Consider the following 127,476-nt stretch of genomic DNA (forward strand, 5'->3'; position numbering starts at 1 on the left):
TCCTTCAGACAGGTGGACAATATATCACAAGGTGGTGTCTCATATGCGTTACATCTACAACACATGCCAGTTGAACAACATGCCACACCTGGCACTGTTAGTCGCATCTTTCCTTAAGTACTGTTAACCCCAAGTCAGGATCCAGGAAGCATTGGCAAAAGACAAAGGGTTTCCTTTTTTCCCTAATGAGTCAATTTAGCCTGGATTCTCACACTTGTTTTAGACCTATCAAAGCTACCCAGAGTTGACCTTTACCTAAACTCCTGTACATTTGTTCCAAAAGCACCCCCTTGTGGTGACATTCTGGAGTTACCTTATTATTCAGAGCCTGAAATTTAAAAAAATAAAATAAATCCAGGATCTTGTTAATAGTACTTTTTCATACAGGCTTCCAGGGGCTCAGAACCATAATGAAAAAAGGCTTTAAGAACATTCCCAAGCCTGTGATGTATGACATGGATGTTCTTGCAGACTGCCACTAAAGATGTCCATAATAAAGTTGGACAATATATAACAGGGTTGGTGGCTCACATGCCTGACATCTAAAACACGTACCAATTGAACACATACTATATTTGGCACTGCTGGGAGAATCTTTACTTAAGTACCATCTTACTCCAAAGTCAGAATCCAGGAAGGATTTGCAAAAAGCAGTTAAAAAAAAATCATTAGGCAGAGCTTTTCCAGTTTAGCCTAGATTCTCATGCTTTTTTACCATTGAGAAACCCCTGAAACATTCTTTAGGCTTTGAGAAACACCAGAAGTGGCGTGATCGTGCAAAAATACAGTTGGGAAGCATAGCTGTGTACATGTTAGCCCTGGGCCCTTCCCTTTCCCACCACTCCAGGCCTATCAATGGCTATTTAGGGAGGGGGGTGGGTGGACATGACCATATATGGTCATATCACCCAATGAATGTTTAACACATTTTAAAAATATATAAAAATTAGCTCCCACCCATGGAGAAAACCCTTCCAGAACTGTCAAGAAACCACAGGGTTTCATGAAACCCTGTCTGAGAAAGCCTGTTTTAGGCAAAATGAAGTCACCCAGAGTTGATCGTAAATGTGTGAACATTTGTTCCAAAAGCACCTCCTTGTGGTGAGATTCATGATTTACCTCAGGGGTAGTCAACCTGAGGTCTTACAGATGTTCATGGACTAAAATTCCCATGGTTTCTAAAATTCTCATGGGAATTGTAGTCCATGGACATCTGGAGGACCACAGGTTGACTACCCCTGATTTATCTTATTATGATCTAATTTTTTCCCCAGCATCATGTTAATGCCACTTTCTCATACAGACTTTCACATGGTTTAGAACCACTCTGATAAGAGATTTTAAGAACATTCCCAAGCCTGTAATTTATGACATGGATGGAAGCCATAGTGACATGGTTTCAGAGCACTTTATAGGTGACCCTGAATTGTGGAACACTGAATGCAAGAAAGGGCTTTGTTTGCACCCAATATCTTGGTCAAGTCAGTGTGGCAATTAAATCTCAACACTCACCTTGTGGGAATTACATAAGGAAACATAATCACTCTACATAGATAGATTAGATTTTTTTAAGTTTCATTGCTTAACTTGGTTTTCTCATACTCTGGCGTGAAAACCCTAAAATCATGATAGTGTTTGAATTTGAACAAGCACACACTAGATTTCTCTGGTGCTGGGAAAGGGTTTTGTAAACTGCTGATCCAAGCCATATGTCTAATCCACTTCTACAGTGATGTGGTCCAGAGGCTTTCCCCTGACTGTTTGTCTTTATATCTCTTCAAATAAAATGCTAGAGACTTAAGTTCAGGGAAGGGATCTGGAATATCCCAAAAAAGCTTAGTTCCCACAGAGCCACTCCCCACCCCCCAACCTGTGACAAGCCCTTGTGGCATAAATTCCTTTTTATTATTTTCAGGTCCCTCATTTCCTTTGTTCACTGGGAACTTATCAGTCACTCTCCACTTTCTCAACAGGGCTGAAAAACTGAACTTTTAGAACAGACAACATGAATACATAGTCTCATGAAATCAATTTAACGATCTAACTTAAACTGACCATTGTGAAGGCCCTTTTCCACATTTCCTGGCTGTTCCTTTATTTGAATAACAATGTCACTTTTGTCCCATTTTTAAATAAAAGTTATATACTTGCTGTAGTGCTAGTTTTTGTTTCATCTGTATGGTAATGTAATCCATGCCATTTTAATTTATGTTTGATATATATTAAACAGTTAAAATTTGGGCACAGGGCAGTGGTAGTCAACCTGTGGTCCTCCAGGTGTCCATGGACTACAATTCCCATGAGCCCCTGCCTAGAGTTGTCTCAAGAGTTGTGAGTGGGCCTCAGAGACTCAAGAGGTTCACAGCTTGACTTTGGGGATACTGTTGACTTGTGATTCTGTAAAAAGGTGTTTTATCTTTAACAGGCTATTGTGTATCTTTGCATAGTCTAACGGCCTAATAGGTCCAGGTGGGTAGCTCTGTTGGTCTGAAGCAGCAGAACTTTGTTCAGTTGGCCTAATATTTATTATTAATGTATTTTTATCATGCCCTTCCTTCCAGGAAGCCTAAGCCAGCATACATGATTCTTCCCTCTTCCACTTTATATTCACAGCAACCTGTGAGTTAGTTTAGATGAGAGAGAACATGTGGTCCACAGTCACCTGGCAATTTCTAAATAGTACACTACACTAGCCTCAAAAAGACAAATCTCCTTGGAGGATATAAAGTAACTTCAAAAAGCTGTTACTATATTGAGCCACATAGCTGCAAGTACAAATATGCAGTTTGTGCTCCTGAAAATGAAAATTGTCATTCCCTAATCCAGAGGAAAATCCATGTAAGGGGCATATGCGAACTGTTAGTGCATCTGAAGCTTGCAAAGACCTTTGGCTTTGCAGCTTCCTGTCGCCGAAGCCTAGTTTAGTACACTTTATTGCTTTTATAGTGATAGTGATTCTTCATGATGCTATTTAGACCTTTTCCCAGTGACTGTTTTCTATATCCTGGAGGGTATTTGGCAGTTCCATAGTCACAAGAGGATTTCCTGTTTCATATAGCAAGCACCACATTTCTGGGGTGTTTTTGTTTGTTTTTGCTTTGCACTGAAGATTGGAATATTTTATGTATAATTTACTTTTAAGTTGGAGATTTTTAGACCAAAAACAGAAAGGCATTTCTGTGGTGAGCTCTAAACCCAGCGATAACACTGAGAAGCACTTTTCACACGAGATCCTTTCTACGTGGTTTCAATTACCATAGAATGCCATGATTTTGTTTCTTGATAAAATGGATGCTCTTATTTTTATGGATCCATGAAGGACACTGTAGTTGACTGTTAAAATTCTAAGTAGTTGGGCCATACATCCTTTAGGCACCACTGCCTTGTTTGTCTTGTGTCCAGTTGAATGCCTCTGCATTCAACAGAAAGGGCCTTCTTGGTACTAAATGCAGTAAGCTCGAAAGCTCATGCCCTGAATAAATCTTTGTTGGCCTTAAAGGTGCTACTGGACTCTGATTTTATTGTTGCATATGGTAATTCTGCATGGAAGATGGATCTGGGAGGAAAAGAGTTAAGAGAATTCTCTCACTTAAGTACACTTGGTAGTTGGTCCCATCTTATGATGGGTTAGATGTTGAGCCTCTTTGGGGGGTGTTTGCCTTCAGTTTCATCTTATATAAGATGTCTCTTCTTCTTACCTATCTGGACTTGGAACTAAACCTTTTGAAGTTAATCTATTTGCAATAAGTTTAATGCACCTACATGAATATATTATGTAAGATGTGCTTCTATTGTTGTCGGTAAACTTTCTTTCTCTTGTTACCATTGAAGGCAGATCATCTCTGTAATTTATCTGAATACCATTTTCCCATTGATCAGGAAATATGGAGAATCTGAGATACAACATAAAGCTTCTGTGCTCCCAAGGTAAATGATTTTTCCTCCCTTAGCCCAATTATAGCAGGCAGCATAGCTTCAGAATACTGGCATGCCATTGTCCAATAGATGGCAAAAAAACCCCACACACAGGGTGTGGAGGTTTAGTTAACCACTCCTGTCTGAAAAGATCAAAGGCCTACAAAAGCTAGAACAAGAACGGCTTGTTCATAATTACATAACACTGGTTCACGTTACCCAACACCTGTGGATCCCCCAGCTTTACAGCTCATCTCTGAGCAAGAGAGATTAGCTCCCCTGGAGAAAATGGCTACTTTGGAGGATAGACTCCATAGAGGGAGGATAGACATCCACTGAGGTCCACACACACACTGAGCTCCACCCCAAAGTCTCCAGGTATTTCCCAATCCAAAGCTGGCAACCCTACATCAGTCTCCAAATTCTTAAACCAGTTATGGTTTTTGCCTCACCAGTGTAAGACAACAATGTTGAACCAACCAGAATGTAATCTGGCTAAAACTCTCTAGAACAAGGGTAGGTAACCTGTGGTCCTCCAGATGTCCATGGACTACAATTCCCATGAGCCCCTGCCAGCATTTGCTCATGGGAATTGTAGTCCATGAGCATCTGGAGGACCACAGGTTGACTACCCCTGCTCTAGAAGATGACCTCACCACTTCTGACTCTTCCTCTCCCATTATGTGGCTCACAAGTTCTTACATAGAGCTCATTAGCCCATTCCACACTTTGGCCTTCAAGAGGAAAAGTGGCCTAAAGACTGAGGGGCCCAATTAGTAACAACTGCAAGATGGAACCAGTTAATTACTACAAACATTACCCCTTGGGGAGAGGAATCAAATGTGCTTTGCCTTTCAAGCCTGCTTTGAACTGCAGGAAAAAAGTACACACGGAGTACATATCTTGCCTGTGTTACAGTGGTCAAGTTCATTGTAGTACTTAGAAACAGGAGAAATGTTTATGTTTATTGTACTTGCATTCTTTATATTCTGCCCACTCAAGGTGGATTGCAGAGTGCAAATGAATGCAATCAATATGATTGGACATCTAATAAATAGTGTTATAGTATTAAGGTTGCCAAAACCAAAAAGAAACCAGGTACCTAAAACAAGGCTTTCGTGTTAACATGACATTTAACAATGCAGAAATTATATTGTAGGATAATATATGCAACAACAGATGAGATCAGAAATAGAGATACACACTGAATACAATTCAGATTCAGCTCCAATTGATTTGGCCGAATCTGAACCACCTGAATCAATGATTCAATATAACAATTCCTATTCGGATGATTCGAGTACAGCCAAATAAATGTAAAGGGATCTAAACATGTCCACCCCATGCTGCCCAGGTGGCAGCTGGCATTTAAAGGGGAGAGCAGACACCGGGTAAACATGTTGAGCCTTTTTGAAGTTAATTTGTTCTCAATAATCTGTTCACAATGTAAGGTGTGCTTTTATTTTTGTCAGTAAACTTTCTTTCTCTTTTCAGATAAGGTGTCTTTCTCTTTTCAGCATTATAATTTGTTTAAATAGCATTTAACCCTTAACTAGGAAACATGGGGAATCCGGAATATTGAATAAAGATTCCGCTCTTCCAAGGCAAGTGATCCCTTCCCCCCCTTAACCCAATAACAACAGACAGCATACCTTGAGGGGATACTAACACGCCACTGTCCACTAGATGGCGAACAATAACACACAATGCTGAGATTTGCTTATCCACCTTATCTGGCAGTCCAAAAAGATCAAAGGTCTACAAAAACTAGAACAGGAATGAAGTGTTCTTAATTACATAGCACTGATTTATGTTATCCAAGGCTGAAGCAGATGCTTATTGATTTTCCACACTCAGCCAAAACCATTGTGCAATTAAATTAAACAAAATCTGTGTCCTTTCCTCCCTTCTCAGAAATGGAATCTATGGTCAGCAAATCACTTTATACTTCTACCTGTGCTGGAGAGGCTTATTTTAAATTGCTATTTCTGGTTTTTAAAAATTCAGAACTTAAGAACTTTGCCCTGATAAAAACCATATTTTAACAGGAATATGGAAAAGTCACTGTCATGATTGACTGAAATTTAAAAAAAATACTCATCTTTGGAAAAATGCTAAATATGGCACGTGAAAATGAGAAGTAGTACTGCAGATTGAGGGCAAAAGAAGAAGGGGACGACAGAGAATGAGGTGGCTGGATGGAGTCACTGAAGCAGTAGGTACAAACTTAAATGGACTCCGGGGAATGGTAGAGGATAGGAAGGCCTGGAGGATCATCGTCCATGGGGTTGTGATGGGTCGGACATGACTTTGCACCTAACAACAACAACAACAACAACTGAAAGAAATCGTAAAGAGTTCACAAAATTCATATTTAATACCTATGGGCAGGAGTTGATGCTGACAATGCCTGCAATCAAAAAGTGACACCTCTTATTTGCAACAGGCTTGCAGAGATGAAGCTGTATGCTAATTGATGGTAAACCAAGTCTGAAATTTCTCTTACTCCCCTTGGCTGACCTCAGATCATATCTGATTTAGGTTTTTGCATTTTGGTGCTTGGTAGAGACTCCTGCTGTGCAGGTGTCAAGGCCATCGTGGTTGGTCTGCAGAAAGTGGGTTGTTGCTGATAAACTAATCATATTGAATTTGTTCACCTCGTAAGAATTACAAAAAGGGTTTTGATTAAATGGGCTGGGAGGCTACCTTCGCAGTTCCTCTCTCAAGTAACAGTAATGTCAGCAGCAACTTCAGCAATCACACGCAGCACTTTTAAAAGAATTAGACTTTATTTTTTTCAAGCTTGGTCATCATTAAATCAACACGGAACAACACCTTTTCTAATGGGTGACACCTTTCAATTCACTTTATGCCTTTGTTCCCACTTAATCCACTCTGTAATGTACCCAGTCTCCATTTTAAATTTCCAGTGTACCCGTTATCCCATGTCCTCTCCGGACCATGAAAGCAGCTGTCCCCATTGAAGTCTCCTTGGGCACCATGGTGCATGCTGACCCCTTTTCTGGCACCCATCAAGTGCTTTTAAAGAAAGTGGCCGGGGCCAGGGAATGCTTTTGATTGGCCACTGGCAATTTGACTTGCTATGCCGATTTGTTAAAATGTTGCTTTGGGAGCAGCTACCACCACAGTACAAGCCTCTGAGCCTCTGAGGAGGGCAGTATATGAATGAATGAACGAACGAACGAACGAATGAATGAATGAATGAATGAATGAATGAATGAATCTTCACTGTGCGATTGTAGGTAGATTATGGCAACCATTTTGTGGCTGCCTTCAGTTCCACCAGCAGCCATTATTTTTGCTGTTATCATCATTATTATTATATTTTATTTTTATATCCCCTCCCCTCCCAGGTTGGCTCAGAGTAGGTAACATCAGACTGAAAACAGCCAGTACAAAATAAGTTACATATATAATAACATTCCAAAATCATAAATGTAGGTTTTAACATTATTAAAAACGACCTCTTCTTTCTGTGTCAGAATTCCAAAGGTGCTCGCAGGCTCAAAAATTATGGGGACCCATGACAAAAATGTTTAAGAAATACCATAAGTTTTGATTATAGTTTTCTTAGCAATACTTTCAGCATACATTCCTCAAACAATGCATCCCCCATTACCAATTGGATCCATCTTTATACAGCACCAAATTAGATGATTAGCCCACGAGCTCATGCACTGTCTACAAAGTTTGAAAGAAGCAACACCCCAGGCTGCTATGCTCCTTCCCAGAGTTCTTTCACATATCATTCTGAAATACTAAGTTTTGAACAAGCCAAAATCTTGAATTTCAGCTCCAATTACAAATAAATTTGGTCATTCTGAACTGCTACTTTTCCTTCTTTTGCCATTATGAAACTTCCATCTCAGATCATTGGAAATTGTACTTTGCTAAGTATTTTGGCCCTTATTAAAACAGCCCCCAAAGAGCCTCTTGTGGCGCAGAGTGGTAAGGCAGCAGACATGCAGTCTGAAGCTCTGCCCATGAGGCTGGGAGTTCAATCCCAGCAGCCGGCTCAAGGTTGACTCAGCCTTCTATCCTTCCAAGGTCAGTAAAATGAGTACCCAGCTTGCTGCTGAGGGGTAAACGGTCATGACTGGGAAAGGCACTGGCAAACCACCCCGTATTGAGTCTGCCATGAAAACGCTAGAGGGCGTCACCCCAAGGGTCAGACATGACCCGGTGCTTGCACAGGGGATATCTTTACCTTTACCTTTACCTTTAAAAACCCATAAGCACTAGTAAACTATAGTTCCTAATGAATGGTGGGGGCAGATTTCTGTTTTGAGTCTTTATGATGTAGCCTCCTTTTACATTTCTCCATCACAGCTACTGGAATATATGGGACCGTGGGGCTAGAACTCAGAAACCTCCTATGATAAGCCCCCTTCACATTGCCCCACACTGAGTCTTTGAAGTTTTCAGAGATTTAAAAAAACATTAATGCTCTCTACTGCTCTCAAACTGTAAACCATGTCTTCCTGGCAAGTGAGTTATGAGCCCAGGAGGAAGAAAGAACATGGTGAACTCAGAGAACATGTTCTGGGAGGCTCTCTGAGCTTACTTCAGCACAATACACAATACGGCCTTGAGATGCAGCCTGCTTCCCAGTCCTGCTGCCTCTTATTAGAAGGAACAATGAAGAACTAAAAGATCAGCTCATTCAATGCCATGCTGCTATTACATTCCTGAGCTTTATGTTGTGCAAAGGGGAAGTTGCAACTTGGTCCCTAAAACTAGAGTCGCTTCAGAAGTTTGAAACCTACTGCTCAAAAATGCTAGTGGCATTAACACCATCGGTTTCAAAGAAAAAAGGAAACGAACTACACATTGTTGAAGAGATTCTTTTTTAATCATCCAAACAAGGAGAAAAACATTCCATGATTTACCAACAATAGTTATATCAACATTATTCCTAGAAAAGGTATTTCATTGGAAAACAGTATAAAACCCAGTTCAAATAAATCAACGCATTCTGTAAATATGGTTTCATTCACAGGTTCTCATTTAGCCACTTTATGTAATTATTTGCCATTCTCTGTCCCACAGAGAAGCTGAATGGGCCTGTAAGAAATGTTAGAGCCCCATGAACAGCATCCTCCACATGTTCATGTACCACTGGGATTCCTGCCTCCCTAAGTCGTGAGACATACATAATTCCATCATCTCGCAAGACGTCATGTTGACAGGTGACCATATATGTGAGAGGTAGCCCCCGCAATTTGGTCTCATCAACCAGCAGTGGTGCTGCTCTGGGATCCAGGAGCCCTGGGTATTTCTGTCCAATACTGGAACGTCCAGGTGATGGGGAGGTGTAAATGTGGCCCTTTTTAAACCTTTCAGGCAGCCAGTTACTCCAGTTTACAAACTTAAAGAAACCGCTCGACTCTTCCGGAACATGTTGGTTGAGCTCCATTGCTTCCTTGAGAGAGGTGTCTTTTGTAAAATATTCACTCCAGAATCTCACCATTAAAGACTTAGGCAAAACTGGCATGTTTTCATTATCTCTATACGATGGCAGATCCAGATCAATGGGCTGAAGGGCAGGATAAAGTAGCACTTGGATCTTGAGCTTAACTTTGACTTCAGGGTCATGAAGAAGCTGTAAAATCATAGAAAATGTACTGAATGAAGGCATTACAGATGGGAAAGCCAGTCTAATTATATGTTTGAATATACTGGAATAAAAATTAAAATGAAATAAAAAATCCAGGTGTATACATTGCAGCCAGTTTGGTGTAGTGGTTAGGAGTGCGGACTTCTAATCTGGCATGCCAGGTTCGATTCTGCGCTCTCCCACATGCAACCAGCTGGGTGATGTTGGGCTCGCCACGGCATTGATAAAGCTGTTCTGACCAGGCAGTGATATCAGGGCTCTCTCAGCCTCACCCACCCCACAGGGTGTCTGTTGTGGGGAGAGGAATGGGAAGGCAACTGTAAGCCGCTTTGAGCCACCTTCGGGTAGGGAAAATATGCCGCTTCGGCTGTGAAGCGGCATATAAGAACCAACTCTTCTTCTTCTTCTTCTTCTTCTTCTTCTTCTACTGCTGTTATGTTTTTTTAATTATATTGAAACAAAATGCTAACTAGATCCAGTGATCTCTATGGAGTAGCTATAAGCCAGCTGCAATTTGATAGCTTGGGAGAGGGGAGCATGCATATGTTTTCAGATTTAAGTGTTCAGCTGTGAAATTTTGTATCTTCTAGGTAAAAGACGGTTTGTGTTATCATACTTCTCAGCCGCCATGTCTATCTCACTGCCCATATGACTTGGAAGTGATGTCATCATGTCTAGATCATTGAAGTGATCTTTTGGTACTTGGACAAAAATGATAAATTTGATATATACCATAGAGTTTTTTGTTCAAATTCCAGAACATTGCTCCAACATCCCAGCTGTGAGGATGTCACTTCCAAGTCACCTGGGCAGTGACACTGACACATTGCTGTTTGACACAATTCCTTCGTTTGGGGGTGTAATTGGAAAGCCTCACCTTCATTATGGGTCTGGCAGCCCTATCTCCAGGGGAACTGATCCTAGTCCTCCAAAAACCTACTGTGATTGCAGCATACAGAAAGCAGGTTGGAAGGAGCTAGCACAGACAAGGTAGAGGAGGGAATCAGGGGCCTGAACAAAACGTGGGGAAGCAGAAGCCATCACAGATGAGTAAACAGCCTTCAGAAAAACAAATTATATTTGGGCAAGTTTTCTCTTTGCCAAATGGAGGGATTCTACATCAAGTCCATAGCAACCCCCACATTTGTTGTGCCTGGTCCAAACACCACCATGAAATATTGTAATGATTCTCTTTGAGCATGTGCAGAATGCTTCCCTCTCATCCATAAGTAACTGCAATCAGTTTCTAATTCAACTGGAAGTTGGGGGGGGGGAGTTCTAGGCCAAACTATACTACTAGCATTCCCACAATTCCTTTCCTATGCAAACACAAAATCCTCTCCATTTCCCCCCAGCATTTCTTGATCACCAGGAGTTGCTTCTACTTCAAGCACTTCTTTAGCTCGGAGGGCAAGAGAAACAATTTTGCAAGCAGATTAGTATGCTCTGGTAATAAAGGTAATAATTAATTTCACTTTTACTGCTGTAGGCAACCTGGCAATCCCTTCTCTAGTAAAAGGCTGCTCCAATAAAGATTTCTGAACTCAAAGTCCCAGTCTTCAGAAATCATGGAGGGAAGAAGTCAAAGCTGAAGGAGGCATCTGATCAGCCAGTAGGATCATGCCTGCCTGATTCTTTAGCCTCCCAGACCAACCCCATGCCTACTTCTGTTCTAAAAATTCCTTTAGGTGCTGGACAGATCCAGGTTTTAATATGGTTCATGTTAGATGTAGTCTTACTTCATAACCTGATTATAGGGTTGCCAACATCCAGTTGATTCCAAAAAGAATTCCTAGCGGCCCAACGAAGTAGAAAAACGAAGAAACAGGGACCAACAATGGCCGTACAATAAAGTCTTTGAAAAACAAACAAGAGGACTTATCCCAAGACTCACATGACTAACTGTAGGGTGCTGCCATTTCATTGTATTACTGCTTCCCAATGTCTGCCACTTACCTGCTGAGCCACAGCTGCAGCCAGATTTCCTCCTGCACTGTCTCCGGCAACACAGACTCTGCTTGAGTCTACGTTGTATTGGTCAAGAACACTGCTTTGCAGGAAGTACTTTGCCACTGCATATGAGTCTTCAAACTGGGCTGGGAAATGGTACTTAGGTGCCAGCCTGTAACTGTGGAATAATTTTTTAAAAATACATTTCTATTAAGCACTGTGAAGAAATACATTTTGGTAAAGTAAAACCTTTATTAGGGGCTTTTAAAAGTTTTTTTTTTCCTCTAAGCAAAGAGCAGGCAGGAAGGGAGAAGTCAGTTCAGTTGCTTTTCAGACTTCCCCCAGCCCACCAGCATACAAATGGTAATTGATACAGTAGGAGAGATCATAGGGTCAAGCTGTCCTCCCTTCTCCCAGTAGAAAATAGAGATCTGGAGGACTTTAGAATACAAAAGCTTCAGGAAGAATCTCCAGGAAAAAGTTCTCCAACCTGACCTGATTTGGTCAGTGGGTGGGGAAAATAAAGGTGATAAAACTCCTGAAAGCAAGGTCTCTTTTATGCTAAGTCCATCAGAATAGACAGAACTCTTAACTGAAATCTGAAGGAGTCAGCCATTGCCATGAACTGGCCTGGACAGGTGGAGGAAGCTACAAGGTAATGGGAAACCCTGTAGAGATCCATACATTCTAAGCTAAGGAGTCTGTCCTATATTTTAACATCTGATAACGCATGTATATAGAGAGGGACAGAGGAATTGTACTTTTGAATCCCTTGCTCAATCTGGCTCTGTGCTAAACATATGCTTGTGGAAATTTTCTCTTTCACAAATACTTCATAATTGTTGATGCTTGTAGTGGTTCTCTGTACCACACAGACTTCCACTGTCACTGCTGTGAGCCCACCCAGGAATGGCAGCACATAAAACCATAAACAAACAAACAAAATCGGTTCCTGTGGTGCCCAGAAGTTGGCAGTGGTAGACACAGAAGCAAGGCCTCAGAAGTTGGAAGGGAAGTGGTTATCCGAGAGATAAAGAATAGTCTCTTAGAGCAGCAGTCCGCAACCTTTTACCGGTTGTGGACCGCTGCCAAGGGGTAGGGGGAGACGGCGACCCGAGGCTCACACAAACATGCACGTGCGGACTGCCGCATGTGCGCGTTTGCACCCCCGTTGGGCGCAAACACGGATGAGTGGACCTACCGTGCGTGTGCATTTGCACTGCCGGTGTGTTGGCGGCTACGCTTCCCTCTCCCCCCTCCTGCAGCAAGAGGTTTGCTGGGCCGCAAGCTAATTGGCCGCTTCAGCGGCTGATTTGCTCATGGCCTGGTGAGCTTCTCGCTACGGGGGGTGGGGAGAGGGAGCCGCAGCCCGCTGACAAGGCTCTTGCAGTTTGGCATCGGGCCGCAGACCGGGGTTTGGGAACCACCGTCTTAGAGGGCAGGGTGGAACAGGGCCTGCAGGCTTGAGCAAGCCTGTTTCATCACAAGCACTTTTGCTGACTATGCAAAGCCAGCCAGAACATGTTAGGAAATTTTAAACCTGTTTGTGTTTTTCCACCAGCTAAACTGACTCGTTTAATTATTACAGTCATAGAATCATAGAATCATTAAAGTTGGAAGGTACCTCCAGGGTCATCTAGTCCCTGCAAAATGCAGGAACTCACAACTACCTGCCCACCCACAGTGACCCCAATTTCATGCCCAAGTGACGACCCCCCCACACACACACACAAACAACAAAATTCTCCAGAATCCAGCCTGACCTGGAGGGAATTCACCTACCATCCCACAATGGCGATCAGCAATTCCCTAGGTATGCAAGGAAGGGCTACAAGAGACAAACACTGACACTTCTCTTCCGTCTCACTTCCCTCTTCCTCTCACAAAACTCCTGAGAATACCATGGAGCCTGCTTGAGGTGGGGGCGGAGAGGGTGCTGAGGAGCGATCTAGTCAACAGCAGCCACTAGGCCGGACTGCCAGTCCTCCACCAAGGCTGCCAATGAGTCGCTGGAGGGCATAGGGTCCCATAGAGCATTCAGGAATCCCTCAGATTCCAGAAGTCTCTGTGGGCAGACTAAAATACAAAAATGCACAACAAAAAGAAAGAATTTCAGTTTCAGCCATCCTTCCTTACTCTGTGGATACGACGACAGCGTTTAGCTTCTCTGAAGTCCATCTTGACAGAAAGTCGTAAGATCTCATGCCTACAACAAAATAAGTTACAGAGGACATTTTATTGCTCTTCTAAAAGAAAGGAGCAGTTCACTGTTACTCTTGGCTATAGACCTTTGAGAATTGGCCACTATTCTATGCAACTCTATGCTTCCTAAATGTAGTCCAATTTCTGTACAGGCTACTTAATCTACAGACTACAGAAATATTCTTACATTGTTTGACTGTAATGACTGCTATATCGCTGATACACAGAGAACATTGCCCAATGGAAAATTCAGTCTCACCCATCTCTCATTCTTATATTTCACTGGTTTCAATCATTTGAACAGACTGGAAGTTCACATTAGAACAGGGGTAGTCAAACTGCGGCTCTCCAGATGTCCATGGACTACAATTCCCACAATGTTCACTGGCAGGGGCTCATGGCAATTGCAGTCCATGGATATCTGGAGGGCCGCAGTTTTACTACCCCTGCATTAGGAGACCTGAGTCTTTCTTCTTGTTGTATCTGCAGTATTAAGTCATGTTGTATTACAAATTATATTCCGATACAATAACACATATTTCCCTGACAACCCACACAAACAAAACCAAGTACACTTTGCTTACCTTTTCCTCCTAGACACCATCCACCCCCGTGAAAGTAAATAATTCCTCTTTTCAAAGAGTCGGTCTGCCCTTTAGGGATATATAAGCGAACTGGAACATGATTAAATTCGGTGTCTGTCACAATGACCTTTTCATCTGATAATGGTGGTGTATCTTCTAGGATTGTAATCTTCATCATCACATCCATGTAGTGGGCAAAACCCAGCTTCTCAGCCACTGTAGCCTAGGAAAGGATGGATATCTATGTGTTCTGCAAGGTTCAAACTCACCGATACTCTTAAAAATTTTTTTTTATCATTTCCCTCATTATGTGCTCCGCTAGCAGCAATACAGGGTTTGATTTCCTTTTATATGAAGGAGAATTAGAGCCTTATGGAGTTTTGCAATATTTATCACAAGTATACATATTTATACAAATACACATATTTTCTTATGAGGATATAGCATCAGTCTTTGTAGTCTCCTATATAACCTATTCTGGGGAAATTATTTAGCATCCCTATTCACTGAGTCGTTTTTCACCAAAAAAGACAAAAAACATTGGAGAGCTGACCTCGTTCCAACCAAGGAATCAAATAGCATAAGAAACCATCTCCAAATCTCTAGCTTGAATCCAGTGGCTCCTTTAAAACCAACCCCAGCTGACTGGTATAGCTGAATAACCCCCTACCTTCCCCCTCCCCACAAAAAGCTTTTATGTCAGTTATATTGAGAGCCAGTTTGGTGTAGTGGTTAGGAGCGAGGACTTCTAATCTGGCATGCCAGGTTCGATTCTGCGCTCCCCCACATGCAACCAGCTGGGTGACCTTGGGCTCGCCACGGCACTGATAAAATTGTTCTGACCGGGCAGTGATATCACGGCTCTCTCAGCCTCACCCATCCCACAGGTTGTCTGTTGTGGGGAGAGGAAAAGGAAGGCGACTGTAAGCCGCTTTCAGCCTCCTTCGGGTAGGGAAAAGCAGCATATAAGAACCAGCTCTTCTTCTCCTTCTCCTTCTCCTTCTCCTTCTCCTTCTCCTTCTCCTTCTCCTTCTCCTTCTCCTTCTCCTTCTCCTTCTCCTTCTCCTCCTTCTCCTTCTCCTTCTCCTTCTCCTTCCTTCTCCTTCTCCTTCTCCTTCTCCTTCTTCGTCTTCTTCTATATTGGTAGCCAAAATCAAGTTTTTTAATGTTCAGTTTAGCCAAATGCACACTCCTATAGGAAAGGTGAGATACTCTGATAAGCTTTCTAAGCAGGAGAGATAAAGAGGGCTATTAACAGCTTTGAATCTGGGACCACCTGCATGCCAAGCAGATGTTGTACCACTGAGCCACAGCCCTGCCTCTGAATGTTGGTTCCACCACTCCTCCCAAGGCCCACTCCTGCTAGCCTCAGATGCTGGAGGGCCATGTAATGGCACTTACTGACCTTGAAGATCAGGGAGAGAAAGCATGAAGATGAGGCAGCCGGAAGCGAGGAAATCCCTAAGATTAGGAATCTAGCTAACAAAGGGATAGCAACAGACTGTCAGAGTTCTGGACTTGTAGGCAAGAAAACCTCTCTTTTGGAAAGTTTCTTTATTCTCAAGCAAAGACATCCAACAGGAATATAGGCAGAACTGAGGTTACAGGCAAGCATTCACATATTTTCTTTTCCAGTGCCATATAGTACTGAGTTATGAGTACAGAGAATTGTGGGTATTTTTTCTTACAAGGGAACCAACAGAATGGGATTTCTCCAAGCAGTTATCATTCAATGCAAGAAAAGCAGATGCTGTATCACATCATGTGAACATACTGATGGGGGATGAATCTCTCTTCTACGGGTGTTCCAGAATGAATCTGCTAGTACACTTTTTTTTCCGCCACTATTTTCCTTAAGTCTTTTCACTGTCTGTCAGTCCATGTAGAAGAAGAAGAAGAGTTGGTTCTTATATGCCGCTTTTTCTCTACCTGAAGGAGTCTCAAAGCGGCTTACAGTCGCCTTCCCTTTCCTCTCCCCACAACAGGCACCTTGTGAGGTAGGTGAGACTGAGAGAGCCCTGATATCTTTGCTCAGTCAGAACAGTTTTATCAGTGCCATGGTGAGCCCAAGGTCACCCAGCTGGCTGCATGTGGGGGAGTGCACAATCGAACCCGGCTTGCCAGATTAGATGTACGCACTCCTAAACACTACACCAAACTGGCTCCATCTTCCATCATCTTATAAGGCTTCCACAAGTTCTTGTGTTTGGTTTCAGATTTGGAGTGCAAAGTTCATGAGAAACAGTTATGTACAATAAACTTGTCATGCAGACAGATGACTGCATCAGTGATAAGAAGCTTATCATATCCTACCAATGCTCTTATGTTCCCCTTCGCTTTGCCCCATTGCTCCTAGGGTTCCAAAATGTCTGTTGGAGGTAGGGGTCCCCTGCTGACAGGCCCCTCTGCTCATCTTCCAATAAGCTGGGCAGTGGAGAACCTACCTCCAAACAGAGGGAGGCTCTGCTGAGGTGCAGTGATGTTACTACCCTGGAAGTAACATCATGGCTTCCAGGATGCCGGGACGATGCTTTGGTATTTGGGCAAAAACTCTATAGTAAATTTGGTTTCAGCCATAGAGCTTTTGCCCAAATTCCAGAGCATTGCCCCAACATCCTGAAAGTGATGGCATCACATCCAGGTCATGCAGGCAGTGACATGGGCACATCACCGCTTATCAGCAGACCCTCCATCCTGCTCCTGGTAAGTCTTCTTTGCAATTCCACACACACACACACACACACACACACAAACCCATCATTGCCACGAGGGACCAACATGATGAAAAAGATATCCCACTGTTCTGCCTATGGAATGCTGAGAAACAAGCCAGGCCTACCCTCTGACATAAATACTGAAAGGAGGCCTTTGGCAAACACTAGACTTGCTATTTACTTAGGTTGTTTGCTTCTTTTCTAGCCTTATCCCTTTAAAAGCAGCCTGACAGAAACAATTAGAGGTAGAGGAGGAAAGCTTGACTTGCATAATTTCGGTATGTCCACTCCCGTATTCAAAACATGGGAGAATGGCCAGAAGAAATGTTGGCAACCTTACATGTGTTAGCGTGATTTCCTGTTAACACACACACACACACACACACACAATGCCATTTGGACTTTATGCCCAATTCTGGAGCGTCACGGTTTTGAACTGAAAATCCCCATTTCATTTTGGCTTCTCCTTGTACAAATTGAACTATGTTGCTCTGTTTTTATAGACATTTTTTATTCCTAATACTGATATTTTTTTACTTATTAAAATTTTTAAGTACTTTTGTTTCAGTTGCATATTAATAGCATAGTATGTTTTTCATTTCTAGCCACCTTTCTCACTAGGACCTGAAGGAGATTATAAGTATCACAAAAATACGGTTTACTTAATCAGTAAACAGGTTGCATTATATGGTTGTTGTTGTTGTTATGTGCAAAGTTGTGTCTGACCCATCGCGACCCCATGGACAATGATCCTCCAGGTCTTCCTATCCTCTACCAATCCCCGGAGTCCATTTAAGTTGGCATAATATGGTAACACCAGGCAATTTTAGGATAATTTATAGGCATAAATGGTTACTGGTCAATCAGGTCACCTATACGAGCCTGTACGCACCTAACTGGCCATCAGCCCAATGGCTGCCCAATCCCGTTACATCTCCTGCCCCTCAGCATCTTTTCACAGTTTTGCCGCTTTGTTGAAGTCCCTGGCCATTCAGATGGCAGTCCCACATTGAGTGAGCTGCCAGGAGTTCATAGGGTTGGGCCTCCCTGAGGCAATAGATCCTGCCTAAAGAAGTCTGGGGAGTCAGCCACTCTTCCCCGGGGGGGGGGGGGGTAAAGGGCCCAGTCCAATCTTTTTCTGAGACACCTAGACATGTACTCTTTATGTAGTGTTAGGCAAAAGCTGAGAGTGGTGTTCTCAGATATTACATATTTTAGAACAGGGGTAGTCAAACTGCGGCCCTCCAGATGTCCATGGACTACAATTCCCATGAGCCCCCTGCCAGCATTCGCTGGCAGGGGGCTCTTGGGAATTGTAGTCCATGGACATCTGGAGGGCCACAGTTTGACTACCCCTGTTTTAGAAGGTCGGCTCCAAATCAGATCCTTTAGAAACTCTAGTTGGAGCTACACCTAACAGATTTTTCTGTGCTACCCAGCAAGCCTTTAGATTTTGATCTTATACAAAAGAGCACTTCACACAATAATTTGACCACTGAGGAAGACCCCTGTGGGTCAAAACGCATTTGATCTACTCTGTCATGTGCCGTTAGATATGTGTTGTTTTTACTTTGTTCAATAAAAATTTGTAATGATTTTTTAATATTGTTTTGCAGCTCAACTTTTGGGTCGCTGACTTCTTTTTCAGCTTGGGTTTGGGGTTCCTTTTTTCATAGAATCCTAGAGTTGGAAGGGACTTCATGGGTCATCTAGTCCAACGCCCTGCACTATGCAAGGCACTCACATCCCAATCGCTCATCCACTGTAACCTGCCACCCCCTTGAGCCTTCAAAGAATCAGCCACTCCATCAGATGGCTATCCAGCCTCTGTTTAAAAATTTCCAAAGATGGAGAACCCACCACCTCCCGAGGAAGCCTTTTCTTCTGAGAAACCGCCCTAACTGTCAGGAACTTCTTCTGGATGTTTAGATGGAATTTCTTTTGAATTAATTTCATCCAATTAGTTCTGGTCTGTCCCTCTGGGGCAAGAGAGAACAACTCTGCTCCATCCTCTATATGGCACCCTTTCAAATACTTGAAGATGGTTATAAAATCCCCTCTCAGTCCTCTCCTCTCCAGGCTAAACAGACCAAGCTCCCCCAACCTTTTTTCGTATGTCTTGATCTCCCTTGGTTTTGGAGTCTTGAAGCTGCCATGAGACTTTTAATTTGAAAAATGCAACAAATACATATATTTATCTGTTAACTTATTTGAACCTAGTCTTTCTCCCCAATAGGGACTCAAAGTGGCTTGCATCACTCTTCTGCCTTCCACTGTAGCCTCACAACAACCCTGTGAAGTAGTTTAGGCCACACAGACAAGACAGCTTTGAACCTGGGTCTCCCACACCCTAACCTACCACTCCTTCCACTATTGATATATATTATTCGTTTTTAGAATTTCCCCCGAGAGCTCAGGGTGGCTGACGCAGATTGTAATAGAAGCATAGTCAAATCAGCAGCAGCCATCTAATCCTCATGCAGATTCGGTGCATGAATCTACATGTATAGTACTCTTACTACACGTAGTTCCTTCTCTTTTGAACACAACTGCATTAAAAATGGTTATTAGTGCTAAGGGAAAGTGATTAGAAAATTCAAAGTGCTTTATTCACATGGGATTGATCACCTGTCAAAATGGTGGTGCTTATTTATAACAAAACTCCATGCAGACCAGGGGTAGTCAAACTGCGGCCCTCCAGATGTCCATGGACTACAATTCCCATGAGCCCCTGCCAGCATTCGCTGGCAGGGGCTCATGGGAATTGTAGTCCATGGACATCTGGAGGGCCGCAGTTTGACTACCCCTGAGATATAGCATATAGTATGTATAAAATGTGAATCATGGCAGTCACTATAACACAGGCACAGCTGTGGAATTATATCAAAGGATGCATTTCATTTCCGTGCCTCAGAGACATTATGCTAAAATGCAGAGATGAAAAATGGCTGCACGGCTTTCTACGGCCACACATTTTAGGTAACAGGTAGCTCCCCTTCCATTGATTTTACCTGTTAGAATAGCATATTTATGTTTAAAGAATTCCACAGAGAGATACATACATAAATTCAGTCCCTCAGTCCCCCTTCAGCCACCGTTTGCTCACTGTAAAGAAAAGCTCTGGCTTTGAAGTACTATTGGAACCCCAACCATTCTGTGTTCTGTCTTCCCTTTGCCACCTAATTTCCCCAGGAATACAGCTGCTGAACTTTTAAAATAAGAGCAGAGAAAAACTGAGAATCAGCCAACGTTTAAACTTACCACATGTCCCAGACTTCGGAACAGAGCACTAAATAACATCAGCGTCCACTTCTCCTCCACATTCTCCGGAATGGGACTATAAATATAATAAGCAACCAAAACAGAAGCAATCAGAAATCCCAGGAACTTAATCCCCATGTTTCTCAACCGAACAGCTTCTTTAAAGACCGAATCCCGTTGAATGTTCCCTGACAGCAGGAAAGTCAGTCTGTAGTTTACACACAGATCACACCCAGGAGAGGAGTTCCCCTGCGATTCTTATGGTTTTGCAGCAGTGTGCTCAGGATACAGCAGTTGACATTCCTGTTTTGAGCTTATATTTCGTTATCCAAGCGGGGGGGGGGGGGGTGCTGCTACCAGGGAGTTTTTGCAGCTGGTCTATCTTCTCAAAGGCTCCAGCAACAAACGTACTGCTTGCAAAATTAAAGAGGCAGAATACCAGGTTAAGGATCACAGCCTACATAATACACACCAGGAGGTCTACCACCTGAACTGATTGATAAGCGACGAGTTTCATTTCAGAGAAAGAAGAGGCCAAATAACAAGAGCAGAAGCAATTGCCATAAGGAAGAAAACAAATCAGGTTTCTTAGAAAGGTTTAAGTGCCTGAGGACCTAGGCTTCACTCAGTGTATGTTTTTTTTGGCACTCAGATCAGTTGACTGGGTTTGAGACTACATTTATTTATTTATTTATTTATTTAAACCATTCCTGTGCTGGCTTTGTACCCAAACAGAGCCCCCCAAAGTGGCAAACCTCAAAACATTTCAACCATGCAACATTTAATATAAAGTATGTATAAACTAATTCAATTAAAAAATAAATAAATGAATAATACCAAACCCAGGGAGGACAGCCAATAACAGTTCCTGTGGCCATGCCAAACAAAAGCAAAAAGTTTTCATCCACTGGCTAAAGGCAACAAAAGACAGAAACAGGTGACTCTCCCTGGGGAGCAAGTTTTGGCAACATGACCAAGAAGGTCCTTGGTCATCTACCCTCAGTTGCTATGGGCACCTGAAGCAGAGCTTCTGAAAGGTGACCTGAGTGGATGGGCATGTTCATGTTGGAGAGTCCTTAAATTATGCTGGCCCCAAACTATGTAAAGATTTAAAGGTCGATCTCAGCTCCTTGAACTGAGACTGGGAGCAAATGGGCAACTAGTGTTGCTAGAACAAAACTAGAGTAAAAGAGTCCCTAGTCAACTTTGTGGATACAACACTCTGTATCAAATGGAGCTTTAGGGTAGTCTACAGGGGCAGTCCTAGGTTGAGCACACTGCAGTAGCCTAATCTAGATGTTGCCAAGTAATGCGCTACAATGGTAAGAATTTTTGCCTTGGAAGTGCAACTATGAGCTATCACATTTGCAAACCCCATTTGCATCTGGAGGGTTCCACATCCCCCCTTTTCTCTCTCTCTCCCCAGGATTGTGAAGGAGCCACATAATATCCGTATGCTGTTTTTTCTTCTGGTTTTCTGCCCTGTAGCTGCATTTTGTTGTGAGGGAGATTTGGACAAGGGATGCTCAACTAGACTAGACTATGACATGCTGGTGGGATCCAAACCCACTTTCTCCAAACAGTTTGTATTGGTTCAGAAGCTCAGAATCTACGTTGCCAAAACGTCTTAATAGTAAGACATTTGAACATGGCTGGCTGATCGCCCCAGGCACGGTGGTTGCAGAAGCCAAGTTGGGGAGCAAAACCATCACAGATGGGAGGTCTCAGTTCCTGACAGTTGCAAGGTGAAGCCACAATATTGTCATGTTTACAAGGAGTATATGAATACATAGATAAGTTAAACAAGTGATAAAATAATGTTTCTCAGTAGGGATCTGGATATGGGGCTCTTTACCACTCGGATGGTGCAGAGTGGTAAGGCAGCAAACATGTCTGAAAGCTCTGCCCATGAGGCTGGGAGTTTGATCCCCGCAGCCGGCTCATGGTTGACTCAGCCTTCCATCCTTCCGGGGCAGCTTGCTGGGGGTAAACGGTAATGACTGGGGAAGGCACTGACAAACCACCCCATATTGAGTCTGCCATGAAAACACTAGAGGGCATCACCCCAAGGGTCAGACATGACCCAGTGCTTGCACAGGGGATACCTTTACCTTTACCTTTACCACTTGAATATCATTGTGCATCTTAACTATTTTATAACTTACAAGTTAAGATATGCAAAGTCTTGTACACTTTGGACCTAATTTGTCTCAAGAACCATTCATTAACAAGACTGGTAATGTTACAAGTGAAAGAGAGATTAAAAAAATAGTGCTACAGAATTAATGAACAAAGTGAGGGTAGGGTAGGAATGTTTCATCACACCTGAAACACTCTTGTCATGTCAGAAATAGAACAGCTACAGGCATAATTCTCCTGTTTAAACTGGTGTTATATAGTCAAGATTCTATTCTCCCTCAGCAGCAAAGTCAGAAAGCACAATAATTGCATGTGACAACATTGTTTCTTAGTAACACTAACAGATTCTCCTACAAAGTCCTTCAGCAGTTGCCAAAGTCCATACATCCACAATGTTGTCTTGCAAACAATGCTTCCACATTGGAGATACAGGGGGAAATGTGGTGACTAACCATGATAACATGGAATTCCACTATTTCCTCCACAATAAATCCACAATGCCTCTGTAGTTTAGTGTAGTGGTTAGAGAGTGGTACACTCTAATCTGGAGAACCGGCTTTGATTCCCCACTCTTCCTCCACATACAGAAGAAGAGTTGGTTCTTATATGCCACTTTTCTCTACCCAAAGGAGTTTCAAAGCAGCTTATAATCACCTTCCCTTTAGTCTCCCCACAACAGACACCCTGTGGGTGAGGCTGAGAGAGCCCTGATATCACTGCCCGGTCAGAACAGTTTTATCAGTGCTATGGCGAGCCCAAGTTCACCCAGCTGGTTGCATATGGGGGCGCACAGAATCAAACCTGGCTTGCCAGATTAGAAGTCTACACTCCTAACCACTACACCAAACTGGCTCTCAGCCCAAGGCAACCTTGGGCTAGTCACAGTTCTCTCAGACTTCTCTCTGTCCCACCCAACTCATGTGGTTTCTGTTGTGGGATGAAGAAGGGAAGATGCTTGTAAGCAGCTTTGAGACTCCTTCAGATAGTAAAAAGCAGGGTATAAAAACAACAATTCTTCTTCTCAATGATCCTATTATAGTATACAATAAGTCTAGTGATGAAAACAAGAAACTTTGCTCACTTTTGCCACTTGAAAGCAGCTTCCCTATTCTGGAGTTTGCCTTTGGGAGGAAGGTATAAAGTGGTTCCCTTTGCTGAGCGCTCCTGTTCCTGTCAGACTCATCAGTCCACAACAGCAGCACATTTAGTGCTCTACTGTCCCATCCATGCAGTTGCTCAGGTACACTATTGCACACCGTGGTTGAGCAGAAGACTGCATATGGCCTTGAAATTGAACACCATACCACATTTGGCACTGCTATGGATATCTTCGCTTAAGTACTATCTTAATCCAAAGTCAGAACCCAGGGGGTATTCACAAAAAATATATTTTTTTAAATGAGTCAAGCAGAACTTTCCCAGTTTAGCCTGGATTTTCATGCTTTAGACCAGCCTTTCTCAACTTTTTTACCATTGAGAAACCCCTGAAACAGTCTTTGAGAAACCACAGAGGTGGCGTGATCGTGCAGAATATGGTTGGGAAACACAGCTATATACACACCCACCCAGGGCTCCTCCCCTTCCCACCACCTCCAGGTCCATTATTGGCCATTTGGGGAAGGGTGGGTAGATCGACATGACCATATATGGGCATATCACCCAATATATGTTTAGTAAATTTTCAAAAATATAGTAAAATGAATTAACTCCCAACCACTCAGGAAACCCTTCCAGGACCATCAAGAAACGCTAGGATTTCACAATACCCTGGTTGAAAAAGCCTGTTTTAGACATAGTGAAGTCACCCAGAATTGACCTTAAATGTATGTTCATTAGTTCCAAAAGCACCTCCTTGTGGTAGAATTCAGGATTTACCTTATTATGATCTAAATTTCCTACCCCCCCCCCCCAGCATCATGTCAAAAGCACTTTCTTATACAAGCTTCCACATGGTTCAGAACCACACAGATAAACATTTTAAGAACATTCACAAGCCAGTAATTTAAGACATGGATGGAAGACACATGATAGGTGACCCTGAGTTGTGAAACAATAAATGCAAGAAAAATCTTTCTTTGCCCTCATGTATCTTGATTAAGTCAGTGTTAAATCTCAACACTCACCTTGTGGGAACAGAATAAGGGAAAATAATCACTCTACAGAGGTATACATATACACAAAGAATTAAAATTAATCTGAAAACTGTGGAAAAAAAACATTTTTTTAAATCACCTCTATAGTTCAGGGAATTTTACCCCTACAGATATTGATCCAACAACATGATAAATACAGTGAAGCCTTTAAACATGACCCCAACCATGACCATATGTAAGAAAAGGTGGCAGACAAAGAATTATGTAATGCCACCCTACGTCCCATAGGGCTGGCAGTCAGCCTTTCCCAGGCATCCTGCCCCCATCACCAGGATCTTGGGTGGGTGGCCATAGAGGCCATCTGTACTCCCTGGGGCTGGCCTGCAGCCCAGCCTCTCCCTCCCTCTCAGCCATCTTTATCTCTGGCTGGCTTACCTTTCATGCGTGAGCCAACAGAGCAGGCTCATCTCTTCTTCCATCTGGAAAGAGGAGAGGGGGCGGAGGTCAGGGTCAGGGCAGACTGACAGAATTATTGGCCATCTGTGAGAGGGTGGATGTTCCTATTGGGGGCCTATGCACACAGACAGCCAATCAGGTAGGGAGTGAGTCATTCCCACACATTTAGGTTTTTATTATATTGAGGAAATATTTTGTTGTTAGACGCAAAGTCATGTCCGACCCATCGCAACCCCATGGACAATGATCCTCCAGGCCTTCCTGTCCTCTACCATACCCCGGAGAATATATTAACTGTTGACAAAAGTTTATACCTAGAATAAATCTTTTTTGGTCTTAAAGGTGCCAATAGACTCAAACTTTGTTCAGTTGGCCTAATATTTAGTATTATTTAATGCATTTGTATCATGCCCTTCCTTCCAGAAAGCTTAAGTCAACATACATTAATCTTCCCTCTTCCAGTTTTCCAGTGAGGTAGCTTAGGCTGAGAGAGAATGAGTAGCCACCTAGTAATTTTGCTTTGCAGGAATTAATATCGCCAATGAGGACACTGACACAAAGATTGGCATTAAATCTGGCTACAGCCTTTAATAACAATGTGAGCATGGAAAGCATAGGGAACAAGGTCCAGCCCTCTTGTGGTCCACAAGGCAGCCCAGCACAGCCTGCTCCTCTACAGGTCACTTTGGCTGTACAGCCCACCTCATCCCAGACGCAATGGCTGGCAAATAGAAGGGAGGAGCCAAAGTGGAGTTACCCTACTGGGCGTCCGCCTCTATTGGGTTATCCTGCCTCCCGGAAATGCAAGCCTTCAATCAGGCTCTGCATCCACCCGGTCCCTTAAGGGGACCCCCAACCTACGGGAGGCCAACGCGCAAGCTTAGCCACCCCAAAATTAACCTTTCCCCATGCTCCCATTCCGCCGGCTATGACAATGAAGTGCAATATAAACCACAATGGAACAAACATGTTTTTTTTTTAATACAACTTCCCAATGAAAAAAGGAGGGCATGAGGGTGGATTTCGCGATCTCCAGGCTGCAGGAGTGGGAAGAGGCCGAGACATGTGGGGCTGCCCCTTAAAAGGACACCCGATAGGCCCCGCCTCCAACAGTGTCACGCTGAGTGCAACCACACGCAGGGGCTGCTGGGAATGGGAGTTTCTTCCCCACCGGCTTGTCCTCGGTGCGCTCTCTCTCCCGCTGCAGCAACGGCCCCTTAAGATGAGTCTCTGGGGCTATTTCACAGAAATTGGGAATTCAAACTGAAGATTTCTAATCCAGTTTTCCAAATAGTATACTATAGTAGCCCTAAGTCAGCAGATCCCCTTGGAGGATACACTGGAACTTCAGAAAGCTGTTGCTATATTGGGCCACACATCTACAAGTACAAATATGCAGGTTTGTGCTCCTGAAAAGAAAAATCATCCTTTCCTAATCCAGAGGAAAATCTGTGTAAGGGGCATTTGCAGACGTTAGTGCATTTTCAGTTTGCAAAAAACTTTGGCTTTGCAGCTTCCTGTCACAGATTCCTGATTTAGTGTTCCTTATATCTTTTATAGTGATTCTTCATCATGCTATTTAGACATTTGCCCAGTGACTGTTTTATATATCCTGAAGGGTATTTGGCAGTTCCGTAGTCACAAGACATAAGAGGATTTACTGTTTCATACAGCAAGCACCACATATCTTAGGTTTTTCTGCTTTGCATTGAAGACTGGAATATTTTATTCCTAATTTACTTTTTAATTTAGATATGCTCTGACTGAAAACAGAAAGGCATTTCTGTAGTGAGCTCGAAACCCAGCCATAATAGCTATGTCACATGAGATCCTTTCTACATGTTTTCAAGTACTGCAGAATCCTGTGATTTTTGCTTCTTGATAAAATGGGTGCTCTTCTTTTTATTGAAGCATAAAAGATATTAAAGTTGACCTTTAAAACTCTAAGGGGTTGGGCCATGTGTCTTTTAGGCCCCTGTTGCCTTACTTATCTTGTGCCCACTCACAGGCTTTGCTGTCAACATAAAGAGTCTTTTTTGGTACTAAATGCTGTAATTGTTGCCTATTGTAACTCCATATACAGGACAATCTGGGACGGAAAGGGTTAAGAGTATTCTCTCCCTTGGGTAAGAGCCTCTTGTGGTGCAGGGTGGTCTGAAGCTGCCTGCCCATGAGGCTGGGAGTTCAATCTCAGCAGCCAGCTCAAGGTTGACTCAGCCTTCCATCCTTCCGAGGTCGGTAAAATGAGTACCCAGCTTGCTGGGGGGTAAACAGTAATGACTGGGGAAGGCACTGGCAAACCACCCCGTATTGAGTCTGCCATGAAAACACTGGAGGGCGTCACCCCTAGGGTCAGGCATGACCCGGTGCTTGCACAGTGGATACCTTTACCTTTACCTTTAAAAACCCCAAAGCACTAGTAAACTATAGTTCCTAATGAATGGTGGGGGCAGATTTCTGTTTTGAGTCTTTATGATGTAGCCTCCTTTTACATTTCTCCATCACAGCTACCGGAATATATGGGACCGAAAGCCCACACAGTGGGGCTAGAACTCAGAAACCTCCTATGATAAGCCCCCTTCACATTGTCCCACACTGAGTCTTTGAAGATCATCTACCTTTACCTCCCTTGGGTACACTTGGCAATTTGTCCTATCTTCTGATAGGTTAGATGCTGATCCCTTTGGCCTTCTTCTCTCTCTTACTTGGGCTTGGAGCTGTAGAAAATTAGCCATTGTGAAGTAAATCTGTTCACAATAATAAAATCAGAGTCCTGTCACACCTTTAAGACCAACAGAGATTTATTCAAGCCGTGAGTTTTTGAGCGCAAGCACTCTTCCTTAGACTATGAATTGACCATCATGACAGTGGGAATATATAAGCAAAAGTTAATTCTGTTAGAATCATAGAATCATAGAGTTGGAAGGGGTCATACAGGCCATCTAGTCCAACCCCCTGCTCTACACAGGATCAGCCCTAAGCATCCTAAAGCATCCAAGAAAAGTATGTATCCAACCTTTACATTAGTTTAAACTTTACAGTATCTACATGAATACGTTGTGTATGAAGCACTTCTGGTTTTGTCAGTAAACTTCCTTTGTTATCACTGGAGTCAGAATATCTCTGTAATTTGTTTGAATAGCATTTTCCCCTTAACCGGGAAACATGGGGATTCCAGGATACTGCATAAAGCTTTAGCGCTTCCAAGGCAAATTATACGTTTTTCCTTTAACCGGACACTAGTATCCTGAAGATATGATGCCTGCTTAGTATACCTTTGTCCACTAGATGGCAAAAAAAACCCCCACAGCTCTGTAACATCAACAACCTAAATTTTGAGGTTTAGTTAATCTGGCTGTCTGAAAAGATCAAACATCTACAAAAGCTAGAACAGGAGTGACTTGTTCATAATTACATAAAACCGATTCATGTTATCCATGACTGAAGCAGGTACAGTACCTGCTGATTTTCCACTGCGCAACTAAACTCACAAAATGTGTGTCCTTTCCTTCCCTTCCAGCAATGAGATCTATGGTCAGCAAATCACCTTGTATTTCTACCTGTGATGGAAAGGTATCTTTTTAATTGCTATTTTTTGTTTTAAAAAATTCAGAACTAAAGAATATTCACCCAGCCCCGATAAAAGCCATGTTTCACAGGGATCTGGAAAAATTACGGTCATATTCAATTGGAATTTAAAAAATTACTCATCTTTGGAAAAGTGCTAAATATGGAACTTCAAAGTGAGAAGTCAGACTGTAAGAAAACTGAATAGTTAACGAAATCCAAAAGTGATGCATCTTGTTATTTGCAACAGGCTTGCAGAGATGAGGCTTCAAGCTGACTGATGATGGTGAATCGAATCTGAAATTTCTCTTGCTCTCCTTGGTCAGATCACATCTAATTGTACATATGTGCATTTTTGTGCCCAGTAGAGAACCCTTGGACTGCAAGGTCAGATCCTGAAGATGAAACTCAAAGACTTTGACCACCTCATGAGAAGGAAGGACTCCCTGGAGAAGAGCCTAATGCTGGAAGAGATTGAGGGCAAAAGAAGAAGAGGACGACAGAGAATGAGGTGGCTGGATGGGGTCACTGAAGCAGTCGGTGAGAGCTTAAATGGACTCCGGGGAATGGTAGAGGACAGGAAGGCCTGGAGGATCATTGCCCATGGGGTCGCGATGGGTCGGACACGACTTCGCAACTAACAACAATAAAGAAAACCCTGCTGTGCAGGTATCAAGGCTATCATGGCTGCCCTGCAGAAAGTAGGTTGTTGCTGATAAAATAATCATATTGAACTTGTTCAACTTACAAGAATGACAAAAAGGATTTTTTTTTAATGGGCTTGGGGAGCTACTTTCACAGGTCCTCTTTAAGTAACAGTTATGTCAGCAGTAACTTCAGCAATCACACGCATCACAATGAAACTTTATTCAAGCTTGATAATCATTCAATCGACAAAGAACAAATTTCTTTCTAACACAGGACACCTTTCGATCCACCTTATGCCTTTTCCCCCCACTTAATCCATTCTTTAGGCGGGAGGAAGGCTTCAAAGCACTAAGAAGAATGACTAAATCCACTGTGCTTCCAGAATTAACCTGTGAGACTTACTCATTTGTCTGTTTCAGTAATGTATCTGAGGATTCTCCCCCACACACAGCATGGTTGTGCTCATATTGCACATGGCGGTGTAACAGCTTGGATGCAGCAGCTGCACTCAGGGAGTTGATCAGTAAAGTACCTGCCCAAGTTCTAAAATAGTAAGTTTTTAACAATCAAAACAGGCCAAAACTTTTTTGAATTTCAGCTCAGCTCACAAATGTGTCTGGTGATTCTGGGCTGCTGCCTTTGTTCTTCTGCCATGATTAGGTAATTTCCAGGCTTGGATCAATGGAAATTGTCATTTGCTAAGTAATTCTGGGCTCTTATTAAAAACTAAAAAATTAAAAAAGCACTAACAAAGCTGCTAGGGAGTTGGGTTGTGGGTGGGAAGTTTTTGCTTTGAGGAGAATTAAGAATGTTCTGCTATGATCTAGTCTATTTTTACATTTCTCCATCACAGTTACTGGAACAAATGGGAATGAAGGACTACACAGTGTGGCTAGAACTCAGAAGTCTCCTCATCAGGGGCAATAAATAGTTTATTTCTTTCAGTGCCGTGTAATGTAGTGGTTAGGGTGTCAGCCTAGGCTCCAGGAGACCCAGATTTGAAATCACTCTGCCAAGAAAACTTGCTAAGTGATCTTGGGCCTGTCACACAATCTCAGCCTAACCCATCTCAGAGTTCTTATGAGGATGAAATTGAAAAGGGGAGAATGTTGTAAGCTGTTTCAAATTCCCATTGTTGAGAAAGACATGTTATAAATGAAATAAATAAACAATCAATACATTCTTACAGGGACACTGTCCTGGGAATAAGCCCCACTGAATACAGTTGTGTAAAATTCTGGCTGGTTTAGGAATGCTCCTTCTCCTAAACAATGTCTTACCGTTTTAAGTCAAATAATTTAAAGGTTTTCAGAAAGAATTGATTGTGTCTGTAATGGCACCATTAAAGGTAAAGGTAAAGGTATCCCCTGTGCAAGCACTGGGTCATGTCTGACCCTTGGGGTGACGCCCTATATCTGAGTCTTTGCAGTTTTCAGGAATTTGAGGTGAAGCCCAGGCTTTTCTTTTCTTTTTTTAATTATCTAAAGTGACTATTCTCAAACTGTGGATCATGCCTTCCTGACAAGTGGGTTATGAACCCAGGAGGGAGAAGGAGCATAGTAAACTCAGAGAACATGTTCTGGGACGCTCTGTGTCAAATCTGAGCTTGCTTCTGTGCAAAACAACCTTGCAATCCCACCCAATGTTCAGCCATGCTCCCTGTTGTTAACCGTAGACACGATAAAGTAAAAGATAAATTTATTCAGTATCAGGCTGATATTAGATTCCTGTGGTGCAGAAAGGAATTTGAAAGTTGGTCCCTAAAACTGCAGCAACTTTAGAAATTTAGAAACCACTGCTCTAAAATGCCAGTGATATCAATACCATCAGAATATTCTTTATGGGCTAAAGCTACATATGTGCTTAGGTATGCAATACTCTCTGCGCATAGCATATGAAAGGGCTTTAGCACAGTCTGCATTTAGTTGGCATGGTCAACACTGAAGATGATGGACCTGTCAGGAATTATTCACCAAAGAGGACTGCACATAAACTGCTTATCATAACCTAGTTCATATTCACAAATAAATCTTATTGTGCGGAAAGGGCAATGCATATATTTTCCAGTGTTGATCTACAATAGCAATCCCCAACCTGTGGGCTGCGGACCACATGTGGTCCGACTAATTGGAGGGGGGTCCTGAAGGACGCCTTCCCCCCCCCCCCCGGCCCTTTACAATACACTTCAGATGTCATTGTCTCCCATCACTCCCAGATGGGACTCGTTGCAGAGGAACAAGCTCAGGGTTCCCACTGATTTGTCATTGTCATGTTGAAATTTCCATGAAAACAAAATTTTCCTTATGTTCATTGCTGTGGTGTGTCTGTATCTTATTTTGAAGGGATGTTTAAACATTACCATAGCGATCAGAGAGCGTTAGGGCAGTGGTTGAGAGTAGAGGAGTAAACTATCCCCCCCACCAGGCCTCAGTAAAAGGTCTTGACTGGTCCCCGGCGTTGAGTGGTCCCCGGTGATAAAAAGGTTGGGGACCACTGATCTACAAGAACACGTACCTTCTACAAGAACATGTAAGTTCAAAAACTTGTGTTTCAGGTTGCATGAACTAAAGCAATGAAAGAAGACACATGTGAACTGAGAGGCTCATGTGTAGTTCTCTCTCCTGGTAGAATCATAGAATCATAGAGTTGGAAGGGGCCATGTTTAGTTTACAATCCACAAGTACCCCAAGGTCTCGTTCACACACAGTGTTACCTAGAAGCGTATCCCCCATCCAGTAGGCATGCTTTTCATTTTTCTGACCCAGATGCAGAACTTTACACTTATCTTTATTAAATTGCATCTTGTTCACATTTGCCCATTTTTCCATTGTGTTCAGATCTCGTTGAACTCTGTGGGCCATTTCGCACGGCTTAAAAATAGCACAATGGTTGCTAATTGAAAACGCTACTAATTTGGCATTACCCACGACGTCGTAGACAATCTGCAACACTCCTGAAACCGATCAGCAAAAAGCGCTTCGTTTTAGCGCTTTCAGGGGAATCCAGAAAAGTGGATTCACCCTCCGGATAGCGATACACTCCTGCAACCAATCTGCAACACTAGCGCTAAAGACCTGTGCGTTACCATTGTTGCGGGTTCTTCAAAGTCCCTCCTCCTGAGCCTGTCCTCCAAACTTCCGGCGAAGCGATCGCCATTTTTTTTTCTCGGAGCGAGCGGGGATAAACGCACCGGCGAGCCTCTTTCTGTTTAGAGGCTTCCCTGGCTTCAGTCCTTCACCTTTAGTCACTAAGCACAAACCACATAAAAGCCCGTTTGCTGAAATAAAGTCCCTTTATTTTTTACACATTAATTCAGCCCAAAATCGGGGCCGTGAGAGGGGGGGGGATTTTTTTTTATCACTCGAGGCAGCGTGCCAACGATCATACAATCAAACGACAGCTCACATTAGGCAGCTGGATGGGTCTCTCCGTTGCAACGAATCTACCTAGATTCGTTGCTATGGGTCTGTTTTTTTTAAAAAAACCTTTCTTAAAGGGAAAGGGGCTGTTTGGGAGCATGCTAACGGCTGCCCATTGGCTGCTTGACGGCCAGGGGCGGGACGAGTTTGGCAATAGCGCTTCCTTTCTAGCGATTTCTACCGAGACCGGAAGCCTGTGGGAAACGCTAAAAAACGCAACTGATTCCACTACAAAGCCAGGTGTGCAAAACGACGAATTCCACTATTTTAAATGGCGATTTTTCATTCAGTGACCAATTTGCAACAAAGATCCCCATGCGAAATGGCCCTGTCTCTATCTTCCGGAGTATTTGCCAGTCCTCCCAATTTGGTGTCATCTGCAAACTTGATGAGTAGTCCCTCCACCCCCTCATCTAGATCATTAATAAATATGTTAAAAAGTACCGGACCAAGCACCAAGCCCTGAGGTACCCCGCTACTCACCTTTCTCCAGTCTGATGAAACACCATTGACAACAACTCTTTGAGTGCGGTTCTCTAACCAATTCCCTATCCACTTAACTATCTGAAAATCCAGATTGAAGTCCTTCAACTTATCCATCAGAACATCATGGGGAACCTTGAAAAAAGCTTTAATTGTCAAAAGCTTTACTTGGTACACAAGTTAGGAACACCAAAATATAGTGCCTGAAATGTGCTACAGGATCATTTTCATTGCTGGTTATATGACAAAATAAAGGTGTTGTCTGTTACAGAGTACAGCATTTTTGTAAGCCACTATTCAAAATGGCACATAATAGAACCACATTATATCACAAGCCAAGGGAGAAATTTGATCTACAACACTATATACTTGGAATAATTGGAAAGTATAATTCCTCTGAAGAGCCTCTTGTGGCGCAGAGTGGTAAAGCAGCAGACATGCTGTTTGAAGCTCTGCCCATGAGGCAGGAAGTTCAATCCCAGCAGCCGGCTCAAGGTTGACTCAGCCTTCCATCCTTCCAAGGTCACTAAAATGAGTACCCAGCTTGCTGGGGGGTAAAATAGTAATGACTGGGGAAGGCACTGGCAAACCACCCCATATTCAGTCTGCCATGAAAACACTAGAGGTTGTCACCCCAAGGGTCAGACATGACCCGGTGCTTGCACAGGGGATACCTTTACCTATAATTCCTCTGATTTCAGTTTTTCATAAAAAACAAAATGAACTACACATTGTTGAAGAGGTTTTAATTTTAAAAATCATGCAATATCAATCTTATTCCCAGAAAAGGTCATTTCTTTAATTGGAATATAGTATAAATTCCAACTCAACTAAATCAGCACCAAAGACATCCTATAGATAAGATTTCCTTCAAAGATTCTCATTTAGCCACTCTATGTAATTAATTGCCATTCTCTGTCCCACAGAGAAGATGAATGGGCTCGTAATAAACATTACAGCCCCATGAACAGCATCCTCCACATGTTCATGTACCACTGGGACTCCTGCCTCCCTAAGTCGTGAGACATACATAATTCCATCATCTCGCAAGACGTCATGTTGACAGGTGACCATATATGTGAGAGGTAGCCCCCGCAATTTGGTCTCATCAACCAGCAGTGGTGCTGCTCTGGGATCCAGGAGCCCTGGGTATTTCTGTCCAATATTGGAGCGTCCAGGTGATGGGGAGGTGTAAATGTGGCCCTTTTTAAACTTTTCAGGCAGCCAGTTACTCCAGTTTACAAACTTAAAGAAACCGCTGGACTCTGCCGGAACATGTTGGTTGAGCTCCATTGCTTCCTTGAGAGAGGTGTCATTTGTAAAATAATCACTCCAGGATCTCACCATTAAAGACTTAGGCAAAACTGGCATGTTTTCATTATCTCTATATGATGGCAGATCCAGATCAATGGGCTGAAGGGGAGGGTAAAGTAGCACTTGGATCTTGAGCTTAACTTTGACTTCAGGGTCATGAAGAAGCTGTAAAATCATAGAAAATGTACTGATTGAAGGCATCGCAGATGGGAAAGCTAGCCTAATTATATATTTTAATATACTGCAATAAAAATTAAAATGAAATAAAAAATCCAGCTTTATACATTGCATACTGCTGAACACATCCAGAAGTTAGTGTTTCATATTATAACCTTAATAATTTGATATTAAAATATGTTAATATACCAGATCTCCTTTAGGATGTATGATCAAAGAAGGCTTATATGGTTGCTAACCTTCTCCCCAGAATAAGGTTTACAGCCAGATCTAAGAATCAGTGACCCTACAGAGGTCAATAACTTATTTCTAAATTAGCAGTCCTGCTTGAGATAGCCCAGACTAGCCAACCTGAGTCCACCAGAGACCAACTGCAATCACAAATGATCTCCAGATGCCACCTAAAAGTAGGAAATCCTGTATAAAGTAGATCATTCACAAAGGGCAATGTGGTAATTAGGAACCCTGCCTTTCAGTAACATCTAATTCCTATGGATCAGATAATCTGGGTCAGAAAATGGTGTTCTTTGTAAAGCTGGGAGCATCCCTGTATTTTCAAGGCAGCAGGGTCTACTAGGTGGCAACAAAGATCATACCGGTGGAATAAAACAGAAAACAGGTTGGAATGGCATTCCCCCACCTTCTTTCCAACTCACACAAAAATCCACTCGTTTCCCCCTCCCTCTCTTCTAGCATTCAAGTAGCTATCAGGGCAAGAGAAACACTTTGCAAGCCGATGAGCATAATAAAGGTAATACTGCTCCAGGTAATCTGGTAATCCCTTTTCTGGAAACAGGTTGCTCCAGTATTCTGAACTCTTAACCTACTGGGCAGATCCAGATTTTAATATGGTTCATTTAAGATGTATTACTTTATATCCTGATGCATAGGTGGCTAAGATTCAGTTGGCAGTAAGTAAAGCAAAAAATCATAAAAGGCAATTAATATATGAAAAAAACATCCGGTAACTGCCTCGTTTTGACAAAAGTCTTCATCTAAGCCTTCATTATTATGTCTCCATATCTAATGGCTACTATGTAGAATAAATCTTTCCTGTGAGCTATGAACACAGAGATAGCATTTTTTTTGACAGCTTTAACTTCTTGGAAAGGAATTCTTCCCTGTGAGCTTCTCCATCAGGAAACACAGATCTGGAGGATTTAAGATTAGAAAGGCTCTAGGAAGAATATCCAGGAAAAGCTTCTCTTATCCAATCTGTAGCAATGAAGCCTCTGTTGAAACCAGGCAATTACCGGAAGCCAATTGGCTAATGTTTATTTGCATATGTTATCTCATTCAGAAATAATCAAGAGTGAGCACTGGCAGTTTTTCATATCCTTCTAGTCTCTTTCTTATTTTTTTTTTCATTACTCATTTGACTCAATATATTTTTGTTTTTCCAAACTTCCAGTCGGTGGCAAGAGATATCCAGGGCAGAGTCTGCACTTACTTTGTTTATTCCATTGCCAATCCTGTTTAATTCAGATCGATTTGAACTCGGGTCTTCTTCTCCCCCCCCCAACTGAAACAGGAAAGTGTTCTGCACATGGTCAGAAGGGAGGGGAGCCAATCACAGCCTCTTTCTTTCTTTTCTTGAAATGTTACACCTTCATGCACAGAAGCCCATGACTGGACTCTGAGCAGGTGGCACACACAGAAACCAGCCTGGCAGAGACTGACTGTGGAGTCAGTAGGGCCTCTCAACAAACCTAGGAAGCCAAACCAGATCTCCATCTAGTTTGGGCTTCACTAGATTTCTTACATTTCCTCCTTGCCCAACTGACTGAGCTAAATGTGCACGTTATCTAACCCCCCCCCCCCATCTACAGGAAAGGAATATCCTTTCAAGGTACTAACTGCAACTTCTTTTGTCTCTCTTGTCCAGTGTAATTTCTGTCTAGCAGCATCTCTTATCCCCAAATGTCTTCCCCCCAGTCCTTCCTGATAAAACAAAGACAGGGCCATTAGCCACACATTACACCTAGCAAAGGTATTGTTCTACTTGATGAGATTACTCCACACCTCCCACTCTAGTGACCTCACAGTTCAAACCCACCTATCAGGTACTCATAATATCAGAGACCAATCAACAATCACAGACCTCCCAGTGGGCAGTCCCTGGGGTTGGCCCGGGAATTTCAAACAATATATCAAGCCTTGCACACACCCTGTGTGTGTGTGTGTGTTGTGTTGTCCACACCCGGCATCCTGTCCACCCCCTGATGTCGTCAACCCGGTGTCTGGGCTGCTTGGATCCAAGAAAGGTGCAGTATCTTGTCCCCCCTATAGAACTTAGTGAACTTGTCCCCCTGTAGAACTTTGTGTGTGTATGTTTGTGCTTCTGTGTGTGTTTTGAATGTAACCCTGATATTTTCCCCAAATAAATCCCCTGAGTGTAAGCTTTTGTCTTCTTCATTTAAGAAGGGTTTCTTCCAGGGAAAGGACCGTGTAAAAAATTGGTAGTAAAAGATCCTGTGTTACCCTGCCTCTTGCTATAATCATGATTCTCCAGCAATTTGGGTAACATATTGGGAGCTGGGGGAGGATTGAAGAAGGCAGAGGATGGAGAAAAAAATCCAAGACCAACAGAAACTGAAAGAAATTAGGAGCTTCTCTTTAAGGCAAGCTTGTCACATGAGCAGCTTTGGCCAATCAGGGGTTCTATAGAGAAGAACAGAGCCCAAATTCAAAACAGCCTGCTTTCTCAATCTGAATCTTAAAATATTGAGGGTTAAAAGCACTCTAAGATATCGCACAATAAAGGTAGGGTCACTCTGGATCAAACCTGCTTGTTGCAGAAGGAAAATTTAAATCGCCCAAAATCAAAATGCAAATTGCATTCTGTGTAGACGGCAGGGACTGAATCAACCTGGGACTGGAATAAAAGTTCTGTGCAGTTTACACCCAGGTTACAGAGATCACTTTTCCTGTGAGAAATGGCTGCTTTGAGAGACCCACCTCAATAAAGTCCTGCCCTCTTCAGGCTCCCCAGAGTTAGCGACCCAATTCACGCATACTGTCGAAAATACAAGCAAGAGGACTTATCCCAAGATTCACATGCTGAAATTTCATTTTGTACTGCTTTCGACTTTACCACTCACCTGCTGTGCTAGAGCCGCAGCTAGATTTCCTCCTACACTGTCTCCCGCGACACACACTCTGCTTGAGTCTATGTTGTATTGGTCAAGAACACTGCTTTGCAGGAAATACTTTGCCACTGCATATGAGTCTTCAAACTGGGCTGGGAAATGGTACTCTGGTACCAGCCTGTAACTGGAATAATTTTTAAGAGACATCCCTATTAAGTAGCATGAAGAAATGCATTTTTTTAAGTAGAATGCAAACCTTTCCCAGGTGTTTTAAAATGTTTTTCTCTCTCGGCAGAGAACAGGCAGAAAGGGGGAAGTCAGTTCAGTTGCTTTGCAGACTTACTACAGCAATGGTTCTCAACCTTCCTAATGTTGTGACCCTTTAATACAGTTCCTCATGTTGTGGTGACCCCCAACCATAAAATTATGCACGTGTTCTTTCACAGAAATTAAACTGAAATTGACCAATGGCATGAAGATCCATTTTTCATGATTGTATATAAATTGGTTTTTTTCCAGGGTTTCTCAGTTGAGTTCTACCTCTTGTCCCACCATGCTGATCTCACTCTTTTCTGCTGCTCCAGACAGACAAACGCTCTATCTCGATCTACCCCACAAGGCTGTTGTGTGGATGGTGTCCCCCCCCCTGGGCCAACTGCTTGTCCTGTGAAAGGGTTGTTCGACCCCCAAAGGGTTAAGAACCCCAGGTTAAGAACCACTGTACTACAGCTCATCTTCATACAAATGCTTATAGATCTTGTAGGAGAGATAATGGGTGGTTCAAGCTCTCCTCATCCCTTCTCCAAGCAGGTAACAGAGTTCTGGAGGACCTTAGACTAGAAAGGCTTCCGGAAGAATATCCCAGGTTAGTGGGTAGGGAAAAAAGAACTGATAAAATTCCTGGAAGCAAGGTCTCTTTTGTGCTGCATTCACAAGACCAGGCCGCCCTTTTAACTGAGGTCTGGAAGAGACAGCCAGGGCAGTGAGAGATGAGCTGTCGCATGGCTCAGTACTGGGTCTGGTACTTTTCAACATTTTTATCAATGTTTTGGATGAGGGGCTACTCATTAAATTTGCAGATGACACCAAACTGGGAAGAGTAGTGAACAACCCGGAAAATTCAACAAGATCTGAACATGCTGGAAAAGTGGGCAAATGAGAACAAGATGCAATTCAATAAGGAAAAGTGCAGCGTTCTACATCTGATGTGCAGCGTTCTACAAAGTGCAGCATTCTACAAATGTGCAGCGTTCTACAAAGTGCAGCGTTCTGCAGGAAAAGTGCAGCGTTCTACAAAAATGACAAGCATGCATACTGGATGAGAGATACACTTCTGGGTAGGAGTGCGTGTGAGCGAGATCTTGGGTTACTTGAAGACCGTAAGCTAAATATGAGCAGACAGTGTGATTGCTGTGCTTGCACCAGGTGAAGGTTGCCCTGACAAACTGAGGTTTACCACTGAATTGGGAATTACATCAATAAAATGATGTTACAGATCATTTAATAGCCCCAAGTGCCTGGTGAGAATGGAATAGTTTTACCTATGTGACTGAAGTCTGTTTGACTCCAGTTAGGAGTCATCCAGAAGAGGCTTAAGATGGGCCATCTCCTCAATTGTGTACCTGCTTTTCTCTAGTGATCCAAAGCATCTCTGCTTTCTACTCTGTTTGGGCAGGCTGCTAATGCCTATTGTTAAGTTGTAGTAGGGTCATTCTCAGGGTAAATCTGCAAAATGTTTAGGAAAGAAATAGGGGGAAATATGTGGATAAGTCATCTTTGGGTGCAGTCCAGAATTTGGTGCTCTTACATGTAATCCCTGGATTGTGCCTTTTTCATTAATTCTCCAGTTTGTGGGCAAGCACTATTAATAACAGTAATAAAGCCAAAAATGCACAACAGAAAGAAAAAAATTCAGTTTTAACCATCATCCCTTACTCTACTGACACGACGACAGCGTTCAGCTTCTCTGAAGTCCATCTTGATAGAAAGTCAAAAGCTGTCAAGCCTACAACAAAATAAATAACAGAGTGCATTGTATTGCTCATCTAAAAGAAAAGAAACACAGTTGATTGTTACTCTTGGCTGTAGCTTTTTAGCATTTTCCATGATTTTATGCAGCTCCATGCTTTCTAAGTGTAATACAATTTACCGATTTTAGACATTTATATATGGTTTGACTGTAATAGAAGATGCTACACCTCTGGTATTTGGGCAAAAACTCTATGGCGGGTGTCATTTTTACCAAATGCCAGAATGTCACAGCCACGTCAAAGCATGATATAGGTTCCTGTGCCATGATGGTGATGTGACCTAGGCCTTTTTCTTTCTCCACCACTGGGATTTATTCATTATTTTTCGGATTGTTAGTTAGAAACATAGAATCATAGAGTTGGAAGGGGCCATACAGGCCATCTAGTCCAACCCCCTGCTCAATGCAGGATCAGCCCTAAGTATCCTAAAGCATCCAAGAAAAGTGTGCATCCAACCTTTGCTAGAAGAAATTCTAAACGGGGCCTGGGTCAACAATCCCTGCTGTTTTAGCAGCAGTGGAATTTGCCCAATGGAAACTTCAATTTAAGCCATCTCTCATTCTTGTCTTTCACCAATTTCCATAATTTGAACAGATGAAGTTCTCCTCATAAGTCCTGAATCTTTTTTGTTTGTTTTGTTTTTGTTAAAACATGGGGGCAGTTTTATGCCATGTTATATTATAGAAGTTATATTATTGATCATATTCCAGTGTAAGACCTATGAGAAGTACAATAACTTGATGTATTCTTCCCTGACAACTCACAGCAGTAAAACTATAACATCAGAGCCCAGTAGCATCTTTAAGACCAACAAAGATTTATTCAGAGCATGAGCATTTTCTGCTTGCACTCGAAAGCTCACGCTCTGAATAAATCTTTGTTGGTCTTAAAAGTGCTACTGGGATATGATCTTATTGTGCTACTTCAGGCCAACACGGCTACCCATTTGAATCTAACAGTAAAACTAAGTACTCTTGCTTACCTACTCCTCCTAGAAACCATCCGCCACCATGAATGTAAATTATTCCTCTTTTCAAAGAGCCCGGCTGCCCTTTAGGGATATATGTGCGAACTGGAACATCATTAAATTTGGTGTCTGTCACAATTGTTTTTTCATCAGATAACGGTGGCATACTTATAGTATTTGCAATCTTCACAAAAAAGTACGTGTAGTGGGCAAAACCCAGCTTCTCAGCAAATGTAGCCTAGAAAATGATGGATATTCGTTTGTAGAATACAAGGTTCAAACGGCATAATACGCCCATTTTCTGTTACATCTTTTATATAAAAACAATAATCCAAACTCTTTAGTATGAATATCATAATTATTAATCATTCGCATTCTTAAGTGCTCACTTCCCCCACCCTGAAGAAATTAAGTCCAGTTGAAGCAATACAAGGTTTGATTTCCTTTTGTATGAAGGAGAATTGGAGTCTTATGGAGACTGAAATAGTTGTCATGAGTATACATATCTATACAAATACATATTTATCTATGAGGGGATAGAATATGGACCCACTCTAGGAAAATTACACAGCATCTCTAATTATTATTCTCAGTGTCCTTTCTCACCAAAAAAGATCAAAACCATTGGAGACCTGACCCTTTTCCAAGCAAGTTAAAAGGTATGGTGTCAGTAACCACATTCAAAGGTCTATGTTTATCTGAAACATAAATTACTGACTAGTACAGCCACTGCAATCTCCATCCCAAATAGCGATTCAAAAGGATCAAGTAAAAATAAATTGTTTAGGAACCCCTGTAGTTACGTCACCACATTGAACAGGCATTCACAATCGTTTCTAGAAATTCTGTGAGACGGTGCTAGCTAGAATTAACCACTCATGGTTTGCAATGATCTCATTTGTATGTAGTAGACTTCCTAACCATATACAAGTGGCCAGCTACAATCAGAATGAACAACATGAAATAATCCTAGCAATTGTGATAGGTGGTTACTTCAAAAACTGCTAGCACAGACTCTATAATCAATGGGGCATCCATGTCAGACTGAATATGAATAACATTGTCAGCTAAAGACCAATCAAAGCATCCAGCAGGCATGAGATTACTCACATTCCATTGTCAAAGATCTAAGATTTAAATACCTCAAACCACCCTAGCCACCAACAAGGGATGAGGGTAGGGTTGCCAGATCTAGCCTGGGAAGCTCCTGAAGATTTAGGGATGGGACATGAGGAAGATGTCAGTGATTGGGGAATCTGGCTCTTGTTAAACAATCAGTTCATTTTAAGTGCCTTTGGCCTCCACATCAAAGAGACTTGTGGGTATATCTGCCCTGTTGTTTAAGAGCCTCGATTCCAGCTTTGCAGACTCTGTCAGATGCAATCTGAATTTGTACACAATCTGGGCATGATTCTCCTAGAGATATTAGGATTTTTTTTTCCCTCCACACCTCCCAGCTGCAGGGGAGGTTTGAACCAGATAGGGCTTTTATTTCCTTTTAATACTCTGCCACGCTGATATAATTGGACTCTGTTACTTTTGTATGTATTGCAGCCTTAAAGGATATTTTATAAGCTACTTTCTGTAATTTGTGTGATTACTGTCTGCACTCAACAGCCTCAGGAACCCAGTCTGGGCTCTGGCCCTTCCTCTGGAGCAGAAATAAAACCTCACAGGGTGGCCTACAGCAAAGTAAAATACAATTCACAGGGGGTAGGGACAAATACAAAATGGCTGCCAGAAAAGCCATAGAAAGGATTCCAAAAAGGGTGGGATACACATCTGAGGAAAGGAGCAAGAAGGAGAATCTACAGAAACATAAGAAGGACACAATCACAAGTGTGACCCCACCTTCAAAGCCCATCCTAGCGCCCACTGCATTCCCAGGTGCAAGGGGCTTTCTTTCTAGTCATTCTATAAACATACATAGCATTAGAATACATATACATACATACATTAAAACATTTTAAGATAAGTCTAATTTAGTTAAAAGCCATATAAAGTTGCCACCTTCCCTGCTGTGAGAGGGGGGAATATAAAGTACATTTAAAAGTTAAATTAGTGGAGATTTAAATGATGCCCCCCCCAAGCTCCCACCTGTCTGAAAGACTCAGGGTAATATGGCAGATTTTAAATGACAGAACATAACCGTAATATCCTGTTTCAGAGCCATCTGATACTGTTTAACACAAGTGGTGACACTAGAACTAGTCTACAAATGCAAAATTTACCATTAAAGAAAATCCAAGCAAAATTCAAAATTAATCACTCTTAGACTTGCTTCTCCAACTGTCTGATAACCTCCTTAGGCAGCCTATTCCACTGCTGAACTACTCTGACTGTGAAATTTTTTTTCCTGATATCTAGCCTATATCGTTGTACTTGTAGTTTAAACCCATTACTGTGCGTCCTTTCCTCTGCTTCCTACCCTTTCTGCCACAGTTTGTCATTGTAAAAAAACTACTGGGTTTGAAGTACTATTAGTTCTACCTTCAGAACCCCAACCATTCTGTGGTTTCTCCTTGACACCTAGCTTTCCTAGGCATACAGATTTTTGATTTTTTTTAAATAAAAGAGCAGAAAGACACTGTGAATAAGCCAATGTTTAAACTTACCACATGCATTATACTTCTAAAAAAAGAATCATAACATATCAGCATCCACCTATCCTCTACATTCTCTGGAATGGAAGTGTTAATATAATAAGCAACCAGAACAGAAGCAATCAGAAGGCCCAGGAACTTGATTGCCATACTTTTCAGCTGAACTGCTTCTTTGGAGACGAATCTCACTGAATGTTCTCACAGCTGAGAGCATTTGCAAGTCAACTGACAGCAGCAAGTTTGTAGAAGTTGACACACCCAGGAAATCACGCCCACAAGAAAAGTTCTTCTGTGATTGCAGCCTTAGGGTTTAGTAAGACGAGGCTTTATAGAAATGTAAACCTACTAGACATCTAGTTTGGAATGAAAAAAGGTTACTGTTTTTCTTGATTCCAGACCAAGAAACAACGATGAAGCATGGGGTTGGATTACAGAAATCAGGGGACACCTGCCGCTTGAGGAACGTCCCACAGCCTTCCTGCTGGGAAAAACCCAGAAATGACAAATATGATGGGTATCTTAACCTGGGGGTGATCCTTGATGCCTCCCTTTCCATGGAGGCACAGGTCACAAGAGTAGTGCGGCAGGCCTTCTACCACCTACGCCAAGCCAAGCTACTAGCGCCCTACTTGGCACCAGAACACCTAGCCACGGTGATCCATGTGATGGTCACCTCTAGACTGGACTTCTGCAATTCACTCTGCGCAGGCCTGCCCTTATCCTTGATCCGGAAAATGCAATTGGTCCAGAATGCAACGGCCAGGATTGTCATCAATACACCGTGGAGACCTCACATCCGGCCTGTACTTCAACAACTCAACTGGCTTCCAATTGAATTCCGGATCAGGCTTAAGGTTTTGGTTCTTACCTTCAAGGCCATACGTGGTCTGGGCCCAGTGTACCTAAGAGATCGTCTCTCCGCCTATACCCCCAAAAAAGCATTACGCTCTGCCAATGCCAACTGGCTAGTGATCCCTGGCCCCAAAGAAGTACGTTGGTCTTCAACGAGGGCCAGAACTTTTTCTGTCCTGGCCCCCACCTGGTGGAACGAGCTCCCTGAAGAGATCAGGGCCCTGTGCAAACTCCCAAAATTCCACAGGGCCTGCAAAAGGGAGCTCCTCCACCAGGCATTTGCCTGAGACCGTCAACAGGTCCCCCCTCAGACATCTCTCCATGGCCTGAACCAATCTGTCCTCTCGGGGGCCTTGGCTGGGTTCCGTTGCTCATGTATTGTTTATCACTGAAACTGCATTATTGGGTTATTATTGTTGTTGTTGTATTTGTTTATGTTATGTACTAATTCGTTCTATGTATCCCCCATGTTGTATGTAAGCCGCCCTGAACCATATGGAAGGGTGGTAAAGAAAGAAAGAAAGAAAGAAAGAAAGAAAGAAAGAAAGAAAGAAAGAAAGAAAGAAAGAAAGAAAGAAAGAAAGAAAGAAAGAAAGAAAATAAGGGTGGTTGTCACTGAGTGGTACCATTTGACACCTGGGATGAGCTGGGCACAGCCCCCATCTGGGCACACCACGAGCTACCACAAAACCCCAGACCCCGTTAGGGAGTCCCCAGAAGGGGGTGGGAGATGGACATGCAAGCCTGTCTCCCCCCAAAAGGATCTGCCCAGATGCACAAAACTACCAGCTGTGACAACTAAGCATATATACCAATACTCTGAAAAAGGGGTAAGGATCTGTGGGGAGGAAACACACTCCTGGAACACCCAAGCAATATGGTTTAAATAGCCTGGTCCAGCTGTCTGACACCACTTGCATAGACCCTGCCGAAAAATCCCCACACTTGACTGTCCCAGGCCCCAGATGATGTGGTGCCAGTCATCAGGGTCCCTTGATGCTCATGCCTTTCCCAGCCATTCTGCAAAGATGGAGGGAGCCTCCTGTAGCCCTCTTCTCGCCTATGCTGCAAACCAGCCATTTTGAGTTAAATTTCAGCCATGTTTCTTATGGTTTTGCAGCAGTGTACTCAGTAACCAGGCATTCCTGTTTAGAGCTTACGTTTCATTTTCAAAGTAGAGGGTGCTGCTGCACTTGGTTCTGTCCAGCAGTTGAACAACACTCTTGATGTTTGCGAAATTAAAGAGGCAGAATGCCATGTTAAGACTTGCAGCCGGTGCAATAGACTTTAGAACATCAACAACTTGAACTGACTGGTAAACTACAAGATAAAGTATGTATAAACAAACCCATTTTTTAAAAAATATATAAATTACACACAAACCAGGAAGGACAGCCAGTAACAGTTACTGAGGGCATGCCAAGCAAGAGCAAGAAGGTTTTGCCCACTGCCTGAAGACACCAAAATATGGAAACAAATGACTCTATCTAGAGCAGGGGTAGTCAAACTGCGGCCCTCCAGATGTCCATGGACTACAATTCCCAGGAGAACGCTGGCAGGGGGCTCCTGGGAATTGTAGTCCATGGACATCTGGAGGGCCACAGTTTGACTACCCCTGATCTAGGGAGCAAGTTCCAAAGTTTTGGCACCATGGCCATGAAGGCCATTGACACTCACAGTTGGTATGGGCACCTGAAGCAGGGCCTCTGAAGGTGACCTGAATAGATAGGTTGGTTCATATGATGAGAGAAGGCAGTCTGTAAATTAAGCTGGCCCCCAAGCCTTATCAAGCATTAAAGGTCAATCCCAGCTCCTTGAACTGTGGCTGTAAGCAAATGGGGAATCACTGCAGCTGGAACAAAACTGGAGTATATGAGTTCCTATTACCCTCTGTTGACATTGTAATCAGCAAGTAATTTGGTGAAGCCATTCTTCAAAGGCTGTTTTAAACTGTTAAACTGCCAAACCGTGTGCTCACTAAAGGCATCAAGTGGTCATTGATGAAGTTGCAGTGGAAAAACTCAGAGCACATTCTCTGGGGCTTCCTTTGTTTAAAGTGGGCTCCCACACACTTCCTGGAAGAGAAGCTTCAGGAAGAGAAGCTCCACGTGCAAGCATCCTCCATTTTAGGCTCTCAGCTCTCTCCGTCTGCTAATATGTGGGCATGTAGTCCTGCTTATAAAGACAGTCATAGAGGCTTACAATGTGTTTCCTTTGTAACTATCTTTTAAGCTTTTGTGCACTGCTTTAGTTAGGATATATATTTCTGTATAATCTTTCCAATAAAAAAGGGCGGCCCAAGGTAGAGCACATTGCAGTAACCTAGATACTATTTTATGCACTACAGTGTTTACAGTACAATACAAAAACCTTTAATGGCATCCAGCACTACAGTGTTAAAATGTTCTGCCCCAGGGAGGGCCATAGAGCAGTGGTCCCCTTTATATCACCGGGGACCAGTCAACGCTTGACAATTTTACTGAGGCCCGGGGGGGGGGGGGGATGTAGTCTTTTGCCGAGGGACATCGCCACTGCCTGAGCTCCTGCTCCACTTGCTTTCCCGCCAGTGCCCCTGATTTCCCGCCGCCCGCTGGGGGGCGCTGCCAGCAGCAGCTGCACAGTGCCACGCTGAGGGGGAGCCCAGCCAAGGCGGCCACTGGAGAGCACCGAAGGTGAGCCAGCGGCAGAGTGGCAGGGCAGCAAAATATTGTTCCAGCTTTTATTCTTCCTACTGTGGAACAATGGAAGTGTGGTAGCCTTCATGATCTCACTGGGCAAGGTGTTCTGGCAGGTAAGGGCCACAACAGAGAACTGTTGTTATCCGTGCACAGAGTGGAGCCTCCAGAAGGCTTTTGAAAGTGACACAACAGCATCTTTCACTTTTATTTGAAGTAACCGGTAAGTCGTGGAATGCTCTCGTTTTAATCATATCTGACATTTTAAATTGTAAAAGGCATGATGTAGTAGGAATGAAAGGAGGCTAAATATAAGCCTGAACGTGTTTGTGTCACATTCTCCAATTATCATTTTTAAAATATCAAAGCCCATTTTGCGTGGCATGAAAGGTGTAAGCATGAAGGAATATCATGGGGTTATCCCTGCACCTTGATCAGGGAAGCCAGTAAACACCATATGCTATTTTATTTAGCTTACTGAATTCCTACTATGCAATATTGATTACCCCAATTAATTAATCAACTTAACTACACTGATTGTTGAATTAATTCATCTGATTTACAGAAAACACCCCAGTGGCCAAAATAAATAAAAATGATTACGCACAATCAATTCAAATGACAACCCCCACTCACCCACAACACACATTAGAAACTAACACATATTCAAAATCCACTCAACACTGGACTGGGTAACCCTGAAATGCCACAGCTGGAGATTGGGGTCACCCCTCCAGAAACAAACATAACATAACAGATAGCAGATCATACCCTACATGCAACCAACAACTGGAATGGCCATCCCTGAGATGCCATAATTAGCAATCCGGGCTACTCCCTCCAGAAACACACAAACCCTCCAAAAATCAAACCAGGAGAATTACAAGAATACCAGTACTTGGCTTGGACCTCGTGTCCATTGATGAGATAGTTCCCTGACGTCATCTTTCCCCCCGTCCTAAGTGAGCCCCTTGGTACACCAAAGAGTTGCACAAGAAAAAACAGGAACTGAGATGACTTGGAGGACAAAACCTCAAGAACACCCTATAGAATGCAGATGAAAGCCTATGAGATGGCAATGAAGTCAGCAAAGTCAGCAAAACACAACTTTTATTCAGCTACCATTGTGTCTTCTAACTCAGTGGTCCCCAACCTGCGGGCCATGGCCCAGCCATGGCGCCGGGCCGCGGTTCCCTCTCCCCGCCCACCCCGCAGTAAAAAACTTCCCAGGCCGCAAGCTTGCGGCCCGGGAAGCTTCTTACTGCAGGAGGGGAGGGAGAGGGAATCAGGGCCGTGCCCGCGCATTACGCATGCGCAGCCGTGCCGTGCATGCGCACACGCGTCATGTGTGGCCGAAATCGCGCATGCGCGAAAGTGCCACGCATGCGCGATTTCGGCGATGCACGGGCGGGGCAGTTGCCCTGCCGGTCCCCAGCCTAAAAAAGGTTGGGGACCACTGTTCTAACTCACACCCAGCACAATTGTTTGGGATAGAATCATAGAATCATAGAGTTGGAAGGGGCCATATAGGCCATCTAGTCCAACCCCCTGCTCAACGCAGGATCAGCCCAAAGCTTCCTAAAGCATCCAAGAAAAGTGTGTATCCAACCTTTGCTTGAAGACTGCCAGTGAGGGGGAGCTCACCACCTCCTTAGGCAGCCTATTCCACTGCTGAACTACTCTGACTGTGAAAATTTTTTTCCTGATATCTAGCCTATATCATTGTACTTGAAGTTTAAACCCATTACTGCGTGTCCTCTCCTCTGCAGCCAACAGAAACAGCATCCTGACCTCCTCCAAGCTGGTTTCAATATTTGTGACTGGTCATTTCAATGTGATGCTACAGCAGAGAGGCAGTCAAGTCCTCAGTCCAAATTTTCCCCATGATTCAAACAGATAAAAGAGACCAAACCTTCCTACCTGGTTAATATTCTCCTCCCTGCCCATGACCTCAGAATACCCTTTACTTCAATTTGGTTTCAAACCATATCAATGGATGTTACTTCCCAAAACTGCTGGCGTCACTTCTTTCCATTTACAGAGTTTCAATTCCAGAGGACTTGTCTCACCATATTTTATCCTTTCTCTAAATAGAGCCCAGAACTGCATTTCTCACAGCACTTTCCATGGGCATAAATTTTTGTTCTGACTTTGAGAAGCTGCTCTTTCTTCTCACAGATGTTGATCCATTTGTCTCCATTTGTCTCCTCTGCTTTAACAGCCAAGAAATTATCGGCTAGAGCTGCATCTAAACAGGACAATGGTTTTATTTGTTTAGTACTTTCTGGTACTAAACAAAGAGCCTCTTGTGGCGCAGAGTGGTAAGGCAGCCGTCTGAAAGCTTTGCCCATGAGGCTGGGAGTTCAATCCCAGCAGCCGGCTCAAGGTTGACTCAGCCTTCCATCCTTCCGAGGTCGGTAAAATGAGTACCCAGCTTGCTGCTGGGGGGTAACCGGTAATGACTGGGGAAGGCACTGGCAAACCACCCCGTATTGAGTCTGCCATGAAAATGCTAGAGGGCGTCACCCCAAGGGTCAGACATGACCCGGTGCTTGCACAGGGGATACCTTTACCTTTACTTTCTGGTAAAGTTGTTTTAATGTTTTAGATTGATTTAATGTTGATGCTTGTAATTACGTTATACTATACATGTCAGATTGTAGTAGCCTTTGGCCACACACAATAAACTTTATTGTATCTTTATTGCATCTTTATAGTGCTTTTATTCCTTTCTAATTTCTTTCTATATTGCCTTGCAGCCTTTAAGTCACACTCTTGCTCAATAAAGTGCTTGATGCATTTCAGTTAAATTTGTGAAATCCATGCTTTCGTCACAGTCCAGCAATTGTCTGCTGAGGCTATAAAAGGACTTCCATTTTCACCAAAGCATTTTTAGATTAATGAGCTGATGACATGCATTCCCCCCCCCCAGCCTGGAACCAGGAAAGGAAGTCCTTCATATCACAAATTTACTTCATGATTAATCACTCCTGCTGGTACGGAACTCATGGCCTCGATATGGTTAATCATTTAGTCTGAGGAAGAGTTGTAGCAAAAATCAGGTGAGTTGTGCAATTATTGTGGGAAATCAAACAATAAGTGAAATTGAGCGTCCTGTGAAACAAGCGGGTTGTGCAATTAACAGAACTGCGCAATTAATAGAACGATGCAATTAAATGTGTTGGTACAGTTCTGGGCCACCTAACTTTGTGTTTTGTAATCAATCTGATTCTCTTGAAGGGTTGTGCTTTGGACGTGTTCTGAACTGCTGTTTCCATATTTGCAGGATGTGAGAAGAATGTGAGAAAAACCTTGTGGTATACAGTCTATTGAGGTTCCTGCCAACACTGAAGGGTTCTTGTCCTGTTTGGTGTAGTGGTTAGGAGTGCGGACTTCTAATCTGGCGAGCCGGGTTCAATTCCCCACTCCTCCACATGCAGCCAGCTGGGTGACCTTGGGCTCACCATGGCATAGATAAAGCTGTTCTGACCGAGCGGTAATATCAGGGCTCTCTCAACCACCTCACAGGATGTCTGTTGTGTGTTCTTCTTCTTCTTCTTTAACCCAAATGTATCCTTATATATACATTGGAAGATATGAATAAAAATATTAGATGTAGAGATTGTTGAAACCCTGAGCAGCAAAGGAAAGGTGTCAGTTGTACGAGCACAACACAAACCTGTTTTCAGGTGCTGAATGACTATGGAAAATAGGGGTGCCTTTCAGCAACCTGGGGAGGGGGATTACACTACTAAGAAGTTTCTGTTCAACCTAAATTTATAAAAAAATAATCTCACTCAGCCACTATGAGGCAGCACAATACCAGAAATATTCACAACTATGTCCCTTCACTGAAATGAATTTAAATGTTTTTGGATAAGAGTGCCATATTAATAAATTATACTACATGTACAATTGGCCTTATATGAAATAGCCCATGTCAAAGAATAATCACTGAGTAGTCTTTTCCATAGACAATGAGAAAATTAGACCACTAATTTCCATTTTAAAATGAACTGAAGCAAGCTGAAAGTTAGATCACTAATGTTCATTCTAAAAAGAACTAAAAAGACATTTAAAGTTATTATGAACTCTGCTGTAACTCTGTAATGAAATGAGTTAAATTAATAAAAACTAGCTCCTGGATGACATAGGGTATGATGGGATTTGAAGAAAACGCATTGAGGAATTTGGGGACATTGCTTAGTAATATACAGATCTTTCCAAAAAAAGTATGAGCCATTTGGCCGATATAGATAAACAGACAGATGGACGGACGGACGGAGGGAGAGGGAGAGGGAGAGATATCTCTATATAATTTTATTTATATTTCAGTTTATACACCGCCGTTCCCTGGCGGGCTCATGGCAGTTTACAATAATAAAAGAGTAAAACACAATAAAAACCTCGTAAAACTTCCCTTATTACAACCAACAACTAAGGCGGCAGGTGATACATAAATCCTCTAATTATCCCACCCTTCTCGTCCACCCAGAGACCAAATATTAAGAGATGATTACCTACACAAGAAAAATCATTGTTGATATATTCAAAAGAGAGGGAATAGCCACTGAGGAAAAGGTCTTTACCCTGAAAATGGATAATAAATGTATTTTTCACCTGTACACCCCTTTCTTTTCATTCCATGCTTATTTCTGCAGTACAGCAAACCAAGTGTTCTTAACGACTGTAGTAATGCATAGATCCAAACTGCGCACCTAACTTACCTCGTGTTTTGTGGATCCTGGCTTGCAGCAATTGTTTGTTTCCTTCGGATCTTGACTAGCAGCTTCCAAGTAAGGAATTTACTAATTTTAATTTATTTTCCCACCCTGCCTCCATTTTGTGTCATTGGGCTAGAGACACGTTCTTGTCTTTCACTGTTGGGATACTCCAAAGGCCTCAGAACGGGATAAACTGGGCTAACTAGGCTTTTCCCCTTTGACTTGGAGGTGTTTGACTTCACAACTTGTTTAACTGTTTCCTCCCTAGCCTCTGATTTAGAGCCTCCTTTTATTCCCATACCTCTCCCAAGACCCTCCTCTGTTGTCTTCATAAGGTCCTGGTAGTCCCACCCCCACCCCCATTTTCTCCACCTTTGTGGCTCTTTTCTTGGGAGAGGCCTGATTGGCCTGTTTTCCTCTGCCTGCAACTCCACTCCACTCTGCTTCTGGGTTCTTCACCTCCTTTGTCAGCTCCATAGTCAGGCCCTTTGGACTTGGTCATCACTTTGCCCCCACAATGACCCCACCAGCTGAGGGTCCATCCCTGTTGCACTCCTGCTCTGTCATGCCTCCTCCCAGCCCCTTCACCTGGGCTTGCTTCGCCCCCTCGCTGGCCTACTCTCACTGTTTGTGTCCACTGTCAACCTGTTTGAGGCGGGTGAGGGCATTTGGTGTGGGTGGTGGTTCCCATGCAGCCCCTTGCTCTATCATTTGGCCTCCTCTCAAGGAGATCAGATGTGGGGGTCCAGACAGCCAGGGAGGGAACACTTTTCCTGAAATATCCAGGAGTTTCTTCTTGAAGTCTTTCTAGTCTTAATTGATTTTTACCCTGTGGTAGCCAAAGTTGTCTCCTTTCCTCCATTTTATCTTCACAAGAACCATTTGTGATGGGGCAGGAGAGAGAGAGACCTGCTTCCCTGGATGGACCACACTGCTTAAGAACCAAACTACATATGCAGTGAGAATCACAAGATAAAGCTTTTCCTGATTGTACCATGTCAGAGTTATGTTTTCCATTTAGATATGTCTCCTTCTACATGTACTGTTACATAAAGCAGTCCAGAAAACACTGCATTACATTATTGTGGTGCATATAAGTTGTAAATTGTTGTAGCTTGCAACCGAGCTGGAAGCTGTCACCCTGGGGCAGAGTCTTACTGAAGGGGATTAGTGTTGAAACTATACAACATGCTAATCACTTCAGCACAATCTACCAACAGGTTCTACGGCTGGTAGCCCCATTATCCTGCTTTGTTAGTTTTGCTCCACTGTACAATTATCCTTAATCTCATTAAACAAAATGAGTACGCTGTTTTGCCATGTTTGCTAGTGAATGTTCTTTGGATTGATGCTTAGAAAGCAGAAGTGGAGAGGCCTACTTGTTCCTATATTCTCAATCAAATGAGGAGATGCGGCTTTCATGATACTTTCGGTAACAAAGCCGTTTTGGATTTCATTTCTCCATCTGGTTGTGATTACTGAATTATGAGCTATGTAAATGGAAACAAATGTCCTGCTCAGCACTGCATTCATATTCTATCATCTGTGCAAACAGCAATTCACTGCTGTATGAAAGAAAAATAAGCATTCATTGAGCACGTGACATTTCCCAACGTAAAGCCTATCATGTTATGTAAGCCGCGCATGCTTGCCAACACATTGGTCTCAAAACAGTTTCTCTTCATATAAAACATTAGAGTTCCAGAAAAACTTCACAGGAATAGGTTAAACAAACAAGATTCTAGTGCTACCACTGAGGTACCTTACTTTATTTTACAGGGCAGCCTTTCCTGCCATATTATTTTAGGGATGCAACTAAAAATATGAAAATCGTGGGTGTTTGGTGAGAAAGGAGAACTCTGTCCTTTCCTCAAGGAAAACAAAAACAGGAGGTGTGTGCTTTTAAATGCCTCGTGTCAAAATGTTTTAAAGTATTATGGACAGTTTTGACTATAGACCTATATTTCAGTTTTTTAAAAACTCTGTAAAGCATTTGAATTCAGTGGGAAAAGACTCAGAGAAAAATGAATGCCCATGAAGGTTGGTTCACATGCTCTTATTTAGGGAAAAGGGGATACTCCAGGGCAGAGTCTGCACTTACTTTTTTTATTCCATTGTCAATCCTGTTGAATTCAGATCACTTTGAACTCGAGCCTTCCTCTCCCCCCCTCCCCATTGAAACAGGAAAGTCTTCTGTACATGGTTAGGGAGGCTCAGAAGAGGGGGGGGGGGCAAATGGAGACTCTTTCTTTGTTTTCTTGAAGGGGAGGGATAGGATCCAAGAATTCAGAGGAGGGAGGAAAAAAATATTTTCTTTTCTTGAAGGGGGGGGGGTAACGAAGAAGGCACACAAAAAAATCCAAGGCCGACAGAAGTTGAGATAACTTAGGGGCTTCTCCTTTAAGACAGGCTTGTCACATGACCACCTGTAGCCAATCACGGGTCCTCTACCACGGAGGGGAGCCCAGATTCAAAATAATGCGATTTTCTGAATATATTCAGGATTAAAAGCAGTCTCAGATAAAGCACAATAAAGGTAGGGTCACTCCGGATCAATCCTTCTTGCTGCAGAAGGAAAATTAAAATCGCCCCAAATCCAAACGGAAATCGCATTCTGTGTAGAGGGCAGGGACTGAATCGATCTGGGGTTGGAATAAAAGCCCCGTGCAGTTTACACCCTGGATGCACAAAATATGTCATTACTGTCAGGATAGTCTATAGGTTCAACAAACTTGTTCAGGGTTCTTATCTAGCCAAAGTAGATTCAGACACTGAGACCACTAAAATTAAATTCTAGGGATAAGTTTTCGTGTGCATGCACACCTCTTCAGATACTCAAACTTTGTTAGATTCAGACCAACACCTGAATCTATCTGGGGTCATGTAGTGGCTAAGAAAAAGACCTGTGACCCCACTTGGCTCTATTCTGAATTTATTAGATGGCTGAGGTCAAGAATCTTTCTGCCCGGCTCCCATCTGTAAAATGGGAATAGTAATATTTACAGGGACATTATAAACTTACAATGACAATGTTATCTAACGTTCTTTGAGCCAAGATAGCAGTATATTATTAAGTATTATTGTTCGCTGCTTTAGAAGTGCAAGATAGGTGCTGCTTTTTAAATTCTGTTATTATTTTAAAATGTATTCTACACAATGAAAATAATGGTATATTGAATAGTATTCATTTCTTAACAAAGGCAATGCCAACGCTCTGTTCATTATTGTCATTATCCAAATGAAAACTAATAGGAAAAGTAATACATCCATTTATATATTAGTTAATATTGGTTATTCTGATACCTGCCTGTCTGGTTTAAATAGGTCAGGCTGATTTCAGATTCAGAGACAGGAGTGAATGGTTTAGGCGAGAATTAGGGTAACCAGGTCACTTATGGTCACCGACAGATTTGCCAGATCCAGGTTGGAAAACTCCTGGAGATTTGGAGATGGAGCCTGGGACCTCAGTGGAGTACAATGCCACCCTCAAAACCATCAACTTTTCTCCAAGAGAAATGATCTCTGTAGTCTGCAGTCCTTCTGTAATTCTGGGAGATCTCCAGGTCCTACCTGGAGACTGGCATCTCTAGAGTGAATGAACTCGGGAAAGTCTTTCTCTCCAAACCATTTAAACAGTCTTTGCTGAGTCAAGGAGGGCTTTCTCAATTCTACAGTAATCACATTTCTTATGCAAACCTTCCTATATCTAATTGCATTTTCTCTGCAATGGAATATTTTCAGATATATCGTTTTGGATGGTAGAATGTTGGTCTGCAGTAGAACAGCCAGATCAGAGTCCAGGAACACCTTAGAGACTTACAAGATTGTGAGGGGATGAGCTTTCTAGAGTCAAAGTTCCCTTCTGGTATTTGGCAAAGGGAGCTTGGACTCTTGTACACCTCCCCCTCCATTTTCGTGTTGGTCTCTAAGGCACTACTGGACTCCAATCTAGCTGTTTCAAATATCTCCTGATCTCTGATGAGTGCAAGCTAGTTTGGGCTATTCTGGCTGTTCCTATAATAATAATAGCCCTCATCATCCAGACACTCTATTAACCCCTCCCCACCTTTCCCCAACCCAGTCCTTTGGCATTCACAGAGAATACAGGGAAAGGCTAGATCTTTTGACTTGCTCAGATTACAGTTCCAACCATACAATGTCCATAGAGCAGCCTTTTTCAGTCTGAACCCCTGAAATGTTTCAGCTGGCCATGTCTCCCTGCCACGACCCTGGAGGTCAAAGTTAACAGGCAGGCTCAAAGAGGAATGAGGAGGGGGGGGAGAGGAGGCAGTTTAAGGTGGGAGCAGGTGTGCAGAATCCACAGCTCTACAGGCACAGAAACCACGGAAGGGGAGCAATGGAAGTGGCCAGTTACCGAGCATGTGGGCGGGTCCATTAAGGCAGAAGGGGAAAGGCTGTGCAGCTCCCTCTGCAGCTCCCATTGGCCCCTGGGGATCTCCAGACCCGTGGTTGAGAATCCCTGCATAGAGGGTGCAGAATATGGGAGCAGTAGATTAAATTGATAGATTAACAGAAGGGACTGTCAGTGAAAATTCTTTCATTTCCTTTCCTGACTGATGCAAAAGGTTATTATGTCCACATGGGCCATGACTTGGACAAGGCTCCCTAGAACACCATGACAAACTCATGAACATACTTATGTCTATCAGAAAGTCAGAACAGGAAACAGTCCCAGCCTGCAGCGTTCTTTGCGCCAAGTAATTGGTTCAAAAGTCTTCCAGTGATGCAGCAGTTTTTAGAAATACAGAAGCAGAGTGGATCAGAGGAAGATTTTAACAAATGAAGATATTTAACATCAAGTTTTAAATGCAATCTTAAGTGTAACTGAGCTGGTGGACAAGCTGGAGATGATGAGTCGAACAGGCATTGCTATGGTGATGTTCTGAGCATAAAGTGATATGTTTGGGAATGCGGGGATTTTGAGACCAGGTAAAATCAACATAGTAGTCTCAAATGGTAATTTCCACCGAAGATGAAGTATGGATGACTAATGAACAAGAAGGTTTAACTTGGTATTTCGTATTTACTTTTGGAAAACGATATATTATGGGCCTGTTTGGCAAATTATAGGGCTTATTTTTACAAGAGTTTGGCTGCTTAGTGGAAACTTGGCAGCATCGTGTAACAAATCCAAGCTCCATGCAGCCCATTTAGGATGTAAAGTTCTAGCAAAATGAATGTTCATTTTTCAATGTGTTCTTTTTCTAGCTATATATGCTGGTATACGGCCTCCAAGAGTCTACAGTGACTTTAATAACATGGGAATTTTATTTGTATCATTAACCGGTCCCCCTAAATACAGAATAGCACTTTGTTTACTCCATTTATACCCCACATTTCTCCCTAATGGAGGTCAAAGTGGCTTATATCATTCCCCACAATACCATTTTATCCTCACAACAACCCTGTAAGGTAAGTTAGGTTGCGACTGTGTGACCACCGTGTTTTTCACACAATGACAGGTTTGGGTCAATAAAGGTATCTGAATCTGTATCTGAATCTGACAGGTTTGGGTCACAGGTGTGCAGGAAACCTGTTGACATCATACTGCTCCTGCACAATGTATGCCTCTTGTGTCTAAAAGTTGTGTGGGCCCATCTGTGAATTGGAACTACACTAGGGTTGTTGGTCCCCAGGTCGGTCCCCTGGGGATCTCCTGAAATGATAGCTCACCTCCAGGTGACAGAGATCAGCTGGAGAAAAGTTTGGCAGATCTCCTTTGGAAGCCCTCACTGGAACACTTTTGAGCAACGTCTGTTCATTCCAGCAGGTATTTTTTTAAGAGGACATTTCAACTGATTGCATCACATGGTAATTAGTGGTAGTATATTGTTGCATTAGAATTTGTCACTTTAAGCTTCAAAATGTCTTGGCTGGACCAGTTGTTGTTTACGTGGTTGCAACTTATTGCTATGCTTTCATGACTGTCCCAAGTTGGAATATAAATTTAATATAATAGGGACAGATATAGTTTAAAATAAATAGTTGCATTTAGCATGCTTTTCTCGGAGGGGGCCACTGCATTGAATAATGGTTCACAAGCCCATTTTTCTCTTGCTTACTTTTGTACACACGTTATAATATTTGTTTTAACATTTATACATACAGTATTTTATTACCACTTATTTATTTACTACTAGAATTTAAGCCCATTTTATATTTAAATAAAATGGGCCCTAGGCCCCCGTCCCCGGGGAAGCCTTTGCAGGGTGAAGGCTTCCCAGGGGCTGGGATGCTGCTGCCACCGGCCCACGACCTGAGGCATTCTCCCAGCCACGGGCTGTTCCCGGGGACGGGAGAAGGCCGCCGCCCACCCACCCACCCAGCAGCGTCCTAGGGCCTTCTACCGGCCCCAGGAGCAGCCTTGCTGCGTCTGTGATGCGGCAAGGCTGTTCCTGGGGCCGGGAGAAGGCCCCCACCTACCGCACCCCCCCCCCAGCGGTAAGGGACTCGGGGCGGGAAAGGAGCAGGGACGCCAAGTCTTCAACGCAGCATCCTTGCTCCTTTCCCTAGGTGGAGGAGAACCCGGGCCGGAGGACTTACCGTGCAGACTGTCTGCTCTGTCTGCACAGTGAGTCCCCGGCCGGGCCAGGCGAGGCCGGGCCAAGCAGCCAATGGCGAGCCGCGCGACGGTTTGGCCCTTCCCAGTAGCCCTTACCGCTTTATTTAATCCGCTCCACAGGAGCGGTTAAAGATTAATTAATTATTAATGCATTATTAATAAATAAATTATTAATAATAATGCATTAATAAATTAATCTTTGGTCAAAAAGGCGGAGCCATGGCACTTGGATAGCTCGAATACTTCGAGCTCCTGTTCCACTGAGGGTCAATCGCTGCTGTGATTGACAGAATCGGGTTTTGGGTACGATAACCCACCCTTAAATCTTCTCAGGAATTCCTTGTGAATCTCTGAGGCCTCTCTGTTCCGCAGGGAAATTAATCTCCCACTGGAACGTAAGCTCAGTGTGCACAGGGTCCAGCAAGCGCCGTCCGCCATCTTAAAATCTTTTTTCCTTTTCTTCCTTTTTCAACTCTGCAATCTACAAAGCTTATTTTAATCTACAAAGCTAATTGGATACCTCCCAGCAAGACCTTCGACTCACCACAACTCCGGAGTGAAAACATCTGGCAGACATCAGATCGAGCCTGCAAACAGTGAGTGGGGTTTCCCTCAGCCCCCTCTTCCCTGGAATGAACTCTCGGCGTGGAGAGTTGCTCTCGCTAATCCAAACAAGCCAGACTGACAGGACTGTCTGATAATATTGAGGGGGTGAAGTTGCCAGATTCCAAGATACTGAATCATTAATCAACGCAGAGATGCAAGTGCTTTGCCGCTTCTCCGTCTTTACTTTTCCCCCGTTTCTGGCTCTGCTTGATGCCACCTCATTTTGAGGCAGGCTAATTTTCTTTTCTAATCAGAAGGACTTAAATCAACTCAATCTAATAAGTAACAGCTCTTATTATCTGTTTTATTATATCTGTTTTTCGTCTTCGAAGATAAGAGAGATTAGAGCCATGGAATCTCGCGAGAACTAAGCCTTAGAGACATTCCTTTAATTAAAAACAGACTGTTGCTTTCGTTAGGACTCTGTAGGACCTCTACTGGCTATTTGCAAAATTGCAAATATTAAGTCTAACAAAATTCCAAACCTGGAACATGTTTTCGTTTAAAAAATTTGCATATCTTCTAGACAAACAAACACAAGACTTGAAAGAATCTTTAAATGGTTCACTTAAAAATATGCTCATGGAGTTTAAAGGCATTAAGGAAGAAGTCTTTAACAGGAATGATGAACCAATAGTAGTGGCTGATGATAGCTCTAAACAAGATGGAAAATTACCAGCAGAAGAGGAATCTGAAATTATGGAGATAGAAAAGGGGATGTCAGAGTCTTGCAGCTCAGATAAGGACACCCTGCCTGAGAAGATATACAGCCACTACAAAGCAACAATACTCAAGAAAGACATATGGATCTGCGGTGAAAGCAATCGATTGAAAGGAGCATCATGGAAAAACATCTGTACTGATATTGGAGTCCAGGAGGTACAACTGCTTCAAGATTTATCGATGTATACTCCGAGGGAAAGACTACAACTATACTTTCCCAGCCAAAGACCAATGGGACAGAACATCAGTCAACGGGAGTCACAAGACGTAATAAGCCTCGAAATGAGACCTCCCTAAGAAGCTTGGGGAATGGAAATGCAACACAGTGGTCGAAATTCCTTTCCTCCTTTACCTCCTTTATGTAGCCATATAGGCAATATAACTAGTTAAGAAGTTAATCTGGGGTCTAAGATCTTTTAAGTAAGCTGAATTTGTATTATTAAACCTAATTTCGCAGCGGCTACCAGCCCAAAATCAAAGCATAACTAAAAGGAGACACCTAATGGAATGGGCTTACATTATAGTGTGGGGTTTTAGATTTCCTATGATAGCTGAATTTGAATTATCTAGCATATCTATGTAGTGACTTTCAGCCTAAATTTAAAGCATAACTAAAAGAAGGTTTCTAGCTGAGGAGGTGTATATATAACTAACGAAAAATATTTTCTATTAATTAATGAAGACTCCATTTTATTATTTCTGGTATCAACAATGTATACTTATATATATTTGTTTCCCTTCTTTCCGTACAACGAAGTATTTTTTTTCTCTTTTTTCCCTTTTTCTAGTGAAAATGTGGAGGGCTCTAGGACTATGTTAAGTATAAACTGTTTATGATTGTTAAAACTATCAGAAACTATGCAAACAAATGTTGAAATGATGGTAACAAAGTAGACTTCTCTTTTTAAATGTGGTGCAAACGTGAAAAAGTCTATAAAAAGTCTATAAGCTTTGGGTAAAAGTCCATAATATTGTAGCCAGTCTATAATCTTAAATGGAGAGAAGAGGGTTTGTAAGATTGAAACAGGGAACCAAAATGTTTTTCCACAGCGCTTCCTAACCCACATACAGAGCTTCTTCTACTATGCGACGACGGCAACAAAACTAGAATTGGCCAAGAAATGGAAAACGTAAGAACTACCCTCGACAGAAGACTGGGTGAATAAACTAGCTGATCTTACCAAGATAGCCAAACTGACACTAAGAGGCCTTACAAGAATAATGGGGCCCTTACCTGAACTATTTACAAAAGGGATTAAAAATGGGGAACCAAGTGTATCAAATGAAGAGTATAGCTCTCCTTTTCTGTATTAACAATGTAGATTGCATGTATCTCACTGTTTTCAACTCTGGAAAATAAAATAAAAACTTTCTATAAAAAAAAAAAATAAATTAATCTTTAATCCTCGCCTGGCCCGGCCAGGGACTCACTGTGCAGACAGAGCAGACAGTCCTCACGGTAAGTCCTCCGGCCCGGGTTCTCCTCCACCTAGGGAAAGGAGCAGGGATGCTGCGTTGAAGACGCATTATTAATATTATTAACTATTTTTTATTCTCAGAGGGGTTTTTTTGAAATAGAACCTTTGTCTGCTTTTTATTCGCATACAATTGCCAGTTTTTTCCAAACAGAAGAAAAACTGCGTTGATTGCTCCAATTCCTACTAAATCAACTATCCATTTATATATGTGTGTGTGTCATTGGACACTATAGTTTAGGCGGAGGCAGATAGGAGCCAGTTCACAGAGAGTTTGCCACAACAATATATGTGAGAACCAATAGCTGCTCTCCCTCATTCTCCTTTGCCTCTGCTTCAGAGAGAGGATTTATTAATTTGCTGAAATGAATGCTGCACAATGTCACCAAAACCAGACCTCTTTAAGCTTGTTTTGTAATATAAAATATGATTCCAAAGTAACACCAAAGCAGTCTTCCCCTGACATGCCGTAACTTTTAAACCAAGATAAATATTTGGGTGTAGTCTGTTCTATATTGTATTTTTTTTAATGCTCCACACATTCTATGCAACATATGGAGAAGAAGGAGCAGTCCCAGCCATACCATCAGGATAAAGCTCTATATAGATGGTTTCCAACTCCGGGGTGAGAAATCCTGGAGATCTGGGCATGAGGCACAGGGCCTGAGGAGGACAGGGACCTCAGTGGGTCCACTCTCCAAAGCAGATTTTCTCCAAGGGAACCAATCTCTGTACTCTGGAAATCAACTGTCAATCTGAGAGATCTCCAGGCCCCACCTGAAGACTTGTAACTTTGCCACACATCATTATATCCCCATATACAGCACAAGACCAGATAGCCTATCTTCTGTTCCTTGCCCAGTTGTATAACCTTTCCCCACCCCCATCTTGCTGTGGGGTAACCTTGGGGTCCTCCTGTTTAACCCAGCAAACCACGAGACTAGGACCAGATGCATGCCAAGAACCTAGAACAGACACAGGAAGGAAAAACTATGGCTGCCTCCTTTCCCACTGCATCCACAGTTTTAAAATTATTTTAAAATAGCCAGCCTGCAGGCTATTACAACATACATCAGTTCACCTGAACAAAATGGTTTCTCTGGAAGATGAATTCTATGGCATAATATCCCACTGAACTTCCTCTCATCTCCAACCCCTGCTCTCCCTAGGCTTCACCCCCAAAATCACCATGTATTTCCCAATCCATAGCTGGCAATCCTAGGAATGCATCTGGTAGCTGGGTTCTAGGTTGATAGCCCTAAACCAGACATACTGTTTCAGATTCACAGAGTAAGACTGCCAGCTGCCCGGGGGGAGGGGGAGGGGGAGGGTTCTGCTTTTGTAATAGAGACTTAATAGGATATTTAACAGGTGATATTATTTCCCTCCATGCCATGGAAAGCTTCATCTGCCCACTTCCATGCATTGCACCTCTGTTAAAAGCACAAGATATTTTCTTCTTCAGATTAGGGCCTACATATGTTCTCTGAGCCTCTGAAACTCTCCAGGGCATCCAGCCAGCATGACTGAATTTTGCTTTTCTTCTCTGTTCGAAAGCCACTTGACTGGGCTCCATCTTGTTAGTCATCCCTTGTACAAAGAAAAAGAATGAAACTCATGTAAACTTTAAAACACTGCCTGGATCTTTTTCAGGCACTCATCCATTTTGTTTTCAGTTTTGTTATTTTTCTTCCTTATTTTTAGACATTTTCTGTTCTTGTCTTCAATGAATTTAGAAGGATGTAACTCTATTTAGGATGGCCCTGTCAGGTACCTGTGAATGCTCAGAGACATCTATTTGAGGTAGACTATTGGCCATTGATAGAATCATAGAGTTGGAAGAGGCCACACAGGCCATCTAGTCCAACCCCCTGCTCAATGCAAGATCAGCCCAAAACCTCCTAAAGCATCCAAGAAAAGTGTGTATCCAATATTTGCTTGAAGACTGCCAGTGAGGGGGAGCTCACCACCTCCTTAGACAGCCTATTCCACTGCTGAACTACTCTGACTGTGAAATTTTTTCCCTGATATCTAGCCTATATCATTGTACTTGTAGTTTAAACCCATTATTGAGCGTCCTTTCCTCTGCAGCCAACGGAAACAGCATCCTGCCCTCCTCCAAGTGACAACCTTTCAAATTCTTAAAGAGGGCTATCGTGTCCCCTCTCAATCTCCTTTTCTCCAGGCTGAACATTCCCAAGTCCCTCAACCTATCTTCATAGGGCTTGGTCCCTTGGCTCCAGATCACAATGTATGGCCTGTATGGCCCCTTCCAACTCTATGATTCTATGATATATAAAAATTAAATCACTCTATGTGATTTGGTCACCAGATCCATCTGTGCCAGTTCCTTGAGAGTTTGCATCAGTTTGGATGGAACTGTGGGAAGGGGCGTCCCGCTTTCAGAACACATTATGCGTTCAGCAGGAAAACTGGTACATGCACGGTTCCTAGTGGTTGGGACATCCCTTTTTGGAGCTTTCAAACTAATTAAAAAGTCTCTGTGGCCAGCCTGCACAAGTGCAGTTCCAATGCGGGGCTGCATCACAAGAGATGAATGCAAAATTCATGTACAGAAAACGCTCAATTTAAACTTATAAAGTGGACAAGGATTCAGGACTGCACTCTGCAGCACTGGATCAAAATAATACACTTGGTAGAAAATCATGTAACTGTGAAAGAGCAGCTGTGAATGCTAATGCTATGCACAAAACTGTATTTTTGTATTTGTATTTTTTATTTGTTGTATTTATATACCGCCCTCCCCTGAGGCTCAGGGCGGCTTGCGTATAATGCGGAAAACAGTACATGGACCTCAGCTTTTCACAATAACAATACCATTAACATTAAACTATAACAGAGGTAACAGAGTATAACAATGCAGACAGGTCCAGAGCAGAACACAGGGTGGATTTCTGGGAGGGATGGAGCAGGGGCCCTGTAGATGTTGCTGGTCACCTGGTCTCAACCAAATGAAAGTATCATGCTTCATATAACCCTGCCTATCCTGAATATCAGAAAGGATTGGGACTTGGACATCTTGTGCCCCATCTCCACGAAGAAATGTGGGCTTTCTGTTATCAGCCACATTCACATCCTCTGATGAGGGAAATAACCAAGTAGCTGTTTCATGCCAACAATACACATGAATACAAGAACCATCATTTGTTTGCTGTTGGTTATATACCATTAACATCTCAATCAGGTTTCAGGTGCTCCTGATATGGTGGTGACAGGCTGATCTGATTCCTCTCCACATCTGGCCCTTGTCTTGGGAAAGAGCCACCCACGCAGTAGCAAGCTTAAAGGCTTAGCACATGGCTCCTGGAATCCCACAGGAAAGGCTCTTCTTGCCTGTAGATCATTGCCCATAGTGCTGAACCCGTCCATTCCCCCAGATTTACAACTGGCTAACACTTTTGAGAATCTTCCACCTTCCTTGTACTGGAAAGAGCTAAGCCTTGTGGAAAATCTGGTATTGATTTTGGAGTGGGGGGGAGCTCTTGCACATCTGGTCCTGAGCGCCTTTCAAAAGTCTGGCCTTCGCTGTTATTGTTGGCTTTTATGCAAGCCCATTTGCAGTGAAGTCATTAATTACTCATAACTGGATTTACTGATCGCTTCCAACTCCCATCTCATTTGCAAGAAGACAAATATAATCCTTGGAATACAAAGATGTCACAACAACAATTCATCAGGCCCAAGGAAAAACAATCATTTTTTTTCATGAGTGCAAACAAGTCCAAATGTATATACCTTCCCCTTGGGAAACAAAAGTATATAATTTCAGTCTTCATAGATTAGTCCAATGACACCTTTAAGACCAACAAAGTTTAATTTGTTGATTTTATAGGTACCACAGGACTCAGACTTTGTTCTGTTGCTTCAGATCAACATGGCTACTCACCTACCTCTAGTCTTAATAGATGTTGCATTGAGATTTGCAGTATCAGTCCCAAATGTAAAGATACCGAAGTTAGTCCATCTCAATTAGGTCCAATGCAACAAACTGTTCCGCCATATGGGATCTTGAGTCTGCTTTGACCTCTGAAGCCAAGCAGATTTTTTAAAGAGTGGCAGTTTGTAATCCAGAGAACTGAGTTTGATTCCCCACTTGTCCACATGCAGCCAACTGGATGACCTTGGACTCGTTACAGTTCTCCTAGAGATGTTCTCACAGAGCAGTCCTCTCTCAGCCCCACCTACTTCACAGGGTTTCTGTCATGAGGAGAGGAAGGGAAAGCTGTTTCTAAGCCGCTTTGGGACTCCTTCAGAGAGTGAAAAACAGTATATTAAAAAGCTCTTCTTCTTCTGTCAAGTGGCTCTGGGGAATCTGGCCAACATAACATTAAACTAGGTTTTTAAAGCCTGTTTTTTGCTGAGGTGCCAAGTCATGGTTGACTGTCTATTGAAAGGTCTGCCATGCTTTTCAAGACGCTGCCTCCCTTTCTCTCACTTTTCCATCCTTTGGCCATTTTTGTACAATGACAAATGGGCAAATCAATAATTAACCTTCTTCCAGTAACCACAGATGTCACATAGAGGTGTTAAGAATCTATCTAGCAAACAATCTCCTGAGGAGGAAAACAACAATGGCAGGCTTCTTGGGGTGAGTGGGCATAATGGAGGGAATGAGCTCCCAGGAGAGCTGAGCTATCGCAGTTCCACAGGGCCTGTAAGACAGAGCTCTTCCACCAGGTCTTCGGGTGAGGCAGGGTTAAAAACAACAAGACCTCTCCTCAGGCTATGCACGATTTCTTATGCACCCCACCCTGGAGCAGACCACTGTGAGGTGGAAGGGGGGGGGGAATTACACCGTCAGTCTTGTTTTACTGGGGGGGGGGGGTTAGGGGACGTGACGGTAATTGGGTTTTATGGAGTTTTATGGGCTTTTATTTACTGTAGCCTGCCACAAGTCTCTGGAGAGTGGCAGGCTAGAAATGTAAGAATAAATAAATAATTATATAAAAGAGAAACCCTTGGCCTATTAGCAGGGAACAAAGTGTGCAATGAAAGATACTGTGTCATGGTCTGCAAAAGGAAATCACAGTCTGCAGCCACTTACAAAATGGATTTATATGGTCTCAGTGCAGAACTGATTAATGCGGTCCTAGACACGCAAAGTAAAGATGTACAAAACAAATATATACATGGGGAATCAGCAGCTATAAAAGTAATAAGTTATAAGTTAAAGCAGCAAAAAATATTAAAATAAAATCTTAGGTTGCCCATTGCTGACATATTACAAGTGGCGGCACACAATCTTTGTCGGAGATTAATGGTATCTGTATTGCCTTGCATCAGACAAATATGAGGCAACCTCCTTTCAAATTAGAAGAAGAGTTGTTTATTATACCCTGCTTTTCAGTACTCAAAGGAGTCTCAAAGCAGCTTACGGTCACTTTCCCTTCCTCTCCCCACAACAGACACCCTGTGAGGGAGGTGGGGTTGAGAGAGCCCTGACAGAACTGCTCTATGATAACAGCTCCAATAGGACTGTTACTGGCCCAAGGCCACCCGGCTGGCTGCACGTGGAGGACAGGGACACAAACTGGGCTCTCCAGATTAGAAGCCACAGCTCTTAACCACTGCACCAAAATGTCGGTAAAGTGTTTTCCAGGTTGAAAATAGCAGGCACAGCTGCTGGAAAATCTGGAAGACTGATAAGTACCCGGGTTTCCCATAGCCAGTGTGTGGTTCCATTCCTCTTCAGGCCTGACTGACTGTTGCCAGGAGCTTCTTAAGCTTTGCTCTAGTTCAAGTGAGAGCCCAGGAAGCTGGGCTTTGAATGATGGAAGCACCCCCATTCTCTGTCTTTCTAGGCTTGCTGTCCTAGTAGCTGGCTCATGCTTGCATAAAAAATATTTATAAGACTAACCTTGATAGACTCATGGCCAGATGCTGAATAAGAGAACTTCATGTGTTCAATGACTCTTCTGCAAAGCAAGATGGGAGGTCTCATGCCTAGCTCTGCATTCTGTGGTATTTTAGGCTTGGTTCTGTCTCCTGCAGTGGTCATTGGGGTGGGGGGGGGGGCTCACCCCACCTCCAAATTCCAAAGTTTCCCACAGTCTAAAAGAAAAAAAACCCCGAGAACCCTTATTAATCATAAACAAATTAAGTTTAAGATTCTTGGAAAGACTTCAAAGTATTTGTCACATAAAAATGATATCTTGCCCCAAGTTGGACAGAAACATATGACAGTACAACACACAAGGCCAAAATGTTGCTCTTCATTCCAGTTATCTTCTAAGTAGGGATGTCAGTTCCCAGGTAGGACCTGGGCATCCCCAGGGTTGATAGGTCATCTCCAGGCAACACAGATCAATTCCCCTGAAAAATATGGCTGCTTTGAAGGGTGGATCTCCATCTGGGGACTGACAACCCCTAGTGCAGCTCTGATTCACAGATGGGGCCACACAACTATTAGAAATAAGAGGTATACATTGTGGAGGAGCAGTATGGTGCCAACATGTGCCATCTCCTGCACACATATGACCCATTATATTTGTCCATCATTTTCAGGACCTCTTGGAATACTGGAGATGATCCAGAAGACTGGAGGAGGGTGAATGTTTCTCCCTTCAAAAAAAGGGAGAACAAATGGCCTGGGGAAACTACAAGCCAGTGAATCTGACTTCTGTTGCTGGGAAGATAATGGTGTTAGAGGGAGTGGTCTATGATGTTAGAGGGAGTGGTCTACAAATATCTGAAGGATAACTTGGTGATCCAGGGAAGTCAACTAGGATTTGTCTCCAACAGGTCCTACCATGCCAACCTGGTTTCCTTCTTTGATTGAGTGATGGGCTTACTAGATTGTGGTAACTCAGTTGGATGTTTTTTCCTGGATTTCTGTAAGGCTTTTGTCAAGATTCCCCATGTCTGATGGGCAGTCTGTAGACTGAATTTCCCAATTTAGGTGGGTAGGGTACTGATTAGAGAACCACACCCAAAGAGCAGTTATCAGTGGTGTTCCATCAGACTGGAGGGAGATGGAAGGGTTCCACAGGCTTGGTACTGGGTTTGGCACTTTTCAAGATTTTTATCAATGATCTGGATGAGGGGGTAGAGAGATCACTCAATAAATGTGCAGATGATGCCAAACTGGGAGGAGTACTTAAAGATGTTAGCCTTTAAGATGATAGAGAGATAATCAACAAGATCTGAGCATTCTGTAAAGGGAAAATGAAAACAAGATGCAATTCAATAAGGATAAGTGTAGAATTCTACATCTGAGTCACAAAAATGAGAAGCATGCATACTGGATTGGAGATACACTTCCGGGTAGCAGTGTGCGCGAATAAGATCTGGGGTTCTTGTGAACTGTAAGCTAAATATGAGCAGACAGTATGGTGTAGTGGTAAAAAAGGAGAATGCAGTCTTGGGCTGTATCAACAGGGGCATCACATAAAAACTGCAAGATATCATAGCTGCTGGACAGACACTTATAATGGATCCTGAATTGAGATCCTGAATTGAGAAGAAGGTTGTATTAGATGGCCTGAGAACAGAAAGAAGACAAGAATAAACTGATGACAATTCATCTAACAATGCATGAAGCATTATGGGAGTCTGGTCAAAAGAAAGGGAGTCTGGTGAAAAGAAAGTGAGTCTGGTCAAGAAACTATATCAGTGCCCTGCTGAAGCCCCTATTGGCCTGATAGTGAGGACACCCCTGGCTGTGGCATGAACAAGGCCACTCGTAACACTATCTGCCTTTTAAATATTGGACTTCTTAAAATATATGATGGAGACAGATTCTAGCTGTATCTGAAGAAGTGAGCAGTGACTCATGGAAGCACAGGCTCTGCCACAGATGTTAATCTTTAAGGTGCTACTGGACTCTTTGCTCTTTTCTATTTTTTAAAGGAACATTCATGCGTAAACTTCACAAATCCTACTGCTGATAAATTTCAAGCAGGAACAGGTCTTTCCTAACAGTTGAGAACCTTTAATAGGACATGCCAGAGATCTGAATGTCAGACTGATTAAATGCAAAGCATGTGGTCTAGATCTGAGCCACAGTCACTCTGCAGAGAGTGGTGAATTATATCACTATCTTCATATTGTATCTTCACTGTCTCCTTTTTTCTTCAGGGAAGCCTGTAGATAGTAGAGGATTAGTCATTCTTTCATTGCTAGATAGTTTTCGTTTCTTTTGGAATCTGCTAAATCTTAACTGGAGCTTCATATTAAAGTGGGACAGAAAAGTAATCACAGGTAATACTTAGCGGCTGCTAAGACCACTAGCCCCAAAGACTTAGGATATGTTTGCATTTGCCAATAGTATCTTAAGTCCTGCAAACTAGCTGCAGTTGATATTTCCTTTTTCAAAAATGAGTTTAATGGACTGTCGGCTTCTCATCCTGTGCAGAAGGAGCAGCAGTTTTTCGTTCACAATAGATGTACTATTCAACTTGCCCTTTCATTCTCGGGAGAATTGGATTTCCTCAAACACCACTCCATACCAAAACACATTCTGAAAGACTGCAAAGGGTTTTTTATTCAAGTTGACTGTTCTATTGCTTTGAGTGCTTAAGGAACTTGAATTGTATTTATCCTGCATAGAAAAACCAAAAACAAACAAAAAAACCCCCCTGCATTTATGATAACCTGTGAAACAAATAAACCTGACAGAATAATATGTGATTTTTTGTGATATTTGTGTGTATAGTTTGTGATATCTGAATGTAAAATCATTTTAATGCAATGAGATCACCTGATCAATCTGATACTGAGCACAATGGAACCATAACCTAGCCAGGAATGAATTCATCTTTAATCAGAGATTTTAAAGCAAGTAGTTAGCCTACTCATTACAAGATTTAAAGGGTTCAGACCAGGTATCGGTGCCAGAAAGCCATTAATATAGCCAACAGCTGTGGAAGACTTCTGCTTACTAGTAAATTGTTACCGTAAAATAAAACAATTTCATGTATTGCTATATAGTTATGCACTTTTTAATTAAACAGTTGGGAGGAAAGCCTATTTTATAATGGTCCATAGAAAAACAGAGGGAGGACAGAAAAGCCCACGCAGACCAAGGTTGGCCTCATAGCAAGGCAGGCCAGCCAGGCCAGCATGATGGAGCGAGGGCAAATGGGCTCCAGCTCTCCCAGCAGCTAGGAAGATTGAGAGTGTGACGTCATCATAGCAGCATGTGTTGATGGCCTTTCCCACCCTCTCAGTGGCCAGGGGGTGGGGATCATGGGGCACCTGTGGCAGAGCAAGCCTGGACAGCACTCCTCACTATCCCATTGGCCAGGAGGATGGTATGGGCACCATGGAGTATGGTGGAGTGTGCCTGGATGGCTGTCCCCAACTCCCCACCTTACCTCTTGCCGGTTCTTCCGGAGGCACAAAGGAGGAAGTGCCTCTGATTGGTCATCAGTGTGGAAATGCCATCACCCTATTAGGGTCACATCCCCAGTGAGGGCCAATTAGAGGCCCGGCACATCATCAGAATGACCATGTGCTTTTCATGTGGTGTGATAATAGGGAAATCTGTTCAGCATGATATAGTTCTGACATTTAAGACTGGATTGAGAGCGTTGTCATCTAGTAATTGAATAATAAATAACTCCAATCAAATAATAATAATTAATAAAAATATAATACAGATCTTCTTCCCACACCTAATTAAAGACAATTCTTTTGTCTGCTATATGATAATAAATAAACTAGAAAACAGATGAGGGAGATTCTATATTCAGATTCATCTCCTCTTCCTCTTCCTCTCATCCCTTAGTCAGAGAGTTAGATGTGGGCAGTTGGAGGCTCTCCTCAGAATGGGGCCTAGGACACCTGCCCCAATTGTCCATTTTTAAGATGGTACCTGTATATTGATTTGTGTGACCTTCATTCTGTGACCTTCATTCTGGATGAGTATAGCTGCTCATACGAATGGACTGTTTGTGGTATTCATACGGGTAGTAAAGCAGATCACTGGAGAAACTGGTTTTCTCCTATGCCAGGCAGGCAATTTTGATGAATATATGCATGGAGGTCAATTTTTTAAAATACTTTTTATACATAGACTGGTTCAGGGATAGTCTGTTGCAGCAAAACCAAAAAAGATTTCTGCCTTACCTAGGGATTTATAAAATAAAATTAGTATTGAAATACACCACTCCAACACAGACATTTCATTTGTTTGGGTGAAAAGTCAAATGAATGCTCATCTACATTTACATTTAAAAACAGGTTTTAGAATGTTATAGCAACTTTGGAAATGTAAGAGGCAGGGGAAAAGAATGTGAACACAATTCAAGAACTTTTTAAATGTCTCCCAAATGGTCATGTTATACTATAGCCTACTTTGGGCTCAATAGAAACATACTGAAACAATGTTCTCACCAAATGTGTAGTCAGCTCTCAGGAAAGACGCTGTGGATCCAGGCCACAGAAGATTGGACCAACTGCCTGAAGCCTCAACAAGGATAACCACACATTCAAAGCAAAACCTCTGAGGTCTGCCCATCTCTAACTACCGCAGCAGTAAATATTTTGTGATGGAGATACTATAACAGCACAAAGCTCAGTTCTCAAAAATTACCTTACTGTTGGCAATCTTTCTTCTACTCTTTCTTCCCAACCACTGTACTGGTTTCTGATGCTTGTTGAAAGATGTAAATATATGTTCCACTGCCAGCTCAGCTGATTTGTTGTGGGAACACACTGTATTATGGAGTCCTCTCTGACCTCTGAGGTGAATGGGACAAAGGGTGTCCATGTACAGTAAGCTGCAGGAGGAAAGGGGATAAATGTAAATATATAAATGTGAAGAGTTATATAAATGTGAAGAGTTAACATTTTACATTCAATCTCAGAGCACGAGCACAGGGGTAGGTTATTGTGTGAAAGTTGTGATGCTGGCTCATATAAGGCACTTCCAGAATCAGGTATGGGGTGGGAAAAGGCATATTTTACAAAGGAGAGAGAACAAGGGACTCAACTACACTGTACTCTGCTCTGGTTCGGCCTCACTTGGAGTACTGTGTTCAGTTTTGGGCACCCCAGTTGAAGAGGGGTGGAACGTGTCCAGTGAAGGGCAACAAAGATGGTGAGGGGTTGGAGACCAAGACATATGAAGAAAGGTTGGGGGAGCTTGCTCTGTTAGCCTGGAGAGGAGATGACTGAGAGGGGATCTGATAACCATCTTAAAGTATTTAAAAGGGTGCCATATGGAGGATGGAGCAGAATTGTGCTCTCTTGCTCCAGAGGGACAGACCAGAACAAATGGGATGAAATTAATTCAAAAGAACTTCCATCTAAACATCTGGAAGAAGTTCCTGACATGACAGTTCGAGCAGTTTCTCAGTGGAACAGGCTTCTCCATCTTTGGAAATTTTTAAACAGAGGCTAGATAGCCATCTGACGGAGCGGCTGATTCTTTGAAGGCAAAGGGGTGGCAGGTTACAGTAGATGAGCGATAGGGATGTGAGTGTCCTGCATAGTGCAGGAGGTTGGACTAGATGACCCATGAGGTACCTTCCAACTCTATGATAATATGAGCAGGAAATAAAAGCTTATTCATAGATCATGGTTGAAGAATTCTATAGAAAAGAGTTCCATTAAGAGAATAAACAAGAACAACTCTGTTTTACAATATCACACACTGGAGAAAGCTTGTAGTCATCAAAATCTGTAGGCATTCTACTATGGAGCAAGACTAGTTAAGACATGGAGGCATGTTGTCCACTGAAGTGTAAGTAATATTGACTTTGGGCTGATAATTCATGATTTCGTTATTTAAAGGACCTGAAAACTAAAGATTAAAAGTGAACCAGTCTATGTATAAAATGTTTGCAATTCTTTTGGTTCACTGGAATTTTTAAAATAATAAAGGTAAAGGTAAAGGTATCCCCTGTGCAAGCACCGAGTCATGTCTGACCCTTGGGGTGACGCCCTCTAGCGTTTTCATGGCAGACTCAATACGGGGTGGTTTGCCAGTGCCTTCCCCAGTCATTACCGTTTACCCCCCAGCAGCAAGCTGGGTACTCATTTTACCGACCTCGGAAGGATGGAAGGCTGAGTCAACCTTGAGCCGGCTGCTGGGATCGAACTCCCAACCTCATGAGCAAAGCTTTCAGGCGGCTGCCTTACCACTCTGCGCCACAAGAGGCTCTTTTTAAAATAATATATCACAATAAAACTTTACAAAATAGTAGACAAACTTTGCAGGGAGGTTTCTTCAGGCTAGATGTTATGTCAGCAGTACTCACTTGATGGCTTGCTGAGAGCCACATCTGCAATTACTATCAACCAAAACAGCCACATATACTTCCATCCCTGACATGAGGCTTGTCCCAGGGTGGCTTGTCACTTATTTATTCCTCTGTATCCCTTGTATACATGAGACAGAATGGTGGTAGGGTGCAAAATCTTTGTACTGGGCTCAAAAAGGTAATTAGTTGGTCCTGGACACTTCAATGATTGACAGAACTATTCAGGCCTATGAGAAAGAGGAGTAGGATCCCCATCCTCACATTTGTAGATCATCTGTTGATGGTCTAAGAGAGAGATCCTAAGAATAGTGTTGCTAATTATGGGGTGGGAAATTTCTGGAGATTCTGAGAGTGGAGCCTAGGGAATGTGGGACTTGGGGAAGGACTTCAGAGGAGCATGATGCCATAGAGCAGGAGTAGTCAAACTGCGGCCCTCCAGATGTCCATGGACTACAATTCCCAGAAGCCCCTGCCAGCGAATGCTGGCAGGGGCTTCTGGGGATTGCAGTCCATGGACATCTGGAGGGCCGCAGTTTGACTACCCCTGCCATAGAGTCTATCTTCCAAAGCATTTTCTCCAGAGGAACCTCTCTCTGTCACTTGGAGATGAGCTGTCATTCAGAGAGACCCTCAACCACCACCTGGTGACTGGCAACCCTACCTAAAGAAGGACTAGTCAGAAGTAACTCCAATTTAATTCATTAGGGCTTACTCCCAGGAAAATGTCCCCAGGATAGTAGCCTGAGTCTACAAAAGGCTCCACAAACAGAAAGCATTCCTTATTTATAATAAGATTGCTTTCAGGATTTTTTGTTTTAGCAAAAAGAAAGAAAGCTTTCACCCCAAAATTCAAACTAAGCCTGTATTTATTTGGAAGCTAAATGGGACTAGACTTATCACACCCTTCAAGCAGTGGCCTTCTGTTTCACATCAGAAGTGCTCACCCTCTTCTTACTGTCCTTCAGGGAGACCTGAATCTTTTACAGGCTTCAAGGCAATAATTATTAAGGAATATAGAATTCCCAGTTCTACTGTGAAATTCTTTATCAAGAGCTACCTTTGCCTCTCCATCAAATCCCTTTGGTGAAAAGGGGTAAGTGCATAATCCACCCTTGTTTGTTATTTATTGCTAATAGCATTTCACAGCATTCCATTGATTCCATCATTATTACATAATGTTTCATACCTGTGGTGTTGCTGGTAAGTGCATGTGTGTGCATGGTTTCTCTCAAGATGAATCTGTGACAGCCTTGTGTGTCTTCCAGTGAGGGAAGCCACTGGGGCACATCAAAAGGAGGTTCTGAGAAGTGGGCAAGTCTACTAAACAGGAGGTTTATGAGAAGGGTATTAGGGCCAAAGCTGGCCTGATCTTCTGTCTCTAGAGGTAAAATGCCTACTTTGTTTTCAGTAGAACAGGCAGGGTAAGGCACACGTGCTCATACCAGTGGTTCAGACTGGATTTTTTATACTTGCCATCAAGTCACAGCTTACCTATGGTGGTCCCATAGCATTTTCAAGGTGAGAGACTTTTGGAGGTGGTATTTCATTGCTTGCCTCCGCATCACGAACTGGGATGCCTTGGAGGCCTCCCATCCAAATACTAGTCAAAGCCAACTCTGTTTAGCTTCTGAGAACTGACAAGACTGAGCTAGCCAGAACTATCCATGTTAGGGCTGGCTGGAGAATGCCAGTTGTCAAAGCTATCACACGATAGGCAACTGCACTGCAGAGCTGTATGAAGAAATTGCCATTCCTGGGAGAATGGGGGTGCCCCATTTAGAATCTGCTACATGAAGATATGTCCTTTCTTGCTTTCAGCCACGGCAGTCAAGTGGGGTGGGGAAAGTTTTCTAGCCTGCTGTGTCTTTACAAAACCTGTTTGACCAGAAGTGACAGCCAACAAAATAATTATATACGGAGCAAAGAATCATCTTCATCTCTCATTAAAAAAAAAACAATTGCCTCTAGCAATCTGTAGGAAGCAAGAAAGCCATGTAAAAGAATGACAAGACTTCTCCTGTTGGTTTATAGCAGGCAAATGAACAGAGCTTCTACTGTAGAGTCTGAGACCTTTGCATCACATTCTAATACAGGCTAAAATCAGAAGGTAGATGATTCACCTTCCTGGTTCTTCCCCCATCCTCTGCCTAATGCTGTTGTCCCAAACCCCCAGTCCAGGGACCGGGACCGGTCCATAGATCAGTTGGTACCAGGCTGCAGCTCCTCTTAATTCTTCTCCCTGGCTGCTGCCTTGGGGGCTGCCCTGCCACTCTGCTGCCAGCTCACCTTTGGTGCTCTCTGGCAGCTGCCATGGCTGGGGCTCCACCCTTGGCATAGCACTGTGCAGCTGCTGTGGGCAGCACCCCCCAGAGGGTGGCGGGAAGTCAGGGGCGCCGGTGGGAAAGCAAGCAGAGCAGGGGCTCAGGCGGCAGCAATGTCCCTCGGCAAAAGACTACCTCCCCCCCAGGCTTCAGTAAAATTGTCTAGCGTTGAGCAGTCCCCGGTGATAAAAAGGTTGGGGATCACTGGCCTAATGCATAAGGGACCTTAAGGAACCTGAGGCTTTGGAGCTTGTGGAATGCAGTAAGAGGAAAAAATATTAGATTAATCTACAGAGGCAGAATCCACCCACCCCATTGGCTGTCTCTATCCTTTCACCCAGTTACTCATAAAATAGGTTTTGTGATTAAATGAATGCTTCTTTGATTATGGCCTCCAAAATCCAATCGCTTTTACTTTAATAGCAGTTGGCTTTAATGCTTGTGTGCCATTTCCCCGTCTGCAAACTAAACCCCACTTTTGACTCCTAGGTACATTTAATAACCAGCTGTATTACATTCAGCATGAGGATCAGTACAAATAACGAAACCTCTTGGTTGCTTCCAAGGTGAGTGTTGATGGTTTCCCATCATCATAAATACCCTCAGGATGAGCTTTCCAGATGGAATCTATTTACACACTTAGTATCATTTTGTCCCCATGGATTTTCTTAACTATTGGAGAAAGTGGTAATGAAAAGTCCTATAAAATGCCAGATGAGCTCAGGGGGGATTTATGGCATGAAGGGCATGATGTGACCAAATCAAGTATTTAATTCCATACTACAGTGAATACAGCAGACCTCCAAATTAAATAAGAACATCTCTCAACCTCTCTGAAGGAGACTTATTTATCTTCAGGGGGATTAATTTAAACAGGTTATTGAATGTTAGATTGAGGGTGCCTTTCTATGGGACCTGCTTTAAATTTGGCACAAGATATGCAGATAAATGTGTGGTTAACAAGACTGGGAAGTAATGCTGTCATGTTTCTTTGACAGATATTTTTCTCCTAAGTGTGTCTCTCATGTTTGCATTTGCGTACCCAGAGAAAGTGCATATTCATCCTGCTTCAACAGAAGGAAAAAGTGACGCCCACAGCCAATGTCTATGCTTACAGTACTTTAAAACTGTGCATAAATCAGAGCGTGGAGAAAAATCATGACCTCTGCTGCATGTGACAGAGCATGGGACTCCATCAGGAACTGGCAGCTGGTTCCCTTTCCTACTTCTGGAATTAATGCCATATTGAGGCACATTATGAGGTGGATGAAGAACTGCTAAACAACTTTATCTCACACTTTGAGTACCGCAACGTGTTTGTGATATGCATCCTGATAAGCAAGAGCCAAGAGAAATATGTATCGCATATCCCAGGGGAACATTGGTGGCTGTCAGCCTAAATGACTCATTTGCACATTACTGCTGGTCCAAAGTCGAAAGAGGAAAAATGCTGTGCTTATCTGCCTTGGCTGATCTAAGCAAAGTCATATTTTGCATTCACAGACAATTCAGCATAGCATGAATAACATCACCACATGTGCATGGAAGTGGACATGTTATGTAAAAGCAGGAGGACAACTGAGGGATAAGAGAAGGACATTGCATGAATCCAACAGTGTGTCCAAAAGGGTTGCCACCCTCCAGGTGGTGGCTGGAGGTTTCCTAAGACTGCAACTGATCTTCAGGTGACGGAGATCAGTTCACTGGGAGAAAAGGACTGCTTTGGAAGGTAGACTCTGTGGCATTATACCCCACTGAAGTCCTGCCCTTCTGCAAATCCCACCCTCCTCAGGCTCCACCCCACAACTTTTCAGGTATCTCCCAACTTAAAGCTGTGTCCCTTGTGTCCACAGAAGTTATGTAGAGTTTTCCTTCCACCTTCCTTTCTGGTCTTCTAACACATCATCCCTGGAATCACAGGGCAACCATGTGAATTAGGAAGCTGCAGTGATGAGGAGGAAGAGGTTAAAATCACCACCTCCTCTTTCTTTTGTCCTAAGAGATATATTGTCTGACTGCTATGGAGAAGGTCATGCTCTCTTCTGCCAAGGAGGCCTCCTTCAAAGGCCATTATGGATCATGCATTTAAGGCACTGGGGAGCTTGCTTTGTCTGCCAAATCAAGTTTTCGGTACCAAAACAGAAGCACATTCAATCATTCTCAGGTTACATTGTCACGCCATGCTTATATGGGCTTGGCTGATACATTGTTCAAAGATGATTACACATGTGCTTAGTTTAGTGCTAAGACATCCATATTAAGGCTCATGTCAATGACATTTAATGTCCAAAAATGGAATTAAAGTTTGTTGTTGCCAAGCAATTCAGTGTTGTAATTCATACTGCAAGGTGCTGCAGTAAACATACCCAGCAGCCCCCCTGAACGGTTCAACCCTTAGGAAATAAGGGAGCCAAAAAAAAAAATCAGAAATCCAGGAGGAGGAGGATCCAAATATCATACCAGAACCTGGAAACCATGAAATGGGGAATTCTGATTTTTTAGGGAATCCAATATATCCAAATATGAAAAATATAGATTCTTTTACATTTCTATTTTTGGTGCATGTCCCTACCAAAATCAAACGAGACGGGGCTGGGAATAAGAGATTATTAATTTAAAATCTTTCTATCCTGCCTTCCCACCTAATTCAGGGTCTCCAAGGGAGCAAATGCTAAACTATTTCAAGCATCTCAAATACATGCATACATACCACATTAAAACGCAAATACAAACAACATAAACACACCCAAAGAGGAGGGCTAGGAGGACCTAGAGAGGGAACCTCAAATGAAACAAAAAAATGCTTCACTCACTGGCAAAAGACAGGCAGATCTGGGAGTTCTACAGCTAGCTAATCCAAACTCATGTAGCATTTAATTGTGCCAACCAGTTTGTCAATGAATCCTGAAAAGTATATTGTACAATACGATCTACGATTCTACGGGTTCAAAGGGATGCAAGAACATCCCACAACTTACAAACATCTGCTAACGCTGTTAAGTGTTACCACATCCAGCTGTAACGATCCCAGCAGAAGTGGGGCACATGTGTTACAAACAAGTGACAGGTGTTCCCCCGTCATCTCAAGTGCCCCAGTTTGATCACTGTCTTTAACCATTCCCAAAAGATTTATGCACATCTGCTGGAATCAATATAGCACCGAAAGCATTTCTGGCTCACCACTTCCTTGAACAAACACACAGTCTGCAGCAAAACAAGGTGCCCGTTTCACAGTATCCTTAACGGTGTCTGCAGTTTGCCCACTATGCTGTTTCCCCCTCAAGAGGAGTCATAACTCTCCACTTCAATAGCAATGGTGTTAGGTTGCCACAAGATGGGAAAGGAGAGAGCCGAGAGGTACGCAACTTCACCTTGGAACCCTCAGCCAGCAGGAACGCTGCTGCGGCAGATCCCCCCTTACCTGTGAAACCAGCACTGAAGCGAAGGGGCTAGGCTCGACTGTGGCAGGCAAGGTTGTTTTGCTGTTCTGAAGCTACAATTGGAGTCGCTGCTCCCACACACACACAACACACACAATGATCTTTATTGGCATGAGATGAATTAAAAAATATAAAATAAGACAGAACAGAATACAATCAGTTCTTAAGTGCCTGCAGCTTAATCGCCATTTGCAAAAATGGTGAGGGGCTTGGAGACCAAGACATATGAAGAAAGGTTGGGGGAGCTTGGTCTGTTTAGCCAGGAGAGGAGATGACTGAGAGGGGATCTGATATAGAGGATGGAGCAGAGTTGTTCTCTCTTGCCCTGGAGGGACGGACCAGAACCAATGAAATTAATTCAAAAGAAATTCCGTTCAACATCCGGAAGAAGTTCCTGACAGTGAGAGCAGTTTCTCAGTGGAACAGACTTTCTTGGGAGGTGGTGGGTTTCCCCATCTTTGGAAATTTTTAAACAGAGGCTTCGTAGCCATCTGATGGAGAGGCTGATTCTGTGAAGGCTCAAGGGGGTGGCAGGTGACAGTGGATAAGCGATAGGGTTATGAGCATCCTGCATAGTGCAGGGACTTGGACTAGATGACCCATGAGGTCCCTTCCAACTCTATTTTTCTGTGATTCTATGACACAGTGAAAAAAGAATGTTTAAATCGATTTTGACTTTAGGTGAAGGGCTCCAAGAGGTCATTACACAACGACCACCATATTACAGAAGGCTCTGTCCATGGTGGGAGTCCACCTCACCTCTGAAGGTAAAGGTCATGTTCTACAGAGCAGGTTGCAACCCTCCAAGCTATTCATATGGGAGCACAGTCATGCCATGTCATTTCTACATAGTGAGTTATTTTGCCCTTTGCCCAAATCACCAAACACAGCAACAATTTACTTGGCTCACTAGAAAACTGCTACTGGGTTTTACTCTTCTGTTATCCAGTGTTCAGGATATGAACAGCTCACTGAGCCATGACAAGAAAGGCCTCCTTTGGCAATCCATATGCAAAAATTCTTTTTACAACACTGGCCGGGTATAAAGTTCATTTTATAAAGATTATTTCAATGTTTAATACATTGTAAGAAAAAAAATTAACAGTAAAATGGAAAGTTGGCTTTGAAGATGATCTCTTCAAAACCCACGAACATATAAATGTAAAATTCTAACCATTTGCATTAAGTGGAAACTGAGCTCTTGAAAAATAGTGCTGGTTCTGGATCAGGTTTTGACTGTCTGTTTTGCTCTGAATAAAAAGCTTTTAACCATTTTTTTCCATCGGCTGTTCTCCTTTTGGCCTGAAAAGAAGGAAAGTTGCTGGGTTTTGTAACTCAACAAGTTTCATTTAAAGACAGTCTTAGAGCTTAGATCAAATACTCAGACGTAGCCTTCTACAACGTATTTCATTACCAACCAGAAAGCCAAACAAATTAACCCTTGACGACCATGATTTTGTTAAACTGTACAGGTTGCCTTCTGCTAAAATGTTTCTCAGGAGCCTTTTAGAAAAATACTATAGTCCATCCAAGTATACCAAGAGACCAGCAAGCCTCCTAATATATATGATCACCATACCCCTCCATGTTTCAAAGAGGCAACATGCAGATATTCTGCTTTAATACAAATCAGAACCCTGAAAAAACAAGGTTTTACATAGCATGTCCACACAGGCAAAATCCCCACGTTGTCCCTTTCAAACTCCAGGAGAGTCTTGTCTATTGGGAAGACTGTGAGTAGGGCATACATTCAGTCGGCAGGCCCCCACTACATGTGAGCAGGGTATGGGAAAGTCAATTGTTGGACGGGCCTTAGCCATCTTTCTATGTGTGTTTATTTTGAAAACAGATCAGCCCTAGATAATTCCAGGCATTTGTAAAGTCTCTCCTGAATATGATAGCTGAACAAAAATCTACGATGGAGAGAAAAGAAAACACTGAAAACGAGAAAAGCAAGAAGGGGGGGGGGGGAAGTCTAAGCATTTAAACCTTTTGATGAGGCAAGCAGATGCGGGGACTCCAAGAACACAAGAGTGAAGTTTGGTAACTCAGTTGTACGTTGCTTCCCTAAAGTTTACACTTTTGTTCAGAAAGAGCATCAAGATTTATAGCTAATAATCAGCCTGGTGTATTGCAGCTTTGAAAAGCCATTCTGTTAAAGGCAAAACCTTCACAGCACTACAGGCTGAGGTCTCCAGCCCTTCACAGATCTTTTTCTCTTTTTTTATATACTGAAAGAAAAGCAATGGATTTCTGGAGAGACAGAGCGTATTTACATATTTATTTATTAATTTAGATTTTTATACCGCCCTTCCATACAGCTCTGGGCGATTTGTGGTTCATACAACACCCATTTCTTACATGGAAATTACTTCCCTGTACAAAATATTGTAGAACTCACATTACTTACTTATTTATTTAGGAATTTATTCTCTGCCCTTCCACAGTAATGAAGACAATAACAACAACAATAAAGAATTCAAAAACCTATGGCCATGAGTGGTTGATGAACCAAGGCAGGGCCATATGGAGTTCTTAGAGAATTTGTCTAAGGTAGGGTGACCAGATTGTAACATTGGTAAAGCGGGACACCATTGACGGGGGGGGGGGTCTTGATTAAAAATTTGGTCTATATGGAGCAACAAGGAGTTTCTTAGAATGCAAAAATAATTTTATATATATATGCCCCCAGATGTCCTTCCAAAAGTGGAACAATCTGGTCACCTTAGTCTAAGGGGTAGACTTTTAAGCAGGGAGGCCAGCATGTTCTTGGAGTTATTTCTAGGTCTCAGACTAGGTGCTATCTGGTACAGCTCTGTCTTACCGGCCCTGCAGAACTGGTTAAGGTCCTGCAGGGCCGTGATCTCACTAGGTAGAGCATTCAACTAGGCTGTGGCCAGGGCTGGAAAGTCTCTGTCCCTGGTTGAGGCCAATTGCATCTCTTTGGGGATAGGGACCCTGAGCAAGTTCTGGTTGCTGGATCTTAGCTGATACATCAGAAACTCTCTAGGGTGGTAGATTTATTTGAATCCTAGAAGTTTACTGAGTGCCCTTGGAGAGGTATCCATGAACACCCTTGTTGAGCTTCTGGTATTCAAGGTGGGAGGCATCATGGCCCTAGGTGCCTTCAATCTGCCATTTATTTAACCTATAAGCATATCTAGGGGTAGTGAATTCCATAACTCAATTGTTTTGGATAAACAGTTAATATCAATAACAGGTGATCTTGCTGCATGTTAAGAATATTTATTATTCACCTGGAATTACTCTACCCACTTTGCTGCCGTATATTTTATGGGAGAAATGTAACTGTTCCCCATCTCCCACATTTTAATGGGCTAATTCCTTTGCTCATCAGGATTCATCGGATCTGACCAGATGAAAAAATGAGTGAGTGAGACCATCCATCTCTCAGTGTCCACTCTGGCAGTCAGCAACTCTCTGGGATGTTTCACAATATCACTCACTGATGGCTTTAACTAGAAATTCTGAGGATTGAACCTTGGACTGTTTGAGTGCAAAATGGTTGTCCTACCACTAAGCCATGGGAAGGGAACTTCCTTGCCACCTTTCCTCTCTTCCACAGCCCCAGATCTGAAAATTAGAGGGTAAAATTAGATCAATGTCTTTTTTTACACAAGATTTACATTGCTCACTATTTAAGCAAAGTCAGCAATTATATTCCTGCCAATTCTTTCCTCTGAAAAAAAAAAACCTCAGAAACTAGAACTGGATCCCACATTCTGTCGCCAAAGCCAGGAAAATGATCTCTGTCTCCGGAAATGACTTAACCTATCACTAATGTCATTCAGCCTCTTTGGCTGGTGTGCCTCATCCTGAAATAAATTCTATTTAATCAGCTACAGCTGAAAACTCAGTACAAGCCCTAGAACCATGCTTAGTTAGGCCAGGTGCCTGTAAATAACATGGGGACTTTCACATGTCACAAGATCAGCCTAACTAAAGCAGTCTTAGATCTTATCTGAACATTTTTATCCCATGATATGTATAGGATGATGATATATAGGCCAAAAAAAAAAAAAAGAATCAGCAGGGCTTGGGCCTTTGATCCAAATTTGTTGAAGGACAGCCTACTTCACACTTCGCACGACTGGCTCACATTGGCTGTTTCTATGCTATATGAACACAGTTGTATAAATGGGAAACATCCTCTTAAAATAAGTTCCCAACAAAAGCTTGCCATAAAAAAATACACTGAGGATATTATGCACATATTGGCACTCTGCCTTAACTTTCTTGGATATGTTTAAAAATAATTTCTCTTCCCTTAATAGCGTGGCACACTTCCAGAAACTGCTGGATTCAGTCAGTGGATTCAATTATGGCTCCTAAGTTTTTAAAGTCGGCACAATCTGCACATATACCTTTCAGCAAAAGTTTTGGATGTTTATCTGATTCACTTTTATTTGTGTGTAATTTTGCATCTGTGGCTAAAGGAGCGCTAAGGCCTTCAAATTGAGGACTCTGCCATCCCCAGACTCTCCAAATCACCTCGTAATATAGAAGCTGAAGGAACTACTGCCTTGACACTGACTATACCTTAATGCCACCACCGCACATGGCCAGAGGGTGGTCATGTGGCTGCCAGCCCAGAAGGGATGGGGTGATTAGAAGAACCATCTGGCCTTATTAAGCTACTAACTCTGGCTTGGCTCCTCAGCCTGAGACTGCACACAGAACACTGACTAGGCATGTGCACTGGGTTTAGTAAACTGGGGGGAAACTCTTAAAATATGGATTTTTATTGTGAAGTCATAGACCAGATACAAATACTAGAATGGATGAGCTTTGGTTCGATTCATCAAAGTAGTTCTTAGGTTTTTATCCACTTACTTTAGTATACATTACAGGCTAACTTTGAACAAAATCTTGCGGTCTCTGTCACTTCATCTGACAGTGATAACTTTGAATAAACCAGTATTAGAAAAAAAAACAATTGACATAATGAATAATTTATACATACAGGTTCTACGTAACAACAAAGAACAACATACAAGCTAACTGCAGGTGATACTGCACTATTACATTTTTCATAACTATAAACTATTCTAGCTTCTTCCACACACACATATACACACAAAGTTAATTTAAAGAACAAAATTGCTTAGGTGCATTCTATACAATGATTAAAGTGGGCAGGAACAGGCAGGTAAGATGTCACATCAAAGCACTGTAGGGTTCCAGGAACCATTTTTCACTCACATTCATTACTGAACTTAGAGCAGTACAATACGGGAGTTCTGGCAAAAACACAGGAAACAATTTCATCACTCAGTATGCTTCCAATTTTGTCATTCTTGTCACAAAAGAGTTCAGTTAGAGTAGTGGCAAAGGGGTTGAAATGGGCAATATACACAGTTCAAAACGGTAACTGCTAGGAACAAAAACTGAAGGCAGCCATGTCAGGTCCCTTCAAAGAAAACCCCCAAACAATAAATAGTGTCATGCCTTTGGTTGATTTGAAGATTACTGAGCATGTCTTTGAGTTCCTTAGAATTCTTCACAGGGGTGGAATTTAGTTAAGGCAAAACCAGAAAGATATGAGAAAGCATATTGAGAGGCCTTCTCCTTTACTTCTGTTCTGACCAGCATGACCCAGGCTAGCTCAGTCTTATTAGATCTTGAAAGCTAACCTGAGTCAAACCCTGGTTACAACCTCCTCTGAACATCTCTTGCTTTGAAAAGCCTATGAGGGGTCACCATGACCATTTCTGCATGAGTCATTTTCCTTGATTCACCCTCTGTTTGTTTGCGGGGTTTATTCGGGCTTCACCATGACATCACCTCCCTCCCATGGCTTTCCTGGGGCTGGTGCGACTCTGCCTGGTCATTGCCCCTTTTTATCACAGGAGACAATGAGCAGCAAGACACGTTCTTTCTTCCTCCTTTTTTTTAAGGGACTATAGCCTGACCATGTGGTAAGGTGCTGAGGCAGACAGCCGGGTCACCTCGCTGCTTTTTCCTTTGCCCCGCTGCACTCCTCTTTTTGCAGCCATGCTGGGGAGCCAAGGAAAAGCAGCTGCTTTCTCTTTCACCCCTCTGCACTGCTCACAAATGGTGTTCTCCTGCAAAGGGAGGGGAGAAGACATGAAAACACCACTTCGCTAACTTTAAATCATTGTATGTTGCAACAGATCTGTGTAGCTATGCATATCTTGATTTTTTTTAAATAATTTTTTTCTGTATCAGGCCGGGTTGGGGGCACTAGAGTGTGGGAATATGGCGCTGAATAGTGATTGGTGGCTGACGCTGTGTCACTGTGATTGACAAGCCAAAACAGGGTGGGGCTGGATTGTCCTGACTTCCACTCAGCCACCTGATTTGTCAGGAAGCAAAAATCCAGCACAAGGCAGTCAGCAAACACGGGAGAAGACTCCTGTCCGGAAACGAGAACCATGCATTTGCGGAGCATGGATTCATGCCTTAGATGCCTTCATGCGGAAATGGTCCATGAGTCAGCTGTGACTTGACAGCACTTTAGGCACACCCATTTCTTCTATAGGAGACAGATACAGCACAGGAATAGTTACATCCCAAGCTGTGTGAAATAACTTGTACTGAAATAACTTGGAAAGGAACCACAGGAAATGGCAGCCATATAGCTCCAAGCAATTATTTTTATGTCACAGATTGATTTAATTTTCCTTTGTATAATGCTCTGCAGGCACAGATTGCCATGTACTCAGTTCTCCTTCCTTGTTTCTTTACTCTACTGTTTTCTGGAGGTAGGACAGGTAACTTTCTGAAATTATGCTTTGAAAAATGCAGTGCCCATGCTTCATTCTTGTGGTGTTTATTTTGTAATGCTGATGGCCTCCCATCCCAATGAGGTGTTTTGACTCTTGAAAGCTGGCAATTTTGTTGGATTCCAGGGTATAAGCGTCTGAGAGTCAAAGCTGCCTTTGCTACTGGACTCAAATCTTGCTTTTCTACTACAGACCAAAATGGCTGCCCACATGAAACCATCCTAATAGGTCACAATTCAGCCCAGTGCTAATCCAGTTTCAGGGCTAATTTCCACTTCAGGATGATGCTGGCACTGGCCCATGGTGGTCCTGGGCCATGATCCCTTGCCACAGGCCGACTGAGGGCCTGAGTCACACCATGCCCAGCACTGCCCCAGGCTGGTGCCAACATCATCTGGAAGCTGAAATTAGCCCCACAGTGCTGGGCCAGGCAAAATTCGTGGTACAGAAAAGATCCACTTTCCTTCCCTCTCTGATTCTGTCAGCCTGACTCTCATTGGCAGTTCAGCATGCCTGGCGATGAAGGAGATAGATTTGGGAAGAGACAGAGGGAGCTGTGGTTGACCTCCATCCTGCTGTATTGGGGCACTTACAAACAAAATATCTGACATCTGTGTGGCAAGATACCAAGTCAAGCCTTGCACTTGGCATGGTAGAGTATCCTGGAACATCATCAGGGAAGAATAAAGTAACTGCAGGAATACAGCCTTGCCATTTTCACTGTGAAAATACCTGTGTTTCATATTGCTTTGCTTACAATTGTTGGAAAAAAGCATTCAAGGACATTCAGAATATGTCTCTGCCATAAAACATAGCTGAAAATTAAAAGCACCATCAAGACCAAGAGAACAAAGCCACAATTTTTCTAGCATCTGTACATCTTTTTTAATTTTTCTGCAGATTAAATGCCACTTTGAAAAAAAATTATTCAAAAAGAAAAGAATTGCAAGAAATGCAGAGGAAGAGCTTGAGTCATCTGTTTTATATAAGTGACTGAGAAGATGCTCAAAATACAATTAGGATTCTACCTTTCACACAGAAACTGGGCAAAAACATGATGCTTGATGAAAGGAGAAAGTGAAGGGTTTTGTGGTGATTTATGGCAGGGTAGTCAACCTGTGGTCCTCCAGATGTTCATGGACTACAATTCCCAGGAGCCCCTGCCAACAAATGCTGGCAGGGGCTCCTGGGAATTGTAGTCCATGAACATCTAGAGGACCACAGGTTGACCACCCCTGATTTACGGTACCAAATAATTCACATCTGTTTGAACAGACACAGGTTTCCTGGTGACTACCCAGATTTGCAACAATGGCATTTCCAATGAATGAGACAAAAGTTAAAATGAGTTTCAAGTAATAAACAGAACAGGCTGAACATAGCTCATTCATATGGAGTGTGTGATAAAGAATTTCAATTTTCAGAGTAAATGCCAAAAGGTAAGACCAAGAGGGAGATTTCCTTTTTTATATTTGACCTTTCCATACTCATGAGAGTTTTAGAAATGATCACAAAGCATTCAATAAAGAAAAACAAAATATTATCATGTCAGGAGTAAGAATCCAATTTTTAAAAAATCAGCATAATCCAAGAAATGGCCTTTCAGGTGCACAGGTCCTAGACATTTAGGGCTTCACAGTTCATCACAAGTACCTTTGCAAAGTGTCCTGAAATAAACTGGTAGCCAGTGTAGATTTGGTAACTATCAGGTAAACCAGGGGAAGCCTCAGAAGGAAACAGAAGAAGAACAATTAGAGGGTGACATTGCATGGATGTTAAAAAAAATGGTTTCGTTTGTACAATACTATTACCAACAATAAAAACTTTCGCCCGACTGCCGGAAAAGCTTGCAGCAATGTAGTCACCATAAAAAGCTAAGCTGCACGTATTTGCAATATGCATTAGATCTCCAGTGACCTCCGGTCTTGACCACCTCTGGAGGGAGTCCATCTGAGGCCACCTGAGTGGCAACCCTGATTTTAAAAGAATGTGACCCATATGCCTGAGAAGGCAGGCCCAAACCTGAGAGGCAAAAACCCCTGCCTTGCGCAACCAGCCTGCAGGTGAAATTCAAATGACCCAACAAGCATTGCATCTCCCTCAATATACATTTCAACTTGCACAACAGTGCTGACAATTGTATATAAGGCAGGCAGCTTATCTGCGGGTAAGCAGGAGCAACCCACAATGGAGTCTATGGATGCCCAAATAGGTAATGCATGCAATGGGGCTTTCTGTCTTCTCATGCGCCAAGGGGACACCAAGGTCCTGCATCACTGCCTGGAAGAGTTGCAGACATTTTGTGCAAACATTGGACCCAGCCGGACTCACCAGCAAAAAATTGTCTAAGTGATATAAAAGTGCACAATGACTTATGAAGGCACATCTTCCCTTTGTTTTCCTGAAGACAGAACAGAAAAGTGCTAAGAAATTATATCTTTTCTTCACATACAAAGGAAGTGAGAAACAAAAAAGCCCATCTTACAATTATAGATTTGAGAAACAAGTTTGAAGGTGAATTTTATCAGTGAACCAGTTAAGTGACAGTGTGTGGTAGCTATTAAAGGAATAAAGTTAACTATTCCAAAGATGCTGAGATCAAGGGGGAAAAAACGAAGACAGAAGATTGAGGAAAATGGAACTTGTGATTGAGTCAAATTAACACTGTCATTTTTCTCAACACGTGTCATTTTCATGTTCCTTTCTTTCTTATCAAATTATCTACCATTTTTCCATGCCACGATTGCTAGGGGTATATTAAGAGAAGTCAGCCTTGCCTAAATCTCACAATGCTTAGTTTACTAGTAGAATTTTTGTTTATTCCTAAATCTTTTAGGAATGGTTTAAACTTTAAACCATGTGATATTGCTCTTGTAAACACAGTCTGTAGCTTGGAAAGCAGCTATCTGGGAAAGGATTGGAGGGTTTGCATCAGTAGATAAAACTTTCAAGGAAAACATGGAGGGATTTTCCAATCAGTATGTATGGGCATGAAATATAAACATTAATATTTCATAGGCTCCCAAAGACCACGTTGACATTGGCGTAATAGTCAAATCAACTTTGTGACAATCTTGTATTAGCAGAATACGGCCCATGGGATATCTGTGAAGCCTTACTGTACGTTTACTGTGCCAAGGTAAATCTAAGTGGAGGAACGTGGGAGCTGTCATTTCCAATAAAACTGTTTATCGTCTCTTAATTCAACTGAAGTTCAATATTTACTGCTTCCAAAATGCTAAAAGAGCAGAGTTGCTGGTTGGGGGACATGATTATAAGGTATTTCTAATACTTTATTGCATTGAATGCATAATTTATCACTATATCCATGATAATAATATTCATATGTATATTCCTCAGAGGAAAGACACGCTGATACAGACCTTTTCCCTAAAAATACAGGGCAACATAATTTGTAAGATTTGCAAGATTTATACATATATACTAAAAACCCTAGAGGGTCATAGAATATATTGCCCTGAAAACCTCTGGCTGTTGAAAAGACATTTTATGTTTCTTGTTTCATTTCCCTTAACCCATATAAATTTCTGGGCTTATATGCTCACTTGACTGGGAAGAAACTAAATTCTACAGATACACAGGAAAGATTTTACAAAGTTATCTAGCATAGTCCTTTTGTGAGGACCAATAGATTCAACAGTAACAGCTGAGAAACATCATGTTCCCTGGACAAAGATTCCATCTGCCCCTGATCCAAACCATGCAGCTAATTTTGCCATGCATGTAAAGAGTGGAAGTGAGAAGCATCCTTTTACTATGGATCATGTGGAGATAGTAATTCTCCACTTCTAATACTAACAATTATTTCCTGCCATACTACTACTAAGTATATTCCAAGTTGGCAGCTTGGATAGGGATGAGAAGGAATTGACATCCAAAAGGACAAATAAATGGGAGGAAGAAAGGGGTGGGGGAGAGAGAGAGAGAGATGAAGGCAGATCATGAAAGGAATAGGGTAAAATGACAGCAGAGAAAAACATGGAAAGATGTTTTACAATACACTAACAGATTTTGTAACATCTGACTGAGCAGATAAAACTATGGAGCCAGGTGGAAGGAAGGGAAACAGATTGCTGGGGGGAAACCCCTTCTTAGGAGGCTACAGCCTGGCTGTCACTACAGCAGCCATGAGCTGCACCGGCAGGTCTTGCCTGGTTCCAATGCTGGCTCCATTGAAGAGTTCAGCAGGAGATGCAAGCGTTTGCTGCTTTATAGTAAATTTTGCAGACAGCCGTGCTGAGCAGATAGCACTACTGCTATTCACTGTACTCTGCCTTCTCTGTGCCCCTTTGTTGTAGTGCAGAACTGCATTAGCCATGAAATCAGTTGAGACACAGTCACTGAACGCAGCATGAGGGGTGGGCCAGAAACCAGAATGAACTGATTCCAGACATTTGGCTTTTGCATCAGGGTCTGGAACTGGCTAGCCATCACATGCTCAAGCACCTTCTGACACTCTGGACCCAGGTCTTTGTCACCCAAATCATCTGGGAGTAAGCAAGACTTCTCTAAACTATTCAACGTGTGCATCATTCTTTCCAAACGCATTACTACTATAATTACTTATTACATCCCACCCAGTATTCTGATTTGCGAGAGCCTCAGCATTCATGCCAAGATTGTTTTTTTCTGGAGCTGCTCAGGATTTCATGGCTACTGTGGCAGCCACACACCTATCTTAACTAATATTGGATGTGATGCATGTAGTATGATACAGCCAGGATTAGGTGTTTGGGGCATGCTGCAAAAATTATGATCTGGAATTAGTGGTCTTCTGAGTGACTTCATTGACTGTGGTAGATCACTGTCTGGCAGGAATTTGGCCAAAGGTACAAAGAATCTTGGTAGAATAGTCCATCACTGGCAGGGAAATAGTACAAAAAGGGTTTTCTAACAGGCCTGGGAAAATTTCCCTCTAGCATGGCTGGCAATTATGCTACAGAATTTAAAATCAGGTCATGCAGATAATGATTGCTGTTGTGTCTTCTCCTGTGTGCTCGAGAACATGGAAACCTCTTTTTAAATGTTTAAATTATATTTTTATTTTTATTTAAATAATGGATTGTATCACAGTAAACTGTTCTGAATGTCCTGAATTTCATGCCGTGTAGATTATGGCACACTTATTCGAGCTCTTCTTTGAACTGGAAAACACAGCATGTAAATGACATAAATTTAAAATGAATATATTTTCCATAAACTCAATATATAAAAGCATATCTCGAGCTTTATCCTGTGAGCCCACTGTTCTTACCATGTACAATAAAAAGTTGTATCTTAGGTAGGTAGAAGCAGATAAATATTTCATAATACCAGTTTCCAAGTCAGGAGTATTTTTTTTTAAAAAAACATCACTTAAATCATGTAATTGTAGCACCAACATAACCAAGTATCAGTTCTAAGGAGCCACCATAAAGAGAGCAATTTTATTTAAAAATGTACATGTGTGTTTTCTCGACTTCAATTTGGTAGGGATTAAAGCATATGCTGGGTTAGTTGGATGAAGTCCATGGAAATGTATTTTCTACGTGAGGCTTCATGGTTTAAAGAGGTGGAAATGTATGAGAACATGGCTTTTGGGGAGTGGGAAAGGGGGCCACTGTAGTAAAAAGAAAGAGCTGGTTTGTTTGCTTGCATACATCTGGTGCAGTTTGATTAATGGGTCATCTGAATATAATCCCATTTTTATGAATTCAAATAAATCTAACCACTAACATGCTGTAAAAAATGGAATTTTGCAAACAGCCTCCAAAACTTTGTCAACATTGGACTAGTTAAAGGATTCTGATCTGAACTTTTACAGGAAATATGGTTAATAGCCAGAACAATTACTACTACAACAATAAGAGTAATATGGATTTGGTTGAACAGAGGATAACAAAACAGCAGAATATGTAATCCATTCATTGCCATAATGGAGCCAAGAATTACCTTTTGCCAGCCCCATATAATTTATACAATTACAATAAAACATGGGATTTAAGAATTGGTCAATAGGGAGGAGATAGGATGAGGATCGTTATAAGGTATCCTTACCTCCCCCTTAGCAGCATCCTACTGAGAGCCCTTTTATATAGCACGCGATTAGTTTATTCCTTTATGAAGCCAAGCAAGAATTTTGTGGATCCTTCCAAAGTGGCTCAGAAGGGATCTTCTTTTTAACTGCTCCATGCTGCTCTCAGTTTGTGATGGTATAAACTATTCTGGTTTTATTGGGTAGGCCATAACAAGGAATGACAGGGCTGGTTGATAGATAAGCAGGGATAACTGGCAAGTACCCAAAGCATCCAAGGAGGAAGGGTCATTCCTAAAATGATCCATCATTCTTTGGAGGAGAGAAGCATGGGTTGTGGAAATGACACACTTGATGTGCAACAGCAGCCACAGCCAAAACCTCAATTGGCACAATGCCAATTTGGGGGAAGGGAAGAGGTTTGGCAACCCTCGACATAACTGATGTGCAGAATAAACAAAGCCGGTAGTTGTGCTGGTCACGTTTTTGAGACAGGATGGTGTTGCCTATAATGGGCAAATACCTGCCTTAGCGTCAACTCCCAGTTAAAAGATGAACATAGTTGATAATGCTGGTCAGCCATTTTGAATAAATTAGTAATCAATAGTTTAATGCAGTCTCATGTCTTTATTTGGTAGTTGTTGTCACAACATAATTTACATAACCAAAATTCTACAATTTGCTTCTCCTATAGGCATAGGAACAACAATTTACCTGAGCATACTGACTCTTTAGGATTCCAGACATCTAGCTGAGATATTTTCATTGGCATGGCTACCTCTGTATGCTTCACTCTTAACAGGTCTCCGTGTTGCTCACTTCCAATGCAGATGGGTTATCTTTACTAGTTCTTTCCTTTTCCTATGGCACTAGACTTACATACTGAATTGCCTCACTGACAAAAAGATATACTTTTCACATGGAGAAACATTTAGGCATAAAATTGATATATGCCAGTCAAATATCTACCAAAGCCTCCTTTCATTCTCATTTACTGTTTCCTGGTCACCTCTCTTTTACATTCCAGGGTACGTGTGAGAAAGGCAATGGCAACTAGTTATTTGTATACCTTCAGTTTAGGGAACCCATTAGAACTGCTGAAGATTCTTCTTGTAAAATGAAATACAGGCCTCACTAAAATTTGTACAGTCGAGATTCAAAAGGAAAACAAAAGGAAAGATAAAGAACACTATTTGTATGAGTTATCATCACTGAAGAGTAAGGTTCTTAAGAAGGGGGCCTTTTAATCATAAATATTCCATGAAGGGTTAGCTCAATATTTCTAAGCTCCCTATTAGAGTGCCATATTGCTTTAATGCAACATTTCAGTCCTTAAGGAAAAAACCCCGCTCAGATTATTTATGGAGACTATTAAAGGAACCCAAATAAAGGAACAGTATGTGCATCCAGAAAGGCATCTGAAACTTCACGTTCATTTGTCAAGGCTGTGCAAAAAGGAAAAGAAACTAATAGTGCAGTCCTACACAAAGCGATGTCACTCTTAACTCACTGCAGTCAGTGGTTGAACACCGGTGAAACTCTGCATGGGACGAAACTGCAAAAATCTTGCTGTTATCTTCCACAGTACCAAATCAAAACTCTCTTGAAGCCTGGGACCAATTCTGCACAGAGAGGTTCTTACTGTTTTGGTCTCCATTTATGATTGGGTAGATTTGTGAGAGGCTGGCCATGGTAACCAGACCTCAATGAGTGATTGTGTGTTCACAATAAGGTTTAAAAACAGAGAGCATGGACCCCTAGCTGATTGAAAGAGGGCTGCTTCATCACACACTTCCCCGCCTTTCGCTGTTAATACCCAACCGCCAGAAAATGCAAACGGGAATGTGTTTTAATTGCCCAATCCCAAAATGACCATAAACAGGGGAAAGAACATTTTAATTTTACTTGGGGAACATAACTTTACAGTCCCGCAGCAATGTGGACCATTCCATTTCTTTCTTTTAATCACAATCAGGAAATGGAGAGGGGAGGGGAGGGGTGAAGGTGGGCAAAACACTGCCAAGGCTGTCACATGTTTCTCCCTCCACACACACCCTCCCTTCTTCTTCTTTTTCTTCCTTTCACATAAGCTTGCCCCTGTTTGCTCCCCAGATCGTTGTGCGGCAAGAAGTGGCAAATTGAATTTTGGTGAATTCCCTCATCTCGGAGCAAATTTGACTCCATGGTAAATTGGAAAGAGGTCAGAGAAATATTCAGTTCATTAAGCAACCCATGCTGGATGTCCAAAAATTCTCCCGAAACCATCAGATATAAACTGCCCTGAGGCTTAGGGGAGGGCGGTATACAAATGTAATAAATAAATAAAATCTGATTTGGCCTTTGCCATTGTTTATCTACATTTTTTCAGACCTTATAAGGACATAAGAGAAGTTCTACTGGATCAGACCAGTAGTCCACCTAGTCCAGTATCCATCCTCACACAGTAGCCAAACAGTTCCTCTTGAGTACCAACAGGGAATAGAGTTCAAGGCTTTCTCCTGATGTTGCATCCTGACACTGGTTGACTGCCTCTGAATGTGCAGTTCCCCTCAGTCATCATGGCTAGACCTATCCGCCATGAATCTATTGAATTCCCCTTTGAAGCTGTCTATTCCTTTTGCCTACTACAAAAGCATTCCTCAGATCTCTAGGTCTTAGTGTGTCTGGTTACTGATGACATTCTTTGTTAAACTCTACATACATTCCAATCAATCTTTTCATTTTGGTTACACATGGTAGCCTATGTGTAATTTATGGCCACATTACATATTTAATAACATGCCTTCTGGGAACCTGCTCTGTAGAGGGCTCCCCCCCCCAATGAAAATTGCTTTGAACTTTTCAAGGATTTACTACAGTTCTTATTCCATGAGTACCTGGTTATCTGAACCAGTAAAGTGTATCAGTTTTTCACAGCTGCCTTTATGCATCTGGCTTTTTCTTTAATGCCTATTTGTTGCCCACCTTCAAGGCTGACCTTGATATTAAGAGCAAAAATGTATTGCAATTCATTGCTACAGATGTTTGGAAGGTACCGCATCACTCCAGTGCAGCAAAGATCAGGTGACACAAGAGGCCAATGAGATTCCACCTGATATTCTAAAGCTTCCAAATTCTGTCAGGGAGGAACCCGTCACTCAGGGGCAAACTCAGTCTGCCTGCTGGACTGTCCAGCCCTGGCCATTTACCTTCCTCATCCTGGACCTATTCCAATAGTAGGGATGATCCATGGAATTCACACTCACAGTGTCATGCAAGGAGCGATGAGACTTCAATAAAGTGGTCTACAAAAAACAAGAACTGTTTATACCACACTTTCCTCTACCCAAAGGAATCTCAGTGCAGCTTGCAATAATCTTCCCTTCCTCTACCCACAACAGATACCTTGTGAGATCACCCAGGGGGCTGCATGTGGAGTAGAAGGGACTCAAACCAGACTCTCTAGATTAGAGGCCACCACTCCTCTCTACTACACCAAAGGCTGATCTTGATCATGTTGTGATCTGTTGTAAGCTGCCATGGGCTGGCTGGTTCCAGGAATGGCAGTATATAAGTCCAATAATACATAAATAAAATAATTTGAAGACTTCCCCTATGCACAAAATGTGGGGCCATTTACTCAGTGCCACTTGTACCTGATGCTATTCCACCAAATTGTTCATACAGAAACTATACCAAATGGAGTATTGTATGCTAAGTGATTCAAGGGAAACCTCCATCTAACAAAAGTCCCACTCCTGAACATTAAATCAGAACTCAAAGTAGGTTTGGCATGGCAGAATTGTTTTACCCACCCCTCTGCAGATAATTCCATCAGTAATATTAATTAGTGTTCAGAGAGAGGAGAGAACTGGTTGCACGGTCATGCAAGATGATTTGCATGAGAATGGATTCTCCAAGTTAATCTTGGTACTATATTCAAAAACAGATATTGGCTGAATGATCATCTACTGATATAGAATAATGGGTTGGAACTGGCTTGAAATACCAAGTGCTGCAATGCAGAGGCATTAGAAGTGAAGCCCAACTTTTCTTTTAAAATGTAAGGAATATGAGAGTTTAAAAATATTTCAGGGTCATTCCCTGCCCCCAAGTCTTTGGGACTTAGTTTGGTATGTTGGAACCAGTTGAAACGTCAGCTGTGGACAAATAAGCTGGCCTGGGCTTTGTGAAGACAAAGGCATGACTAGCATGAAATGCCTAAGCAGGACCAGATGATTGGATCTTCTTCTGTTACAGTCCCAGTGTATGGCACTGTTTAGTTTATTTATTTGTTTATTTATTTATTTATTTGATTTTTATACCGCCCTTCCATATGGCTCAGGGCTGTTTACATACAACTTCATAGGGGGATACATGGAATGAATCAACATACAACATAGTCAATATACAACAATAACAATCCAACAGTGGTTCTAAACACCACACTTTCAGTGATCCCAACAATAACAACATAACAAGCTAAACCCCCTAGAGAGGTCATACTGCTCCAGGCCATGGAGGGGGTGTCTGAGGGAGTACCTGTGGTCGGTCTCAGGCAAATGCAGTTCAATGTAGAGCAGCCGAGCAGCCATATTATCTCTAGTTACTTGAAACAATGTTTGCCATAGAACTAAAACATTTATTCCTAGGTCTTAACAGGCTTTAAGTAGAAAATGATTTGTGCATATGAAATAATATTTCTTATCACGACATTGAAAAAGGGGGGGGGGGCCAGAATAGTAGAAATGCATAAAGCCAAGCAGAACCAATATGGAACTCTTTCTCATTCTGCTATAGCAAGTTAAAAAATTGCCACTGGAACTTGAAACAAATTTCCCCTTCAGCTTAATTTAATAATTTTCTCCAAAGAAATATTTCAGCCTACTTTCAGGTAAAAGAAAATAGGTTAAAAAAATTACTTAGCCTTAATACAAACCATTCTTCCAGAAATGACTTGCGGTCTTCTTTTTTCTCTGTTAAGTGTGTTTTAATGTGATCGAGTCTTTTCAGCCTAAATGAAAAGACAGAAAAGCAGTTGCCCCTTTATTACACGGGGCGTGTTGCATCTTAAAGATATTATCCTAATTGGAAAAAGGTTTATTTTTCATAGTGACATTATAGTTGCTTTTACGTAGCCTAATATGACTCATGTAAATTGCCTTTCTTGTTTTCTTGTCTTTCTTTCAAACACAATAGTTTGTGGTTGCCATGGATTCATGAGGACACTGGTTACCAAATTCCATATTACAAAGAGCAGATGACATGCAGCCTCTTGACATCATATGGATGCTCCAAAACTGATTCTGAGAGAAGATCATAAGGGAGTTGCCAGTTCTATTGTGCTTTTCATGGGCAAAATATCGTTCAGGTCTTATCTCTGACCGTTACTCTTTTTTCAGATGACTATATTAAACATGGATGTTTCAGCTGACTACATTAAATGTGGAACTCTAGGCAAGAACTCACGGCTAGTTCACAAAAATGGGTCTCCAGTTCATGTGCTCATTCCTATTTTGCATTTCTCCCTTCATCCCCTCCTTAAGTCCTGCAAGAACAGACTAATAGTCCACCTAATCCATTGTGTCTCACAGCAGCCAAGGATGAGCACAGGGATGAGCACAGACATCAAGGTTTTCCCCCACTGTTGTCCCCAAGTAATTAGTATACAGAATTATACATGTGTATGAATATGAAAGTTCCATTTTGTTATCTTTCTTATCCTAAGAAAGATATCCCACTAGGAAAGGGCAGTATAAAAATAAAATATTTATTTAGCCACTGATAGTGCTACCCTCTAAAGCCTCTTGTTGCCCAGGGTGGTAAGGCAGCAGACATGCTGTCTGAAGCTCTGACCATGAGGGTGGGAGCTTGATCTCAGCAGCCGGCTCAAGGTCGACTCAGCCTTCCATCCTTCCGAGGTCGGTAAAATGAGTACCCAGCTTGCTTGCTGGGGGGTAAACGGTAATGACTGGGGAAGGCACTGGCAAACCACCCCGTATTGAGTCTGCCAAGAAACCCTAGAGGGCGTCACCCCAAGGGTCAGACATGACCCAGTGCTTGCACAGGGGTTACCTTTACCTTTAGTCCTACCCTCTATATATCCTCTGGAGCCATTTCAGCTCATGATTATAACTACTTGCTGTGGCTGAAAGTTCTATAATTTGAATTGTAGTAAATAAGTACTTCATTCTTCATCAGCCTTCACTTGGTTCCCCTGTATGCAACAGGAAAAAAGCTATCCTCTGTCCCCTTTATCAATAATATGTATATTTTAATCACATCCTTCCCTTTAAATTAGAATTGCAAACTGTGCAAACTATTTGGGAGGAAATGTATTAACCCTGGTTTTCTGGTTCAGATGTAACGATAAATAAGGCTTTGCTTCCAAACAGAAAGGGAGGGATGACATTTTTAGTTTTGGAGGGCAGAAGGGAGTATGTAAGCTCAAGCCCTGCAATGCCAAAGCCAAGGATTGGCATGATATTTGATCTGCCTCAGAAAATTGCCCAAGGCCACCCAGTGAGCTTGTAGAAGAGCTGCTAACCAAGCTAGGTGAATGCACAGTGAACAATGTTGGGTTCTCCCTTAGGATATCAGGAAATCTGGGATATTCTCTTGATTATAATATTATTAGTAAAAAATAAAACCTATAAAACAAAAAGAAAAACAGTATGATGGAAAAAATACACATAGTTTAGGTCTCCACCCTGCTCATAATCCAAATAATGTAAACAGAACATTAGGATACTGGCACATTCTTGAATCTGGAAGTTTACAAAACTTGAGTATTGTAGCAGGCTTGGGAAAACATTCTGTGGGTTCTGCTAACAAAGGAACAGTCATTAACAGAATGCAGTTGTCAAGGATGGAGAAGTTCCCCATGAAAAATTTTACATCAAAAACATGAAGATTTTGGCCAAAGTTCTGTTTTGCAACAGTCATCTTTTGTCAAATAGATGCCAAGGCCAAAAGAACCAACACAAAATGTGTTGGTGATAATTAATCCGGAGCAGAAATCTAGCTCCTGTATTCTTCTCTTCCAGTGCTGCCTCTTCTAGGAGAAATGGGAGGTCATGTCTACTCGTTCATGAATCCAAGTTGCTGTTGGTCTTCAGAAGCAGGCAGACTCGCCAGTGGTTTGGCTGGTGGCTAATATGTCTCTTTGTAGGAGCAGTGAGCCCTGGAACATCTTTAAATTGGGTTGGAAGAACATTACAGGCATCTTTATTGCAGACAAAATGGAGCCAAGCTGAGCAACATCCCTCTGGAAAAACTATTCCGATAACTGGCAAAACTTACTCTCCTGCTACTGTAAATCTGTTACATTTTTCTAGGTTTTTCCCTTTGAGATGAATCCCCAAGTCTAAAAGTCTTGCTTTCCCACCATCTGCCTCACTTTAACATCTGATTCCAGTTTTTGCCTCTTGGCCCTACTTTGGATGTTTGAGCAGGGTCTAATCATGCTTCTGATTTATGTGTCTCACACAGAGTTATGCATTACAGCAAATGCAGATAAGTCATACAAAACTAGATGCACAGGTGATAGGTTAGGTGGGTGGGATGATTTATGTTGTTGTTGTCAAGCCATTCAGTTGTGTCTGACTTTTGGTGATCCCATGGCATGGCTGTTGCCATGATCCCAGATCCCACATGATTTATAGCAACCCCATTAATCAATGTCCCCCCAAACATTTTATCAATTTAGTCTAGAATCCACTTTTGTCCTTTTTGTGGTCCACAGTATCCAAAAAATTCTCCTCCATCACCACATTTCAAAGGAATCTCTCTCCAGCTTTCTTCATTGTCCAGTTTTAACATAATGATGGGGAAGACTAATAATAAGGAAGATTTAAGTCATCAACCTATGCATAAACTCCCTTAACTGTACTGCAGAAACCTAAAACAAAAATCCACATATCTGACTTGTGGTGTCCCATCTAGTTACTGGTTTAAGGTCTGCTTCTTTAGCACCAGGTAACAATTTGGCAGCCTTGGGATCACAGATACTCCTCCCAGAGTTATAACCCAGGAATAATACATACTATTATTAAGCATGGTGAAGCTCTTGTATAGACCATGAATGCTAATACCTTATGTGGGAGAGAAAAGACCTGAACAGTCTTTAAAATAGGCCAGGAAGTATTCTCCCTGCCAGCAGCAACAGTGCAAAAAGGAAACTTAAAGGTGAGATGTAAACAAATCTCATTTTTATTATATTTTGGTTCCTTGTGAAAATATCCTGGCTGTACTTTCTTTCCACTTGCATTTGAGTACAGCAGACTGTATCAATTATTAGATGGTATACATTTAATGCCAAAACCCAAGCATGGGAATGGTTTGCAATGTTCATGCATGCAATGTTTATATGCTCACTTCCCATAGGGGCTATGGCAAGTTCCAGTGGAATTATTTTCTTCTGTGGGATAACATCTATGAAATATCTCACAGCAAAATGTGAAAAAGACGCCAACAGGAATCTAGCCTTGTGATCGCAGATTTTGGATAAAGTTTAACATTTTTACAGAAATGCTCCTCAACAGGTATTATTCAAAGGGGAAAAATACATAGAATTATCCTGAGTGTACACAAAATATCAGAACATTCTTACAGGATTCTCTGCATGTGCATGCAATAAACAAAAGACAGGAACTGAGAAATCCATTCAGGCCATGCTCTGTGGTATTTAATCATTGGTAAATCACATGGAACGTGGGTTGTTTTATCTTGTAAAGTGCTGCTTAATTCCTCTTTAAGCCAGAGATACCATATTTGTCATATTTAGGCTATAATAGCATAATCAGAACCAAACTTTGGGATGGATTCTGAGGGCACAGGTCAGCAGGAAGGTCATGCACAGGCTGCATTTAGGAGCCCATTTTAAGTCCAGCGGGATATTTTTCTCAGCAAACATATATAGAATCAGGATGTGTCATTAATATTTGTGCATGGTGAAGGTGCGATGGAATGGTTGCTCGTGCTAAATAGGATGGGTACTCTACTTTACACGATTTCACAACTTGCACTTTAAAATGGAGGATATAGCTAGCCGGTTACTGCGCAGATGCTGGATGCTGGCAACATGATATGGAGGGCTGGAATATAACAAGGTAAGCATTTCACTATATTTAACAGGTGCGGAAAAGGCCATATTATGTTTCTGAGAAAATAAAATGCCTTAACTTTACTTCATGATAAACATAGCTCAGGTCTTCTTGAACTTTGGTCCACAGACAACTGGTAAGTAGACCACCTGGTCCCTCCAACTGGGAGCAAGCCAAGCTTTCCTGGGGAAGGCCACCAGTGCTGCACATCCAGAGGGCAGGTAAAGGAACTCCAGGCAAAGGAAGGATGGCCTGGGAAGGCACAGGAAGGACAGGAAACTAGTGGTATTTGCTGGGTCAACCTAGCTGGGTAGAGTAGGGATCAATGCTTGTATGCAGAGAGAAAAGCAAATACAGCAAGAAGCAAGAGCTTCATCAGAGTTATGGGGACTGACTTATTGATTTAGGATTGAACAGGTTTATTGTATTTGTTTTTATGATAATGTTGTAAGCCTCACCTAGCTGGCATTGCCAGGAGGGGTGGGATATAAATTAAAACAGAAATAAAATAAAATACAAAACCTGATCTAACCTTCCAGCCTAAACCATTGGTACAGTTGAATGAAGTAACGGTCTGAGTGGTTTTGGCTGCCTCACCAAAGCTGTGGTTAGTGGGCCACATGCGATTACAATTGGTTCCATGTTATTATACCCTTTGGAAATCTTTGTGTCTCCTTCTGTGGAATGATCTATTATAACACGGGTGCCAAAAAGAAATTTCCACTACTGTCTGCAGGGTATTAAGTTCAAGAGCAGTCAAATTTGTACTAGCTATAAATGGAATCATCTAAGCAAAAGCAAGGGTTTCAAGGAGCATTTCATTGTATACAGACCTAGTCAAAGAAGAACCCCTGCCCCAAACATGCAATATTGTTTTAATGTCTCTCATAAAAATTAAAGAGCAGGCATGGGGGAGTTCTCTTCACAAAGTTAATAAGTGGAGAAACTCCAAAAGAAGCAAATATAAATGGCCGTAAGGCAACCTTTCTAAACCTTTTGACCATAGAGGCAGACTGGAAGTGCTATTGGCTGACCACATCTCTCTGCCACACACACCCAGAAGTGACATGTCATCTGGAAATGATATCATCCAGATGGAGCCATTGCTTTATTAGCATGTTTTATGCCACAGATGAGGTACAACAGAACAGGAGGGCACCTGGGATCTCCAGTCCATGTAAAATCCATTGATAAGTAGCTTTTATTGTAAAAATTGGCTTTTTTTTTGGAGTCGCAGAAGGCCCTTTTCCATGCCACTCAAGACTTGGAGCTCACTAGGCCACAGATGACCCCTCTTCCCTACCACCCAAAGCCCAGAACTTGCCAAGGGCATTCTGAGGCCTAGTCCTTGGCTGCAGGTGGGTGCAAGGCTGCAGAAGGCCCCTCTCTGCAATGCCCAAAGCAAAAGACCCCTCTGCCACCACTGAATTAAAAAAAAACATACATTCCCAACCCACCTACCACCCAATCCCAAAGAAAGACTCACCTTGCTTGACTCCAGTTGTCACCAACAACACAGGTCAATGAGGCGGTAGGAGCCTCAACCAGCAAAGGTTTGAGTAGACAGCCCCCCCCCTTCCCAGCCCTTCCAGGCCCATCATTGGCCAGTTTGGGAGGGGCCAGGTTGACCTGCCCATATAAGGGAGTTTAATTTAAAATATAATAATTTCAAAAATCCCAACATGCTGCGGAGTACCTCGGGTGCACCAATGGCACACCAGTGTGCCCTAATATACTGGTTGGGAATCCCTGTCTTAAAGTATCTACTAGATACAATTTTCTTCAAGAAACATACAACCCAAGCGTTAAATTTTTGGTGATATATTTCCCCTGGTGAGACGCCATCATAATGCTGTTGCATAGGTATACCCTATGGTTTCCAGGCCAAGCAGGTCAGGAGGCTGCAGTGGAGGTGGGGGGGGGGGGGACACACGCAAAGTGTTCTTCCTTTACTGTCTCTAAATTGATGGAAATGACAGATTTCATCCCCTTCCGCCTCCTCGGCAGATATTAGACCATTCAAGTCTAGAAATAAACTTTGCTGGGATCAGAAAGTATTATTGGTGGAGGAGAACACAGAAAAAGAGTGCAATAGTCAGCACATTCCGGGGATGGATTGCAAGACCCAACTCAGGGTAGAGGACAAGATGGACCAGTGGTCTGATCTTGCACATCTGTTTTTTTCCCCTGTAAGTGCTGTAAGTCAGAGACATCAACAGCAAGCTAAAGTCATGCAAATGTGAGTCCTCAAAAGCCCGAATGCTTCTTCTCATGCATAAAGAATTTTGCCAGTGCCAACAAAATAGCTGTGGGCATTTCCAACATTATTTAGAACAGAGTGCTACTTTAAAGTTATGTCTGAGAATAACTTCCAAACAGATACTGTGAAATATGAATTTGACCCTCAATAGTGGCTCAATAAAGTGTGCTTCCTGAGATTCCTATCCCTTGTCACGGCCCTTTCTTCAGATTAGATATCCTCCCCATATTCCTTTAAACACTGTGTGGGAAACCGTGGACCCGTAGGCATATGCAGCTTGATATGTTCTAGTAAAATGAACCTTATTATTCAAACTTCCACTACCTTCAGTCTAAACACTACCTTCTTATGTGCTGTTTGGGTTAATGAAGTTCTACCGACAAGTTTTTTTTAATCTCAGCTAGGATGACATTTTGGACAATTGAACAGGACAATTTGTTTTCTTTGGCAAAACAAGTGTATGGTCATAAGTATGCTTCTCTTTTCTTGTAGTGAATCTTTCAAGAACTGCACTTATGCTGTTTCATTTGGTTGTCATAAAAAAGGAGATTGCCCAGTACCACTTAATGTAAAAAATAATACAATACATATGAGCTGTGCTGAGAAATGCAAAGAACACAAAAATAATTTCAGATTAATAACAGATGGATTTTTAAGTGGCCTTTCACAGTAAAAATCAAAACATAACTTTCTTTAAAGTAACAAACAAATCCCAGTGGTTGTGGACGGCATATAGTGAAAGACTGAGGGACAAAATAGATGATGTTCAAACCTGTGACCTTTCTAACTTCTTGTGACGGGACAAAGCTATGATGGGGAAATGCCCCACTGTGATGTAAATGGGGCTTCATGCAACAATCTTGTGAAATGGCTATCCTGGGAAGCTGAGGACTTAGAACTTATTAGAATATAAACAGTTTTGTCACTGGTCTCTAGGGATTTCTACACATAATTATTTCATAGGATCGTATCTTAGCACAGCTAGCAAGACAAATGCCAAAAACTGAGAGCAGCATAAGTGGCTCATGTGAACAATCTGGAGCACACCAAATATCACAAGTCATTTTCGGAATCCATGGAACCCTTTCAAGTTTTTGCTTGCAGCTAATGAACCTTTACCTTTTTACTCATCCTCAGGACTCTTCCTATAGATCAGAAGGCAACAATTTAAGTGGTAGATTCCAACACAGGCATGCCCCAACCTTCGATGCACACATGCCCACCAATCAACAGAGGCACATAGCTGATTCCATGCTGCCCCTCCCCCTTCTCTCTGTACCTTTCCCTATCTCTTCCCTAGTATGTACTTTTGTTGGGAGCAATCATTTTAGCAAAGAGCAAATGGGATCTCCCTTACCTTGAGCATATTTGTCAGGGCATGTGTGAGGAGCTTGCTTGAATACCTGGAGGTCTTAATCAGAAGGTTTCTTCTACCACCATCATACTATCCAAAGAGAAAATGACATGAACGTGCACTGCTGGGCATTCTTGGAGGGGTAGATGAAGAACATAATTTCTTTTACTGCTAGTATATGAACTGAGGCAGCTTACTCTCTCACCCACCTTCTCTCTAGTCTTTCACCTTCTCCTCCCTAGCACTTGTCCTCCTGTCCTGGAGCATATTTTATATTTTTCTGTGGTACAGAAGCCTTTTTAAAAACAATGCAACCATTTCTAGAGTAATGATTCTTCATTGTACTAAGTGGATTTTGCAGAAATAAGGTAGGAGAGCTTTAATTCACAAACCTATATGCCAAACCTATATGATCAAAGATGGCTGGTAGCAATCCCTTGTGTAGACTTATTATACAGCAAAATCCATAGAAACAGGAGAGAAAGGAACTTGATTTTCAGCATGGATATATATGCATGTCCCTAAACACACACTGCTATTTTATTGCCCTCCTCTTTTTAGGGGATGCCCTAGAACCAATGAGATCAGGAATCTTGCTACTAATGAAAGACCTCTGGACTGTATGCTAGACAGGGGAGGAGATGGGGGGGTAATTTTAATGAATAGCCATCTTTTATGTCTGGGGATTTTAAGGGTTGTTGTTTTATTCTTTTACTAGTAATCAAGCCCGCTGCAGCTAAATGCAGCGGGCGCTAGACCACGGAGCCTCCGCAGCCGTGCGGAGCGCGGCTGCCGGGGCTCCATGTGTCAGGGGGCTGACGCTGCGAGAGGCGCAAAGCGCCTCTCGCAGCATCAGCCCGCCGGGCAGGGAGCCCCCGGCAGCCGCTCTCTGCGCGGCTGCCGGGGGTTCCCTTTGCGGGCGGGCTGAAGCGGCGAGAGGCGCGAAGTGCCTCTCGCCGCTTCAGCCCGCCGGGGGCTCCCTTGTGGGCGGCCTGACGCGTCAGAGGCGCTTTGCGCCTCCCGACACGTCAGGCCGCCCTCAAGGAAGCAACTTAGGAATTGGCCCTGTAAGGTAAGAAAAGAATGCTTCCTGCCTTGGACTACCCATGTTCTACCTGACCCTCAACATTTATGGACTGTTGTTTGGCACCGACATTAAGGATAAGGGCAGAAATGAATGAGACTGTATGCCAGAGAAAACAGAGGTTTTTAAATGATATCATAAAACAATATCTGAGCAGAACTTTGTAGTGGTTCAGAAATCTATTTTTGCACTCAAGTACCTACACTCAAGTATGTAATAAATGTAAGAATGTGGACTTTAAAAGATTAGATTCCACCAACTTTTAAATGTCAGATCTAACATTTTAGCTATGGTTCACTTGCATCGCAGAAGGCATTCTTTGAAGTGCCACCTGTTTCACATACATCTCTGATGTCTCGTTGTGACAGGGAATTCTAACTGCAAACCACAATATATTAGGGGCATCTAACAGGCTTAAAGAGACTTAAAGCTATTCCTCTACACAGCCATTTTTATCTTTCACGTCTGGAGTTTGATATATACACTTTTATAATAATTTAAGGTTATAAATTTTGTTGAAGATACTTAGCAAGAGATAACAATGAGTATGAGGTTCTGATTTATGTCAAATTTAGCTAATTATTTATATGTGAAAAGGCTAGATAATCCTATTTGAAGGACCATTGCTTGGCGTATGAACATGATTCTTTCTGAACTCTTGCCTGACCACAGTCTCCTTTGAATCTATTACATCTGCTGTGGCTTCTACGTAGCCTTTTCAGCTGGAACATCAGCTCTATAGAACAGTTTTCCAGAGGAGGTTACAAGAGCACCTACAATGGCCTGGTTGAAAGACATAGTTTCAAAGGGTGCTTTGTGAAGGTGATGTCTTCTTTCTGTGGCTGACAGAATTTGGGAAAATTATATACTGGCCAGGGTTTTTTTCATTTTGCTTGAATTGTTATGATTGTTTAATTGGTTTTGGACTACATTTGGTTAAGATTGTTGAATAGGCTACCTTGACTCACCATGGATGGTAGGAAATACAAGTATAAAGGTGTTTTTTCTTTCTTTCTGAAAGATGGTCGTTTGTGAACTTCTGTATTAAGAAAGTACTATTTTCACATAAGCTTAATAGACATTCCTATGAATACTATGGGTTTTTAATTTTATTTATGTGCTATGTTTTTCAGCTTACATTCAAGAAGGGATCAAGGTTAAAAAAACAGACAATGAAAAGTGAGGGTCTGCAGAGAAATTTAACCAAATTAAATCAAAAACATTAGCAAAAATCATATTAAAACATAAATTTAAATAGTTTAAGTGAAGCAATAAGGTTTAATTAATCTAATATTAAGAGAAAAGATTTCAGTTGAGATGTGAGATCTCTCTTCAGACAACATCAACAAAAGCTAAAAAGAAAAAAAATCAGTGAATAAATGCTTGGTAAAATAAAGGTTTTGCCTGGTATCAAACTACAGCACAAAGTACATTTGCAACAATAATCGGGATGTCTAAGGACACCGGTTAGAATCCTCATAGAACTGCATAATTCCAGAATTCCTCTATAGGATTACTTTTGCCCATCACTTCCACTGTAGAATTTTACTCCTTCTCCCCTGTTGGGGGCGGATAGGAGACTAAATGGAACGTAACAATAGGTTGTTGTAACTCCTGAATTTTGCAGGCCAACCAACAGAGGTGGGTATGGGAATCCTGAGGCTGAAAGACCAACCTCCTTGAGAAGTTCTGCTTGCTCCTCTCCCATCCACCTTTTTGAGTTACTGATTCTGGAATTAGTAAATTACCTGATGGGGAACAGGATCTCTGTTTCCTTCCTTGGCCCTAGTTGGGTATGGGAATGGGTTTAATCTATTCTTGGCTACACTTTATGATGCTGTTCCTCGTACTTGGGATTTGGTTGCTTTTTACCCTGGATATTGTGTCTTTCAAATATGTCACACCTTACATGGTCAATACAGTTTAGGTAATGATATGTCAGTGAACCCTTCAGGACATCACTTGGATGATAAAAGGTCTTCCCTAGATTACTCTCCCATAACTACTGTAGCTGAGTGAAACTGGGATCAATACATACTTGGGGGGGTCTCCATGATTCACTCACCTAAAGATTACTGTCTCTGCATATTTTTTTATTGTTTTCCTCCAAGAGGAAGACTTGTAACTGCTCACAGTGGGGTCACCAAAAGACAGGACTGAAGGTGGGAGGGGCTGAGTCACAACCACACCCCTGCCTGGGAAAGATATCTGCATAATGCTAAGAACATAGCAAACTGCAGATTGCTTAATCAAGGGATGATAAAATGTTTGTGTATTATATTAGCATAATATAACCTAATATAAACTGTAACAAGTTAAAAGACACAGTTTACAAATATACAATGCTAAATAAAAGGTACATATAATATAAACAATGTGATTTTGTGTGCTTACCGTAAACACATCATATAAATATAGGCTGACAAACACCGTTAATCAAATAGCAAATACTATTTGATGTGAAATGTTTGAATATTAGTAGCCAAGGATCAAATTCTAAGTAATGTCTAATATCAAGTATTTAGAAGGATCAAAAGCTGGACTATTCTCTGTGCAACATTATCTTTTAGCCATGACCTGGATGGCCCAAGATTGTCTGGATCTCATTAGATCTCAGAAGTTAAGCAGGGTCAGCTTTGGCTAATATTTGCATGGGAGTCAACCAATGAAGATCAGGGGCCCTGTGTAGAAGCAGGCAATGGCAAGCCACCTCTGAACATCTACCGCCTTGAAAGCTGTATGATGTTGCCATAAATCTGCTACAGCTTGATGGCACTTTTCATCACCATCACCAGCACTACCACCTTGATCTTTTATAGCTTTGTCACTGGATGACAGAGATGAAACCTGAACCACTGGCAAGGCCAGATGACTGTAGCTACCAGTGCAAACCTAGGCATAGTTACTCCATTCACACTTCACTTTATACAACACTCAGCAGCATTTGGCTTCACTTAAATACTAATTGGCTTAGCTTTGTTCTGAACTCATGAAGACATCCATGTTCACTCAAGAGTTTGGCTTTCAGCTCATACACATAATTATACCTTGTAAGCCCTTTTTTCACTTCAGATACACAAGGGCTGCCTAAGGTTCAACAGCAGTAGGGAAAGACAATGCTACAGGTTACAGTTAGTATTAGATATTCTTGTATGTTTGGTGGAGTGGTACAAAGAGCAAACCAGTAGTCATATGGATCTTTTGGTTGATGGTTATTGCAGATGTGGCTCTTTATGAGCCATGGAGTGTCACTGAGTATCACTGACCTGGTCAATTATACATTGAGGCAACAGGAAGGATACTAAATTAACTTGCATTGTTCTGCTTCCTCTTTAGAGTGTAAGACAGAGAGGTTTCCGGGAATCTAATTACAATACTACTGCTGAGGGGAACCCTACTAAATTACTCGCCTGTGTTTACTCAAGATTACCATTCACAATCTTCTCATTTGCACACTGTGAAATCGTTTCAACAGAAACATTGGCCTTTTATGTCAGCTGCTTAAGTAAATTTATAGGCTGACAACAAAGACCTGGTCTAACAGACAAGTGCCTCAAAGATCCCATTTCAGGAATGACTTTCCTATTCTTATATGTTGGCTCTTTAAACGGTCAGTTTTTCTAATGACAATAACATATTTACTTCCCGACGGAAATTTTCACACATATCATTTTATGCTCCCGCTTGATCATACCTGTTACATATATTAAGGTGTAACATGAGCCACCGATATACATGGCCAATAAGTCATGTCACAAAATAGCCAATTGGTATCTCATGTTTGCCTTTTAAAAATGAAAGAACAGTGGATGTGATCTCTGTCCAGCTGGATTGTCCATTGAGAACATACATTAGATATTCAGCATTCAGTACAGGAATCAAAAGGCTATTTGGGGACATTGTAACATATTAGTATAGAATCAGAAATAATTGAGACAAACACTTTGGGATGAGTCTACGAACCCTAGTAAGATTTTCACGTAGTGTTTCTATGTATTCAAACTTTACCAATTTCACACATTTTTCTTGGCACACAGATCTAAATTTCTCTCTTTTTCCTCCTTGACTGAAAAGGGAACCACTGCTTCTATCTGGGATGGTTTTCCTCTTCTATCAAGTATGCATCTTCAGGAGGGATATACATGAAAGGAGAGGATGCCCTCCCAGTTAGCCAGATTGCCCTGGTGGTCAATGGGGTGAGACAGATGTTACAGCCAAATCACCCTCACATCTGGCCTTTTCAAACATCTGGATTTTATTTGTAGCCATGTATTCAAAATGGGTTGATGTTTTAATTTTATTTCAGATACTTCTTTGATTAACCTCGTTAGAAATTAATTCTGTGCATCACACCTTAAATACACAGGGATTAAATTTATTACATGACAACCACCGTGTGGCTTTACAACCTGGTGATGAATTTAAAAGTACTACAAATCATTTTGTGCAGCCAAGTGGTGAGAAAAGAAAATGGGACGATAAAGAGATTGTGTGAAATTCACTCTGATGTTTCAAGAGAGAGCTGGTTTCTTGCTTGACATTAACATGCAAACTTTCCCTGTGATCACTGTAGAAGGCCTGTGGTCTTTTCAATTTCCTTTCCACCAAAACCTCTAATGCTTTGTTTATTTCAATAAATAACATGAGGTAGCTCACTAGTCAAGTAAAGAACTAAACAACACACAGAACTTCTGACAAACATGAATGCCAGAAGGTTAGCCTTTAATCACCAAGACCTCCTTTCGGGTTCCCACAGCCTTGAAGATTTCTAAGTAACCTTGGCCCTATCTTGGCTTGTGCCTAGTTGGCTAACTCAAGGGGGTATTTTGTGAACAAGAGATATATCACCCTTGGAAGAAGCTTGGGATTAAAATAGTATTACCAGTCATAATAGTCTTCCGTAAATGGATTAGGAAGCTTCCAAGTGACTTGAAGCTCAATAGTATATGTAATTGAAATGTGTAAGTCCTTGTTTCAGTTATTTATATTCTCATTTAAATACAACTGTAGAAGAGTTTGAATTTCCTCCATGCTCAGCTGGTGACTTAATGTGTTTGCAAGTGTTCTGTGCTGCTGTTGTTTTAAGTGAGTCCACAGGATCCAAGAGGCCAAAAGTCATACTAACAGCTTATCCTTTTTGTTATTTCTTTGCCAGATGTATTGTACTCCACCTCTTCAAGGCTTACTTCCCCTTGTATGTGATTGAAGAAATGTTACTACCTATCAGACTCTTGTGGAACAAAGCAGTTCGTGGGCATTTTTCCAGACACTTAAAATAACGCCAAAGCCTTGGGAGTCTAAAACTTCTTTATTTTTAGGACCACACCTTTTATTGAAAATCTTTCAGATTTTCAGGATGAATCTTATCTGAATGTTCCATACACGTAAGGACTGCCCAGAAATTATTCTCTGATATATTCACTTTTTTCCAGCCTGCATTCCAAGGTAGATGTGATTTAAACCAAACTGATTTAAACCACTTGTCAGTAAGACTCAATTTAACTCATGGTTTTCTACACAAAGGCTCATTCTTGTTGGCCTTAATATTTACAACCCAGGTTAGTTTTAGTTACATCCAAAATTAATGTTTGGTTATTTACTACTTGAAATAGATTATTATGAAAGCATTGCAAGGTGAACTATCTCCAGTTTGATTGGTTAATCATTCCTATTTGGGAAAATTTTCTGCCATACATTATTGGAAGGAGAAAAATAACCATTAACAGTAAGCATTTAAGTTGTTTTAACTAAAACAGTAACATAGCATACACTCACAACGATCAAGATCTCTGGAGTATTCTGCTCCAAAAGTTTCACTTTCATTTGTATTGTTTGCCCCTCCTCACATTTAGCTCTTCACTTCTCCTTATCCAGACCTGTTCTACCCCAAAATATCTTATCAGAAAGCTTCTTTTAACTTGGCACTTGAGATAAGGGTTTGATTCTGTTTGCATAGATTTGCAGAGGACCAGTACAACTGAGGTCTCTTAACTCTATCTTGGATGTTTTAGGATGCTTAGGGCTGATCCTGCATTGAGCAGGGGGTTGGACTAGATGGTCTGTATGGCCCCTTCCAACTCTATGATTCTATGATTCTATTTTTTAAATATTTGTGCTGTGAAGAAGCCTGTTATCTCTGCAGATACAAATTGGCAGTTTTGAGAAGTGCAAAACCAAGCATCTTTGGTAATATCTTCTAGATAAAGAATGTGCAAGATAATCCTACAGAAACTCCTGCAATATTCATTTACCAAAAAAATTGAACATCTTAATGCTACATAATTAATTACAAACCAATCCATATTTTGCAATGAATTACGTTTGGATTATCATGTATCTTAAATAGACTTTTCCTCAAAACATTCTATTAAAAATTAATTTTAATTTTAAAAATCCAAGTGGTATGCTAAAAAAAAAGAAGATATATTCCAAGCTTGGATATTATATTGAACCCAGAAAATATCAGTGTTTTCTGATATTTCTGAATCCCAATACCAGTATGGTAACCCCACCCCAAATTGCTCCATTATATCATATTATAGTACATGGTCCTCATAGGGCATAATGCAGAATCAAACCAGGGATACCTGGGGCTCTGTCTGGTTTTTGAGGTAGAGGCACAAAATTTGCTGCAAAGCTTCAGGTGCCTCTCCTAAAAATCCCCTTAAGTTTTGAAGAGATTGAACAAGAGGGTCCAGAATTCTATGAGCTCCCAAAGAAGATGCCCCTGTCCTCTATTGGTTTTAATAGAGGGGGCACATAATGACAAACCATGCTATAAGGCAAGAGCTTTAAAATTAAATCATCCATCGAGAAGAGCAAGAAATCATATTTCTCAGGCTTCTTCATTTATTATCATTCATTATTATATATATTATAAATATTTCATAATCAACTATTGTTATAATTGAATCGAGCCTCTTGTGGCGCAGAGTGGTAAGGCAGCAGACATGCAGTCTGAAAGCTCTGACCATGAGGCTGGGAGTTCAATCCCAGCAGCCGGCTCAAGGTTGACTCAGCCTTCCATCCTTCCGAGGTCAGTAGAATGAGTACCCAGAATGCTGGGGGGTAAATGGTAATGACTGGGGAAGGGAATGGCAAAACTACCCTGTATTGAGTCTGCCATGAAAACGCTAGAGGGCGTCACCTCAGGGGTCAGACATGACCCAGTGCTTGCACAGGGGATACCTTTACCTTTTTATAATTTAATCATCCCTGCCATGAATTTTGAGTAGGATGCCACAGATTCATGACTTTTACTATAGTTGCTGAAGTGCCTAACTGAGTTTGTTATCTCACTCGAGAAGAGTATCATGCCCTTTCTGCTAAGGCATGCCTGGATAAGAATATAGCCACTGATGGGTCCCATGCCAACCTTCAACAACCAGAAGAAGCCCAGCCAGAGTCTACGGTAAGCATTGGTCAAAACCTATAACACTGAAGGAGGCGGCAGGTTACAGTGGATGAGTGATAGGGTTGTGTATCCTGCATAGTGCAGGGGGTTGGACTAGATGACCCAGGAGATCTCTATGATTCTAGAAAATGTGTACACCACCTCTCCAGCGAGCCTGACCAACATGGCTTACAAAAAAAAAACATAATGAAAACATCAGCTATTAAAAGTTGTTAATTAAAACTCAGCATTAAAATCCAGCAAGAACACAGATCACTAGTCATCTTAACATGGAGTTAACACTTTCCAGAACAGAATCACACAAAAAAATTGTGTTAAAACGTAATTATAGCCTGGATAAACAGAAACATTGTGTCCTTGTGTAACCTCAGTTTGTAGAATCTGTGGAGAGGAACTTGGAATGAATCTTGCAATCATTCAAAGAAAACAAAAACAGATCTTAGAAACATGACAGAACAGTGAATGTTCAAAATCTAAACAATTACCTTTCCCCTCCTTCACAGCCTGCCACCCCCAAAAAGTCCATCTCTTTCCTCTTGTTTGAGGCCCAGAAAGCTCCCGCTGAACCCTCAGTGCACTGGCTTCCAAGATAAAGTCCCCAAATGAACTCTCTTAGATAACACAGCCCTGCCCCCCATAACAGTTTCCATAGACAAATCAAATCAGAGTCCAGTAGCACCTTTAAGACCAACAAAGATTTATTCAAGGCGTGAGTTTTCGAGTGCAAGCACTCACGCCTTGAATAAATCTTTGTTGGTCTTAAAGGTGCTACTGGACTCTGATTTTATTGTTCTACTTCAGACCAACATGGCTACTCTTTTGAATCATACACAAATCAGTTATTTGTACAAACACCTATGATTAATATTCAAACTCCCCCCAAAGCAGCCTTGCTTCCTTCTTTTGCTTTCCACACATTCCTCACCCTTCTGCATCTAAAGGCTCCACACCTTCCTGACTCATTCCATTCTTAGCTAGGGGTTGCACTTGTGTCCAAAGGAAAGTAGCGCAGGTGCAAAATGTCAAGTGTAAGGGAGTTCCACAGAAGCAACCCTAAGCACTCATTTAGAGCAGCAATTCAGATTCCAGTATATTGAACAAGAGGGGGAAAGGCCACTAGTAGAACCACCAAAAAAAGAAAAAAGGAATGAAAGAAATCATCACAGGACACTGGAGACAGGAAAGTCAGCCAGTGGCATTGTCTCTTGCCACAATCGGGAACTGCACAGTAACGACTTAAGTGACAATTGTTGTTGCTATTTGCCAAGTCGTGTCCGACCCATCATGACCCCTTGGACAATGATCCTCCAGACCTTCCTGTCTTCTACCATTCCCTGGAGTCCATTTAAGCTCACACCTACTGCTTCAGTGACTCCATCCAGCCACCTCATTCTCTGTCGTCCCCTTCTTTTGCTCTCAATCGCTCCCAGCATTAGGCTCTTCTCCAGGGAGTCCTTCCTTCTCATGAGGTAGCCAAAGTATTTGAGTTTCATCTTCAGGATCTGGCCTTCTAAGGAGCAAGCAGGGCTGATCTTCTCCAGGACTGACCGGTTTGTTCGCCTTGCAGTCCAAGGGACTCGCAAGAGTCTTCTCCAGCACCAGAGTTCAAAAGCCTCAATTCTTTGACGCTCGGCCTTCCTTATGGTCCAACTTTCACAGCCATATATTGCAATTGGGAAGACCATAGCCTTGACTATACGCACTTTTGTTGGCAGAGTGATGTCTCTGCTTTTTAGGATGCTGTCTAGATTTGCCATAGCTTTACTCCCCAGGAGCAAGTGTCTTTTAAATCCACAATGGTAAAAAAAAAAAAAAAGCTGGGGAAAGAATTCTGGTCTGAAATGTACCATATGGCTTCTGATTCTCAGTCATCGAAGGATTTCGGAAGAACACCAAGGTCTGACTATGCATTTAAAAACATATTGTTTGTGTCAGTCTTAAGTTTGTCTGTTGCGGCTGTTCTAAACATTAAAAGTCAGACTTCACAGTGGTGTCACATTTCTCTCTCCTGATCTTCCTTCCGTATCAAGACCATCCAATATTCTCCTCTAGTAGGAGGATAAGCCATCTAGGTTTATCACTATTGGGTGTCATATGAGGGGCAATGGTTAAAAACAAAAACCCAAATTCTCTACTTTATTCATTTCTATAGGAAGGCCAACCTGCAATCTAAAGGCTGGAAATGGCACCCAAGACAAGGTGAGATGGAAGAGAGAGAAGACCGCACTGGCCATTTGCACAGTGTTACGGGAGTTCTTGCCACTTCAGGGCCAGGCAAAAACTGTATCTACAGTTCCAGCAGGAATTTCATGTGTGGAAATATGGCTCGGTTAAGACCATCGCTGTGCAGTAGAATGTGCTGGTTGTGTTTTTTTGTTTTGTTTTTTATTTTGTAAACATGCTGAGGCCTCAGTTCAGATTCTCCTCATCTCCACATTAAAGCACTTGTCTGTGGATAATGTGAAAGACCTCTTCCAAACAGCCCCGGGGAGATAAAGTCAGACAGTATATTCAGCTGGACAAATCAGTGGTCTGACTGGTACAAAGGTCATGCATGTGTCCATTATGCTGCTGTTCATAGAGCTGAATGGGAGTGAGGTCCCCCTTGGAAAAAAACAGATGGAAACAATGGAATTTAGCAATTGACCCATCAATGTCAATGGCCTAACATCATTCTAACTGAACACCAGTAGCCAATGCTTTAGAAAAGGCTGTGGGTGTGTACAAAATCCGTATTTATGAGCCCTGCATCTTAAACATACTGAATACATTCTGTTTATGCTTTCATTTTATGACACAATGTTTGGCTATATATGGGGGGAAATGGCATCTGAAACAGATTGAACTTCTGCATCTTTTCATCGTTCTCCATAACAGATTATTACACATCATTGTTTGAATGCATATGTGCGTGTGTGCATTGCAAACTCAGCTACATGCCTCAATGTCTATTTTTAAAAGAATTCCCCGCTGGAGCTTTATTTCCTTTGAAATAATTGCCATCTCCCATAGCATGATCTTCGGCGGACTGACACTGAAAAGATAACAAGATGTTCCATATTATTTACTAATTCAGTCAACTCCACCTAGTACAGCACAGTCCTTATTGTATTCTCGTAGGTTACATGCCAGAGCTGATTAATATCATATTCAATAATCCATGTAAGTACAACCCACCACATTTCTAGAGGACACTCTTTAGAGGACACTAGAGTAGACTAATTATACATGTTAGATGAATCTAGGTTCAGAGCCGAAGTAATTCATTCAAGTCCATACTTGGTATGAAATCATATTTTCAGTCTAAGTATGCTTCCAATTAGACGTAGTGACCACCATATGTACAGAAAACTTTCAACTGTGCCCTAGTTCTGGATCCACTAGGCTGGTTTACTCAAAGCCACAGGCTGCAAGCCATGGATTAAGAGCCAAGAGACAGGGTCGCTTTGGATCTTGCCTTTCATCAAACTCCTCTGTCCAAGCCGAGACTAGGTATATGCAGCAGAGGTAGGACAGAAGCTCAGCCCAGATTTTCATACATCTGGCCTAAAGATGTTCTCAACTTTCATCCACTGATTATGTTCCTTTCAACATTCACCTCTTCCCTCAGATAGCACATCTGTGTCATGAAAGGTGCTCCTACAGTAGGGTGTAGGTGTAGCAGGCAACAGACAGGCTTTGAGTCTGAAACCATGAAGTACCCCTTGTACTATATTGTGCAAGCTACCACCTTGGAATATTGTTTGCTTTCAGTGGCATTTGCATCAGGGATTTGTTTGATCTTCTTTTAAACATGGAATTGGACATAAACGCCTTTTGCAAAGGACCCCTGAACTTGCTTCCTGAGTTCTCTTTCATGATGCCACGCACAGTGGCTCAGAAGGACTGTGTGAGATTTACTAGTTTCAAAAGCCATTGTTGTGGACATATGAGCTCTATCTAGCCTAGTGCTTCCCAAACTGTTTCAGGCTGCTGCTCCTTTGGCTTCCAGACCACAGCCTAGTGCCCCCCCCCCTTTTCCTGGTGTTAGGTCTACTGCAAATTCAAAACACTATATTGCCTACACTTTTTTTTGGTTGTTGTACAGGGTTCAGATTTTAGTTTGGAATATGTTTGTGTGTATTCTTTGTAAAATCCATTTGTAAAAGACACTTTGGGTCCTCATTGGGGTGAGAAAGCAATGGAAGATCCCATGGCCAGGAGCAAGCAGGAAAAGGTTTTTCTAGCCTCCCAGAGATGAAGACTTTTGGGGAAGGGTTGCCAACCCAAGGTTAAGAAATTCTGGGGGATCTGGGGGGGGGAGCCTGGGAAGGACAGAGTCTGAGGGCAAGGAGCTCAGCTGGAATATAATCCTATCCAGGCCACCTTCTGAAGCTATTGTTTTCTTCAGGAAGCTAAGCAGGGTTGACTGTGGTCACCAAGCAGGACACCAAGCTACAGGCCTTACCAGGTGCTTACACAGGACTGGAAATGCAATTCCTGCAGAATGTAACATAAGAATCAATCCCAAGAATTACAGAATAAAAGGTAAGGGTAAAGGTAAAGGTATCCCCTGTGCAAGCACTGAGTCATGGCTGACCCTTGGGGTGACGCCCTCTAGCGTTTTCATGGCAGACTCAATACGGGGTGGTTTGCCAGTGCCTTCCCCAGTCATTACCCTTTACCCCCCAGCAAGCTGGGTACTCATTTTACCGACCTTGGAAGGATGGAAGGCTGAGTCAACCTTGAGCCGGCTGCTGGGATCGAACTCCCAGCCTCATGGGCAAAGCTTTCAGACGGCTGCCTTACCACTCTGCGCCACAAGAGGCTCATAATTACAGAATAAGTACTGCATAATGTGAGCCCAAACTAGGATACAAATTCTTCCTTTAAAAATAGTAAAGACACAGAATTAAATACGTTCTTCTTGTGTGCACACATACATTTCTCACTGTTTCTAGAGACATTCTAGAGAATGTTTACACTTCCTTATGTAGGCCAAGAAAACTCAGTGCATCAAATTTTATTTCTACCTGGGGAAAAATGTTTGTTTTTTCTTTGGCATGTGACAGAAGTCTGGCAAAAATAAATACTGAAATGAGCCAGTGGCAAATTTGACATTAAATATAGAATCATAGAGTTGGAAGGGATCTCCAGGGTCATCTAGTCCAACCCCCTGCACTATGCAGGACACTCACATTCCAATCGCTCATATACTGTAACCTGCCACCCCATTGAGCCTTCACAGAATCAGCCTCTCTGTCAGATGGCTATCCAGGCTCTGTTTAAAAACCTCCAAAGATGGAGAACCCACCACCTCCCAAGGAAGCCTGTTCCACTGAGAAACTGCTCTAACTCTCAGGAACATCTTCCAGATGTTTAGACGAATTTCTTTTGAATTAATTTCATCCCATTGGTTCTGGTCCGTCCCTCTGGGGCAAGAGAGAACAACTCTGCTCCATCTTCTATATGGCAGCTTTTTAAATATGTGTTTTTTAAAACTATCTGAGTCAATCTAAATTGAATTCTTCAATTTAGTGAAATCTGACAATTATGTTGCAGTCCATCATGAATAAGGAATTGCTTCTCATACTCAAAGTATAGAAGGTATAATCTTGAAAAGAATACTTTCTTCTAACACAATAAGAAATAAATGCACAGGCTGACTTCTAGTAAGCACACTCCAGGGTATACACTTTTTATTTTCTTATAAACCTCTTTTATGTTACTTCAGCGCCAGTGAGGTTCATTAAAAGTTAATTCAAATTCACGGCTCTGCTTAGCTTCAGTGTACTGGATTTATCTACAGTTCTGAACTCGTTGGCCTAATTCCATGCTGTCCACTAAGTCATGACATTGGACCTTCAGTCCAACTACAGTTTCTTTGTTACCATCGAAATCTGTTTGTTTAACCAGGTGTTCTGGAAACATGAAATATAAGTAATTTACTTTTCCTGGGGTATCCTTCTCACCAACTAGAATCAGCATTGCTTTTCCTGATAAAACCTTCCATGAGAAAGTTACCAAAGTATGACCTCACATTAAAATCTTTTGCAGCCACTTGAACAAAAGCCTGCCTGTTCATAAGTAGAGAAAGCTTAGTTGCAGCCCAATGACTCTTGTTGATGTTTAATCTGCCACCCAGTATTCTGAAACTACTTTTTCACCGTGGCTCCCACTCTTTGCCCTATGCATGCACCAATAATCAAATATGAAGCTTTCTGTAAGTAACATTAAGCAATTCACTTGAAAACATGCATTTCAATTTACTTTATGTTTTATAAACTGAAGTATGAAATTTTACTTTAGAGAAACAGATGCTTTGTAACTCACGCTTTTCACAAAATCAGCAAAAACACAAGTGAGTCAAATGAGAAGGCAGCCGCGCTAATTCACAGATTGGTTACAAGATTTAGAGGTTTTCCATTAAAAATGCATCCAAAACCGGATCTCATTAGGAGGAAATCTGATCGCCTTCCCTACCTGCCCTAGCTAACCCTTATTAACCGCAGTTTCCCTGCTCCCTGCCCAAGAATTGCAGTTTTCCACCTCCTTGTCCATGTAACACTGTGCAAAAAGTAACTCAAGCCCCAAAGAGGTATCCTGCAAAATCTTCACAAGCAGCAATACTATTGTTGATTTTTCTTCTGGACTTAAATTAGACTTTATTCAAAAGTGAGATTTTTCTACAACTCTTGTAACTGTTAACAGCTTCGTTGGGTAAATTTCCCATCTGCACAGCAAGCTTGCTCTCAGGAACAGGAAAAGGCAGATGACATGATATGTACATCCACATGCTTTTTTTTTTGACTTGAGCAGGGGGCAGCTTACCTTGAGCCAACCAACACTGCCAAACCAGAGTTTAATTTCACCCAGAAAACTCCCTTATTTTCAGTAACAAATTCCATCCAACGCACCATTCCTCAGTTATAAAAATGTGCCAGGATTTGTTGGCAAAGTAGTAAAACCAGCATGGGTTTGTGAAACAGCTCATACATTTTCTTGAAAACAGACCCATTACATTACAACCATGGTATAAGACAAATATTTTGCTATGGCTCCACTGAGGATAACATTTTTTTCATTTTTCCCTGTCTTTCAATGCACATAATTTGCAAGATATGATGTGGGTTTCCTTAAGGACCGGCCCTTGGCTGGGCATCTGGCAAATGATTTCCGTGGCCTACCCTCTTTACCACTTGATTAAGAGGAAACTACCTACCTAGAATCATAGAGTTGGAATGGACCTCCTGGCTCATCTAGTCCAACCCCCCACACACAGTGCGGGACACTCACAACTCTATTGCTCATCCACTGTAACCTGCCACCCCCTTGAACCATCACAGAATCAGCCTCAACCTGCTTTTATGAGTTCCAGTTCCTTGCTATGAAATGTATGAAGAATCAACTCACAGACTTTCCTAGCTGAGTGTCCTTACTATGCAGCACTTCACAGGTGTAACCCTCTGAAAACCCACCTAGCCAACCCTTTGCTGATTGTAAGGCCAATTATAGTTTTCTACCTACCTGAGTCAGGTGATGACAATGAACCAATCAGATCTGATGGAACCTTCCAGAAAACCACCTCATCTCTCTAACTCTCCCCCTCCCATCCTGAATTGGTCCTCACCTAACCAATTATCCCATTCCCTGCTTTAGCCTTGAAGATGATAAGAAACCCATAGAAATTCAGGCCCTAATTGGGAACACCTGGAGATAGAACCAGCCTGACACAGCACACATTAACCCTTGGAAAGAGGGACTGCAGTTGCCTTTTTCCATATAGCCATATAGGAAGCAACTCTACTGGAATAATAAGGTACTATACTAAACAAAATTGATGGTGTGATAATTGGCAATCAGCTTCCATCCTAATGCTTGTCTGAATTTTAAATATTTATTTATAATAATTAATTCATGCCAGTCCCAATAGAGGACCACTACCATGGCAGAGTGCCCTAAACAAGGTTTCTCAGTAGATTTGCCATTCAGGTGAGTTATTATTAGAATGCCCAACCCTGCTTTTGATCAACTAGGACTCTTGGGGGGCTTCTACTTTTTAAAAGTATGAAAACCCTTCAGTTCCAGATCAGTGGAAGTCCAGATCTCCAGGACAGCTATAATGTCAAAGTCCTGCCTGTTGAAAAGTATGTCAGAATAATTTGCTAAAGATCTAAACTACCCCAAGATATTCCAAGAGAGAATCTGTGAAAGGTTTGTATGTCTCTGTCCTAGATAGTTATTCCGTTGTAATACGCTCCAGTTGACCTGTTGGGCCATTGAAAACACATCAGTTCATTGCAACAAAGCCCAGCCTAAAGGGTTTATCTTCCCTCATTGAAAATTGTTTTTCTTAATTATTTATTATTTCATGTATATACCACCAATCCCAGCCAGTGCACTTTGGAGGCTGAGTGATCCCTGCCTTGTTAAGGCAGATCTTCCTACCACAAATCCTTACTCACACCCTCTCTTTAATTTATACACTGCCCTCCCCTTGTGGCTCAGGGTGGTTTACAGAAAACTTGGAAATAATAATACAGGTAAAAACATGGTTCAATAAAAAGGGCAGGATAACAACAGTAGTAACAGTAACATTTGGTGATAATGTCTTTTTCTTCATGAAAACATTAACAGTTCACTGAATCCCATGGGCTGGTCAGTCCAGGGCTGCCCTTTTGTCTGCTCCAAGGGGACACCTGTGTGAGGGGAGGGGTTCTGGGGGGGGGCAGTGGATGTGGCTGCTTCTGTTGGGTCTCAACCAAACGCCTTTGTGAAACTTCTATTGTATTCTGCTTTTTAAATGCTTTCTATCCATGTAGCAGAGCCTCTTGCGGCGCAGAGTGGTAAGGCAGCAGATGTGTTGTTTGAAGTTCTGCCCATGAGGCTGGGAGTTCAATCCCAGCAGCCGGCTCAAGATTGACTCAGCCTTCCATCCTTCCGAGGTTGGTAAAATGAGTACCCAGCTTGCTGGGAGGTAAAACGGTAATGACTGGGTAAGGAAATTGCAAAACCACCCCATATTGAGTCTGCCATGAAAACACTAGAGGGTGTCACCCCAAGGGTTAGACATGACTCGGTGCTTGCACAGGGGATACCTTTACCTTTACCTTATTCATGTAGAGCTCCATGACGTGCAGCCAACCTATGATAACCTCACCGGGTTTTCAGGGCACAGCCACCCTGACTCCCTTGGTGGTCTCTCATCCACATACTCACCAGGACCAGCTTCTGCAATCCAATAAGATGGGACTAAGCATTCCTTTTCACCAGCGCTGGCAGACCCACCTACTCTGAACGTATTCTGAAGTTCCTGCCCTCAAGCGTCTGTCTTCTCTCAGGACATGGGTCCAAAGTTTGGCTGCTACTGCCTCAGGACCCAGAAGAGTGGTCCCCGGAGGAGAAATCACAGGAGGCCAACCTGTCCAGAAACCACACCACTCGCAGACTGACCTCGCCTTGACCACAAGAGGGAAAGGTGCCTTTGGAAACATCACAATGGCTGAGAACCATTCTCTCACAAAAATGGAAAATGTTGTTTTCCATTTATTATTGTAATTTAACAGATAGGGCTGCTAACTTTTAAACTAGGACCCTTTAATATCATTTTGTCCTACATAAAAACAATACATTTCCTACATAGGAATAAAGGAGCAGTTTGGTCCCCCCCCCATGTGATGCTTCACTCCAGCATTTCTAAGTGTGTATTAAAGGGGCAGGACTCTTTTCTCCTGGCCAGCTGGCAACCCTGCCCATTAAAGGGAGGCTCTGAGCACGGTGGTGGGCAGCGAATTGCGTGGTCTTCCTCAGGATGTTCACCTCCGACTGAAACAGGCTTCCACTATTGATTCCCTGCTACTCAGCATGCAGCTAGCTGGGTGACCTTGGGCCAGTCAGTTCCCTGAGAGCTGTTCCTGCAGATCAGTTCTCTCAGAGCTCTCTGGCCACCACCGACCACACTGGCCGTCTGTTGTAGGGAGAGGAAAAGCGGGGTATAAAACCGAACTCCTCTTCCTCCTCCTCCTCCGGAGAAGCTCTCCGCTGGCTCCAAGCAAGGCCCCTCTGCTCCGTGCCCGGGGGGGGGGTCGAGAGCCCCCCTCGAGGGACCTGACAGGGACCCTCCCCCGGCGCGGGGAAGCCGCTGGCCCGGCGCGAGACGAGACGAGGGGAACCGCTCAGGCGAGGTCCGCGCCGCTCCCAGGGCCCCCAGCAGCGCCTTGCAAGGCGGACGGCCCACCCCGCCTGCGGTTGCTGCCGGCGCGCCGGGGGCGTGCTTCGCCGGGTCCCTCGCAGACGGGCAGCCCCTCACCTCCGCGAGCAGCTTCTCTCGGCCCGCTGCACGCCTCCCGAGCCTTTCCCGCCCCCGGCAGCGGCGACGAGGGTCCCCGCGGGAGGAGGAGCCGCTGCCCGCCCGGCGGGAGAGGGGAAGAAAGCGCAGGTAGGGAGGCTGGAGGAGCGTCTCTCCCCCCCCCCCCGGGCGGCGTTTGCTGCTTCCCTCGCCCGGCTGCCCTGGACCAGGCGCTTGGCCAGAGGGCGGCCGCGCAGCGCCTCTCCGGAGCCGGGAAGGTTCTGATCCTTGTTTTAACTCAGAAGTGCCACGGATGGAGCTCGGCGTGCCGGGAAGCAGATGGGAGCGGGCGCCAGGGAGAGCACTCGTGCTATACGGAGGATCTGTCCCCTCGCGCCGGCCACTGAACGTGGCTTTGGTCAAGGGACTGGAGGGGCGGGCAGCGCACACTGCCGGGCAGCCAGACCTCGGACACGAACGGGTGTGTGCATGGGGATGGGGGGGGGGGGGACGTATTCGGAGCAGGTCTCCTAGAGCTCCTCTGCAAGCTCAGCAGATGTCCGGGATTCGTTTCAGCGAGAAGGCGTCCAGTCCCTGGCTTTAGGGGTGATCCAGAACATGCTTTCTAGGGATTTCTGGGTCCCGCGAATCGATGCGTTTTCCAGACTGAACTCTGCTGTTTTAAACAAGTCCTGCTCCTGGTGTTAAATGAGGCCATGGATTCAAGGGTGGGGAAAACACCGTTTGCATGCTCTGGAAAAGAAAAGAAAAAAATTGGGAAAGTAAAATTTAACTGCTGCTAATTAGATGCCTTAACAGGGAAGTTGTTCTCCTTAATCTTTTGAGACCCAGTTTATTTGGCAAGGAAGACCTTGATGGGCTCTTTGGCAAAAGAAAATCCCAAACAGATTTATGAAAGCTCTACACGACCAAAGTTTTATTTGTAACCATGTTCTTATTAGTGTCAGATTTCTGGAAGGGTGGGGGGGGGGTTAAATACCTGTCAACAGCAAGCCCCTGTCCAACCCTCACTAAAAACAAGAAGCCGAGAAGGATTTATCTTTTTTAAAGCCATGCATAATTATTACATTTTTTGTAAGAAAAGAAATCCTGTAGTTTTCCTTCGAATGAAGCTGTAATCTAAGGAGACATCTTTTATTGGCGGCATCAGTTTATTGCTGACATGATTCCTGTGATTGTTCTCCTTTCTAGGGCGTGGTTGGATTGTGCTGCAAGGAATGTTGATTTAAGATTGTCACCCAGGAGACACGCGATGGGCCAGCCCTGCTGCCTGGGATTCCTCTTGGGCTTCTGCTTCGCTGCTCTTACAGGTAGCAGCGCCTGTCCCAAGCTCTGTGCCTGCTATGTGCCTACCGAGGTGCACTGCACATTCCGCTATCTCTCCACCATCCCACTGCACATTTCCCAAGACGTGGAGCGCGTCAATTTAGGGTATGTTTACATAATATTGCTCCCATCGTGATAGGAAGCCTCACCTTGAGGCTTGACTTGTTGGGGTTATTTGCTAAATAACATTGGTCAGTATTTGTCTTCCCAGTAGAACTACCAAATTGTATTAATTATTACTGCGCTAAATTGAGATTACTTAATTCAAGGTGCTGACTATGCCTATGGAAACTGCAGGCAGCCCTTCACTGATGGGAGGAGATCAGCAGCTGCCTGTATGCTATTACATATTGTGAATCTAAGAAAATTGTTAAAGGGAAGGGAGAGTTAATTGGGTCAAGGAGATTAGAGATAGATTATTGGAGGAGCTGTGAGAGGGGTTAAGTAATTGAGTTGGGAGAAGGCGTAAGGTGACCATGAGGTTTAGTGTATTGCAATGGGTGGGAGCAAGGGTGATGATTATAGAAGGGTTAGAAGAAGAAGAAGAGTTGGTTCTTATATACCACTTTTCCCTACCCGAAGGAGGCTCAAAGTGGCTTACAGTCGCCTTCCCATTCCTGATATCACTGCTCGGTCAGAACAGCTTTATCAGTGCCGTGGCGAGCCCAAGGTCACCCAGCTGGTTGCATGTGGGGGAGTGCAGAATCGAATCCGGCATACCAGATTAGAAGTCCGCACTCCTAACCACTACACCAAACTGGCTCTCCAGATTGGGATAAGTAAATAGAGAATGATGGCATTTTCTAGGAACTGGGAGGTTATCGAAAGATATCACTGGAGGAAGGAAAGAAATTGAGTAAACTGATATAGATGCAAGTTGTAGTTTGTATGTAGTTTGAATTGGAAGTTTGAATTTGAGTAGTTGTTGTAGTTTGAATTGGAAACACAATTAATTGAATATTAAAACAAAGATTGAAATTAGATGGCCATACAACAAATGATTTAATGATGCATGAGCTTAGTGCAGCTCCTCAAACAACCAGGGGATAGGGGTGAAGAGAGGGAGGGCCTAGTAGAGTTGGGGATACCAACAATTGGACAATCAGTCCTGGACTTCAGGTTAGGAGGTTGGCAATACTGGCCATGAGGCTTCCTCCTTCAGAGCACTTCCAGCACCAATGATGCCAGGAGTTGAATGTGTCGGCTGAGACATCACTGTTCACGTAGACTTGCTGACTTCTGGGCATGACCCGGACTTGGTGTCTTTCATAGCAACACTGGGACTCTCAGCTGTTATTGGTCCTACTCCTCAAGCAGGCCACACCCTGGATTTGATCTTTGGCGCTGGGTTGGGTGTGGATATGATGGCAGTTAACCCCGTCCCATCATGGTCAGACCATTATACCCTAAAGCAGGGGTAGTCAACCTGTGGTCCTACAGATGTTCATGGACTACAATTCCCATGAGCCCCTGCCAGCGTTTGACATCTGGAGGACCACAGGTTGACTACCCCTGCCCTAAAGGCCTGGCTTCATGTGGCAGCTCCTCCCCGTCTAGGCAGGGGTTTATGGATCTGCTTTTGAGATGATGATGAAGCTTCCATCTCATCCAAGACAATTGTTTAGGACAATTCAATCTTTTACTTTCCTTGAGGATGAATGCTCAAAGAGTAGTCATTTGGAAATTAGTTGTGAGGCGTTTGTGAGCTATTTTGTGGATAAAGTCTCATTGCTCCACTGGGACCTTCCACAAATCCTTGATACAGTAAGAGAACTGGAGGCCCCTTGGTGGCTCTTGGAGGATTCTCTCACTAAGCACAGTGGGTAGGTTGCTAACTTGGATGAGGCTGACCACCTGCCTGCTAGATCCCTGCTTTTCCTGGTTACTCAAATCGAGTGATGATAGGATAAGAGGTGCCCTGTGGGAAACCATATATATCTCCCTGTCTACAGGGGTCTTCCCAGGGGAACTGAAAGTGGCAGAGGTTTGGCCACTGCTAAAGAAACCATTGTTGGATTTGTGGGGATTGGCTAACTACCGCCTCATCTTGCATCTTGTGTTTCTGGGGAAGGTGCTTAAAGGGCTGCTGGGAATCAACGTATAGCATACGTAGATGAAGCTTTGGTTCTTGACCCATTGTAGTCTGGCTTTTGGCCTGGCCGCGAGGTAGAAGCAGTCTTGGTCAAAACACAAAGAGCAGACATATTGGTCTCTTTACAGTAAATGTTGAGTTTCCAGCCTTCCATACATTAGATCATTGCCTATTAATTCAGATTTAACCTTTACAACCTAGAAAACAAAACGTTAAATAAATAAAGTAATATGTCTAAATATATCTTTGTAAGTATTGGTTTTGTGTGCAAGAAGTCTCAGGTTCAATCCCAGCATCTCCAGCTTGAAAGAACCAGGTTGCGGGTGATAAAGACTCAGCCTGAGAAACTGAAGAGCTGCTCTCAGTCGAAGTAGAGAAGGCTGACCTTGATGGACCAGTGGCCTGATTCAGTATAAAGCAGCTTCACGTGTGTCCTTTCTGGTTTCTATGATGGTGAACTAGACGGGACCTCTGCCTGATGTAGCATTGGTCTTCGTCTGCAGCCTCCACTTTGCATCCCAGGGCAAAAGCACGGTGGGGCAGAGAGAGGGATTTCTTAATGGCAAGAGCTCCAACCACGTAGTGGAAGAGAGAAATTCAGGTTTCTCAGTGGAACAGGCTTCCTCGGGAGGTGGTGGGTTCTCCATCTTTGGAAATTTTTAAACAGAGGCTGGATAGCCGTCTGACGGAGAGGCTGATTCTGTGAAGGCTCAAGGGGGTGGCAGGTTACAGTAGATGAGCGATTGGGGTGTGAGTGTCCTGCATAGTGCAGGGGATTGGATTAGATGCCCCATGAGGTCCCTTCCAACTCTGTTATTCTATGATTCTAACTCAGAATCTTTTCTCCACCACAGAAGGATTGGTTGTGCTGTTATTTGTCATGTTCTGTTGCTCTATTT

The 127,476-nt window shown here is 42.6% G+C and overlaps 3 protein-coding genes across 9 annotated transcripts in view; 1 reads left to right on the forward strand and 2 right to left on the reverse strand.

The window, feature by feature from the left end:
* Positions 1–8,766: 8,766 nt before the first annotated feature.
* On the reverse strand, positions 8,767–20,744 carry AADAC (arylacetamide deacetylase). The gene is made up of 5 exons (XM_077348659.1): positions 20,265–20,744; positions 14,290–14,512; positions 13,640–13,709; positions 11,510–11,681; positions 8,767–9,538 (listed from the first exon to the last, which is right to left on the reverse strand). The coding sequence occupies exons 1-5, from the start codon at positions 20,400–20,402 to the stop codon at positions 8,930–8,932; spliced, it is 1,212 nt and encodes a 403-aa protein (XP_077204774.1). The 5' UTR covers positions 20,403–20,744; the 3' UTR covers positions 8,767–8,929.
* A 12,998-nt stretch (positions 20,745–33,742) lies between these two features.
* Positions 33,743–120,300, reverse strand: LOC143843083 (arylacetamide deacetylase-like). 4 transcript variants are annotated; one of them, XM_077348660.1, is made up of 6 exons: positions 120,264–120,300; positions 71,443–71,629; positions 40,662–40,884; positions 39,585–39,654; positions 37,662–37,833; positions 33,746–34,548 (listed from the first exon to the last, which is right to left on the reverse strand). In XM_077348660.1, the coding sequence occupies exons 2-6, from the start codon at positions 71,617–71,619 to the stop codon at positions 33,940–33,942; spliced, it is 1,251 nt and encodes a 416-aa protein (XP_077204775.1). In that variant the 5' UTR covers positions 71,620–71,629; positions 120,264–120,300; the 3' UTR covers positions 33,746–33,939. The 4 variants fall into 4 exon arrangements, with proteins under 4 accessions (XP_077204776.1, XP_077204775.1, XP_077204777.1 ...); XM_077348662.1 differs by lacking the exon at positions 120,264–120,300 and adding an exon at positions 66,766–66,959 and having other exon boundaries at positions 33,749–34,548; positions 71,443–71,576; XM_077348661.1 differs by lacking the exon at positions 120,264–120,300 and having other exon boundaries at positions 33,743–34,548; positions 39,594–39,654.
* Positions 120,301–122,976: 2,676 nt separating this feature from the next.
* The window catches only part of IGSF10 (immunoglobulin superfamily member 10), a 23,339-nt gene continuing 18,839 nt past the window's right edge, over positions 122,977–127,476 (forward strand). For 2 of the 4 annotated variants that reach the window (XM_077348664.1, XM_077348667.1), the window contains exon 1: positions 123,714–124,590. In XM_077348664.1, coding sequence (XP_077204779.1) covers positions 124,322–124,590 — 269 coding nt within the window. In that variant the 5' untranslated portion in view covers positions 123,714–124,321. Of the gene's footprint in view, positions 123,289–123,314; positions 123,620–123,713; positions 124,591–127,476 lie in introns of those variants that run through there. The other 2 variants (XM_077348665.1, XM_077348666.1) reach the window with 2 other exon arrangements.

Source organism: Paroedura picta, chromosome 8, assembly GCF_049243985.1.
Source record: "Paroedura picta isolate Pp20150507F chromosome 8, Ppicta_v3.0, whole genome shotgun sequence".
Classification (NCBI taxonomy): domain Eukaryota; kingdom Metazoa; phylum Chordata; class Lepidosauria; order Squamata; family Gekkonidae; genus Paroedura; species Paroedura picta.

Coding starts and splice junctions, on each gene's coding strand:
- LOC143843083 (XM_077348660.1), bottom strand. CDS start 71,619: ATGGACACCCTTTGTCCCATTCACCTCAGAGGTCAGAGAGGACTCCAT. Junction 40,885..71,442: donor GAAAGATTGCCAACAGTAAG/GTAATTTTTGAG, acceptor ATCATTTTCTAG/GCTACATTTGCTGAGAAGCT. Junction 37,834..39,584: donor GCTGTCGTCGTGTCAGTAGA/GTAAGGGATGAT, acceptor AAATTATTCCAG/TTACAGGCTGGTACCAGAGT.
- AADAC (XM_077348659.1), bottom strand. CDS start 20,402: ATGGGGATTAAGTTCCTGGGATTTCTGATTGCTTCTGTTTTGGTTGCT. Junction 13,710..14,289: donor ATGGTGTCTAGGAGGAAAAG/GTAAGCAAAGTG, acceptor ATTTTGTTGTAG/GCATGAGATCTTACGACTTT. Junction 9,539..11,509: donor CTGCAGCTGTGGCTCAGCAG/GTAAGTGGCAGA, acceptor ATGATTTTACAG/CTTCTTCATGACCCTGAAGT.